At 41.0% G+C, this 121,896-nt stretch overlaps 1 protein-coding gene across 4 annotated transcripts; it reads right to left on the bottom strand.

Moving 5' to 3' along the window:
- Window positions 1–1,421: 1,421 nt before the first annotated feature.
- ZC3H12C (zinc finger CCCH-type containing 12C) lies at window positions 1,422–79,717 on the bottom strand. 4 transcript variants are annotated; one of them, XM_051849607.3, is made up of 6 exons: window positions 79,307–79,717; window positions 38,674–39,428; window positions 17,974–18,113; window positions 11,547–11,781; window positions 8,422–8,528; window positions 1,422–7,775 (listed from the first exon to the last, which is right to left on the bottom strand). In XM_051849607.3, exons 1-6 carry the CDS (start codon window positions 79,616–79,618, stop codon window positions 6,379–6,381), a joined length of 2,946 nt encoding a protein of 981 aa, XP_051705567.3. In that variant the 5' UTR covers window positions 79,619–79,717; the 3' UTR covers window positions 1,422–6,378. The 4 variants fall into 4 exon arrangements, with proteins under 4 accessions (XP_051705567.3, XP_051705577.1, XP_051705579.1 ...); XM_051849617.3 differs by having other exon boundaries at window positions 79,051–79,309; XM_051849619.3 differs by lacking the exon at window positions 79,307–79,717 and adding an exon at window positions 78,835–78,981.
- Between the last annotated feature and the right edge of the window lie 42,179 nt (window positions 79,718–121,896).

Below are 121,896 nucleotides of genomic sequence, written 5' to 3'. Positions count from 1 at the left end.
CTGGGACGCAAACACAATCCCGGAGTACCCGTCCCCCGCAGTCTCTCCCAATCTGTGGAGGCCTTGCTCAGAAGCAGACCATCTCCCCACAGCCATCGAAGTGCTTCGGCCTCCAGATAGCCACGTCCAAGGAAGCCCTTGACGGGAGACCCCGCTTGCTGCTCCCTGTCTGCTCCCAGAGCCACTCAGGTGGCTTCACACAGCTCGGAGCTCAGTGAGAGCACAGCCCCAGCCCGGCACACAGTACCACACCAAGAGGACCTCTGCGGTCGTCGTCCGTCACCGGCCGGCCTTGGCGATCCGAGAAACTACGGGGCCATCCTGGGATAAGTGACCCATTTTAACCAGCACGCTCAGCCAGAGACCTGGAGGCACTTCTAAATCACCAGAAACAATCACCTTAGAGACAGGTGAGAAAACACTCACCGCAGCTCATCCCTAGTTGTCTAGGACACGTAACTTTCCATTTGCACAGGAATTAATTATGCTTCTAACACACTGATCCTGCACCCGTGCTTACACCATAGCACGCCGATGATGCCATTAACACTGAACACAGGCAGCTGCAGGGCTAAAGCCCAGTGCGCTCACTTATTTAGCATCTGTGCTGCCAGGGGCTCGCTTACTCCATGGAACAAAAACAAACCACCACAGGAAACACGAATTTTTAAATTTTTTTCGCTTCAGTGAAACAATCACATAGCTGCTCTAATATGGATTTCCAGTAGGACTAAAACACTGCTTTTGGAATTGTAAAAATTTCATTTCAAAAACACACAGTACAGATACAGGATAACTAGAATCACGTCAGTTTATCAGAGGGTTGCTCTCAACACCTTCTTTGCCTCACTTTTCCTATATGAAAAGTTTGCAGGATCAAATTGAAAATTCTACTATCAGCATACAACTAGGGTCTATGAGAAAAAACCTAAAAGGAAAACCTAAAATAAGTAATCTGCTATGTCTCTGCAGAAATTTGCATGCTTGTGAGTGTACGATTTCAAAACACCTGAAACCTCCTTCATATAAACCATTGCTCTCCAATGTGTTTCTCTTTTGAGACTTAAACTGCTTTAAGAAGAAAGGTGGCAAGGCCTTCCTGGACAACATTTTGTTATTCATCTGTAATACTTGGACAGAAAATTGGCCTATTTTGTACATGGCTTAAGAAATGCAATCTTATACATTTTACAAAATTAAAACATGCACAGACATTTTCCACTGCCAAGTGTCAAAACCTCAATTGTTTTTAAGAACGAAAAACTAAGGATCTGAGGGAGAAAGCCCCTTCTAATACGTGACAGTGTTCTTATCACAGGAGCAAGAAGAAAACAGAAAAAAATTATGTAACCATTTCAAATAATAAACCAGAAAAAGCCAGAGCAAAATTCCAATTTTCAAAAAAAGCATGACTACTTAAATGGATGGTAATGTTCATCACTATTTAATGTTCTCAGGAATATGGTATTGACGAAACACCATACAGAAAGTATTATGGGTGAACATGCTCAACAGTGTGTACTTCCAGTGAATTCCAGATTACACATGATCATAGTAGGAATATCATTCACCACTGACAAGCCTAAGGTCTCTTAAAAATCTAAACATTTTGAGAGATGCACTTTGTTTCATAGGAAGAGTCACAATGTAACAGATATACTGACATTACAGCTACAATTATGCTACTGACAATCTTTAATTGTACAGAATACAGCTTGAGTAGGTGAAATTACAAGATAATTATCTTCTTTAAAACCATTTTTAAAGAAGGACAGAGTTGTCATTTATTAGAAGCCAAAAACAAACAGAAAAATGTAACTGGTAAAGACAGTCTTTAGAACATTCGCGGCTAATTTTCAAAATACAACAGGGTTTTTGGTCCATGAGGCCACTGAGAAATAAAAGGCAGGTAGAGGGTTCTCCTTTTCAATATTAATTCAAAGTTCCTGGAAAAATTTCAATATTTAGTAAAACATCTTTTTACAGAATACTTTAGATGCAAGAAATACCGAATAAATAAAAGGTATGACCAGCGTAAAAAGAGAAATGACTACTGCCCTCTTAGAAAGGACATCAGTGCCAACGAGAATTTTGGTGACCATCAATTGCAATAAAATTATTTCTTCTCAAAAGCACATCCTTAAGGGCTGACTCCTTAATGCTGTCCCTCAGGGCAGGGATCAACAAACGAAGGCTCACAGGCCAGATTCTGCCTGTTTCTGTAAATAAAGTTTTACTGGAACACAGCCATATGCATTCATTTACATACTGTCTCTGGCTGCTTTTATTCTGGAGAGGCAGAGGCGAGCAGTGTTTAGAGATGATTCTCAAAGCCTAAATAATTTACTGTCTGATACTTTACAGAAAAAGTTTGTCAACACTTGCCCTAAGGGCTTCCTTGACCAATGTCAAACAATTCAATTTTCTTTAGTATTTTTGACCCTCTGCTCTCTTCTTCTAATGCACCTGTGTGATCAGCTTTTAATATACTTTGTTGGAATACACCTTGTAAGCTTAATATCACAGGTGTGTTTTCTTCTTTAGCCTGGAACATTTAGAACATAAGCTTATCTCTAGCCATAATGTGTTTGAGTTCCAGTCAGTCAGGAGTTCTCCAGGAGTTAGATGATAATAAAGTGGATGAGCCATATGCCAACAGAATGGCCAGAAAAATGTACCACTTATTTTATACTGAATAAGTTGGACAGCAAAAAAGTAACAGAAACCAAGTGCATTTACTTTAGAGTAAATGACATTAAATCAGAGGGAAAACAGCTTGAGAGTTTTCAAAACACACACACACACACACACACAGCCATCCTCCCATACAGCACAAACTAAGGGCTATCACATAAAGCATATTTGTTTTATAAATATATTACTGTCTATATACATATAGATACATCCTTAAAAGGCAAGTTAAATAATTATTTATATAATCAATACAACTCTAAGGTTTTTTTTGTGTATTTTAAAATTACACGTTCTATTAAAATTACCAAAATAATTTTTAAAAAATACCAGGAATAAAACCAGTGAAGAGCTGCTTTCCATTTAAGTGGTTCTGAATCTTCTCACTGGTCACACAGACCCCAGACTTGGTTAACACGACTGAAAGAAACACAGTTCATCCAGGGAAAAGGCAGCCACCGATGGCACTCACCTCTCCCCAGTTTTAATGCTTCATAACAAGTATGTATACATATTTATAAAACACTCTCTTTAGTTCTACTATACATTCTCATACATGAATTTTCGTGAAAACACAAAATTCAAGTTTCCACCAGTATCAAATATTTTATACTGGTGTGCTGTCTTTCAATGTTTTGTTAATGACAGACTATCAGGATACAGGGATCATACAAATGACACGGAAAACGTCTGTAACACATGCAAGACAGGAGCAAACACTAAAGGCCAGTATTTGGCCACTGGGTACTATTCCCTCTGGACTAAGACACACAGAGACTGCTAATTATGGTGGAAACTACAGTCACCTGTCAATCGTTCAGGGGCCAGAATATTCCAGATTGAGTCATTTTTCTTTCACCAGTTGATCACTTCTGGTGAGTTCACTACTTATCAACATACCTCTCTCTGCTTTTTAATTTATTGGTTTTTAGCAGGTCTGATAAATAGGGATTAGGGAGAAAGTTTTGGTTAAAATGAAGGTCTGTGATCAGCTATGGATTTAATCTAATGATGGGCTCCTTTTATTTACTGCTTTGATAAAAAAAGAATTTGCTGTACCTAATTCTGCCAAATGTGCTCAAACAAACAAAAAAGCAGGACAAATTATCCCCTGACCACAAGAAAACTGCTACTTATGAACCCACAATGAATGACACTGACATTCAGAGTGGGTTGGGTGAGAGCTAGTCACCTAGTTCATGTGGCAGCACGGGATGTTATTTTTCCAGAAAAATAATGACAGTCCCCTAAAAATATTACAAGGTCAAATTAAAAGTGCCACATACATTTCATCTAAGATGTCATTTAAAAAAATTTAGTAAGGTTTGGTAGAATCTTCAAATAATTGAAATATTGAAAAAAAATGAGGCCAAACCTATATGTACAATCAAAAAATGATTGCATATAAAAAATAAAAGGACCATGGCGAAAATAAAAGATACTACATATTTGTAACCCGACTTTGGCACTCGTTTAGCCTCTACTTTGAAACATTTTCGATAGATAGTGACCAAGAAACTCAAGTGGAGCGATTTCCCAAGTGAGTGGGGTCGTTCTCAGACAGACACCACTCAGCATGGTTTGGGTGGCATCACTTGTCTGATTTCAGGGAACAGATGAGTGCCACACTCACTTCAAACACAACAGCAAGAATTGTGTAGAACACCACTTTCCTGAATTAAGTTTGCTGAACACGGTTCAGATTATTGGATATGTCAATATGCACAATGCCTTTTAGAAGCATTTACTGTATACCCAAATCCTACTTCATGCGACACACAGTGTCACACAAGTAGTGAAAATGTTATCCTAGGCAAAGGTGCTCGGACATTATTTTCAGGCAGCATTTTACCTTTATTTTAAGTTCACACTAAGTAAGTTTTAGGAGAAAGAAAAATGCCAATAAATTTATTTAATATGTTTTAATATATTATATAAAACTAAGACAGACACTTTTATGTACCTAAATTGTTACTTTTATTTTCTACCCTATTCTAAACCTCAATTTTACTTTAAAAATTTGTATTTAAATAAGGGATAAAATGTTGCCCAAAAGTCTAATCATAGTTACACATTTGTGTTTTAACTAGATCTACAAATCAAAATAGTTCGTATAGTTAAAAAGATACAATTTGTATCAACAGTAAAAGGTACTTTCTGGTTTTTCAGGGCTTTCCTTCAACCGTGTAGAATAATTACAATGACCAGGGCATCCAGGCAGACTGTGGAAACGGATCTGAATGTGTCTGTTACACATCGTAAAATGCAAAATCTGCAGGCAACAAGCAAGCTCCGTCAATCACACAACTGTCTGCCACGGATCCCAAAGCCTGTCTTCTAAACTGCAGAAATGAATTCGTTGCTAGCAAAACCCATGACTTTGAAACCAGAAATATCCCTTACTAATACTAGAACAGACTTTAGTCTGTATCTAAAACTACACTATTTGTGGCAAGAATCTGGCCTTAATAATATAACAGGCCCCCCCCAACCCCAACCCCCCCCCCAAAAAAAAAACCAACTACCTTCAGGAAAATGGAAAATATACAATATCTTACAAAAAATTTAAGTTACCATTTACAATTCCTCCATTACCGTTTCTATAGTGCAGTTATCAATAAGTGTTGCATATCGTCAACACATGAATCCACTCAGGCCAGCCTTCATAAATAGCAAGAAAGTTAAAGAGCATACTAAATATAAAAGTTGCATTGAGAATAGATTCATTAAAAACAAGCCAGTACTGTAAAAGGGTTATTTTATCCAGTATTATTGTGCCCCCAAAACAAAAAGACATACATATTAAAAATGCAGGCTAATGGAAATCTAGAAATTCAACTCCATTTCTATTGTCTAGAAGCACATTAGAGCTGGATTACAAAGCTCTAACCTGTAACAGTTACGGCTTTTGCCTTCTTTGTAAAAAAAAAAAAAAATGGAAACAATTTTTTTCCATTGATTGCATCTGCTTTCTTTTAAACTGACCATATTAAATTAACTAATTTCTTAACAGAAAACAATCCAAACAAAAAAAAGTGCCATACTGAAAATCAAATCATTCATATATATATATGTATATATATATATTGTTACCCATTTCAACAAATTGGTAACTTACACTTTGTTTAAAATATAAAGTCAGTGCTGTAGTATATCTTTGTTTCTATAAATTATGATTATAGCACAAAGAAGCCCACGTTCCCCAAATAAAAATAACTTAAAAAGCTGTAAAAGATTCTAATTAAGCTTGGCTTGAAAAAACAGTTTGCTAGGTCTAATTAAATGTTCCACATTCTGAAGGTATTGTAATTGCTTGCAATTGATAGACAAACACCCAGTTAATAAAACATGAAACAAGGATAAAAAGTGCTGCATATAAACCCCTGATGCACCAAAGATTAATATCAAAGATCACGGATACATCTATTAAATCAAACTGGAAAAACTTCCAGCCAAGGATATAGCTTTAAAAAGGAAATGTTAAAAAAAGTTTGAATGTAAAGCAATCCCGGGATACTTCCACCGAGTGGGGCTATACATACAGATTCCATGATACAGTATTTCACATAAATGGATACTACATGACCTCCTCACTGGGAAGGAGATCACATGTGCTATTGTAGCAAACCTCCTTCAGCATTTGAGCTGAACAAAAAACTACTAAACACCACAAAGATGCATCAGCTTTCAATAACCCAGTTGGGATTTCTCCACTAGAATGGCCGCGGCGAGCTGCTGGGGATCTGTCATGTGAGGGTTCCTTTTCATGACGATTCTCACAAGGTCAGGTGGGAAGATGTTGCACAGGTTGATGTAGATCTTTTCTCGGCTGTCTTGATACCTTGGAGGATCTTGTGGCATTCCACAGTACGGGATTCGCCAGGTCGGCTCTTGCTGTTCAGGTAGGCTCTGGAAAGTGAACTGCTCATAGCATGGCTGTGTGGAGTTGTCGGGCAAGGAGTAAGTCTGCCGGTACCCATACGTATCCATCCCGTAACTTGGCCTGTCCCAGCTGCCCAGTCCTTCCTGCCGGGAATAAGGCTTCCTTTGTCTGGAAGGAGAGCTGTCATACAGTCGAGAATCCGAAATGCTGTCTATTCTCGTGGCCACTAAGGACCTCCCTAGGTGCGGTGCCTTAGAGTGTGCTGAGCTTGGGGGAGAGGGGTAATCACCAGGACAGCTGGACCGGGCACCCACGGCCGGGTGCTGCAGGTGCACAGCCAAGTGAGGGAGAGGAGGCTTGTGATGGAACTTTGGTTCTTCATGACTGTAACTTTGCACTCTGGTTAAGGGGTCGTGGAAATTCTGCAGGAAGGGTTGGGAATTAAGGCGGCTGTGAGGGTGCATGTGTTGACACTTCAGATTCTCTTCCAGCTGCGGGTCGGGAGAACTGACATAGGACCGGTCGTTGTACCCCACGTAGGAGTCGCTGCTCCCACAGCTCATGCTGCCTTCACTACTGCAGTCAGAGGCGACAGAGCTGATTCTGTAATCTGTGTCTAACGAGAACCGCCTCTCAGGACTTCGTGGGCCTGAGATACTCAGGTTTGAATATGCATTCAACATGGAATAATATCCGACGTCAACTGGGGAGTCACATTTTGGGTACTGTTCATAAGGCATTGGCGTTCCATGGTTTTTGGTTGCCATCATCATCGGAGGATATTGTCCCTGTGGTCTTTGATCCTGAGCTGGGAAATGAACCCCAGATGGAAGGCCATTGCTTAAAGATGTAGTGCTTTGGGGTTTTGCAGAAGAAGTAGCCGGAATACTAACTAAAGAAGGAACAGACCTGGTTTCCAGTTTGTTTTTGGTGGGAAGCTTTTCTTCTAGGTCTTGGTAGACTTGAGTCCTGATGCTTGGATCTGATTGCCTCTTTGGAGCACCTCGTTTGACGTCAGAAGTGCTATCAGCCTTGGTGCTACAAGGAACACTGTTGCTTTTCACCAGTCCTCCTTCATTGGCAGCTTTGGCCACTGTATTTCTAGACATGGCACGAAGTTCATCAGCCACTGACCGCTGAGGCTGACTGCCCCTTTCGGGATGATAGTATTTGCACTTGTGTCCGTAGGTGCACTTCTTTCCTATGAAGAGTAAAAGTGATTAGGCAAAGGAACATCCAGGCAGATCCTGAAAAGTCAGGGTGGCCCTGCTACCTTAACTTGAAAAGGGGTGAAGTCAGGTAGGGGAGAGATGCTAAGCATTTCTCGGTTCCAAATTCTTGAGAAACGTCATGTTGTAGTCTTCTTACTTCCTTACTATCAAAAGCGCTACAAAAGTTTGCTGAACATAAATAATGACTTCCAGAGTTTTGGGCTAATACCCCACTTCCTCAGCTCACACCTGGCTCTTCTCTCCCAGTGGCAAATTGAGTAGGAAATTGAGTTTCACAAGGCAGCACGTACTGCTGTGGTGGAATAACACCATGACCACCTGACTGTATCCTGATGCAAGAACTGCCATCACCTATGCTCCTGAAAACTAACTTTGTATAGGGTTAACTGAGCTTTTCTGAACTGTGTTTTAATTCCGGGAAATGTGCTTATATAGAACCCAAATAGTTAGAAATCATTCTTTTTTCTTGGCTAAGACATTTTCTTAAATATGGTTACAGTAGAAAGAACCATACACTATGTCATCTAAAATTTCAAATATTTATTCTTACAAATAAATCTTTAACAAGGTATTGTTTTCTAAAGGTATATATTAAATATTCATAAATAAAGGTACCATATGGACAGGGCTGCTTTTTGTGTTCAGGAACAATAGGTTTCTTCCTCAAGAAATTATCCAGACTTGGGCCATGTCTGCCAAGAGGGTCATCCGGGGGCATGAACCTGTCATGGAGATAATAAAAAATGGTCTTTAATTTTAAAGATAGAGGACAAAGATTTCTTTACTTGAAATTTTAATCCAAGTGTTTTGAGTCAACATTTACGGAATAAGGAAATCAGTACATGAAGTTCTCTTTTCTTGACGAAAACAAAATTAAAATGTTTCAAGCTTAACTTGTATTTGTTTTAAATTCAAATATGTTTTGTGTCTAGCATGTTGTAATTAATTCTTTCCCTCAGCCTTGGGATTTTGTAAAGGATTTTAGAAAACAATATACTGACATTTTAAGAGAGCTTTATGAGGGGCTGGTGCTGTGGTATACTAGGCTGAGCCCACCCGCAGCACTGCCATCCCATATGGGAGCCTGTTAGTGCCCGGCTGCTCCTCTTCTGATCCAGCACACTGATATGGCCTGGGAAAGCAGTAGACAATGGTGCAAGTGCTTGGACCCCTGCATCCATATGGGATATCCAGAAGAAGCTACTGGCTCCTGGCTTCAGATAGGCTCAACTCTGGCCATTGTGGCCATCTGGGGAGTGAACCAATGGATGGAAGACCTTTCTCTGTCTCTTCCTCTCTCTAACTCTATCTCTCAAACAAATAAAAAATAAGATCTTTAAAAAACCTTTATGGGGCTATCACTGTGGCATAGTGGGCTAAGCCACCACCTGCAGCGCCCACATCCCATGTGGGTGCTGGTTAGAGTCCCGGCTGCTCCTCTTCTGATCCAGCTCTCTGTTATGGCCTGGGAAAGCAGCAGAAGATGGCCCAAATCCTTGGGCCCCTGCACCTGCATGGGAGACCTGGAAGAATCTCCTGGCTCCTGGCTTTGGTTCAGCAAAGCTCTGGCCGTTGCAGCCATTTGGGGAATGAACCAGCGGATGGAAGACCTCTCTCTCTGTCTCTGCCTGTCTGTCTGCTGTAACTCTACCTCTAAAGTAAATAAATATTAAAAAAGAGCTTTATGAACATTAATCTTATGAAGTGAGATGGAACAAGAGGGCAATGATGTGGCTACAGAGGAGGAGGGCGCGTGGCAGAATGCAGCGGGAGGAGGGAGACTGACTGAGCACTAATTATTTGTCAGCTACTTTACAGACACTATTTCACGTCACCCGGACAATAATGCCACGGAGTGGCTCCATTTTACAGAGTAGTACTCTCTTCCAACTCAGGTTTAGATGAATTAATTGTTATTTAACATCACATGGTACAGTCAAGAGTCTATTATAAGTGACTCCAAAGTCTTATTTTCTTCCCAATTATGCTGATGTGCTTCTCAGCTGAAGGAAACATCTTAGAGAAGTGAACTTATTATTTTGGAATGATTGCACAGTGAATGGAGGAAAGAAGAATTCATGGAATGTATAAAGACAGGAAGCTGAGATCAAAGACTCCTACTACTCCACATGTCACTGTTCAAACTTGAAATGAGCCCAATATTTACCTGCAAAATGTGAAAAATGTATGTAATGAGTGAACTCTTAGGGGTGTGTCAACATGGTTTAATAACACTTAGCAAATAAAGTTTTATAAGCAATGCAGCAACATTAAAAGTAAAAAAGAAGACAAGGTCACTCCACAGTTTTAACAGTCATTTTTCATATCTGGGTTGGATTTATGTCATTTTCCATATTATTACAACATTTTACTTAGTTTAATTAAACAAATGTTTTATGCTTTGCCTTTTTACATAAAAATATTTTTCCATTTTTCTTAATAGCCTTCCTAATAAAAATTCTGAACCACTGAGTAATATTCCAGGAGGAGATTTCTCTGCTATACATTTGGTTACCTGTGAATCCTTGAAATCACAAGCAATACAGGAATGAACATATCTGGTCTTTTTTTATTCATTTTAGATTCTAAGAGTTGAGATGATTTGGATGACAGGGTACACATATTTTAGAAGCCTGTGCTAATGTGCGCTAAACTGTTACATCAATTTACATGCATCTTTAACAGCATAAGGCACACACACAAATTTTTGTGAATTATGTGTATGAGAAAAATATAATGTTTTTAGATTTAGTTTGCATTTTTGATTGGCCACAAGTGATTTTTTCTGCATATTTATAAATGTATTTCATCTAGGACATTTTTTTGTCACAGTGTCTTGGCTTTCCATGCCTGAAATGCTCTCATGGGTTTTTCAGTCAGAATAGAATGCCTTAAGGGCTGATACTGAGGTCAGAGTGCTATTTAAAGTGATGGTCACTCTATGAGTCTGCTGTGTGGACCACTTCCCATGTTGGAGCATTCACTCCTTTTTGAGTCTATCTATTATTATTACCAAACCCTTAATCCTATCCATATCATCACTTTAACACTTAAGACCGTATTTTTACCACCCAGCTTAAGAGGATTTGGGGGCTTATGAAAAATTTTTAAACTGTACTCTTAGAAGTAAATCCATAGGAATGTATACGGAACTATATAGCTTTACAGGTAGAAACTGCATACACTTCATAATTACAACTTTAGGAACATGGTGATTCTTCCCACCATGCCCACCCTCCCACCCATGCTCCCAACCCCTCTGCTTTCTCCCTCTCTTATTCCCACTCTTATTTTTTATTGAGATCTATATTAATGTATTTACTTCTCATGAGATATACTTGTTCACATCATTTGTTCATTTGTGACTAGAGTTTAAAATTGGTAAAAACAACTTTAAAAGATCACATTTTTAGTAGGCTAAATGGTCTAAATTGATTTTGAAAGGCAGTTTTTTTGGGGGTGTCAGCCATTCCAGGTGCCTAGACGGAGTCTCACAAAACCTGTGCCTTCTGTGCTCTGTTAGTGACTTATGGCAAGGGCAGGGACCGGCACTCTCACAGGGCCTCCTGTGGCACAGTTCTACAGTTTGTGACTTCCATTGAGGATTCATATTGAAATCAGTTGTTGGCACAAACCTGACTTAGGATTGGGTCAGTGGCAAAAAGAGGATTCTACAGCAGCTGCCAGGGTCTGTGCTGGAAGGGAAGCAGCATCACTGGTTGGTAAAAGGTTTTACTTACTTGTCATTGACAAAGGAATACATTAATAACCGCTCGTCGATGAACTTCTTCCATTCTGGTTTTTCGTTAGCCAGATCCCTGTAGTTATCATTGGACACAATGATACCATCTGACTCAAAAGCCAGCTTCACGATGAACCTGTCATCATAGCACACCACGCGCCTTCCCTGGACTCGCCGCGACGGTGTGAACACCAGGATTTTCTCCTTCTCTAACTTACGTAAAATTTCCTGATCTGCAAGAGTAATAAGAATCAAAGTTTAGGAACAAACAAAAACATAACATGTACGGTAATGTTCATTCAATGTGAGCCTTTTTATTTACTGGAGTGCTTATAATCATTTAATTAGGGATTATGATTTACAGTTTGAAGATATAACATCATTTGCAACTCCATTCTTTCTTCAAGAATTTCAATAATAAGGATGTTAAAAGAGTTTAAAAAGGCATAAAACTTAAATATGATTAAGCAAATTCTGATTACATTGCATTAAGCTTTTGCTGAAGAGCTGAAGCCACCAGCACTACCAGTGTGTTACAGCATCTTACCCAGCTCTTCTGCAAGGCCATTCTAACTATGTAGTTGTATATGTGTAGATATGAACAACAGGTTTTCTTCCTTCAAAGTTTGTGTATTTAAAATTGTTTTATTATTTTTTTGAAAGCCAGAGAAGGAGAGAGAAAGAGAAGGAGGCAGGAAAGAAAGAGAGGAGGATGGAGAGGGGGAGAGACAGAGTGTGGGAGAGGGAGGGAGGACGAAGGAGAGGGTGATTTCACACATACATATATATTATATGTAATATATATACACATACACACATATCTATCTATCTATCTATCGATTGATCGATCGATTGATCGAGTCTCACAAAACCTAAGAGAAAATGAGAGAGAGGGAGAGCGAGCGAGTGCTCCCCATCTGTTGGTTCACATCTCAAATGCCCACAATGGCCAAGTTTGGGTGGGGCTGAAGCTAGGAATCTGGAGCTCAATCCAGGTCGTCCATAGTCATCACCTGCTGCCTCCCAGGTTCTGCGTTACTGGGAAATTGGAATCAGAAATGAGAACTGGGTTTAGAACCCAGGAACTCTAATGTGAGGTGTGGGCATCTTAACTACTAGGCTAAATGCCTGCTCCCTGTTTCTATACTTTGTGATTTCTTTTTTAAAAATAATGGATGTGATGGTAGGAGAGTTTGAAAGGAAATAGTAGAACTAATTGAGGTAGCAAAGGGAAGAATCTTTTTTTTTAAGACTTATTTATTTGTTTGAAAGAGTTATGTACAGAGAGTGACAGAAATAAAGAGAGAGAGAGAGAGAGAGAGAGAGATTGAGAGATTGAGAGATCGAGAGAGATCTATCTTCTATTCCCTGGATCACTCCCCGAGTAGCAACAACGGCCAGGGCTGAGCCAGGCTGAAACCAGGAGCCACAAGCTTCATGCAGGTCTCCCATGTGAGTGGCGGGAACCCAAGCACTTGGGCCATCTGTGGCTACCTTCCCCAGGCCATTATCAGGGAGCTGGATAGGAAGTGGAGCAGCCAGGAGTTGAACTGACACCCATATGCCAGCGTCCCAGGCAGTGCCTTTACTTACTATGCCACAACACTGGCCCTGGGGAAAATTTTTAAAACACAGAAAGTTAAGAGAGAATGGAGCAGTGAGGCCAGAAGTGTTGTTATGGACATGGCTATTAAATGTTTTGTTTTCTTTGCTATGAGACATGGTGACAAATACCAGCTCCAATTTATTTAAAAAAAAAATGCATCTCTGGGGCAGGTGTTTGGCCTAGCAGTTGAGTTACCAGTTAGGATGCCTCATCCCATATCAGGGTACCTAACTAGCTCCTGATTCCAGTCTCCTGCTAATACAGACCCTGGGAGGCAGCAAATGATGGCTCAGGAGGTTAGGCTCCAGAACGCATATGGGAGACCTGGATGGAGTTCCTGGCTCCTACTTTGGCACCCTGGCTGCTGTGGGCATTTGGGAGAGTATACTAAGGCAGGGAGCTCCTTTTCTGTCTCTCGAATAAGTAAATAAAATGTGTTTTTTTTTTTTTTTTTTTTTGAGTCCATCTTGGGGCTGGTGCTGTGGCACAGTAGGTTAGATTGCTGTCTGTTTTGCCTGCATTCCATATGGGCGCTGGTTCCAGTCCTGGCTGCTCCACATCTGATTGAGCTCCCTGCTCTGTGCGTGGGAAAGCAGCAGAAGATGGCCCAACTCCTTGGGTCCCTGCATCCAAGTGGGAGACCTGGAGGAAGCTCCTGGCTCCTGGCTTCAGATTGGCCCAGCTTGGGTGGCTGTGGCCATTTAAGGAGTGAACCAGAAGATGGAAGACCTCTCTGTCTCTCTGTAACTCTGCCTTTCAAATAATAAATAAATCAATCTTAAAAAACCCATCTCTTCAACAGACAATTACTATGTGCCTACTCTGTGGTACGTGCTGTGCTAGGTGTCACTAGCCATGGAGATTAAGAATGGTCTGTCCTCAGAGAGGTCTCAGTCTCGCCACGATGGACACCCAGGTGAACTAGGTAAGCAAGGGTTGCAACTGCCCTGGCAGAAGTACAAGCAGGGTACTTGGAAGAGGGAATCGAAGAGTGACATGGGTCTGCTCTAATACTGGCAGGTGGATTTAATGGTGTTCCTGACAAGTAAGTTCATTGAGACCAGAACCTTGGTTTAGAAAAGTGGCAGGGCAATAGACATAAATGTGGGCATTAAAACCAGAAAAAAAATCACAGAGAAATCTCAGGTGCTGCCACTTTGCATGTCAGACAGTCACAACAAATGCATCTGACAGGCTATGAGGAGACGGTGAGTTAACACACTTAGGGCCCCCAGCAGTATGCTTGCTGGCAGGCTCTCCTTAAACATGCGCTCTTCAACTTAATGTTAACAGGTGCATGTAACTGATTTAAAAAAAAAATTCATAGAAAACCAATACAAAATCCAAGTCCCATTTCACTCACAGACATTGTCACATTACAATTACTGTGTGTGTTTCCCTGATAAACATTTGGAAGGTTCCCATCAGTACCACCCAGCCAGCCCATGAGGCGCATGCAAGTAGTTGCTCAGTGTCTGTGGAATGAATGAATAAATGACCTACTAAAAGACGGATACTGGCTGGCGCCGTGGCTCACTAGGCTAATCCTCCGCCTGCGGCGCCAGCACCCTGGGTTCTAGTCCTGGTTGGGGCGCCGGATTCTGTCCCGGTTGCCCCTCTTCCAGGCCAGCTCTCTGCTGTGGCCAGGGAGTGCAGTGGAGGATGGCCCAAGTACTTGGGCCCTGCAGCCGCATGGGAACCAGGAGGAAGCTCCTGGCTCCTGGCTTCATATTGGAGCAGCGTGTCGGCCGTAGCGCCATTTTGGGGGGTGAATCAACGGAAGGAAGACCTTTCACTCTGTCTCTCTAACTCTGCCTGTCCAAAACAAACAAACAAAAAACAAACACACACCCGGATACTTGGAAGTCCTCAGCTGACATCCTGCAACAGGCTCACAGGTAACTCAAGGTACTCTGCCATCTGTGAGGGTGCGCCTCACTGGAAAAATAGGGGAGGAAGCTGTGTGGCAGCCTCCTGGGAATCATTTGCTTAATTTGCATTTCTTTAACACTTAATAAGGTTGGACTGATCCTAATAGTGTCCTAACTTAAACAAGTATGGGTTCAGCACAGTTAGTGAGTTCACTAAATCTCTCCTTCCGGGCACTGTGCCTGATACACAGCTAGTGCTTATGAGATATTTGTTAAATGAATGGAAGATTGGCAAAAGCGCTAGACTGAATCTATGATTCTGACAATGTTGACATCTATTTTTTTTTAACCAGGTTTCTTCTTTGACGCAGTGAAAGACTATTCAGTTTATCAGGTATTATCTGGTTGAGGGCTTTAGTCAAGATTACTCCCCAGGGGAGAAACACAGACGCCTTGGGGAGTTCTGTCATTTTGCAAAGCAACCTGCAGAGTGGCATGCTCCAGACACCTAGCAGGCTGGTACTTTTATTTTTTATTTTATTTTTTTAAACAGCATTGGGTACTTTTATTATATATAACATAATAATGAACAAAAATTACTTGCATTCTCATGACACTTTTACAGGAAGATTTAATAAAAGAAAAAATACTGAGATGTTCCTTCTGTGGAAAAAGAATGAGTAACAGTGGCAGCTTGGAAGGACAAAATTTATTACAGTGGTCTCGTTGTAACTGCTAGCTTCTCTCCTCATTAGCTTATTCTAGAAAAAGAATCATGACCCTGTGTACTCTAAGGTCTTTAAATGGAAGATTTTAGAGTTCTTAGTGACTCTCTGTCTGTGGTGAGCAGCACTATTAATCCCATGTAGATGTTTTCCTCCTCATAGAACTGTGAGAATGTCCTTCACTATCAACAGCTTCATAGCGATTGTCTTCGTTCTCTTGTGTTTCATGGAGATAACCAATGTAAGCCATGCAAAGCGAAAGGGTTACCAATTCCAAAGCCATTACAGGTTTGTTCTGTCAAAGAAACAATTATAAAGCCTCTTAAGACTAACAATTTGAGATCTAAAAATCTAAAAATCTATTTTCCTCTTGACATGCCACGTTTTTATTACTATACTAGCATCCCTATAGCAATATTGCAATTATGATCATTTATTCAGTTCTTTAGCCAACTTGCTCAACTCCAATTTAGAGATTAAAAAAGATCTTGCATGTCCTCTCCACTCCTCCTTCTCTTTATAGCCTAGGCATCTCAAACTTCCGCCTCTAGGAAGGAGACAATTGTGAGAGGAGTGAGGCTTGGAAACTGAACAGGTATTCAGCTTTCAGCGTTATCTATGTGACATGGAGAAGTTGCTTAACTTCTTTGGGTCCAAATATCCCCATTGGCAAATCTCTAATTTTATCAGGAAGTAAAAAATGAAGTAAACATGTTCTTGCCCAAGTTATAGATAACTGGTAAAAAGTCCTTTTCTTTTACAACGTATATTAGGCACAGCAATATTGACCATGTGCATGCTCATCTGGGAACCTCCTCTATTACTTCAAGGAATTTATGTGGTACAGGTATTTATGCTGTTATAATATTCTTGATTTACTGCTGGAAAATCCAAGACCCTCAGAGGTAAAATGATGGAGCTTTGAATTAAAAAAAAATTAAATACAGGGAAGATGTTCACAACTGCATAAGTGTTTATAGTCTGGTACACTTTGTGACTGGGGAAACTGCAACATGGACCCTCCTGTTTTGCAAGTTCATACTCAACAAACTAGCCTTTCTTAGGCCAGTGTAAATGCACAGCAGTGGTACAAACAGTATTTTCTGCTCCGCCACCATACATACTGTAGCACAGGAGTATCCCCTCACCCATAGATGACACATTCCGAGACCCCTGGTGCATGCCTGAGATCATGGATAGTACCGAACCTTATAAACGTTATTATGTCTTTCCCCATATGTAAATAACCTACAATAAAGTTATCTATTAGGTACAGTGAGATTAACAACAATAGAACAATTTTAACAAAATACAATAATAAGAATTATATGAACACGGCATCTATCTTGAAAGAACCAAGACAAATGTTAACATTTGCAGATTGTGGTTGACTTTGGGTAACTGAAACCTCAGAATCTGAAACCACTGCAGCCATCTGGGGAGTGAACCAATGGAGAGAAGACTCCTCTCTCTCTCCCTCCTTCTCTTTCTCTCTGCCTCTGCCTCTCTGTAAGTCTCCTTTCAAATAAAATAAGTAAATCTTAAAAAAACCCCACACATTTATTAAAAAAACCCCAACCATTATCCATTATAATCCTCAATGTTCCTAAAATATTTTGTTTTACACGTATTTGTATGTGAAACAATATTGAAAGTTTTCCTTCCACTTGCTTTTATTCACAGAGAGGTCTTAGAAGTCAACATTAAAATTCCCATGATGAGATCTAAACCAGTCTCAGCCACACCGAGCACTGTGCGCTGCCACTCCTCTCCTCTTGATCTCACGTTCCTTTCACGCTCAGCTTTCACGTCATTTACATACTTACAGATTTTGCTTTCTGAGTTTACTTCATGCTAATTTTCTGTAGCATATTAGACAACTGAGGTCCAGGCAGGTTCAGTGTCTGGTGAGTGGTAGAGCTGGAACTTGAATCCCGGTCCCCTAGCTGCTGGCTGGCTGTCTGGGTCACAACTTTACAGAGTTTGAAGTCAAGATTTCCACATAACTGATAACAAGAGCAACACAGTGACATCTAGCAAGGATTAGCGTTTAGTTCACACAAGCAATTGTTTTCAAATTTGAAAACAATTTTAATGTCCCAACCAAGAGAACGTGAGAGTCACACGGGTTGAGTAAATCAGGAACAAGCTATCTCACAATACCAATACCTGCACAAGTAGAACACAGAAGCCACGATCAACAGCTACCTGTAATGAGCTTACCTGTAATGAGAGCGTCAGGTCGGGACTGCTCTTTTCTCCAAGCAGGGACAAAAACCGTCACATCTTTGTGGCCTCTTTCCAAAAACCAATCCACTGCCAATTTGATTCCTCGACAGGAAAATACTTCTTTGTTTCCGTGGCTGAAAGATTGTTTTAGAACACTTAACAACACAACAAAATCTAAATTCAATCTAATTTAAAGTTTATAAACAGTAATGATCATAAAATTACAACAGTAATAAGATTTCAAATTTAACGCACACAGTTCAGAGGAGCTGTTTAAAATTAGTAAGTAAGTAAAATCAGGAACAGTAAGTTAGTTAAAATTGAGATCTGTGAGAAAAAAATAAGACAATTGGCATGATGATTGCATAGAAAACAGTGAAAAGTGAGTTTTCAAATGTAAAGCCGTAAGGTTAATTAGTCAGAAAGATACAAGAGCTTTTTGGCTAGGATAGGGGAAAAGGGAAGTGCTTCAACCTCAGAAAGGAGAATTTTAGTCAAATGTAAAGAAGTCACACAGAAAACTACCTATAAAAGCAGTGGAATGGAATACTTGCAAGTTTCTAAAAAGTCTGCTGTCTCAAGAGGCCTTGGGGGTACATTTCATTCAATGACTCAGTAATACGCAAAGTTTATTGGGTGATCAATGTAAAACAAAATACCACACACTCCCTGAAAGGGAAAGCATGTCCACAAGGCTTAATCTCATACAAGAAACACTTTCCCTATCCTACTATGAAAAGACACCTAGTTTCTGTTCAAATAAGATCCTGTTGGACAAGGATTAATGATGACAAAAGGGCATTCAAGACTGGATTAGCAGTCTCAGGGTCTCAAAAAACATGCTCAACTAAGAGTGTAGTCGTGCAGTATTTATCTAGCATCAGGCTCCCTGTGTACACTTTAACCTAACAATTTAAAAACAACACTCCCTTCAGTCTTTTTAAGGAAAAAGTTTCCTACTTTAAAAGTAATTAGTTACCTTTTTTTAATGTCAGAGCTCTAAAGGCTCCATTTCTTTCAGATATTTTTACTTCCAGGGCTGAATGACAGAATGTAGGGAAATACTTTGTTCACTTTTGGCATAAATCAAACATTAGGTATATTCTAGGGGCCCCGGGAAGCTCTAGGTTGGTCTAACACAGGACTAAAGCATTTTTAGTGAAGAATAAACAGATCCATTCGCTTTACAGATGTGGAAGGCTGCACTGTACACAGGGTTAGGGTAAGGGAAAAGGTCTCCTAGGTCTGTCTCCACAGTCCAGGGAAAGGTCAGAGGTGAAGCCAGATGCACTGCTGTTTCAGAGAACGGGACCGGGAAGGCAGAGTCTGAGGTCACGTTTTCTATGTGGGATGGGATACATGATAGCCAAGCCAACACCCGAGCCCAAGGTGATGGCAGTGATGGCAGACTTCACGGAAAATACTAAGATCTAATCAGTCGTCCAAAAAACTGGAGAAAAAGATGCTATCTCTCGAGAAAACATACTTTTGTACCAAGTACTCCTAAACACAAATACTCAATTACTAAAATCTTACTATGTTTTCATGCTGTATTAAAGCTTTGAAATTTATCAACTTTTACTTTGCTAGTAAACTCAAGATACTTGGTTTCCAGACAGGCATTTAATTGCCTCTGCTCTAAATGTGGACCTGCATTAGTCCTGGTAAGGGCGGTTGTGATGTTTCACTCGCTCTAGAAACTGAAAAACCCATCCGCTAATTAAAGGACCTTCATAAAATGTGTGTAAACACAGACCATTTGCAATCATAGGACAGAGATTCTACAGACTGCAGACATGGGGATCCAGGATGTTGTCTCAGGCAATTCCCATAATAAAGGCTGTTCTCTGGTCCTCTCCTCCCCAGCACTGCGCCTCGGAGGGAGAAGGCAGGCAGGAGGATGGAAGGCGGCACACCCAGTGTCAACAGGAGCACGCAGGGCCTGGCTCCCGAGCAGATGGAACACATCCACTGCCAATCTTGTTTTAGATGGAAAATTACCTCCCATTTATTTAAGCAACTGTAGTCAAGCCACCTGCTATTTGCAGCTGAACACGTCCTAACTGCGCTGCTGGGCATATAAAAAAATCAAAGAAAACTGGCACCACTCTATCAATACCAGGAAAAAATATATACTTTAATACTGCTAATACTTAATTAGTAATAAAAGTTACTACATAATAGTAAAAAGGACAATCCACAAGAAGCTACAGTAATTCTGAACTTTATCTTCATGACATACAGCAAGGTAAAAGGTCACAGGATCACTAGAAGAAATGAACAAATATCCTATCAGCTGACAGATGAAATAGAAACTCTTTAATAAGGCTACAGATAATCCTAACAATCTAAGTGACACACAAATTCTGGAGAATGTTACAAAAGAGAAAGCATTTCTTTCTTTTTTTTTTTTTTAAGATTTATTTATTGATTTTGAAAGTCAGAGTTACAAACAGAGATAGAGAGAGATCTTTCATCTTCTGGTCCACTTCCCAGATGGCTTCAAGGCTTGGGGGCTGGGTCAGGCTGAAGCCATGAATCTCCTCCAGGTCTCCCATGTGGGTGACAGGGGCCAAATACTTGGGTCATTTTCCACTGCTTTTCCCAGGCCATTAGCCGGGAGCTGGATTGAGTGGAGCAGCTGGGACATAAACCTGTGCACATATGGGATGTTGGCGTCGCAGGTGGCAGCTTTACCCGCTATACCACAACATTGGCCCTGAGAAAATCTTTCTAAGAACAAATTCAAGTTTTATAAAATTGGCTTTATAGTAGGCAATAGGCCATATTTCAATAAATACCAGGAACTGATATCATACATACAATATTCTTTGATCACAGTGTATCATATTGCAGATATAAAGTTCATAAGGGGTTGCAACACCATCAAAACCAACTAAAAATTTTAATTTAAAAATGATTCAGTTTGTAGTAGTAACTAAAAAAAAAAACTGAAAAAAATGATAAGAACTTGAAGCAGAAAACCTATAGTGAAGGCCAAGAGAAGAGTAAAATGAAAGGAACAGTATGCTGTTTTCATGGATGCTGGTGCTCAATTTACAAAGACAGCAACTGTCTTCCAATCAGTCTCTACAGGCCACTGCAAGTCCAATCAGATTCCCCACAAGGCTTTTCACAGAACCTGAGAAACTGACCCTAAAGTTGACATGGAAAAACAAAAGGTCAGGAATAAGATGATGTTACAGTGCATGAGACAGAGATGGGCTATGCAACAAATGAAGGCAACTGGTTCCATACGTGACAAAAATAAAGCTGCAATTTTCTTTCATACAATACACAAAGAATAAATTGTAGACAAAGATTTAAATATGAGCTAGAACTCTGTAAAACTTCTGGAGAAATTATAGGAGACATTCATATCAAGTTAGGGCAACATTTCTTTTCTTTTTATTTTAAAGATTTATTCATTTACTTGAAAGTCAGAGTTACAGAGAGAGAGATGGAGAGACAGAAATATTTTCCATCTGCTGGTTCACCTCTCAGATGGCCTCAATAGCCAGCATTGGACTGGGTCAAAGCCAGGAGCCTCCTCCAGGTCTCCGGTATGGGTGGCAATGGTCCAAACACTTGGGCCATCTTCCACTGATTTTCCCCGGCTATTAGCAAAGAGCTGGGTCAGAAGTGGAGCAGTCAAGACACAAACTGGCATCTGTATGGCTTTACCTGTGATGCCACAACACCAGCCCCACAATATTTGTTAAGAAAAACCACACAATCACATGCTATCAAGGAAAAGGTAGACACGATGGAACACAAAAGACTCCATAATAAAAAAAAAAAAAATCACAGACCGGGAGAAGATATTTGCAACACACAAGAACATCAAAAGATTTTACCCAGAAAAACAGGTAACCAATTTTTTTAGGCAAAAGATCTGAACAGTCAATTCACAGAAGGAACCCAAATGACCAATAAATATATGAAAAGACACTCCCTAGCAGAGAAATGCAAATTAAAGCCAAAATGAGACACTACTTCACACCCATCAGATTGGTAAAAATAAAGTCTGCAAACACCAGATGTTGCCAAGAATGTGTGAGAGTAGGAACTCATACACTACAGGTGGGAGTGTAAATTGGTATAACTATTTGGGAAAGCTATTTGGCAATACTTTATGAAGTTGAAGGCGTGCTTTCTCTAAAACACTGGAATTCTATACCCAGGTATAGTAAAATCCAACAGTAATTTGAAATTAAATTTAATTCAATTAGCAATCGACTTTTATCCTCTCCCCAGACTTAGGCCTCACAGTGGGCAGGATAATGTCCTTATCTTTTATAAGGGGAGGGAGAGGCAGCCAAGTGGAGATGCGCATGGTGGAAAGCTGATCAGGCCAAAAAAATACTAACCAGGAAATCCTTCAGATAGATGTACTGCTCATGTCTTCAGAGTCCCTGTCAGTCACCAAGATCCAGATTCATCCCTAGTGACATCTAAGTCTGAGCAGAAAACCACAGGTAGTTCTAAACTGTAGATGGGATTTAAGACCAGAAGGGATATTGGGAGACTCAAGGATGTGACCAATCATACATCCTAGAAACATTATAAAGGGTGACTGACTTCAGGAGTTACTGATGAATCATAAAATCAGTGTAACCTAGGAAAAGATTGGACATCAAAGTATGTGCTATGCAGCTACTGACAAAAACTATCTGTTGACTATCTACTAAAAAAACAATCTTAACTTTAATTCCAAATAAATAGACAAGAAAATCTCCATACTCCTGGAGCCACTTATTTGCTTTGTACATGCTTCAGAATTCTTTGGCTCAATAATACAATTAGCGAATTCTATATTTATGAATTAGCATGTTTCTTTGATTCTCAATTTCTCTTTTATTCTGACAACCTGGCCATAGGAGGCTGGTATGCCTCAAGAAAGTCTTCTACTGGCTAACTTCGTTGGATTTTTGATCACCTTTGACGGAGTGAGAGGTCCTGAATTTACTAAGAAGTCTCCGCCATGGCTACATGGGCACAGGGGGATCGGGTTCTTGGGGAAAGTTTTTTTTTTTTTTTTTTTTTTTTTTATTTGACAGGCAGAGTTAGACAGTGAGAGAGAGAGAGAGACAGAAAGAAAGGTCTTCCCTCTGTTGGTTCACTCCCCAAATGGCCGCTACAGCCGGCGCTGTGCCAATCCAAAGCCAGGAGCCAGGTGCTTCTTCCTGGTCTCCCATGTAGGTGCAGAGCCCAAACACTTCGGTCAGCCTCCACTGCCTTCCCGGGCCACAGCAGAGAGCTGGACTGGAAGAGGAGCAACCGGGACTAGAACCAGGTGCCCATATGGGATGCCGGCACCGCATTAACCAAGTGAGCCATGGTGCCAGCCCCCGGGGAAACTGTTTTTGAGGTAAATTTTGAGGTACTCAAATTTTTAGCAAAATTGGTAATATGAGAGTGAAGATTCCATCTGATTCACCGCTGGCTGTAATAACAGAAAAATAGAAGCCCACGATGTTGCCAGTAGATCTCTTTATTACAGATAAAAAGGCTTATTTTACTCAGTCACATTTGGAATAGGTAGACTTAGAAAAATCCTGCTTTGCAATGGCCAGAGGAAGGCTCATTTGAAGTAGACAAACTGATGTATTTTACAAAGATGTTTAGAAAAATCCTACTCAAAGTAAAAAAATTGTTGATGTTTCTGGATCACAGGAAATAAAAGAATGACCTGGTCAGTTCCTGGGCCTTTTCTGCTGTTCTCCTTTTTGCTATTTGTACTCCTGCTCACTGCTTTTGTTTCAACCTGGGGCTAGAGAGTGGGGCAATGACCTTCTGCCTGCCTGGATGTACCTGACACCTTCAGGATCTGGGAACCACTTTCACTCGGAACTGGACGAATTGTCATCTTTCTTAGAATATTCTAATAGAGATTCCTTCTCTAACACTCGTTTAAACTGGACAAGCAAAACACACTTATGGAAGCAGAAATGACGAACAGGAAGGAATGAGGAGTGTGAGAATTTGAACAAGAAGCTATCTTAGACTTAAGGGGTCAGGGTGGCTAGTGATTGCCCTGGGAACCCGCGCCAAAGGAGAAACAAAACCAAAGGAGTCAGGACACCAAACAGCAAAATGAGACCAAAACTACTGTGCCATACAAACCAACTTATTTTTCAACTCAATGTCTAAAAAAATTGGCCTTACCCTCTTGGAGCTCCTGTGATTCAAACATGTTTTATGAGAGATCCAGGACTACCAGGTAGGTCACATGGGGTAAGAGTGCTTCTGTCCCTTTTCACAGCTGATGTTACCTATCTTAAGAGTTGTTTTTTGAGGCTGACGCGTGGTGCAGTGGGTTAAGCCACTGTCTGCAGTGCTGGCATCCCATATGGGCACCGTTTGATGCACCTGGGAAAGCAGCAAAGATGGCCCGAGTGCTTGGGCCCTCTGCACTCACGTAGGAGACCCAGATGAAGCTCCTGGCTCCAGGCTTTGGCCTGGCCCAGCCCTGGCAGTTGCAGCCACATGGGGAGTAAACCAGTGGATGGAAGAATCTCTCTCTCTCTGTTTCTTCCATCTCTATGTAACTCTGCCTTTCAAATAAATAAATAAATCTCTTAAAAAAAAAAAAAAGAGTTGTTTTTCGGAGCTCTGGGAAGATCTGCAAAAACCTGCCGAGGTGCTATGCAGCGTGTGTTTTTGCTGACAGCCCTGTGCACGAGGATGCACCTCTGCTGCTGCGCAGAGGGGCGAGTGTGGCCTCCGGCTGACTTTGCTTGACTAATGAAACAGACACAACAGGGACACATGACAAACTGCGCGTGGCAGTCTGGGACACTTCCTGCAGGAGCTGACGGGGAGAAGCTGCACTGCGCTTTCAGCAGGCATTTTCTAAGTCAGCGAGGACGGAGGTAGACCCTCACTTCTGTGCAGTCTACTACCGGGGATTCAAGCATAAATAAGAGACAAGGTACTTGCACGGTAAGGGCAAATTCCTCACACAGCGGCAACAGCAACCCAACTTTGCGAGAAGATGTAGATAGATAAAGGAGACGAAAAGGAACCAGACTGCAGTGTTCCTATCCAGTTGGGATTGCTCCTTCCTGAGGCCAGGAGCAAATAAGGGAAGCCAAGTCAATAGGGCACTGTGTATGGAGGCAGGATCCCGGGGAAGGAATGCTGGAAGAGTGTGAGGAAGACACAAGGGCCGCAAGCCAATCAGGAAGCTTTACCACCTCCTCCAGGAGGCTCTTGCCCTAAGGAAACAAGGCAGGAAATAGCAGGCGAATCATGCAAACCATGAGCAAAACTGACAGAATGGAGACAGCTCCGAGCAGGGACTGGGAGAATCTCATGCTTGCTTGCTTTTCCTGCCTTTATCTTTCTGGACTTACTCTTTTCCTGTCTTTCCTTGTGAATACTGGAGTCATACAATTTGTAGTTTCTAATGACCTTTCTTGTTTTACTCTGACCCAGAAAAAACAAGTTGTGGGTTTCTCTGGACAGTCTTCTAACTGTTCTTTCTCCTCCAAGATTTCTGAGCAAATCCACTGTTATAGGAACACACTTCTTGTCTCTTTAACACTGCTACACTGTTAAGCAGGGACCTGCTGAATAAACTAAGGACTACCATATTTTGTACTCTTCACAGAGTAGTTTTGAAACCTTTGGGGGGCCGGCGCTGTGGCTCAGTGGGTTAAAGCCCCCGCCTGCGGCGCCTGCATCCCATATGGGCACCGGTTCAAGATCCAGCTGCTTCACTTCCGATCCAACTTCTCTGCTGTGGCCTGGGAAAGCAGTGGAAGATGGCCCACGTGCTTGGGCTCCTGCACCCATGTGGGAGACCCGGAAGAGGCTCCTGGCTTTGGATCAGCTCAGCTCTGGCCATGGTAGTCATTTTGGGGAGTCTACCAGTGGATGTAAGACCTCTCTCGTTTTCTGTAACTTTGTCTTTCAAATAAATAAAATACGTCTTAAAAAAAAAAAAAAAAAAAGGAACCTTTGGGAGATAAGATGCCCTGACTGGCGAGGATGTGCTCATTTTTACTGACATTGAGTGTGTGTGTTGGGGATCTTTTGTGTTAAGGGCAAAGTTTTGAAGAATAAGAATTTCTAACAACACTTGTATCCAAAACATTATATCAATGGAAACTAGAATGAACTGTTGATTTATTTATAGTTATCACAACTTTCTCAACAAATGCCTATCTTTCATTGCAGAAATCATGCCATGCTATCAGATGAAATTAACTTTCAGCTCAAGCTGTGAAAACCACTATTAACATTTGGACCGGGTTAAGTAGCACTCCATTCCTTCTGTCCAGGAATGCTTTCTCACAGTTGCAGACATACACAACTCCCTATGATCCAGAAAAGTGGAAACGTATGGGAACTAACATGACCACAAATTATTTTGACAAATGAATATATTCTTCAAGACACTTTAATTAGCATAACTTTTCACTATGCTGTAAACTTTTCTCACAGATCTAATAGGTTTATCTTTTATCTCTTCATATTTACTATTGTAATTTATCTTAAAAGCACATAAATTTTATTTTTCTCTTCTCAATAGAAGGGTGATTCTATAAAAAATGAAAATAATATACTTAAGATTCTCTATATCATCATATGTAACTGCCACTGAAGAAATAAGGCATATTTATTTGCTTATTAATGCCATAAAACCAGATGCCTATGATGGTTACTAGAATATAAAGGTATATCTTGAAATGCAGAGAAAAATTCAGGCATTCACCAATTTTAATGCAATATTTCTCACTCTGTGACCTAGAAAGGGGAACCCTGGGCCATCTACTCCATCTGCCGCATCTGGGAAGCAAGATTTCACTTACTACATTTTCTTCAGTTAGTTCTGTCTCTATCAATTAGTCCATCCACAGGCTAACCACCGGACAGGAAGGGCTAATTTAGGACTGTTAACTGTTATCTTTCAGTGGTAGATATGAAGAATAATCGTAGATATGAAGAATAACTAACAAGCATGAGAAACCCAAAAGGGGAATGAAGGCATTTATTAAAGGAGACTGCCTCTTTTTAATACTTTTACAGCACTGAAGAAAAAAGGAACGAAGCAGTCTCTTGCCAATTAACTTGTGAGTTCATCGGCTTTCAAGTTACAATTTAGATAAAATGCTTGCAAAGAACCTTGGAAATTACAGGTGATTTTTATTGTCTTTAGTTTCTAAAATTAATAAGTATTATAGTTTTATAATATCTAAAATCTAATTATAAAAGCTATACCTAAGAATGTTACATTTTGGCATTTCAACCAGAGGGTTCTTTCCAGGAGTAGGCCAATATAGTGACAATAACACCGTCCTTATACTTAGACAGGAGTTTAAGTCCTTTCTTTACCACTTCTCTGTGTGACCCTGGGCATGCTCTCATTCTAAACTTCAATTTCTCATAAATAGAATGGTGATAACCCCACCCAACTGAGTGAGAACTGAATGGGCTAACACACACAAAAACCCAAAAACTAGCAGAATGTCTCATAACACAAAAGCCTCCAACAAATAGTAGTTCCTTTACTTTCTCACGTCCCTTTAGTCCTAATGTTTCAAAAATGGAAAAAAAAAAAAAAACCACTTGTTTTGGAATGAAAACAAAATCAATAAAATAAATCTTTACTTAGTAGCAAAAACTAGAAGATTAAAGTATGATCATAAAACTTCTATGACTTTTATAGGTCATAATAATAGGCCACTTTCATGGTAAGGACACAAGTTAGCCTAGTGTCAGTGAAGTGCCTGGAATGAAAATATAATGGTAAAAAGTATCTTTTTCAAACTATAAAACTGCATTTTAATCTTCAGTACCAAAATCTTTCAAGTTTAGATACAGTCAGCTTAATTAGAGAAATTCAGTACATCGGGATGTAAATCACAGAGTAACTAATATTAATATATTTTCTGAATACTAAATTATTAATATGAAGCCAAGGTGCTTGTCAAATATTTGGTGAACTGATTTTATTGTTTTCCTCAAGGCCTGATTATATATAACCATGTTGAACATATGAAAATAACTTTCATTTTAAAGAACTCTTTTATAAAAGTGGCATTAAGAACTTCTTCATGAATGCATTTTTCAATAATTTATGATTGTCAAAAAGAAATCATCACATATATCCTATGTCCCTTTAGTAGGGAGAAGTATAGTTTGCGATCACATATATGGAAATAAAAGAACGATGTACTTTCTATCATTGTACTCCAGCTAAATCTCATATTATAGTTGAGAACCTACAAATAATTCCATGTCACTGACTCACGGGCATCTGAAATTGTTTTTGTATTGAAGGTTCACAACTTTTATTTAATTAATTAATTAATGCATGGTCTTAAAAGCCACTATTCTTTTGGCATTCTCATCTTTTCCAATATACCAAATAAGTTTGAAGCTAAACCTAATTGTCAAGATATTAGACAGTAAACATACTGCCAAAAAACTAAATCCCTGCTCCTTGTTATAGATCATTTAAATCAATGCTTATTAAGTAATTTTCCAAACAAAAATTCCATGGCAAAGCACAGAGGCCCTTCTGATGTTTAGGGAATGGAGTTTCCAGTAGAAAACACAGTCACACATATACATCCAATTCAAACAGAACTCTGCTGTGCTGTTGAAAATACTGGGCTTCCATGTAGGATCTGCAGGACTTCACTGCTTTCATGAAAATTAAAAGTCTCAAAAATCACCGAATTAGGCTAAAAAGAAGTCTAATATGAAATCATTGTTATCTTCCAGCTGGCCAAGAACACAATAGCATTCCAGTCAAGAGCAGTAACTTTGAGAACTGCAAAGACATAAGGAAAATGGAAAGGATGAAGATTTCCTTTACCTTATAAGGTATATAATTTGAGTGAAAATTAGAGGAAGCACATTAGCTAGTCTAGATCTGGGTAGACCAGCAGTCTGAAGATGATGAAGAAACATCTGTTACATACATACATATATATATATATATATATATATATAAAGGTCTTATTAACAATAGTAGAGAACATGGCCTCTAATCCATTTCTTCATTTTTAAGTTTTATTTATTTATTTACTTGAAAGTTAAAGTGAAAGACAGAAAGGGAGAGACAGACAGAAAGAGAGATTGATCTTCCAACCACGGTTCACTCCCCAAATGCCTGCAACAGCTGGGGCTGGGGCAGGCTGAAGCCAGGAACCAGGAACTCCATCCAGGTCTCCCACATCATGGGTAGCAGGAATCCAAGTACTTGGGCCATCATCTGATGCCTTCCCAGGCACATCAGCTGGAAGCCAGACTGAAGCAGAGGGAGGATTGGATCCTCGGCACTCTGATATGGGAATGTGGGCATCCCCAGCAATGGCTTAACCTGCTGTATCATGATGCCTGCCCCTCCATTTCTTAACATATTAGGTGAAGGTATGTGGTTAACTTTATTTACATGCAACAGGATAACTAAGGCTGCTGTTTTCTAGGTAAAGCTTCAATAAGTACATTTGAGATAAGAGGAAAAATTTATAGCTCCTAGTTTTGATCTGGCTCAGTCACAGTCATTGTGGATGTTTGAGGAGTGATCCAGTAATAGATTGCCCTCTGTCTCTCAAATAAACAAATAAGTAATTTAAGAATTAAATACATAGCATTGATGACAACCAGAATTATGTACTTAGAGCTATAGAGAGATGAAATGGGACATAAATAATATTTTTGTGTCAGATCCCAGATTGATAGAATTAAATAAAAATTAGTTCCGAGCCACTGATTTTTTTTTTCAAGTTAATTATTAACTAGCTAATGTGGTAGACAGAGAGCTCCTATCTGTTGGATTACATCCAAACTCATGCAATAGTCCCTGGCTGGTGCAGAAGCCTAGAGCTAAGAACTCAATCCATTTCTCCACGTGGGTGACATGGACCCAATCACTTGAGAGCAATCACCACTGCTTCCCAAGGCCTCAGCAGGAAGCTGGAATCAAACACAGAGCAGGGTACTGAACCCAGGCATTCTGAAATGAGATGCAGGCATCTTACCACCTCTAGGCCAAACACCTGCTCATGATTCTTTTCCTAGTCTCTAAGGATTTGCATTGAAAACTAACTTGTAACACCTATAACACTCAGAGGGAAATTAAGCTGTCTTGAACTGTTGCTTCTAGTAAACATTTCATAAAAGGTTGTACAATAGGAATATGATGTGAACGTCATATGTAATTTTAAATTATCGACTGTAGCACATTAGAATAAGTAAAAACAGTTGAAATTAATTTTAGTCTTTCATTTAATTCTATATATAAGAAATTACTTTAACATGGAATAACAGACATTGAAATAGTTAACATATTTTTCAACCACATCTTTGAAATCTGGTATGTATTTTAGATTTAAGGCATATCTCTTTGGACTACGTATATTTCATGAATTCAGTAACCACATGATGCCATGTGGTTACCATATTGGAACATGCTGATTTACTGCACAAACTTTGATATAATTTTATTGAGAGAGACAACAACAAATCTGAATAAACTGACAATTTTTAGTCTCTCCTGCAGTCTAAATCAAACATCTGTACTAGATGTCCAGGATGTCAGTGCCGTACTTACATGACAATCAGGCAACAAGGACTGCAAACTGACCAAACAACGAAAGGCAAACTGCAGAGTTGAGGCAAGATGGCCTTCCATTTTCTAATTTATATGGAAGACGTCTCAAGTTCCTGTAACTTCACATAGCAGATTCAATACATGAAAGGCGCTGGAGTTTTGTAGAAGTCCAATGAGCTATCTATTGTGCAACAGAGCCACCTAGGTATCATCGTCTTTCAACATTAATCAGAAACTTACTTCATTGTACAGATCGAAGTGTTTATAGATGGGCTTGGCTCACCATTCTTGATACATTGGAAAGTCATCAAAAATTAGGCATTTTCTTTGTTCATATTCTGAGGTTAAAAATATATATCTGGTTTCTGTTTAAAGTTTAAGAAAATTATTTCAATGATTCACCTAGACTGGTTTCCTACATTCTGTTTGACATTCAGATTTGTTAACACCAGCTGCCTTCCAACTTGAGTGGTTTTTCGGGGGCAGGGTATACACTGTCAAGCAAACAGTTGGTTTATTTCTCTGTTCTGTGCCATTTGACTGGTATACAGAAGCAATGTTATACTTAGTGCATCTTTTTCCAGAGTGGTCCACAAGTGACACTTGTATATATTTTCAAATTTAAGTAGATTTTCTTGTCTTCAATCTTAAATCCATTCTCTATTTTTTTTAAAGATTTATTTATTTGAAAGTCAGATGTTCAGAAAGAGAGGTAGAGGGAGAGAGGAAGAGAGGGAGAGAGGGAGAAGGAGAGGGGGAGAGGGGGAGAGGGGGAGAGGGGGAGAGGAAGAAGGAGAGGGAGAGAGGAAGAAGGAGAGAGGGAGAGAGGGGGAGAGGGGGAGAGGGAGAGAGGGGGAGAGGGAGAGAGGGGGAGAGGGAGAGAGGGGGAGAGGGAGAAGGAGAGGGAGAAGGAGAGGGAGAAGGAGAGGGAGAAGGAGAGGGAGAAGGAGAGGGAGAGAGGGGGAGAGAGAGAGAGAGAGATCTTCCATCACTGGTTCACTCTCAGATGACTGCAATGCCCAGAGCTTCATCCAGGTCCTCTCACTGGGTGGCAGGGGCCCTAAGCACTTGGGCCATCTTCAGCTGCTTTTCTCAGGTCATTAGCAGGGGGCTGGATTGGAAGTGGAGCAGCCAGGACATGAACTGGTGCCCATGTGGCATGCTGGAGTTGCAGGCAGTGGGTATACCTGCTAAGCCATAATGCTGGCCCCAATTCTCTATAAATTCTCCTATAGAGGAATGATCTTTCTAAAGGAAAATTTTACTGTGCCATTTGCCCCTCAGTTAAATTCTTCTAATGTTTAATAGAGAGGTAACACAAGCATGGATCCTATAAGCCAGGTTCACCAGACATTTTTAGTAAACAAACACATTGATCCTAATACTCTGCACAGAATACTCCAATAACGCCAACTCACCAGTCAGGGCATTTACTTTAATCCCAGAAACTGGCAAAGATTGAAGACCTTCAAGGACAGATGGGGGAAACATTTCAGTAATTTGTTCATATCAAAGAGACCTGGGTGTCTGGTTGTATTCCAACACTAAACAGGAGAACCTGTGCTACAGCATGGTGTGGAGGTAGTGAGGGGCACCTGGTTTGCTTTTGCTTCTTATTCCCCACTCTTACTTTATATAAATTTTGGGAGAAGGTGAAGTAGAATGCAGAAATTTAGTTAATTTTAGTGAAGTCAAGTCATGGAAACATAATGAAGAAATCAAACACTTTTAAGGATCAAATTGCTCTGACATCAACTTATACTCTCACCCCGATGGTTCACAGATTGTGCTTAATGACATGACAAGTCACATGAACCTCAAGCCACAGGGACAGTAAAAGCAAGGGGTTCATTAGAGGAAATGCAGGAATCCATTCTAATGGATATCCATGGATAGACACTAGTTCTATGTCTCACTGGTGAGCTCACCCAAGTTTAATACAATCACAGATTTTGAAGAATTGTGAAGCTAATGAGAGGAAAGAGAAATCAGTCTCACAGGAATTTCATTTCAGCAATATAACAATATTAATCCTGCTTTGTTTCCATGTCTATATCTGGAGTACAAATTTCATGGCATACCTACATTATTAAATATCTTCCCTATTAAGGAAGTGAGACCTATTGCTGATTGATCAATGTGCTGAAATACTGAGGTTTTTTTGTTTTTTGTTTTTTTTCTTTTGGAATTAAAATTAGTTTCACTCTTCTGTCAGGAATTCTTTGTCTAACTCCACCAAACATAAATTCTATTCTGCCTCATAAATCAGAAACTAAGCATTCTAAAATCTTATATGCAAGTTTAGGGTTTTCTCTAAACATATTTTCCTCTCTTTTTCATTTTTACACACTGATATCCTTGTTGATCCTATAATCAGCAGTGAAATAAGCTGTCATAAAGAATGCTAGATTAAGTTCCAGGTATGTTTTTGTGAATTTTTGGTGAACTGCTCATTCAACAAACTTACTCAGAGCTTTTATCATGGTGACACATTTTTCAAAGGACATTTATAAGCTAAAAGAAAAAGTATGCTTTCCCTCAAGGCGACAAGGAGCTTGTGCTATATATTCTGGGGCAATTTTGGATTCTGCCCAGCTTGAAGAGCCTGTGTCTTTTGTGACATGCTAGAAATTATCACTGCAAACACTAGTGCTATAAACTTGAAGTAGAAATTAAAATTAACCCATCGGTCATAAGAACACAATAGACTGTTAAACTGCTAGGTGTGTTAAATATTGAATAAAAGAATTGATATAATTAAGTTTAAACACTGAAAAAAAAATTGATAACTAAGTTTTCGTTGTATTTTTTTCCTGTATTCTGGATTGAGATGAGTTAGCTCTTGAAGACACTGGCTCCTTAATGTAATAACTATAATGTACTGAATGCCTACAATACACTAAACGCTTGGCATTAATCCTAACAGGAAGCCTGCAAATTAAGAATTTCCGGCCGGCGCCACAGCTCACTAGCCTAATCTTCCGCCTGTGGTGCCGGACACCAGCCATAGTGGCCATTTGGGGGGGTGAACCAATGGAAGGAAGATCTTTCTCTCTCTCACTGTCTAACTACCTGTCCCCCCCCCCCCCAAAAAAAAAAAAAAAGAATTTCCACTTCTACAATTTTGAAAACAGAGGCTGGAGAGTTTAGACACATTGCTCAGAATCACAAAGGTAGTACACAGAGAATGAAATATCCTTTCTAAAAAGTCTGCTTAGTGATTTTAACAAAAATGCTGTTGCTTTCCTGCTTCTTAAGTTTACATTTAAAGGACTCATTTTTATCAGTTCTACTGTTAATATTTAAATGAAAGTAAAATATAAATTCAGAATAGCTCTGTCTGGGAGATAAGAAAGGAAATACAACAGTACTTCATTCTTAACCATTCTCACACTTCTTATATATAGTCTATTATATGTATGATTTATTATATATAATAGATTTGCCTCTTTTATCATAAGCAGAAAGTTAACTTGAAAAGTAAAAAGAGATGACACTTCTGCAACATGGAATGAGTGAATTTCTTCTGTATTTTTGATCTTAAGATTTTTGGAGCTGAAGTAGATATGCATTTTTAAGTGACTTTGCTACTTTAGACAGCCTTATAAATGGCAGAATGGAAAAGTTCACTATAAATTTTCATGAGCTCTGGCACTTTCAAAAAATTATGGACGTGGTACAACATTTTATTTTGACTGACAGTATAATGTTGCTATAATAAAAATTCCTGTCAACTTGTTCTCTCCTGAAATGCCTGAAGCCCAACAGTTTAAGTGTCAGATTAAAATATGTGATGGAGAGAAGAAACCAATCTGCACGTCCCCTCTTTATAGCAAGGGAAACAGGATGGTGCCAGCATCACATGGGATTTGTTTATAAGAAGTTTGTTTTCATAATTATAAGAATGGGTTGTTTGATGCTTTAACGATGCCCTCTATTTTTGTTACAGTTTTCCTCTGGATAACTCCTTTCCATGTCAGATGAGTGAAGTTCAGAGATTTATGTAAATTCTCAGTTATCCAAATATTTCCACTAGGAACTAGGCTTCAGCCATATGAGTTAGTATGAGGCTGACCTACTTTGACATCACTTATCTAAATGATATTCAGCTTAAAAATTCATCTCTATAGGCTCCAAGTTTTAAGTCTCAAGCTGTTTTTTCTTCTAAAAGATCTGTTTCTGCCCATGCATTTTCTTCCAGTGCCAAATGTGTGTTTGCACCTTTCTTGTCTCCTATTGGATAATTCTGTTTCAAAAATGAAAGTCCTCCCACAGTACTGCTCTCTTACTGCCCTGTGCAGCTAGCTGCCTTCTCCCCTCCCCTCAGCTTATATAGTTTTATCCTTTAAAACAAAACAAAACAAAACAAAAATCATTTCCCAACTCTCTTTCCTCATGTCCTCTCCTTCCTCTGTCAACTTCCTTGAATAACAGTCCAGATCTATTCCTTCATTTCTTTACTTCCTGCCAACGGGCTTCTATCTTTAAGACCATATGGCATTCTTGAAGACAATAACTTCCTGGCTGTCATGTCTTCTGATTTTTTTTTTTTGGTACAACCTACAGGATATCTCACCTTAAAACCTTCCTCTTTCACCTGGATGACATTCATATGTCCCTTGGTTTCTCTAGCACTGTGCTTTTTCCTAACACTAGTGCTTGCTGTGCTACCCTTCCCAAGGGTCATCACTTTCTTCTAACTCCTGACCCATAGGGATCATTTGGATTCTCAACACTGGCTATACATTAGACATTACTGTGGTAGTTTTTAAATAATACAGTTATTTGGACTTTTCCATGTCCCCACTTAGTCCAGGAGCAGAAAGCTGGAATATATGTGTGTATATATTTATTGAAGAACTCCTATGGTAATTCTGGCACAGAGCCATGGTTGCAGGTGTTCATCAAGGATCTATAACCTTTCCTCACCTCTCTGTCCTTTGGCAATTTTGTGGCTTCTGGCCTTACATATTATTATGAAGGTAATCATTCTGTAGTTCTGAATTACTGCAAGAAAAAAGAGTCTGTGCCACATTTGGGAAAGATCAAATACTCAGATCCTGTAAGTTTCATTTACTTATAATTGAAACTTAGGTAGTTCTGCCTCCATTTGAAAAAGTTTTCTGCAGGAACACAAGCTGGTCCTCCTCACACTTCATGTGGAAGAACTTGCTCTCACCTACAGGAGACAGTAGTCCTCAAGTCTCTGCACATACCACTATTAGAAGTATTTTTTAAAAAACAAAAGAATGCCTGGGCTGCATCTTGAACTTGATTTGGTAGGTCTGCATGAGCTCTACAACTACCTTGTCCATTACAGGCAACAACAGTCACATATGGCTATGGAGCACTCAAAATATGGTTATTCCAAGGTGAGATGTGCTGTAAGCATAAGATTCACACCAGATTCCAAAGACTTATTACCAAAAGAATAATTCGAATTATCCCATTAATAACTTTTTTATTGATTACATATTGGAATATATGTCCCACTGGTGAGCTCATATATATATGGAATATAACAGTGGTTTGCATTGTACAAGGGTACTTCAATTTGTGGGATATGGAATTAAAAGATGAGTTTAGGGATGGACATCTGACCTAGCAGCTAAGATGCTGGTTAAAATGCCTATGTCCCACATGAGAGTACCTGCGTCTGATATTCCCTCTGGTGCCTGAACCCAGCTTCCTGCTAATACAGATTCTGGGAGGCATTGGTGCTGGCTCTAGTAAGCGGGTTACTGCTACCCATGTGGGAATCCTGGATTGAGTTCCTCTTGCCCAGGACCATTGCAAGCATTTGGGGAGTGAACCAGAGGATGGGAGCTCCCTCTATCTCTCTTATGGACTCAATTAATTTGAAAAAAATAAAAACACATTAAAAAAGATAAAAATTTATTTTGGTGTGAAAAATCTTGAAATCCATACACACAAAGCAGGGGTAGGGAACCTTTTTTCTGCAAAGGGCTCTTTTGATATTTAAAATATCATTTGCAGGCCATACAAAATTATCAACTTAAAAATTAACCCGCTATAGATTTATTTAATGTGAAACCCTTCCTACAGTTGGGGGGTTAGACCAAATGATTTTGTGCACTTTATGGAGCCTGTGGGCTGGATGTTTCCTACCCTTTAATAAAGGGTTTGCATAAAATTCACAAAGGGGCTGGCGCTATGGCATAGTAGGTTGTTAGGCCTATGCTTGCAGTGCCAGCATCCCATATGGGTGCCGGTTTGAGTCCCAGATGCTCCACTTCTGATCCAGCTCCCTGCTAATGCACCTGGGAAAGCAGTGGAAGATGGCCCAAGTGCCTGGGTCCCTGAACCCACCTGGGAGACCTGGAGGAAGCTCCTGGCTTCTGGCTTTGGCCTGGCCCAGCTCCAGCCTTGCAGCCGTTTGTGAAGTGAACTAGCATATGGAAGATATTTTTCTCTCCTATCTCTTGCCTTTCAAGTAAATAAAAAACATCTTTTTTTTTTTTTTCTTTTTTGACAGGCAGAGTTAGTGAGAGAGAGAGAGAGAGAAAGAGAAAGGTCTTCCTTTTTCCGTTGGTTCACCCCCCCAAGTGGCTGCTATGGCCAGCGTGTTGCGGCCAGCGCACTGCGCCGATCCAAAGCCAGGAGCCAGGTGCTTCCTCCTGGTTTCCCATGCGGGTACAGGGTCCAAGCACTTGGGCCATTCTCCACTGCACTCCCTGGCCACAGCAGAGAGCTGGACTGGAAGAGGAGCAACTGGGACAGAATCCGGTGCCCCAACTGGGACTGGAACCTGGGGTGCCGGCGCCGCAGGCGGAGGACTAGCCTAGTAAGCCGCAGCAACGGCCAATAAAAAACATCTTAAAAAAAAAAAAAAGGAAAGTTCATGAAAAATGTATAGTGTGAAAAAAACTGCATAGTTAAGAATTTTTTGGCACCAAAATAAGCTCATGTCTTATTTCCATTTTCCATGAAATTTTTGAAGTACTCACATGTCTCCACTGAATAGCACTGCTATATCTGCATTTTTTTTTTTAAACTACTTGAGGAGCGAGAGGGCAAAAAAGAGTGTGTGTGTGAGTGAGCGAGCCCAGCTACTACTGTTTCCTTCCCAAATGCCCACATCACCTCTGGCTGGGTCAGGGCTGGAGTCAGGAGGTGGGAATCAACTGAGGTGTCTCCTGTCCTTGAGCCTTCCTCCTCAGACATCTCTTCTCCTTGCTTCCAGACATTAACTCTATCTACTGCTGGGTCTTCTGGCACCGGCCCAGGCACAGCTACACTTAACTGTGGTCAGGGCTTTCAAGATACATATTAGCAAGAAGCTGGAATTGGAAGTGGAGCCGGGATCTGAACCCTGGTACTCTGCTATGAGGTATGGGCATCACAGGCAGCACTTTAACCACTGAACCAAATGCTTATCTCAAAAATCTGCATTTTGAACAAGGGTGATTCTGCATTAGGTATCCTCAGACCATGTTTTGAGAAACAATACACCAAACTGCAAGCTCTCCAGAACAAATGCTTTTATATATCCTTTTGTCCTCCATAGTACTCTGAATATTGTTAATTACATACTGATTGAATTTACATGCACTTAACATTCTGAACCATCAAATGTATCCCAAAATTTCATTAGAAGTTTTGTTTTTGTAACCCTTCCCCCACCAGCATGTTCCTAAATAATTCTTTTTGTATTTCTCCAATGGAACAAAAAACTTCAAACTACACCTCTGATTTGCTCCCAATTCAATAAAATAGTTTATTTTCTGAAAGAATTAGGACGTTTTCCCCACTATGGTTAGTTAACTTGATGTTATTTGACTAGATTCCAAAACTGATGAATGTCATCATACCCAGGTTTTCCATTTAAAACTAGTGATTAACACTACAGCAAGAACATACACTGAAGTTTACGTTAGTAACTGGGCTGGAGGAAGGACAAAAGAGATATAAGTGAGAAAGGGGTCTGTTAGGGGCAAATAACATGAGGCTGGCTGAGCGCGCTGGAAGAAGGGACATAAAACTGATGTTTTCTAAAGCTCATGTTAGGACACAGAATGTTGACTGCAATGACTGGGAGAAATAACTCAGAAACAACTCGGAGAGACTGTTTAGTTATCACTCTAAGGGTTTTCTTCACGTACCTCATTGCCACGTTGCTGCCGTCAATAACGATTGGTCTCAGATTTTCCCCATCATCTGCTACCACCTCTTGCACCGGAGATTCAGGCCTCTGAGACTCCAGGGAAGTTGTTTCTCTCGTTGTACTGGTAACTGTGCTAACTGTTTGATCTGTCTCGCTTTTATTTCCAAGCTTGACCAGTTCTCCCAAAATGTCATTGATTAAAGCATCGGTACCAAGTTTGTTTAGCACAAGCTGAACCTGTTCTTCAGAATAACCTAACTTAAGTGCAAACTCCAGCTTTGTTTGGTATTCTCGAACCACATCGGGGGGTTTCTTCACTTCCTTGGATGTAGTCTGGGACTCTTCAGGTTTAAACTCTTGCAAAATTTCATTGTGTTTGAGTATGTGAGGCTCTAAACAGGGAGACCTACACAGTTGTCGGTGAGTCTTGGTTAATAAGCATGGCTCTACTGAAATGCTTCCCAATTGTTCCGACTCATGATCAGAATTTGTGCTTTCCTCGGAGTCACCAGAGCTCACATTCTCCTCAGACACCTCTTTTTCCTCCTTCTCGGCACTAACTGTATCCATTGCTGGTTTTTCTAGCATTGGCCAGGGCACAACTGCACTTAACTGTGGGTCTGTGCTCTCCACATAAAGGTGGCCAAGGTCATTCCCCAGGTGATCCTTCAAGCCCATGAAGCTGTTCCGTGGTGTACTTGACTCCACTTTGCTGTGTTTTCTGTATTCCTGAATGCAAAGCACCCCGTACTCCTAAAGAAAAATGTAAAGTATTTAGAATTACATCCTTACTGTTGTATCTCTATTTCAATAAAGAAAACAAAAAAGAATTGCCAGACCACTGAATGCCCACTTTGTATTGTATCTACGTATTTTCATACCTCATAACACTTTTTTTAAAAAAAAGATTTATTTATTTGAAGTGCAGAGAAACACAGAGAGGGGAGAGAAAAAGGAGAGAGGAGAGAGGGAGGGAGAAGAAGGACGGGGGAGAGAGAAAGAAAGGTCTTCCATCTGTTGGTTCACTCCTCAAATGGCCTCAACAGCCAGGGCTGTGCCAGGCTGAAGACAGAAGCCAAGAGCTTCTTCCTGGTCTCCCACGTGGGTGCAGGGGCCCAAGCACTTTGGCCTTCTGCTGCTTTCCCAGGCACATTAGCGGGGATCAGGATCATAAGTGGAGCAGATGGGATTTGAACTGGCGCTTTATTGGATGCTGGCACTGCAAGCCGAGGCTCAACCTTCTACGCCACAGCATCAACCCCCAAAGGTCATAACATTTTTATTTTCTTTCCCCCAGAAACCTTTCATTTAAGGAATACAAACTTCATGCATTTCATAAGTACAAACTTTAGGAACATAGTGATTCTTCCCACTGTATCAGCCCTCCCACCTACACTCCCACCCATCTTCCTTTTCCCTCTCATATTCCCATTCTTATTTTTTACTAAGATCTATTTTCAATTAACTTTATATACAAATGATTAACTTTATACTAAGAGTTCAACAAATAGTATATTAAAAAAAAACTGTTCCTCAACAGTCAAGACACTCATAACATTTTTGCCAAGATAGTAGCATGCCCTATTTTTCAAATGAAGACTTTATGAATTTAGAAAGGCCGTAATTCCTCCAAGGTAATAAAGTGAAAAAGCAGTGGAACTTTTTTAATTTTATAGGTTTTGTCTGACTCTCAAATTCATGTTTTTTCTCACTATATCACACTGCTTCTCAAGTTTGAGCAAAGAGATTTTTCCACTTCTAGAAAGGCTTAGGTTTGTAAAGTGACACATGCAATATAGTCAAAACATATGTTTCAGTCATGTCATGACAGGTCATGTACATTTTCCCTAACAGAATTCATAATATTCTGTAGATACTCTAAAGAGAAACCCATGTAGAAACAAAGGAAAACATTAGCTTATCATACTTGAAAAACTACATTAACGTGAATGACGTTTAACAACTGTCTAAAGGAGTTCCCCAAACGACTAACACTGACATGAAAGAGCACATATTCTAAAATGGGCAACAAAGTGAATTCTATTTCATTTAGAGATGAACACAGCTTTGTCCTAATAATCATGATTTTGTGAACACTGAACATAGTAACAGACTGTACTTTTTAGTATTATGCTACCCTTAGTAAGTGGCAGGGACACTGAGGTTTCTTTCATTCCAGGAAAAATAAAAGTTCTTTTAATCTATGTTCATTTATAGAAAGGAAAGCAATTCAATATGTCAAATAACATTAACAGCAAACAATTAAATATATTAAATAATGTTATCTCAGTTTCTTGAATTTTATGGCAGAAAACACTTCAGTACCCCACTAGATTAATTAACCATTAATCTGCATTTGGTTAAAAAAACAACTTTTGTCCTATTTTTTTCATGCAGAAATATTTTTATGATTTAAATTGCAATTGCCATTTTACTATTTTTTCTTAAAGTTTATTGAAAATGATAGTTATTTCTCTACTAGAAATGGGTTAGAAAAATAAAAAGAAAGTTACTTTCTTTTGTGCTTCATTGTAAGGACTATGTCCACATCAGTGGTTTATCTATTAAGGAAATTGCAATATTCAACTCATGTATAACATTAACAAACCAGTGGTAGCTGAATGAGACTGTCATAAAACACCTACTTAAATCACCTAAAAAAGAAACTAGGAAAACATTTTATTCCGAAGCTCTTCAACATCACACAATATAAAAGAGTTATTATAAAAATGTTAAAAGGAAATGCTCAGTGATTTTCTGAGAAGACTCAAGTTTGAAAATATACCTGGTAACCTCTTTAAAGTATTTCTACATTAATGCAATAACTTTTATTAACTATGTTAGCTATGATAATAAAGAGAAGATAACATGTGCTCTTCAGCTTGACATCAATATACTTAAAATTCCTTCCATGTAGAACTCCTGTGCACTTCCACAGGGGTTTCTTCATGGTTTATTCCCTGAGAAGATAGTTAACTTTTAATAACGTTGCTCCATACTACAGCATTCATTAGTTTTAAGGAAACATCAGACTCTCCCAGCTCCTGATTGCTCAACTGACAAAAGGAAATATCCCTTTAAAAAGCTCTATATACATTTGCTTTTTTACGAAAATGTAGCTATTTCATTTTTCCTATTAATATAGATAGGCATGGGCCCAATTATTTAGAACAAGGGATTTTAAAAGCAAACCTTTACACTCTATGATTTATTAACTACTGTAATATACTAACGCCATAACACAAGTAACAAATCACAATAGCATTCTAATAAAGGGATACAGTTTAAAGAAAAATCCACATGATGGCCTTCCTAGAGCTCCCACCAAAAGTATCTTAAACAAGGCAAATCTATTGGAGGCTGGGCTGCTTGGCAACCAGAAGCTGGTTGCTAAGCTGCACTCCTTTAACATGCCATCATGAATGCTAACACAGTGAAAGAATAATTTGGTATGAACAAAAGCCTATAAAAGAGACTGGGACTTAAGTGCGTCTGGTTTACCCTCTGAGAACAATGCAGCTGCCAAACCAATCTGGAAGCTCCGACATCATTGTTCTGTAAACCCCACAATCTGCTCTGACTGCAGGAAGTGCATTTAATGGGGGACGTTTCTGATCTCCCCTGAAAAGTTTGGGTTTTGCATAAGTGCTGTTGTGAGATAATTCTTCAAGATAATGACTTGCTGACCAAATCCCTGCATTGGGCTAGGAAATATTATTTTAATATTGAGTGGAAGAGCTTTCTTTCTTTTCTTTTTTTTTGGTTCTGGACTATATCAGATGAGATGCACACCTTATTAAAAAGACAGCCAACAGGGGACATTAAAATGAAATTTTTTGTTTAAAGGCTAGGTGAAATTACTTTTAACATTTCCACTTTTTCCAAGAAACAAAAACCAGATACCAAGAAGTTTTTAAAGTGAAACTTAACCACTCTGGAAAAAAAGTATTTAAACTTTCTACATTGTCTTCAATTTAAAGTTTTTATATAAAGTGTCAAAGGTACTACCTAAATCTATAATATATAGTTTATTATATGACAATACTAAAAAGGCAGAAAAATGGGTTTATCAATTGCTTGTTACTTTATAATATTGAACCAAATGAAACTCATTTGTGTATCAATGTATTTAATGATTGTCACATACCTTTAACTTGTGATAACTCAATGTAATTTGTATATAACACTCAGGTAAAAAGTTTGCAATAATTATATTCATTTTTAATGCTTAGGAAAATGTACACTTGAACTAATTTTTAAAATTAACACTTTGTTAGACAACATAATTTTTGTTTCAAAATATTCTGGTTAGACATTTTCTCACAATGACAGGCCTCTCTTCATCCTGTGGATTTCATTGGTTAGTTCAGAGAAAGTGATCCTATGTCATCAAGGCCTAACTAAGCAGTAAAATGATTTTTAGTTTCTATAGAGTAAGAGACTAAATATGAAATAATACAAACAATGATGAATGAGTTCAATTTCTAGGACTAACATATAACAGAAATCTAAAATGACCTGATTTGTACTAATCCATATACTGTAAAGATTTGATTCTATGTAATCATGTGTAATCAGCAAAAGGCTCCTAAGATTTAATAGGGCATTTAAAAGCCACCCAGAAATTGGCAATATTCTGAAATCATTCAACAAAAATTAAATACTAAAGTATTATTTTCAAAGCCTCATGGAATATTTGTTCATGTAATGGAATGTAAAAATCTTATAAGGAGTCACTGTAAGAAACTTTAGAACAAAGAATGGCATATAAGATTTATTTCTGCTCAGTGTAAGATAAAAAGAACACAATATCACAACACGTATCAGTACATGTAAGGCAGAAACTTCCTTTCTCCTTATTTCTAAACAAGTATCAGACTTAAGTTTTACCTTCACTGAAACGCAAACATATAAATCATCTTATGTTTAACCAACTAAATATTAGCTAATCAGAGTAATATTTCTCAAGAAGCAGCAGCATGGTTCTATACACAAAGATTAGTTTATACTTTATGAAGTTTATAGTTTTATAGTTACAGTTTTATAAACTTTATATTTTTTATAGTTACAATAAACTTTCAAGAAATATGGCTTATGTTTTAAATTTTATGTTGGAGATACATTATAATTACCCTTCACTTACTCTATTAATGAACACAAACAATGGTAGGCAAAAATATGATGATCTAAAAACAGATTTCCACAGTTAGTAAGTCTGTAGATGTCCCTCAGATACTTCATTGGAAACTCTGTTTTTCTCTCTAAAGGCAAGATAAAAATTAAATAATACTATCTGTTGGAAAACAACTACATTGTCATGTTAATCTTCTAGATGAAGTCTCATTATTTAAGTTTCTATAAAGACACTTTATATTAGCTGGGTGCAAGTTTATGATATAACGACTGTTTACTAGAAACATATCACATTCTCAGAAATTCTTTCACTTAGTGAAGAGACTTTTCTGAAAGTTTTCATTAGATAACTTGGATACTCCTTCATCTCACATCAAGCCAAAACAATTTCTTTTTTATATTTAAAACAGCCTCAGATTAATCAGGAATATTAGACCATAAACATGGTATACCAATTTATTTGTTTGTAATGTAAAGTTACAATGCCATGAAAGAGGGTTCTGGTTGTTATCCAAATGGTAATACTATGAGAACAATGGAAATGAAATAATGAATATGTAATAAATACCTACTGCTGTAGTCGCTGTGTGTTTAATTACCATTGTATTTGAGTGAGTGCTGTTGTCCGCATCCCGCAACTAACAAAGGCAGGATGTCCCTTTGAACAGATTGGTTAAAGCTCTGGGGCAACAGATGTCTACTGGAACTGCAGGAGACCAGCAACTGGTGGCCTGCCCATCTTCTGAAAACTTTCAATAGACGAATGCATATGCTCACACAATAGAGCATGTGGGAGAAATGGAAACCTCTTTTTAACCCTTTCTGCTCTTCCTTTCCTTCCCAACTGCGAGATCAAAGTCTTTGTCTCCTCCTGGCTTCCCCATTACAGAACTCTTGAAAGCAATAGTTCTTGGAATGGTAGCTTCAGTCTAATATCTGAAACTAGCACAAAGGGAAAAGGGTGAGAGAAGAGAAATTAGAAAGTGTAGATGAATGCTGAAATTGCTGACAAGGCAACTGAATGCTTACTCATCATATTTAAAATAAGCTATCTGAAACATTTACCTATGTCAATCCATCTCCCCAAGGTAGACTTTCAAGACAATAGAAAATCCATCAAATATTACTATCATTTTATAACACTAAGGCATGACAGTGACATCTCAAGAAACCAAAGAATCTGAGAAGATAAAACCTAAATCCACTATTTATCAAAAAAAAAAAACACAGCATTTGCTCCAAATGATTAATTATATTTCATGCCTAATGTCTTAGAAATATTCATGGAGCTATTAGTAATTATTTAAAAACTCTAGAATATTAAAACGTAAACATTTGCTTCACAGACATGTATTACAGAAGGAACTGAATTTTCTGAATGTTGATACTATGTAATAATTTGTAGGCTTTCATGAGGTGCTATCTTTTAAAGAGTTTACATTAATACTCTAAATATTTAGTAAAGTTGAACTTTCAAGGCATTAAGTAGCACAAATACTCACGTTAGCAGGAAAATACAAAGACATTGGTTGCTGTAGCAGCCTCAGCAGTAACTCCTTAACACAATTTCAGCTGCAGACTTCCAGGCAGGCAAGAAGAACAATGAATGGTTGAACAGATGGAATGGCAATGTCTTTGCTTAACCTATTACCGAGTGGAATAACAGCCAATCATAGGCCAGAAAGCTCACAATTAGTGGGCCAGGCAGATGCAAGACAACCTCAGCACCCTGCGCCAGGTTCGGAGGTTTCTAAGATAAGCAAGTTGATGTCATGCTCGGGTCTGCCTGGGCAGCATGTGCATTAACGAGGGGTGTGCAACAACAATAGGCCATACAAAGCTGACTGGTAGGCAGCTGCTCTATGAGCGCAGAGTCATTAGGGAGCAGGCTGCCAAGAAGAAACACCTGGCTTGGGCAGACTTCAGCTTTTCCTCCTTGTTTTTAATGCATGAGACAAAGGAAGCAATTATATTTTAAAGTAGTAAAAGTTGCAAGTTTCCAAAAAGTTGAGGCCATACGCCAGTCTATTAGCTTTTCATTTTTATTTGAGAAATAAAGAAAATGAGGTGTGTCAAAGCAGCAACAAACTACTGCAGCAATCCCTTTTCTTTAATAAGCGAGTTACTGGTAAAATGAGATAGGAGGCTTTAGAAAACTATTTCCCTGAAAATATGGATAAATTTGTATTTTAAAGTATGTTTATGTGTTAGAAAAAAGTAAAACTAAAGAGAGGTGATGAAAATAGAAATAGATGTAAAGTAGAAAGATTTACAGAGCTTACAAAGAGAATTTATCTTTTAAAAGTTCACTGAAAGTAGATTAAACAAACACTGGTTAAATTTTTCACCTACCATGTAACTGAAATTCAGTTACAGTTTATAATCTGTAGAGATCTAGAAATACTTTTTCAGATTATATCATTCATTACATGAATATTTTTGTAAAATTAAAAATGACAAATTTATAAATTGAGAATTTGAAACTTTCCAACACAACTACATCACAGAAACAAGTTGTATTACTCATTATAGTTATTAACCCTATAACTGTTCTACATGAAACATACTCCAGTGTTTTGGGGGTTAAAAATAAGTATTTCAATTCAAAACAGAATAAAATTCATTCCAACTCTGTGCTACATAAATCATAAACTGTACATTTAGACAAAATTATTTCAGTACAACCTAAAATCACAGAACCTATCTTACGTATGTAAAATAGCAGTGTGAAATTCTTTTATTATGGTTGCTAGTTAAATATATAATTAAATAGAAGCAAAATCTTTTATCATGCTTTAATATACAACACACTATACTTTCTAAAGTTTGTGCTTAATAGAATTTGTAAGACTTAATACTAAAATTTTTGGTTCAGGATGAAGTGAACATTTTAAATATTATGACATTTTTGAAGAGTATAAAGTATTCAACAAGTCCCCTCAGTGAGGAAGTTTGTTATCCCTGGTCTATTTCAGTGTTTCAGATTACAGTATTAATAATACTGACTACTTGTTTTTGAGGGCTCCATATGTTGTACCTTGAGTGGCCTCTGATTATGTAAAAAATTCAGTGAAAATGTAAATACCATAAGGTGCTGTGAAGATAGTCCCCTACTCAAGAGAAAGGAAAAGTACAGCTGTTCTACTTGCCTAATGTGATGTAGAACACACACACACACAGCACACACACACAGCACACATACACACCCTCTTCATTCCAGTACAAATTAGAAGAGTGAAGGCCAAGAGCTGATCTAAACACATAATTTACCAATACAAACTGATGGATGCAGAGTCTAGATTTTTCCATTAAATGATCATGAACTCTAAAGATATAACACTTGGTTAAAGTACTGCAAGTAATCTAAATTAATCTTTCTTTTCCACAAATACAGAAGCTACTCAAAATTAGGATAATTTGTGAATACTTAAAAAAAAACCAACAACACTGATTGGGACTTCTGATCCTATAACCTTATTGTATTCACTCTAATGCAAATGAGATCTTTTCTATTAACAAAATAAGATCTATTCCATATGGTAAAATTTTTTCTATCTTACCAAAATTACTCCTTAGCCTGCTAAAAACCCAAAAACTACTGTTTCCAGAAAGAAAACTAAAATGTGCCATATATTGCAGATCACCCATTTGTCTGAAGTGTGCCATTCCAAAAAATGTTGGCAAATTTAAAAAATCTGTGAAAATGTTTTTGAACTAAATATACTTACTGGCTTCTATATGTCAAGTTAGAACTATTCTTTTTCTGCTAGGGTTATTGTAATGTTACTGGAATAATTAAATTCATGATCTAATTTCATAAGCCCAATAAAGATCAAGAGAAAGCATCTCTAGCATTACAGTTTGTTGAGAATTTACAATGTGGGTTACACAGAATTCAAATTTCATGTCTGCGTAAGTGTTGGAACGTTCCAGAAATGAAGTTAGGGGTGTGTGTGCTGGGGGGAGGTGATGGTGGTAGTTGGAAGAAATAAGATCACTGCTTTGGCCAGTGCTCTGTAATTCTGGTAAAATTGAGTTTGGTTAAACAAAATAAAAATGGAAAAAAAAAACAACAGACTTCCACACAAAGTAGGTACCACTAAAACCGAATGAAACTTAACAGCTATGCACTGACTAGAAGAGAGAGTGAGGTCAGTATTTATGAATTCATTTGTTTATAGAAAGGAAACTACTTCGTGTGAATAGACAATATTCTCTTTTTCCGTGGGCTTTTTTCCTTCTCTTTATCCCCTGCTACTACAGTTACTACTTTACAGTTTTAATTCAGGAGGAGGAGGCATCTTCTCACTCGGCCACAGTGAGCACAAAGAATGAGAGAAAACTACCCAAGAGCTCAGCGGGAAGCCTGATCTATAGCACTGGATTAAGCTTTTTTGCAAACAGCAAATAAAGGCAGTGATCTGAAAAAGCTAATCAGATCCTGCTGTGGTATTTAGACTATGTTGGTTGCTAGTATTGGATAATGTTAAGCACATTAAAACATCTGTAGGTAAAAAGACAGCCTCAGTCTAGCTTTCCCAGTCACATGGCCCTGGTCCACTTGCACTGGAGACCAAATACAAACAGCTGTGCTGGGCTCTGTTTGGGTCACTGCAATAAATGAAGGAGCACAGTGCACACTTATGACAGGTTAGGAAGACACTAGAATCTGTCAACATCAAGGGTGAGTCTAACTTTTGAAACTTCCAGCATTTATGAGGGCCTCCCTTTTTGAGGCCTGAATGTCAAACACTGGGCTTTGGTGCTGGAGTCTGGAATCAATTTCTTTTGCCCATGGTGATCCAAGCCCACTTCCTGGTGCTTCTCTCTTCAAACAGACTTGTTCCTCTTTGAGTTAATATAATCCATTTTGATCCTAACAATAACACTATGGAAGTAAGATTATTATATCAAATTTTCTCAATTACCTGAAAAAGGTTGAAAGGTTAAAATTTATCCAAAAAATTGCTATTATTTTTGAGATCTTAAAAAAAATGAGCCAGGGCCGGCATTATGCTGCAGCAGGTTAAGCTACCGCTTATAGCACCAGCATCCCATATAGGACTGTCAGGGTTCAAGTCTTGGCAGCTTCACTTCCGATCTAGCTCCCTGCTAATGTACTTGAGAAAGCATCAGAGAATGGCCCAAGGGCTTGGGCCCCTGCCATTCATGTGAGAGGCCCAAATGGAATTCTAGGCTACTGGCTTTGGCCTGGCCCAGCCCGGGCCATTGTGGCCATTGGGGAATGAACCAGCAGATGGAAGATATTTATCTCTCCCTTTTTTTCTGTCTCTTACTCTTGCCTACCCTGTTACTCTGCCAGTAAAACAATAATTTTGAATGAATCTTTATAAAAGTGATCCAAAAAAATTTACAATGTAAAAGAATACAGCAAAAATCAATCAAAATCAATCAAACACAAACTCCAGTATCTAAAGTTACTATATTTAGAAAGTCAGATGAGCATGAGATCTTTCATTTATAAAACTGCTCTTAGTGTTCTTTGAAAAGCACTAACTTCAAGGTACAAAACAACGCTAAGAACATAACCTCTATGACTTAAAGACAAACGGCTGCAGGTCTGGACAGCTCTAGTTAAACAAAAGTCACAGGGTCAGCTGGATCAAACAGCCAGTAACATCATCTCTGACATGTCCACTCCAGAACGTTCTGTAGGAAAGGTGAGACATGCTTCTAATTCCCCTTTTCCAAAAAACCCAAGCCCCATCTCAGGCAAGAGACAGTTTGGGAAAGTCCCACATCAGCCCGTATTTGGAACCTGTCCTGAATCAAATCCCCCCAAAGTACACGCTAGAGGAATGCAGCTTTACATTTAACATTAACTGTATGAAGATTCTCAACTATAATTAGGATCAGATATTTCAGACAGATCAAGTAGAAATGATTTTACATCAAATGAACTTAAACTGAAACGTATTATGTGAGAATAGTGTGGCATTACATAGAAAAATACATTATTAACCGATAAGGCAACAAACATCTATAAAAATGGTACAGAACAGAGGGTACAAATGAGAAACGCTCCAAACACATTTGTCATTTCCCCAATGACACGGCCACTCTCCCATTTCTCAAGTTCATATTAAACACAGTGGTGGAGCTGGGTCGAGGAGAAGTCGCTTAAAACTATCACCAAGATGCAGCTACCCCTGTGGCCCTAAAATAAACTAATTGTGTTTTAATATGAAGAAAACTACTTTTCCTATCTACACCAAGAAATACATTGTATCAGAAGTTATATTTTAGTACAAGTCATATTTGCTCCTAAAAAATACCATGCAATTACTAATAGGTAAATAAAAGATGAAAAGGAAAAACTCTAAGATACACTGGATTTATCAATTGAACCCTTTATCTATTAGAAAGATAAACTTTTTTTTAATTTATTTAAAGGGCTTGGGACATTTACTGGCAGCACACAGCAAAGGTCATAGGATCAAAGCAAGAACTCAACACTTGAGCCTTTGGAAGGTTAGAGTCCAGGACAGAATCCAGGGTTTCAGTGGCAAAGCTTCTAGAATTTCCGTGTATGATGATTTAGCACTATCTGTTCTTTGACTCTACGGTCGCCACACAAGCTGCTAATTCTTGAGACACGGAATCACATCAGCACAGTTTAGATAATAACTTCACTACTTTGCCCAATTACCATGGCCAAGAGAAGGTGGAGCCTTGATTGGCAGCTTGATCAGAACCGTATATGGAAATGGATGTGGGAGTTCCTGAGGTGCACCTGTATCAACAAAATCATGGGAGGAGAAAAAGCTTGGGAAATCCACTAAAAAGGACATTTTATACACTACAGAGATGTTTATATGGGCTCCGTGAAATTCATCAAAATGACTTTAAAAGTGGTAAAGAAAAAAATTTCTGAAGGTAAAACAAAATAAAGAGAATACTAAAAAATGGAAACTCATGTTTTTGATTAATTTTTCATACTTAACAAAAGGAAACTATGAAATATACTATCACTTTTAGAGTACACACTGATTCCTTGGCTTCATTTTCACATCTATGAACAGTAACATATCTCACTCCCAATTTCCCTTAAAGAAACTCTTCATTGTCACAACACTGCATTCTTGAAATTTCAGTCAACTTTGTTGATTTCTTTTTCTTTTTTTAAAAGATTTATTTATTTATTTGAAAGTTGGAGTTACAAAGAGAGACAGAGAGAGAGAGAGAGAGAGAGAGAGGTCTTCCATCTGCTGGTTCACCCCTGCAACAGCCTCAATGGTCAGAACTGGGCTAGGCTGAAGTCAGGAGCCAGGACCCTCATCCAGGTCTCCCATGTGGATGGCAAGGGTCCAAACACTTGGGCCATCATCTGCTGTTTTTCCTAGGCCATTAGCAGGGAGCTGGATGGGAAGTGGAGCAGTCAGGATAGGAACTAGCACCCATATGGGATGCTGGCATCATAGGCAGTAGTTTTACCCATGATGTCACAACTATGGCATCTAGTTTTTAATTTATATAATACATTTTTTTTTTGACAGAGTGGATAGTGAGAGAGAGAGACAGAGAGAAAGGTCTTCCTTTTGCCGTTGGTTCACCCTCCAATGGCCGCCACGGCTGGCGCACTGCGCTGATCCGAAGGCAGGAGCCAGGTACTTATCCTGGTCTCCCATGGGGTGCAGGGCCCAAGCACTTGGGCCATCCTCCATTGCGTTCCCGGGCCACAGCAGAGAGCTGGCCTGGAAGAGGGGCAACCGGGACAGAATCCGGCACCCCGACCGGGACTAGAACCTGGTGTGCCGGCGCCGCTAGGTGGAGGATTAGCCTATTGAGCCGCGGCGCCGGCCATATAATACATTCTTAAAATACAGTTGATCAATTCCTGATTTTTTCTTCTCAAGTTTTTCATTGTCATAGCAATGAACATCTCCTAGATTAGTTTTGTTTCTCAACTGATCTCTTTTTTTGTTTAAAAATTTATTATTTATTTGAAAGAGTTACACAGAGAGAGAAGGAGAGGTCTTCCATCCGCTGGTTCACTCCCCAGATGGCTGCAACAGTTGGAGCTGTGCCTATCCAAAGCCAGGAGCCAGGAGCTTCTTCTGGGTCTCCCATGCAGGTGCAGGGTCCCAATCACCTGGGCCATCTTCCACTGCTTTCCCAAGCCATAGCAGAGAGTGGATCAGAAGTGGAGCAGCTGGGTCTCGAGCAGGCACCCATATGGGAGGCTGGTCTGCAGGCTGGCACTGCAGGCAGCAGCACTGCTACACCACAGTGCTGGCCCCACTCAACTGATTTCTTTCCTTGACTACCTCCCTAAGAACTTGCCTTAGGAGTAATTTTTAATCAAATCACTCTAATACTAAAAAAAAAAAAAAAAAAAAGTAGGGGCCGGCGCTGTGGCATAGCGAGTAAAGCCATCACCTGCAGTGCTGGCATCCTGTATGGATGCTGGTTGGAGCCCCGGCTGTTCCACTTCCGATCCAGCTCTCTGCTATGGCCTGGGTGTAAGGGAAAGGATTTACTGGGGGAAACCCAACAGACCGGAGGGAAGGGGCAAAAAAGGAAAAGAGGGAGAAGGAGAGCATAAGAGAGCGATTGAGAGAGAGAGAGAGAGAGACAGAGAGATGGAAAAAAAAGAGAGAGATTGAGAGAGAAAGAGACAGAAAGAGGGAGAGAGGTCTGGAGACAGAAAGAGAACCATGTGTTCAGGAACAGGTGTTCTTAAAACTTTGCAGAGGCCAGCACCATGGCTCACTAGGCTGATCCTCCGCCTTGCGGCGCTGGCACACCAGGTTCTAGTCCCGGTCGGGGCTCTGGATTCTGTCCCGGTTGCCCCTCTTCCAGGCCAGCTCTCTGCTGTGGCCAGGGAGTGCAGTGGAGGATGGCCCAAGTGCTTGGGCCCTGCACCCCATGGGAGATCAGGATAAGAACCTGGCTACTGCCATCGGATCAGCGCGGTGCGCCGGCCGCAGCCCGCCGGCCACGGCAGCCATTAGAGGGTGAACCAACGGCAAAAGGAAGATCTTTCTCTCTGTCTCTCTCTCCCTCTCTGTCCACTCTGCCTGTCAAAAAAAAACAAAACAAACAAACAAACAAAAAAAAAAACAAAAAAAAAACTTTGTGGGAAGGAGGGGGAGGCAGGGAAGTAGGAGCAGTGAATCCCATTAGGATGGGGGTGGAGCTGACACGGGTGATTGGGCCATGTGGCCACCTGGCTTCCAGCAGTGGTGGCAAGGGCTAGGGCCTAGGATGGTGTCAAGGTGTAGATTGCACCATAGATAAGACTGAGCCATTTTACTAACACTGGGAAAGCAGCAGAAGACGGCCCAACTCCTTGGGCCTCTGCACTCATGTGGGAGACCCAGAAGAAGCTCCTAGCTCCTGGCTTTTGGATCAGCCCAGCTACCGCTGTTGTGGCCAATTGGGGAGCGAACCATCGGATGGTAGACCTCTCTCTCTCTCTCTCTCCTCTGTGTAACTCTTTCAAATAAATAAATAAATATTAAAAAAAAAATCTGAGCTACATGGGTGAAGTCACTGGCATCCCAAATGGACATTGGTTCAAGTCCTGGTTGCTCCACTTGTGATCCAGCTCCCTGATAATGCACCTGGGAAAGCCATAGAAGATGGCCCAAGTGCTTGGGGCCTTGCACCCTCGTGAGAGACCTGGAAGACACACTCTCTCTCTAACTCTGCTCTACAAATAAATAAATCTTAAAAAAATTAATCTGAGCTACAAATCACAGGTCTCAGGAGGGTCCTCTGCTTTTTTTCCCAAAGTTGTCTACAACCTGGATCTCCTTAACCTCTGTAATCTTACTTCCCACTTTCCCGCAGGTGAAGGGAGAGAAAAAGTGAAGTTATAAGTGCTGAAATAAATTTCCTTTAAGTCCAGTGCTGCCTCACGCATATCACACGTGTCTCCCAAGCTCAACTCCAGGCTTCTTTTTCCATTACATTTTCTTGGATTAGTCTAGTTTTGTTTATTTCCTGGTCCTTTGGTTTCTATAATGTGACTGTACTGCACACTTTAGCACTTATTTATGGACCAGACTGTGTATTTTTTGAGAGAACCATTTATTCTCCATAACCGACAGGGTACAACCTGCCTGGTATATAGCAGTGTGCTGGGCTCTAGAAGGTCTCTGAGTGAAATGCATACCTGGTTAAGAAGAAAGCCCCCTGCAAATCTGAGTGTAGGCATTCATATGAACAAAACCACTGCCCAATGTCTAGGAAGAGGACTTAAGTCCTAGAGAGCCAGTCTCTTTGGCTCTGCATTTCTCTCTGGGACCTGCCCACAAGCACGGACCACACAGTTACTCTGCTCTCCAGCTTGGCCTGAACCTGCATGGTTAAATCTTTCTAACTCTGTAGTTCAGTGTTACTACATCTTCTGTGCCATCTATGAAGGCTTGTTCTCCAATGGCTCCACCAATAAAAAGGGCTGCTACTGTGATTTCCATCTCTTAGGCTCCTTGTCTAGAACTAAGGCGGGAAAAAAAACCTGTTCCAATTCCACCAATATTCAACAATAAACATGCTCTGCTAGAAAGAACTAAAAATTAGTTTCGTTATTAAGAAAAAAAGGAAATAAAGACAATGTAACTTTAATCAGGCCACTTGCATGCAGATAAAGTTTAAAAAGGGGAAAAATTCAGTAACAAAGAAGCAAGATAATGCTCCTCAAAGTCAAAATTCTTAAGATCAATGAAAATCTTTAGTATTACATCATCAAGAATTAATAAACCTTCATTCTGTTCAGGATTCAGAGATCAATGTAAAATAAATCCATAAAAACAGCATTCCTTTCCAGTGGTCTAAAAATAATAGAATCCTCCTTTAATTATTTTATGTTATATTTTTGATTATTTGCTTATGTATTTGAGACAGATATCCCATCTGCTGGTTCATTTCTCAAATGCCTACACCAGCCCCCAGAAGGAAGCCAGGAACCTAGTCTCAATCCTAGTCTTCCATGTGGCTAGCAGCAACCCGATTACTTGAGTCACTACCACTGCCTCCCAGGGTCTGCATTAGTATGAAACTGGAGTCAGGAATCAAATCCAGACACCAAAAGGGTACTCAAGCATCTTGATGGCTATGCCAAACTCTCTTCCCTTTACTCATTTTATATGATGAAATATTAAACCACGATCTGAGACTTCATTCAGATATTTTCCAGGGATTTGCTTCTCATTAAGTGTTTTTTTTTTTTTTTTAAATTCATTAAGCAGTTAAGTTTGTGAGAAGATCATCTTCAACTTCTATAAGACTCCTATAAATACTCAAAGAACAAGATTTTTAAATAATTAATTTATTCCAAAGGTTCTTGTTGGAATGATAACTGTTGTATCTCAAGCCATCTTACAGGAGCAACACAAGACTGCTTGTCTTCTTCAATCAATCAGATCTCGAGTACAGACCCCTGCAAGTCCTAGCTCCATGTCTAAACTCCATTTCAGCAGGAAGTAGCCGGAGAGAAAATGGTGCCCCATCTCCTTATCTAAACTGAGTCAGCCATTCTCGCTCATTGCCCAAAAGATAGATAAACATTAGAATGTATTCTTGGGACCGGCATCGTGGCTCACTTGGTTAATCCTCCTCCTGCAGCACTGGCATCCCATATAGGCACCGGGTTCTAGTCCTGGATGCTCCTCTTCCGGTCCAGCTCTCTGCTGTGGCCAGGGAAGGCAGTGCTTGGGCCCCTGCACCCACATGGGAGACCAGGAAGAAGCACCTGGCTCCTGGCTTTGGATTGGCTCAGCATTCATGGTGGCCATTTGGGGAGTGAACCAACAGAGGGAATATTTTTCTCTCTCTCTTTCTCTCTCTCTGTCTGTAACTCTACAAATTAATTAAAAAAATAAATTAAAAAAAAATAATGTATTCCTTGCCCTTGAATCTCATTTGGGTCTCACACTCTATTGCCTTCATACCCCACCCCCCACAGCCACCTGAAAGACCACTTCTAGGTTCCCCTCTGCTTGCTACTCCCTACCCACACCCCAACCCGAGCCCTCCTAAAATATCTAAAGGCCTGGCCCCTAGGGGTCAGGGCCTTCTGCCAGTGTTCCATCATGTGTACAAATGCTAATCTAACAGAACAGCTAAAGAAGGAAGAGCAGAAAGAGAAAACTCAAGAGGAAAAAAGGATATATATGATTTTACAGAACATATATAAGGTAGCTAAAGGGGGTAGTGATGTGGTGTAGAAGTTAGTTAAGTTTCTATCTGTGGTGGCAGCATCCCATATGGGTGCCTGTTTCATCCTGGCTGCTCCACTTCTGATCCAGCTTCCTGCTAATGTGCCTGGGAAAGCAGCGGAAGATGGCCCAACTATGGTGGTTGTGGCCATTATGGGGGTGAATCAGCTGATGGAAGACCTCTCTGTTTCTTTCTCTTTATCTCTCTCTCTCTTTCCACCTTTCTCTTCTTTTTTTCCCTGTATCTCTGCCTTTCAAATAAACAAAAAATAATTTAAAAAATAACAGAAATTGTGAGTAAAAGATAACCAAAATATGCAATTTTACATAAAACAAAGTACATATACATTACTTGAATTAGAAAAATGATTAGATGGCACTTAAATGACACTACTGCTTATAGTAGTGATAACAGTTACAGCGGCAGCATCAAAAGTTGGTTAGGATTCATTTCTTCTCTTCTGATGCCACTTTCTACAACAGTCCTCAGTTTCTACCTGGTACAGGTTCATTTCTGTACATCATTATCTTTAGGCTGCTTATACCAAATGGCACTATGAGTGCGACTTGTCCTTGTGAACGTGTTCAATCCCTCCACTCAGGGAGGGAAGTATCATTACATTCTTGGAATTGTGTCTATGAACTACATGATAAGTGCTTATATTACTAAAAATAAATTGAAAATAAATAAATTGCTCCAATTAGATTGGTAATTAAATAAAAGAGAAAAGATAGCAAGTGCTGGCGAGGATTGGAGAAAAGGGAGTCTTGCACATTGGTGGGAATGTAAATACATGCAGGCACTGTGCTGCCTGGAGATGCCTCAGCAATCCCAATCCTGGGTTTAAATGTAAGGGAAATAGAAGCCCTCTGTTCAAGAGAAACCTGCATTCTCAAGTTCACAGCAGCCCTGTTCACAATGGCCAAGAATGGAAACCTAAGTGTCCATCACTAATAAAATCTTATCATTCACAATGACATGGATGGAACTAGAGGTCATTATGTTAAGTGAAATAAGCCAAGCAAACACAGAAAGACAAGGGTCCCATGATCTCACTCATATGTGGATTCTAAAAACAAGAAGGTTGTAGAAGTAAAAAATATGATGGTTTACTTTTATCAGTGGGCTGGGAAAGGAAACAGGGAGAGAGTAGTGGGGAAAGGTTGATTTCTAGGTGCTAAGTTAAAGCTAGATGGGGTAACAAGTTCGGGTGTTTTATTGCACAGTAGGAACAGATAATGTTAATGCTATGTACACTTCTCTCTCTCTAAAAAAATCTAGAAGACAGAATTTTAGATGTTTTTACTATAAACAAATGTTAAATGTTTGAGGAAAGGGGGCTGTTGCTGTGTCACATTGGGTAAAGCCGCCCCCTGCAGTGCTGACATTCCATACCGTCACAAGTTCAAGTGCCAGTTGCTCTATTTCTGATCCAGTTCCCTGCTAATGATGCCTGGGAAAGCAGCAGAAGATGATAAAAGTCCTTGGGGCCTGCACCCACGTGGGAGACCCAGAAGAAACTCCTGGCTCTTGGCTTTGGATTGGCCCAGCTCCAGCCATTGAGGCCATTTGGGGAGTGAATCAGCAGATGGAAGACCTCTCCCTCTGCCTCTGCCTCTCTCTAACTTTACCTTTCAAATAATAAATAAATCTTAGAAAACATGTTTGAGGAAAAAGATAATTTACCCTGATTGGACATTATACAATGTATACATGTATAACATCACATGGTACCCCATAAATACATAAATTTTTATATGGCTGTTAAAATTTTTTCAAATAAAATTTTTTTCATTTTTCTAATGTTTTTTAAAAATAATAATTCTGCATAGTAAGCTAATTTAAAAGCACTTAATCCAAAGCATTATTAGGAAACTGACAAGCTGCAAAAAACAATTGTATTGGAGTTAAAAGGGGGATCATTGGGTTTGTTCTTGCTAATGGTATAGAAGAGAGTATAAACGGTATATCAAATGTGTTCCCTATAAAGGAACAGATGGAAAAATTAAGACATGACATGATAGTGAATAATCGAAGAGGAAATACAAATGTACTATGACAAATAAAAGTATAATATTAACTAAGTTGGATCAAAATATAAATTCTTAAAAATCAATGTGGAAAATATGAGCTTTTATATCACTTCTTATTAAGATGAGAAATTAAATGCTTGTGATAGTTCTGCTAACAGCCTCATACGACTGCCTTTAAATAATGCATACTACTGATTTTAGACAAATTCTCTGGTATATAAGAAACTGCAAAACACTGAGAAGTGAAAAAAAATAGACATGTTAGAAATTACTTAGTGAATTACTAAGTGAAACTGGCATAAAAGTTTACAATAACATTTTTCATTATAGAGTTCTGTTCATATCAGTAGGTGATGTAATAATTAAGATAGTAAGAATTCTAAGTACAAATGCACATATACTGTTAGCAGTTAAATATGGAACAGGAATCATCCTAAATAGCTGCTCATGCCAGCTGATTACAAACTCTAACAGGGAAGGGCGTCTTGTGTTTTGTTTTCTGGGGTATCTCCATTACCTACAAGATTATCTGTAACATAACAGATGCTGGATCAACGGACGCTAAACAAATGATGGCCAAAATCTCTTTTGTTTACCTTCCTAATATAACTTACACTCGAGTCAAATTCACATTTTTAAAGCAGTGATTCTCTCAGCTAAGGCTGCACATTGGAGTCATCCTGGGAGATTTAAAAATACACTGATGTCAGGGTGCCACCCCTACAGAATCTGTTCTTACTGGTCTGGGAAGCCTGGCCACAGGTGTTTAAAAAGCTTCTCAGGTGATTCTGGTGTGTAGTCAAGTTTGTAAACATGCAGAGTTTGTTTCTTCTGGAATACTTTTTTCCACAACTTCTAATTAACTCCAATCCATTACTATTGAAGATTCAGCTAAAATTCTAACTCTGCCATGATACCATTCCTGGAATGCTAAAATAATGCTGGAACAACCTCAACAACAAAATCCTTCTTTGAATGATTAAAGTTTTGTACAGGGTTTGGCATATGGCTATGGCATGATAAATGCTTAAAATGGTGCATAATTCCGGGAAGATGCCACATAATAGAAACTCAATAAACATTTATTGAAAGAATGATATAGGATGGATGTTGTTGGCACAGTGACTTAAGCTACTGCTTGGGATCCCTGTATTCCATATTGGAGTGCATGGGATTGAGTGAGCCTCCACTTCTAATCCAGCTTCCTGGATGAGAAAGCAGCAGATGATGACCCAAGAACTTGAGTTTTTGCCACCCTCATGGGAGACCTGGATGGGGTTCCTGGCTCCTGATTTAGGCCTGGCCAGTCCTGGCTGTTGTGGACATTTGGGGAACAAACCAGCAGATTGAAGATATCTCTCTCTCTCTCTTTCCCTCTTTCCCTCCCTCCCTCCCTCCCTCCCTCTCTCTCTCTCTCTGTAGCTCTAGCTCTTTCAAATAAAACTTCAAAGGATGATGTACAGTAGATCCTCATTATTTACATTATATATTTATCAACTTATTTACTTGCTAAAATTTATGTGTAACCCCCAAATTAATACTCTTAGGGCTTTTTGAGGTCATTCCAGTGACATATACATAGGAAAGTGGTAAAAATTTGAGTTGCCCAAGGCATACAACCCAGCAGAGGTTGAACAGGAGCAAATGGTTCAGTGCTCACCAGTTCACTGCGGCAACTTCACAGAACACAGCTACAATACGAAGCAATCGTCAATGCTCCCTCTCTTCAGAACTCTTACAGATCTTAACTGTAGTTTTTAATACCAGGTTCCCTCAGCAAATGGAATCTCCTCTGAGACTACATCAAGAACAAAGGACGACCTCTCCGGCTCCAGCTTACAGTGTAGCATGGTGAAGGGGCAGGGGAGAAACCGTGAACAGAGAGTACAGGTCCCGTGATGGCAAAGTGGTTAAAGAACCTGGGATCAGGGAAGGCTTCTGCTATAGGATGCTATTTGTGCAGCCATCTGAATGCAGTGAAAGAAGAGGGATAAGAAGGCACTGGTCAGAGTGTGGGGGTCCACACAATATTGGACACCAAGCCTAATACTAACAGGACACTACTGAGAGGGGATTAGCACCTTTTTAAAAGAGGATCCAATGAGCTCCCTTGTTTCCCTCCCACCACGTGCAAATACAACAAGCTGGGCCATGCTGAAGCCAGGAACCAGGAGTTTCTTCCGGGCCTCCCACATGGGTGCAGGGGCTCAGGCACTTGGGCCATCTGCTTCTTTCCCAGGTGCATTAACAAGAAGCTAGATCAGAAGTGGAGCAGGAACCAGCATCCATATGGGATGGTGGCACTGCGGCCGATTCCTCAATGTTTCTTTTACACAGTGTTTCACTGAGCTCTTGGGTTTTCTAGGTATATATAATAAATCAAATTGCCTCTTCTTTACCAGTTTTTTAAATCTTGCCCCAAGCTTCTACTTGCATTGTAATGTTAAAGAACATGATCATTGCACATTGTTCCTCATGTAAATGGAAATGACTCTAGTGTTTTTTTAAATTTATTTATTATTATTTTTTTTTACAGGCAGAGTGGACAGTAAGAGAGAGAGACAGAGAAAAAGGTCTTCCTTTGCAGTTGGTTCACCCCCCAATGGCCGCTGCGGCCAGCGTGCTGCGGCCGACGCATCGCGCTGATCCGAAGCCAGGAGCCAGGTGCTTCTCTCCTGGTCTCCCATGAGGGTGCAGGGCCCAAGGACTTGGGCCATCCTCCACTGCACTCCCGGGCCACAGCAGAGAGCTGGACAGGAAGAGCAGCAACCGGGACAGAATCCGGCGCCCAAACCGGAACTAGAACCCTGGGTGCAGGTGCCGTAGGCAGAGGATTAGCCTATTGAACCGTGGCACCTGCCGACTCTAGTGTTTTTATACCATATATATGTAAAACAGCTTTGGGCAAATTAACCTCCCCATGCTTCAGCTTTCTCAACTGTGGGGGGGGGGACTTTTTTTTCCTGAAATTTAATAAGCTAATAAATATAAAATTCCTAGGATCTGTAATAATAAGCATTTTCTTAACTTGCTTTGCCACATTTTGATATCATTATTTTGTTGACTTAAAGGGATATGGGGGCCGGCGCCGCGGTTCAATACGCTAATCCTCCACCTACGGCGCCTGCACCCAGGGTTCTAGTTCCGGTTTGGGCGCCGGATTCTGTCCCGGTTGCTGTTCTTCCTGTCCAGCTCTCTGCGGTGGCCTGGGAGTGCAGTGGAGGATGGCCCAGGTGCTTGGGCCCTGCACCCTCATGGGAGACCAGGAGAAGCACCTGGCTCCTAGCTTCAGATCAGCATGATGCGCCGGCCACAGAGGCCATTGGAGGGTGAACCAACGGCAAAAGGAAGACCTTTCTCTCTGTCTCTCTCACTGTCCACTCTGCCTGTCAAAAAAAAAAAAAAAAAAAGGGGGGGGATATGGGGGGGCTGGCACTGTGACATAGCAGGTAAAGCTTCCACCTGTGATGCAGGCATCCTATATGGGCACCAGTTCTAGTCCTGGCTGCTCCACTTTCCATCCAGCCCCCTGCTAATGTGCCTGGGAAAGCAGAGAGGATGGCCCAAAGGCGTGGGTCCCTGCATGCATGTGGAGATCTCTGTCTCTCTCTCTCCCTCTTTCTATGTAACTCTTTCAAGTAAATAAATCTTTTTTTTTTTTTTTTAAAGCGATATGGAGAGCAGTGTTAAACCTAGTGGTTAAGAGGATGGTGGGGATGCCCATGTTCCATATTGGAGTGCACGGGTTTGATGCATGGTTTTAGCTCTTGACTCCAGTTTCCTAATAATTCAGACCCTGGGAGGCAGTAGTGATGGTTCAAATAACTGTTCCTGCCACCCATGTAGGAGATCTGGATTAGGTTTCCGGCTCTCAGCTTGTCCTGGTCCAGTACCAGCCACTGCAGGCATTTGAGGAGTTAAGCTGTAGATGGGAGCTCTTTCTCTGTGTCTCAAATACGTGACACACACACATACGTACACCCATTTTTAAATACCTAGCTCTCTCCAAATTATTTCTCATTACCAAACCTCTGGCCAATGAAAAAGGGAGGTAGACTAGACTGGACCACTTCGTCCTATTGAGCCACCATTAACTATAGAGATCAGACTTACCAGAATTCTGAAACTTGTCTTTGGACACTTAACTATAAATTCCAGGGTACAATTTCCTCTGGCATAGAATCCAAAGAAAAAGAGGATGAATAAAAGGGTGATTTTATAATGTATGGACATAAGGACCAATACCATACCGTACTCTCTCCCCCAAAACTAATCAAGTACCTTCATGCCTCTGTATCTGTTTCCTCAGCTACCCAAAAAGTGATAACAACATCATCAAAAGTGTAGGGTTTTATAAGGATTAAATGAGTTAATATAACATTAACTTAAAACAGTGCCTGTTGGGGCCGGCGCTGTGGCACAGTGGGTTAACGCCCTGGCTTGAAGCACCAGCATCCCATATGGGCGCCAGTTCTAGTCCCGGCAGCTCTTTTTCCGATCCAGCTCTCTGCTATGGCCTGGGAAAGCAGTGGAAGATGGCCCAAGTCCTTGGGCCCCTGCACCTACGGGGGAGACCCAGAAGAAGCTACAGTCTCCTGGCTACGAATCGGCACAGCTCCGGCCATTGTGGCCAATTGGGGAGTGAACCATCAGATGGAAGACCTCTCTCTCTCTCTCTCTCTCTCTCTGCCTCTTCTCTTTCTGTGTAACTCTTTCAAATAAATAAATCTTAAAAAAAAAAAAAACAGTGCCTGTCACAAAGTGAATGCTAAAATATATCTTTAAAAAGATTTACACATAAGGGGAAACCGCAGTACAAAACCCAATTTTTATGACTTATTTTATATTTTCATTGAGGCACTCCTATACCCATTAACCTCCTTTCATAGAAGAGTGCTTACCACAGAACTTTCTAAAGTAATCAATTGCTACACTTTGAGTTGGCTTTCTCAAAAGATTCATAGATTATTAACCATTGAGAAGCTAAACTGACTAAGGAGTTAATTTTATTGATAATAACATGATTTACATATAGAGTACCTTAGCTCTTAGGGAATTTTATAGATATTAGCTGGTGACCAAATTTTTTTAAAAAATTCTATACAAATAATACCGCTTTAAAGAAATACTTTGACAAGAGACAGGAATAAAGCAGCATAAGCCATGATTATAACTCAGTATCCAATGAATTCACTTCCTAACTCAAGAAACATTTATCTGAACGCTGACTATGAGAAAGGGATAACACAGAAGTCAGAAGGATGAACATGGTTGCTACTCTCTTTTTTAAAATTTTTTTTAAGATTTATTTATTATTAGAGAGACAGAGAGAGAGGTCTTCCATCTGCTGGTTCACTCCTCAAATGTCTGCAATGGCCAGAGCTGGATTGATCTGAAGCCAGGAGCTTCTTCCAGGTCTCTCACGTGCATGCAGGGGCCCAAACCCCTGCCATAAGCGAGAACTGGATTGAAGAGGAGCAGCTAGGACATGAACTGGTGCCTATATTGGGATGCTACCAGCCCCAACTACTGCTACTCTTAAGGAGGGTAACATTAAGCAGGAGGAGCCCATGTTATAGTGTAGTGAGTAAAGCCGCAGCTGGTGACTTGCTGGAATCCCATACGGGTGCCAGTTCATGTCCTGGGTGCTCCACTTCTGATCCAGCTCCCTGCTAATGGCTTAGGAAAAGCAGCAGAGGATGGCACAAGTGTTTGGGCCCTTGCTACCCATGTGGGAGACCTGGAAGAAGCTCCCGACTTCTGGCTTCTCCTTGGCCCAGCCTTTGTCATTGCAGTCATTTGGGGAGTGAACCAGCAGATGGAAGATTTCTCTCTCCATCTCTTCCTCTCTCTCTATAAACTTTGACTTTCAGATAAATAAATAAATCTTAAAAAAAATTTACCAGGGAAATAAATGCGCATCGGTATAATACAAGGCATGCCAAAGGTAATGGTATTAACAAAGACACATTACAGAATCCAAAAACAAAGCCCAAGATTTGGGAACGTTCTAAGAGGCAACGCATATGTGAATAAGGAAAGACAGCAATGGCATATTTTTATACACACTATGGGGTACCTGTGTATGGTAGCGGGAAGAGGAGAGTAAGGAAGGCAGTGAAATAAAAGGACCCTGCCCAAAAAAACAACAGGATCAAAGGCACAGAAATGTGAGAGACGCTAACACACAGCACTGTGTGACTGATCCATAAACAGAACGTTCTTCAAAGAGTTCATGGAAAATGGGTATTATGAAAAAAACTATGCATGGATTTAAAAAAAACACACGAAAGTAAACTTATCTCTAAGTTTCATTTTTCCATGAAGTTTTTCAAGTGTCAGATTCCAGAAGAAGAGGCTAGAAAGTGAAGATGTGGCTAGTCATGGCAAGTCTTGAATGCCATATTAACAAGTTTCAATTCTGGTGATGGGAAACAACTGAAAGTTCTGGAGAACGGGAATAATGATTTCTACTCACATTTTGGAAAGGTAATGAGGAATCACTGAAGGTTTTTGAGCATGTGAATGACTTGTTCCTAACTATATTATATGAGGTAGCTCCAGCTGCATTTGTTTTGGGAGGTAAGAAACACAAAAGACAGTAAGTCAGGAAGGTATAATAATCTAAACAGAAGGTGACCAGGATCTAAGGTTAGGCAGGAAAAAAAGAAAGAAACATGAGACATTTTCCAAGACAGAGCCAACAGGTCTAATCAAGATTAGAAACTAAAGACAAAAGAGGACACGATTGCATTACAAAAGGGGCCAACATACATTACAATCATCAACATATTTTAAATTACAATATAGTGAAATAAATAACAGGATGTAGCAGCAGATCTAATAATAACACTCATGATTTTGAAGAAGTTACAAGTACAGATGATATGTCAGGGTATTTGCTTCAACTGTAACATAGAAAACATTGTGATTTCTGTGAGTGAATACTGCTATTAGTGGGTTTGGTGCTGACATTCACAACTAGAGGAAGCACTAAACTTCAATTAGAGAGCATGCAACATCCCATCCATCAACACAGGGTCATCAAATTCTACTCACTGACCCTTTGGGAAGCCACAGGACATGTGTTAAAAGCTCCTGGTTAGGAAACAAGTGTGCTGGAGAAGAGATGATACATAGGTTCAGCAGAAAAATAAGATACAAGAAGATATTTATGCAGGTGGTAAAGTAGGACCAGAATTGTTTCAAAAGCCTCTCCCCTCCCCATTTTGGTGGGATAAGAACTTTAGAAGAATGGATTCAGTAGAGCAGGAGATGCGAAAGAGACATGTGCGTACACATCAATGAATGAATGAGATGAACTGAAAGCACAGTAACTTAGAGACAAAAAGGAGAAACACCAGTGAGTGGAGAGAATAGCATTCTTGTGTCCATCAGACAACCTCTGGTCTGACTTTATCTTGTAGTTCTCTGTAAAACTAACCAGTCTACCACTCTCAACTCCTCGGTCCTTCCCTGCGTCCACAGGACCCAGTGGGCCAGGACTGACAGAGTGATAGGGAAAGGTAAGAGAAAGGGCCTTCCTCAGGAGCACGTCAGCTTTTCCTGTGCTGTTCCTCCTTTTCTTTTCAAAGATTTATTTATTTGAAAGGCAGAGTTACACAGAGAGACGGGGAGAGACAGAGAGAGAGAGAGAGGTCTTCCATCTGCTGGTTCACTCCCCAAATGGCTGCAACAGCCAGAGCTGGGCTGGTCCAAAGCCAGGACCAGCTTCTTCCGGGTCTCTGGAAGAAGACCAACTTGGGCCATCCTCCACTGCCCTCTCAGGGAGCTGGGTTGGAATGGGAGCAGCAGGGACTCCAACTGGAGCCCATATGGGATGCCGGTGCCACAGGTGGTAGCTTTATCTGCTACACCACTACCACTATGCCAACCCTGCTCTTCCTCCTTTTCTAACCAACCCTTCTTTCATTCTTTCCAGCACTTCAGATACCTAGATGCACTTGGCAACCTAAATATTCCACCCTGATTGCTCCTTCTGATATTCTCCCCACAAAAATCAAAATCCTCAAGGAAAAATCAGTTAGGGTATTAAGATACTTTCATATCTAAGTGGGGAGGCCCTTAAGGAAGGGGGTAAGTGCAATGGATTTTGTAAGGACAGCCTAATAAACCAAACGATTACTCCAACTAAAAAATTGAGGAAATGCTATTAAATATAAGAATCTTAGTATACTTCCGGCTCTGCTTTCCTTCCTTAATCCCACACCTTTCCTCCTCTGTGCTTGTGTGCTAATGCGTTTATGTGTAGGTACACATATGCACCCACATGGAAAGAAGGATGCGAGTGGGCATGGAATCAGCTTACTCCATTTCTCCCTCTTGGAAGAAACTTTCAACCTATTTATTGGGTTTGATAAACAAAAAGTTACTGGGGAAGCAAAGATTTGGCAGTTAACTGATCAATCAGTGTTCAGAACTAGTATTTCCACAATAAGTAACTGAGCATTTTATTTTACCTTCTAATTCTGATTCTTTTTTTTTAATACTCCTGGGAGCTTTAATTTTCTTTCTTTTTTTGACAGGCAGAGTTAGATAGATACAGAGAGAGAGAGAGAGAGAGAGAGAGAGAAAGGTCTTCCTTCTGTTGGTTCACTCCCCAAATGGCTGCTACGGCCAGTGTGCTGCACCGATCCGAAGCCAGGAGCCAGGTGCTTCCTCCTGGTCTCCCATGTGGGTGCAGGGCCCAAGGACTTGGGCCATCCTACACTGCCTTCCCAGGCCACAGCAGAGAGCTGGACTGGAAGAGGAGCAACTGGGACAGAATCCGGCACCCCAACTGGGACTAGAACCTGGGATACTGGCGCCGCAGGTGGAGGATTAGCCAAGCGAGCTGCGGCGCTGGCCCTGATTCTCTTTTTTAAGAGGTAACACAAAAAGTTGAGCAAGAGGCTATCACACATTGGGAAGCATGAGAAGTCTATACACTCTAGGTTTATAAATGAAAATTATTTCAGGATTTTGATCATATATAAATCCATGTAGAACTATCCCATTTACATTAGGTATATATCCTGAAATATACATGCAATCTATTAAAATGTACATAAAAGTTAAGGACTCATTTGTTACCAAAGTAGGAAATAAATACTTATGATCTACCTGTAATTGTGAGGACTGCTCAGGCCCAAGAATCAGCAGCCAGTAGCACATCTGCCAAATTAGCATTCTGGCTGCTGGCTGCCACTCCGGAGTTCCAAAGTACTTTGTGCACCTGCCAGGTCTTCACTCAGGTGCAATCCCAGCATGAAATGGTCTCAAAGCTGTGCTGCAGCTGCCAACCAGGTACAGGCTCCCCAGCTATCCGGGCCTGCAGGAAAACTCCCTGCCTCAACCAACCTCACAAAATTCACTCTGTGCATTTTTTTCTTATAAGCTGATTCCTGATTCAAAACAATCATACTTGATATACATACTACCCATACTCTGAAGCATTTTTTTTTTTTTTAAATACAGAAAAGTGTTTCTATCTTGTGGAATCAGGATTTGGCTTCAGTTGCTTATTATGCTCTGCTCATGTTCTTATTCAAAAGAAAGGTTGTAAATGTGGAATGACTTCTCTGAGTCCACTACTATTTGAACAGTTGATAATCCCAACCATAACCAGGACATTAAAATTCATTTCTATTTATGAAATTTTACCATCTCACAGTTAGGGTGGGAGCACTCAGAAGATATTCCCTGAAACACTATTAAACTGGAAACAAGAGCAGAGTGGGCAGCACGGAGAGGCCACAACTCCCAACCGCCAGGCAAGTCTAGAAAACCCACAGAAGGGAGCACAATGAGGGCCATGGGGTGGGGACATCTGTCAGCAGGAAGATTCTTTTTAAGGACTTAAATATTTTTAAAATAAGCTGGGAGGTCAGTTTATTGTGAAAGTTACAACAGCCTATCCTCACATGAATGGGACACAATGCCTGATAACCCAAAGTATTAGATTTATTACTCTTATTCATGGGTCTTAAATGATGATTATGTGTATACCTGAACTCCAAGGTATACAGGTATTTAAATAACAACAACAAAAAACTACTTCAGTTGCTCACATAATATTACTATTCACTCTGGGTTGTTTGACTTTTAAGGATGAGATGCAGACATCTATACTAGACCAGCTTTTTCCAAGCACTGAAGAAAATGTTGAGAGTAGAAACACATTCTGACCATTATACATAAAAATGAGAGCTTAGCAGCAGCTGGATAGCCAAAAACAATCATAAACCTTAAAAAAAAGTAACTATAAATTAAAACTCCTTTCCAAATAACTCTGTAGTTTAATAAAAGAAGTTTAAGAGTATTTAGAAATGGATAATAAAATGATAATCTATAGGAAGTGGCCAAACTGATAATCAAAGAAAAATTTATGTTGTAAATACATTTAATAGAAAACAAGAAACAAAAGAATAAACCATTTACACTGGAAAGAGTAAAGTGAGCAAATAAACCAAAATAAAGGTGGATAAAAGAATAAAATCAAAAGCAGAAACAAACTAGGAAGCAAAAATAAAAAGTAAAACTGCTTAATAAAAAGGAGAGCTGGTTCTAAATGACAGATGAATGAATGAATGAATGGTTTCTGAAAAATCTGACCAAGAGATCTGGGAGCTCTACAAGTACATTCCACTACAAGTTTTCAGTGCAATGGAAAAAGTTCTTTAAATGTAACATTTCTGCATAAATCTGTGTACCAACTATTAAGAAACTATAACCAAAACAGACTTATGAAGAGACTGCAAGTACAAATAATCACGGAAGAAGTGAAAACTTTATTAAAAGATTTATGTAGTTTATTCCATTCCAGATAAAGGATGCTATTCCATTGGTTCTATGATGTGTTCTAGCAAAACCTCAAAGCTTCCAGCAACTCTCATTTTATTTAGATTACTCTAGGGTGCTCAAGAAGATGGAAGGCATTCCAGCTGGTTTATGAGGCTAGTGTAACTATCGAACAAAACCCAACAACAAAAAAAAGTTGTATAGAAAAATCTTAATTAGATTTAAAAGCCCAAAATATAAGAAAATTATTTAGCATACTCAAATTATAATAATTAAATAACCAGGTAGGTTTTATTCAATATCAACAGATTTTCCAATATTGAACAACCTTGTTAATTCAACTTATTACATGTACTAAATGCTGTTGTGTCAGATTTGAGTGTGGAAAATGACCTGAGATATCAAGAGTGTCTACAGTTTTCGTTTGAGCAGCTGAAAGTGAGGGGATAACATTTATTCAACTTGAGAAAGAAATAAACTTGAAGGTAATTTTAGTTTCAGATACCAATAGCTCTCTAAGTGGAGCTGTCTACAAGTCAGTAGTGTATGAAACTCAGGATTACAGACATAAATACAATAGTTCTCGGCATGCAGATGGTAGTTTAGAATACAATGTTGGCTGGATTCATTTTTGGAACAGTGTAGAAAAAAGACAAGAGTAAGCAAAATGTTAGTAACCTTAGTGGAGAAAGGCACTCTCTGGATTTGTGACTGCCATATTTTCATGTAGTATATATGCTGCTATACCGAATCACTTTTCAACTCAGTAAACTGTGAGTTCAGTGCAAAAATTATTTAATCATAACATCACGACGTCACAATGCATTGCCTCTGGAAATTCAGTGGCACTTCTCTTTGGAGTTTATAAATTATGTGGGACTTTTTGACGGGCAGGAAATGGTGCTTTGCAAAGATGCCTAAGGGGCTGGGTGAGGAGGGTACAGGAACATCAATCCTGCTACTTCATTTGAAGGGGCTTGTTCTGGGGAGCACAAATTTCCTTTACTATTACTCATATTTAAGGTATGATGTAACAAGTGGACAACTATAAAAAAATAGGCCTCAAAATGTATAATACTGAGATAAGAACAGAACTAGTAGGTGGGTTGAAAGCAGTAAGATTTCAGTTTTCCTGGATTTATCCTGATGGATTGCATGTTCAAGGAAAAAGGAAGAGATTATGTCTCAACACTGAAAATATATTGAAGACGTTTCTTAAAAGATATTTAGAGATGTAATCACTTCAGGGATTCCCCTTTTAACATGCAAGTCTATTTTTATGTCTCTCACATTTAACTCTTACAACAATTTTCATAACATGCATATATAAGCACAGGACACCTGTGTTTAAAAACAGTCACCAGAATTTTAAAAAGCAAAATACCAAAATGAAAGCCCAGTAAAATTAGAAAGAAGTTCTATATGCCTATTAATCAATACTGTTCTTTGATTTTAGCCACTGTAATACAACAAGGGAAAAAAAAGATACAATTGAAATACTGGGGGGGAAACAGATATTATTAGGGCATTACTTCCCAAAAATCAAGAGAATCAACTGAAAACATGTTGGCTCTAGGCCCTAAAATTTATCTACCCGTTCAGTGGGTACTCAAATGGTATATAAAAGTGAACAACTTTCTTTTATACCTGCTACTACGAGGTATAAAATTTGGTACAGGCTGAGATACCCTTACCTAAAATGTTTGAGTCCAGAAGTGTTTCCAATTTTTTATTCAGCATATTTGCACATACATCATGGGATATCCTGAGGATAGGACCCAAGTTCAAACACAAAATAATGTATATTTCATATATGCCTAATATGCATAGTCTGCAGGTACTTTTATACAATATTTTTAATGATTCTTGTGCATCAAACAAAACTTCATGGTGTGGAATTTCCTAGTTTCAGTGTCCTGTTGACTTCAAAAAGCTTCAGATTTGGGGGTTTTTTGGATTTTGGATTAAGGATGCTCAGTGTTTATATAACAAGGGAAATTGTGCTCCAATAAAGGGCCCAAGGATTTAGGTTCAGCCACACACATTATCACTTAATTTCCAGTCATGATATTACAGTGAAATATCTTATTTCATGTAATTTTACAGACCAAAAAACAGCTGGAAATTACTAAGAAATCTGTGTAACATCACATACATAACCAGTTAGTGTGCCAACAGGAACTCAGACTCAGTCTTCATTACTCTACAAAAGCAGATTCTCAGCACTATTATGACTATTCTTGTCTATCAAATTAACAAAAACAGGCAGCGTGGGGAAACAGTGGTAGGTGCAGAGAGACGGACATTCATGCACCGCTGCTAAGTCTATACTCTGGTGCAACATTTCTAGAGGACAATTTGCATGATTACATCTGGAATATGTTAAAAATATCAATGTGGACACTGACCTATTTACACATTTATCTCACTGTGACTTATTACAATGAGAAAGAAGAAAAAGCTGGTTACAATCTAAATATCCAACAACATAACCTGGATTAAATTATAGCACTTGAACAGACTAAATGACATTCAGCCAATAAAAATGATCTCCTAAAAGGATATTCAATGACAGAGAAGAACTACCATAAGATATCCAGTGAAAAGAAACAAAAAGATAAAATAAAAATAAAAAAAAAAAACAGAAAAGAAGGAAAAAGAAACAAACTACACAAGCACATGAGGGATCTTTTTAAAAAGTTGATGGAAAATCTGTATTATGAAAATACTATGCCTAGGTTTCAAAAATTTTTGCAACAAAATAAACTTTCAATTCCATTTTTCTGTGAATTCTAGAGTAACCTGTACTTTTTTTTAAAGATTTATCTATTTGAAAGTCAGTGTTACATAGAGAGAGGAGAGGCAGGGAAGGGGGGGGGGGAGAGAGAGAGAGAGAGAGAGAGAGAGTCAGTCTTCCATCCGCTGGTTCACTCCCCAAATGGCCGCAAGGGCCAGAGCTGCGCTGATCCGAAGCCATGGGTCTCCCATGCTGGGGCAAGGGTCCAAGGACTTGGACCATCTGCTGTCCCAGGCCACAGCAGAGAGCTGGATCAGAAGTGAAGCAGCCGGACTCATGGACTCAAACTGGCACCCACGTGGGATGCCAGCACTGCAGGCAGCGGCTTTACCTGCTATGCCACAGCGCCGGCCCCAAACCTGTACTTTTTAAAAAGGATATGTTATATGGATTAAAAGACTTAAAAATAAAAGCAAAGAGTGGAAAGCATTTAGCCTAGCAGTTAAGCTGCTTGGTTTGATTCCTGGCTCTGGCTCCCGATTCCAGTTTTCTGCTCAAGTAGTCCCTAGGAGGCAGCAGTGAAGGCTCAAATAATTGGGTTCTTGCTACCCACATGGCCAACCTGGATTGAGCTCCTGGCTTTCCATGGGCCCAACTCCAGCCACTGTGGCCATTTAGGAAGTGAACCAGCAGGTGGGTCTCCCTTTGTTTATTTTCCAGTTTTTCAAATAAATTTTTTAAAATTATAAAAAGGTTAAAAAATAAAAACAAAGGTAAGAAAATTATATGTAGGTAAGAATTATAGATGATTTTCACAATCATTTTACATCTTGTCTATATTTACAAATGTGATAAAATATATTTAAATATTAAACTCAAAATTTAATTTTAAAAATCAAATTGAAGTACTCAAAATAAGCAAAATGCAGTTTCTCCATCGAAATCCATTTTTATAATGCATGGCACTGCTTTTATTTTAACATTGTTTAACCCACGGTTTTTATCTTACTTAAATCACTTTTCTTAGTAAATAGAAACAATGGGACCAGCATTGTGGCATACTGGATTAAGCCACCTCCTCTGATGCTGGCATCCCATATGGACACCAGTTCATGTCTTAGCTGTTCCACTTCCAATCCAGCTGCCCAATAATGTGCATGGGAAAAGCAGCAGAGGAAGGCCCAAACGCTTGGGCTCTTGCACCCAGTTGAGAGAACCCTGGGTTCACCCTGGTCCAGGCTGGGCTGGCTGTTGTGGCCATTTGGGGAATAAACCAGTGGATGGAAGACCTCTCTCTATTGTCTCTCCCTCTCTCTAACTCTGACTTTCAAATAAATAAAATAAATCTTAAAAGAAAAGAAATAAAATGTACTTTACCTAAATAGATCATTTATTGCACATTTTAAGTCTTTTAGATCTGTACTAGTCATTTAAAATTATAGAAGCATTCCAGGTAATATCTAATACATAAGATCACCAATTCAATGGGGCCATCAGAGAAAATGATGACAAAGATTTTTTAAAAGTGTTAAGTCAACAATGAGCAGATAGCTTAATTACACAGGGACACTGTTCCCAAGTGTACAAAATGATAAAAATAAATTGGAAAGTAAAAGCCAAGATTTGAAACAGACTAAATCACAGAATAGGGATAAAAGTAAGCCCACATAATTTTGAATAGGAAATGAGCACAGATGACTAAGAACAAAGAACAAAAGCTAATTTTAGCTTCACCCTAAAAGACATAAAGATTTGAAAGCCCTTTGAAAATCTTAAAATATAAACTGACGTATTAGAAGCAATAAAAGTAAATGATTTTACAGAAATTTTAAATGTAGGAATTCCAATTAATCAGAATACAACTGAGACCCAGGGGATAAACAGAAAAACAAAACATAAATATGGATACGGCTAAATCCTTTCACAATTTTGAATGCCTTCTTTGTGTCAAGCACTTTTACATTCGTTATCTTGAATCAGTAGATAGTGTCTGACAGATTAGAAATCAAAGAGAAACTGAGAGAGGGTCACAACCAGAAAATGGAAAGCCAGTGTTCAAATCCCAGGTCTAGCTGATCTCATACACTCTACCTCCTTCTCCAGACAGTACACATTTTAGTTCTTCGACCCAGACTACCTGAGTTTCTTTTCTACCTAAAACTTTTATTTTAAACATGATAGCATGCTGTAATCCAGTCTTACAGCAGGTACCTCAGCAAATTAGAGTGAAGGGGTAACAATGTCATCAAGCAGAGAACTATAATCATTGATAAGAATCAATATAGGGGCTGGCACTGTGGCACAGCAGGTTAAATCACTGGTTTGAAGCACCGGCAACCCATATGGGTGCTGGTTCTGCTCCACTTCTGATCCAGCTCCCTGCTAATGTGCCCGGAAAAGCAGTGAAGGATGGCTCAAGTCCTTGGGGCTCTGCACCCATGTGGGAGACCCGGAAGAAGTGCCTGGCTTCTGGCTTTGGATCAGCTCAGCTGATTTTTGTGGCAATTTGGGGAGTCAATCAACGGATGGAAGACTTTCTCTCTTTACCTCTCTTTGTAACTGTCTTTCAAATAAAGAACTGTGTACCTCTAAATAAAAAAAAAAAAAAGAATCTTTATAAAAAATTGATTCTGCTATTCTACTCCTAATCTAAAACAAACAAGCTTAACAGGTACCGCTATTCAGAATACATCGGAAATTTCAGTAACCTTGGCCAGCTTCACCTCTCCAGCATCAGTCAAGCAAAACAATAATAAAAGCCTTATATAGTTGTTGTCAAGCTAAATTAGAAAGTACATGTAAAGTCCTTAAGCCTGACATTGACATAACGTCCAGTATGTTAGCTTTTACTTTCCAAAATAAGTGAAATTATAGACTTGACTGAAGCCAGGAACTCCATCTGGGTTTTCCCACATGGATGGCAGAGGCCTAAGCACTTGAACCATCATATGCTGCCTCCCAGAATGCATTAGCAAGTAGTGGAGTAGCCAAGACTCTGACAGGCACTCCATGATGGGATGTGGGCATCAAGCTGTGGCTCAGCCCACTAGTGCCACAGTGCCCACCCCAAGAATTATGACTCATCTCAGACCCCTTTACTTGCTTCTGTTCTTTTCCACCATTAGCAGATTTAAGTACTACATGACATGTAATATTAAAAATGTATTCATGAAATATCTACCATGTGCCAAACCATGGAGAAGAATCAGGATAAAACCATGTGGACCACAGGCCTTGCCCTCAGTGAGCCTGAAGACTGCTGACAAGATAAAACAAACACACCTAAGCACAGCATGAGGTACGATCAGCAGTCAGTATTATCAATTAATCCTATGACAAATGTATGCACTAGGTAGTTTTTCTCTATTTTATAAAGAGCAGAGACAGAAAACAGAAGAAATGAAGAAACAATAAACAATCATCTAATATGCAAGTTAGGAGATTTCAGATGGCTTTAATTTTATCTAGGTTTCACTTCTTAATCAACTTGCACAACTTCATAATTTAAAATATAAAATGAAAGTCAACATTAAAATTAGATATTAAAGCTCATCAAATTATCAAAGATTTTAAAAATGAATCAAACATGGGATGAAATCAGTATGCTCTTTGCTAACGGTGTGCATATCAAAACTTTTTTGAAAAAGTTTTTAGCCATCAAAAACTTTAAAGCTTCTCTCTGATCATTATTTCTAGGAATCCATCCTAAATACACAAATGCAGAGAAAAATTCTTTGCTGAATGTTTAATGAATGCATTATGACATTAAAACACTGAGAAAAAACAAGTCTAAATGATGTAGGAAATTATTAAGTAACATTGTCATGAAAAAGTATTTGAAATATTTTTAATGTCATAAGAAAATCCTTAGTGCATGTTGAATGGGAATGGGAAGGTGGAATACAAAGTTTCATAGACAGTAGATTTCTAAGTACACAGGACAGTGAAATTTCTTCTGTAGAAATAAACTCTTAAGAAAAAATGATTCTATTGTATCATTTAAACTGAACATAACAGAAGAATCTATTAACATGTATGAGATTACAGAAACCTTAGCATCTAACAAAGACTTATCCTAACTAAGCTGGGACTCTCCCTCTGCCATCACCAATTGCGGGACCAGTGTTGAAGGCCCCCGAGGCATATCAGCAGTTGAAACACAAGCAGCTTTCTTAGAATATTTGATAAAAAAATTTGAGATTCAATCTCAGAATCTCAATATTTTAAAGTTTGGAATCATGATTTTTATTATTCACTTACAATCTTATTTAATATTTCTCTTTCTAATAAAAACTATATCCCAAAACTTTACTTGCTACCTTAATCATCCACAATCCCTCATCATCCATTACATAACCCAAATACTATTCCACTCATTCCTGTTTTCTTGCCATGGTTTCTTGTCTCATACTACTCACCTAGAAATGACTGCCCCCCAACTCTGCCTACCCCCATCCTACCTTAATTTTTTTTTAATTTACTTATTTTCATTTTATTTGAAAGACAGATGGAGAGATATCCTCCATCCATCACTTCCCAAATGCCTGCATTTGGCCTGGGGCTGGGCCACGCCAAAGCCAGGAGCTGGGAACTCAATCTGGGTCGTTTACATGGGTGACAGGGGCCTAAGGACTTCAGCCATCTGCTGCTGCCTCCTAGAGAATGCATTTCCAGGAAGCTGGGTCCAAAGTGGAGCTGGAATTCAAATCAGGCATTCAGATATGGATCTTAATTGCTGAGCCAAATGCCTGTCCCTGAATGCTACCTTGAGTCCTTCCCTAGTGTCTGAATTTTGGACTTATTTGTCCATGCAAATAAGTCTCCACTTAGCATCAAGGTCAGGGTCTTACAAAGAACCTAGATTGCTACTCAATAATTATTTGCTGGAGGAAGAGACATGTAGGTTTCAAATGAACAATAACTGCAGGTTAGTTAATAATCAATCCTACATCCCAACATGAAAGATTTTTAAAAATTCCCTACTTATATTTTGTTTCTTTAAAACTGCTATCAAATTAGAATAAAAGAATTCTTATGAATTTATATACAAAACAATGAAAGACACTAAAAATGGATAAAATGAGAGCAACCCCTTTACACTATGGTTTCCTAGAATTAAGTAGAATGAGAAAAACATTTTAAAGGTAATTTCTATTAACTACTTGGGGTCCAATTTAGCAGATGTAACCCACGAAAACACAGCCCCAGAGAAGCGTGCAGTATAAAAATAGGATATTTTTATTACTCTGGTAATTAAAACAAAAATTTAGTAAAAGGAAGTGACTAATAAAAACTCCCATCGGCATAAAACATTCCAAGTTTCTGTTTCCAACCCTTCAATATTTCCCACTATGTTAAAATAGTTGCACTGGGCTATTAAAGAGGCTAAAAAAAATGTTGAATCTTTTTTGGTGGTTGTTTTATATACAAGTTCATTGTATTTTATTATAATGTTTGCTAAATATTTTTATTATGACCAAATGCTAGAAATGTAACTGTAACTTACTTTGAAAGTAAAACCCATTTTTTAAGTAAAAATCCTCAAATATTTTTAATTATAGATATTTGGTCGACTATTCTGGTATTTTTATGGTACCTTCAAATAGAAAGACTTAGGTAACTTAACATAAGGCCACCAAAAAGGAAGAAAACAGGTGAACACTGTAGCAAGTCTGAAATAGGCATCTTCCTGAGCTTATCACAAGGATTAATTTTGTAAAATACATCCCATATGGGCTCCAGTCCCAGCTGCTCCACTTCTGATCCAGCTCCCTGCTACTGAGCCTAGGAAAGCAGCAGAGGATGGCTCAAGTCCTTGGTCCCTGCACCAATGTGGGAGACCTGGAAGAAGCTCTGGCTCCTGGCTTTGCCTTGGCCCAGCCCTGGTTGTTGAAGCCATTTGAGGATTGAACCAGTGCATGGAAGATCTCTTTCTCTTTCTCTCTTTCTCTCTCTCTCTCTCTGTCTGTAATGCTGCCTTTCAAATAAATAAATATCTTTAAAAATATTTTTGTAAATCTTCGGTGAAGCTATTATATATATATATATATTTTCAAACGCCAAGCAGTACAATTAAGAAATTACTACTAAAATTAATGGGATATATGTGATTAAATAAGTGACAGTCATACCCTAACTCATGAACATCATATTTAATATTTAATATGGGTCCGTATACTGCCTTGGTGACACCTTATGGTTCTTGGAAAGTCCAGAAAAATGTGAGGCACAACTTTAGAAAATGAGGAACCAATCTAACAACTAAATTTCTAAGTAACACAGTATTTAGGCCCAAGAAACTCTGTATCTAAGATGCTTAAAAAAAAAAAAAAAGAAGCATCTGAATCACTAAGAGCCTGGTGGGCCTGGAGATACTGCAACACAGGCTTGCAACCAATAGGAAAACTTTCCCTGATTCTGGCTTAGATTTCACCTCTTTATCACAAAACTCCCAGCACAAACCGGCATTGTCAGCGGATGCCCAAATGTCAAGAACCCCAGCTAGCATAAGCAAGCAGCTGGAAGGGACCGCTCTGGTCCACGACTTCAAGGGGGTCAAAGAGAAAATAGCTTAAGGAAGAAAAGTGAGATTTCATGTCTCCAAGTTATATGTGGAATACCTCTTTGTAGGGAGTTCAGAAGGGGAACTGGCCGCGCTCGGAGAAAAGGGAGACCGGGCCGGAGGCTGAGGGGTCAGGGCGAGGGTGGGAAGGAATGGTCTGGAAGGGGTGAGGGCGGATCGTTAGGACCGGCCAGGAGAGCGGCGGCGGTTTGGATGGAGGGGTGGTAATAAAGCGAGCGGCCGGGGCGGGATCCGAGATGTCCGATCCAGCCACCCCGACCCCACGACAGCGCCGAGGGCCAGAGTCGCAGAAGCGGAGCTGCGGGTCCGTTTCCATCGGGGGCGCCCGAGCCCGCCTCCATGTCGGCGGCCGTGCCCCCCGGCGGGTGCCAGTGGACGGTGCCCTAGGCCGCGGAGCCGGGGACACCGGCCTCGCCTCGCCCGAAATCCCGGCGGGGACGGCGCTGCCCGCCGCTAGGATGCGCTGGGCTTTCCGCTCCGCACCACCTGCGGGGAGGGAGCTCCGTGACCCCACCTTCGGGAGCCCCGACCCGCTCGGGCCTGGAGAGCACCCTACGCGGCCGCTCCGGCCCTGGCCCCAGCCCCGGCTCCGACCCCTCCGCCCGGGCGCGGCTCCGCGGCCCTCGCTCCGCCCGGCTCCCTCGGGACCGCGCTCACCGCCCCCCTACCCCCTTCCGGAGGACAAACCTTGGAGCCGCTACGCGGCATGACCAACCCCGCGAGGAAGCGGCGAGCCGGCGCCGGGGCCCGCGGCGACCGCGGCCACCTCGGCCACCTCGGCCCTCCCCGCGCCGAGCCGCGCCCGCCCTTCCCCGCGGGCCGCGGCCCCGGCGCCCTCCTCCCCGGGCTTGCACAACTCACACCCCCCAACGCGCGCGCACACGGATCTGTTGCTCAACCTACTTGCAGCCTCTTCTCAGCAGCCATCACAGCATGCCCTGGAAGCCGGGGCAGCCCCGGGGCCCTCCGGTAGGCGGCCGCCTCTCGCCTCAGCCCTGGGCCGCCGCGGCCGCCGCTAGGGCGCGGGGCAAGCGGGAGGCTCCCCCATGCTGCCCGCCAGCCCGGCCAGCCGGCCGCACGCCGGGGCCCCGGCTCCGGCGCGACCGGGCCCTCGGCTCGGCCCGCCGCCCGCGCCGCTGCTCCGCGGGCGAGAGCGAACCTGGCTCAGCCGCCCGCTGCCTCGCTCCTCGCCCGCCCGCCTGCAACCGCCGCCGCCGCCGCCGCGCCGCTTCCTCCTCCCCTTCTCTCCTTTCCTTCTCCTCCTTCGCCGCCTCTGGAGAAGAGGTTGGCAAACCAGCACCTGCTGCTGGAGATCGCCGAGAACTGAAACAGGAAACCCCGAGCCAAGGGGAAAACCCGGGAGGCGTGGAGAGGGGTGAGGGGAGCTGCTGGAACCTGTCGGGCGCGACCCAGCCCAGCCGCCGGGGCTGCCCGAGGTTGCCGCGCCTCCTCCCCTCGTGCCCATTCCCATTCCCGGCCCTACCCAGGGGTCCCGACTTCCCCTCGCGGCTCCCCCATTCCTGTCCCGCAGGGCGCCTCTCCCCTCGCCAACCCCTTCTCCCCCTCGCAGAAACAGGGCTCGTGCCCAGGGCGGTCAGGGAAATCGATGGTTCTTCTCGGGGCATGTTTCCCGTAGTTGTTTTCTTATTATCCAATATTCCGTAATGAGGGAGAACCACACCCTGCATGAACAACACCAGTTAAGGGTATTGAAATAAATCAAAGGGCTGAGATTTCACCCAGGGAAAGGACTTCTTTTGGCTAGCAAATTGGTCCTGTTGCAAATGGCAATCACGCTAATCTCTGGAAAAATCCAGATCCCTCTAAAGAGGTGGGGGAGGAAGCAAGCCCTCTGGGCTGAGGTGGACGCCTGAGTTGCAAGTTGGAAAAGCACTGAGGTCAGAGAGCCTTTCTGCTTCACTGAATTGTACAGCACAATCTAGGTCAACATTTCAGAAACGTTCAAATAATCTTACCTTCCTGTCCTCACTCCTAGCCTTGGACGGATGCATTTGCTTCTGCAGCGAAGAGGGAAAGACACCTGATGGATTGTGCCCCTACCATGTGCCACAGACCAAGTAGCACGTTTGAAACGTTTATCCCATTCAATTGTCACTACAGCCTTGTGGACTTGTATTATAATGCTTTCTCCCTTAGCAAGTTGAGGTTAGAAAATTTGCTGACAGGCCAGCACTGTGATGCAGCAGGTTAACGCCCGGGCCTGACGCGTCAGCATCCCATATGGGCACTGATTCTAGTCCCAGCTGTTCCTCTTACAATTCAGCTCTCTGCTGTGGCCTGGGAAAATAGTAGAAAATGGTCCAGCTCCTTGGGCCCCTGCACCCACGTGGGAGACCCAGAAGAAACTCTTGGCTCCTGGCTTTAGATCGGCTCAGCTCTGGCCATTACGGCCATCTGGGGAGTGAACCAGCAGATGGAAGACCTCTCTCTCTCTGTCTCTACCTCTCTTTGTAACTCCGTCTTTCAAACAAATAAAATAAATCTTAAAAAAGAAAAATTGCTGGCAACTGCACAGCTTGACTGTGAAGGATCTAGATAATGTCACACACAAAGCACATATTTGTTTCCCTGGAGCAAGGTGCATGCCCGTGATCAAACTTTTCACCTTTAATAAGATAATTTCTTGCCTCTCAATTGTTTGCAATAGGCATGTGTGGTTTAAGCCTAGATCTGCTGAATTTTGCTTGGACTTCTTAATGGCATTGATATTCATGGTGCTTATTGGGGCTTGAAGTTCATAGTTTCCAGTTTAAGGTTCTCTACCAAAAAAATCTGCCTATGTGGCTCAGCTGAGTAGCACAGATGTCCCACTTCTTGGCCAGCATCTGCAGCTCTTTAGCTATTGATGGTGAGGTCCCAGCTAAGCACAGGATCCTGGACGATCCTGAATCTGCCTGTGATACGGAAAGAGAGAGGCTTCCTGAGTCGGCTTTCTACTTCACTAGACCAGTTGGGGACCTTTTAAAGAAACTTGAAGACAAGTAGGCTGGCTTCCCTGGCTCACAGTTTTTAGTACCACCTAGAAGGATATTCTGAACAAGCAGCTCCTGTGTACTGGGCCAAACCTTCAGAAGTCTCTGGAACAGGATTAGTGGCAACAACTTTGAGTCTGGCTGGCTGGGGACAATAGATGACAGCATCTGTGGCATGATTTTAGTGATGCCAGGAAGTTCCCTAGTCCACGATAAACTCATACTGCCCACACCGTCTACCTCTCGCACTGACTCAGCTGAATTCCGTTCAATATTGATCAAGCACTGTTAAAGATCAGGGCACTCTGCTAGAGATGAGTAATTGTTACAATAGCTAACATTTAATGAGTACTTTCCAGGTTCCAGATACTATTCCAAGCCGGTTGTCTGTGTTATATAATGCCCACAAAACTCCTATGAGGGAATACCCACCACTATTTCCATTCAACGGTTGAGCAAACTGACACCAAGATTACAGTCAGCAGTAACAAAGAGTGCAAGGACTAAAATGTAGGCAGTGCCCATTGTATAAATATCATACAGTAACTGCTTTTGGTAGCCTTCCTAATAAGTTGGGAAGGTAAAAACATAAAAGTTAAAAGACAAAATATACATGTCAGATAGATACCATGGCTAATAAATGTCATAAAGTATCCGAAGACAGAGGAAACTCTTTAGGGTGGAGTGGTTGGGAGACTTACATAGAAGATGAGTCTGCACTTCCAGAAGGGGGAATTTGAGCCAGATTGTGATGGATGAATAGCATTTTGATAAGTTTAGCAGATAAAGATTTTTTTTCTGTGGAACTGACAGCATAAACAAACACGAGGTGCCAGGGAAATTTGAACCACAATATAGGAAGAAATTTTCATGGGTTCAGGGAATGTTGGGACAATATAAACAAACCCAGAGGCAATTTAATTTGACTCTCCTTTTTATTTTGCAAATGGTGAAACTGAGGATCAAATAGTGAATTTCTGATAGTAAAGCTTCAAAATAGGCCTAGGCAAATATGGCACAAATTGGGGGGTTACCAATTCTGGATGACCTTTTTTATAGAAAACTTCTGTTTAATAAATATAATATCTTTTTATACAGAAGATCAACTCTATACTAAGTAAAGATTTCAACAGTTTGCACCCACACAGACACACAAAGTATAAAGTACTGTGTGAGACTAGTTTTACCGTTAATTCTCATTGTACAACACATTAAGGAGAGAGGTTCTACTTGGGGAGCAAGTGCCCAGTGACTCCTGTTGTTGATTTAACAATTGACACTCTTATTATTATTATTATTTTTTTTTTGACAGGCAGAGTGGACAGTGAGAGAGAGACAGAGAGAAAGGTCTTCCTTTTCCTTTTGCCGTTGGTTTACCCTCCAATGGCCGCCGCGACCGGCGCATGGGGCTGATCCAATGGCAGGAGCCAGGTACTTCTCCTGGTCTCCCATGGGGTGCAGGGCCCAAGGACTTGGGCCATCCTCCACTGCACTCCCGGGCCACAGCAGAGAGCTGGCCTGGAAGAGGGGCAACCCGGACAGAATCTGGCGCCCCGACAGGGACTAGAACCCGGTGTGCCAGCACCGCAAGGCGGAGGATTAACCTAGTGAGCCGCGGCGCCGGCCCTGACACTTTATTTTTGACGTCAGTAATCACCCGAGGCTCTTGTCATGAGATGCCAAGGCTATGGAAGCCTCTTGAGTTCACAAACTCTGACCTTATTTAGACAAGGCCATAATCAAAGTGAAAGTTCTCTCCTCCCTTCAGAGAAAGGTACCTCCTTCTTTGATAGCCCGTTCTTTCCACTGGGATCTCACTTACAGAGATCTTTTATTTAGGTCATTTTTTGCCATAGTGTCTTGGCTTTTCTGGATGACCTTAAATTCCATTTTAGTTACAAAACTGAGTCTGGACCTTGACTTGTGACTTGTATGTAATTAAAGACCTTGAGTGGTCATAGCTCTGTCTTAGGCTAAGTCCTGGGGGCAACCTCACTAGTTAAAAGCAATGGGTTGAGGCCGGCGCCGCGGCCTTGCGGCGCCGGCACACCAGGTTCTAGTCCCGGTCGGGGCGCTGGATTCTGTCCCAGTTGCCCCTCTTCCAGGCCAGCTCTCTGCTGTGGCCAGGGAGTGTAGTGGAGGATGGCCCAAATCCTTGGGCTCTGCACCCCGTGGAAGACCAGGATAAGTACCTGGCTCCTGCCATTGGATCAGCACGGTGCGCTGGCTGCAGCGTGCCAGCCCCGGCGGCCATCGGAGGGTGAACCAACGGCAAAGGAAGACCTTTCTCTCTGTCTCTCTCTCTCACTGTCCACTCTGCCTGTCAAAAAAAAAAAAAAAAAAAAAAAAAAAAAAAAAAGGCAATGGGTTGGAGAGGACACCTGGGAGCAGAACAGATGCAAAGGAAGCCTTCTGCTTTCTAACTTCTAACTCCCAGGCAGACTCCCACACACTTAGGTCACATCTGGGCCATAAAAGGTAGTTTCCAATGCCCATCACACTCCACTGTGGCTGCCTTAGAGTGGAACTTTCAATCACTCAGCCACCTTGTCTAAGACTTCTAGAGGCTTCAACATGTCAGCGTCAGGTTCCATACTGGCACAGACCCCTGGCAAATGGCTTCTAGCTCAGTACAGTGGTGTCCTTAGGATTTCTCACGGAAAATGATTACTCTTGGGGTTGAAAAACAGTTATTTCTCCTACTCTCATGTCTCATTCCTCTTCCATTTCTGGCAAAACACTTACGTTAGTTGAGGTAAGGTCCTCTGTTTGCTCGGGGCACCTTCATCTCCAGCTGCTGGGCCAGCACTTGGTTTCCTCTGATTGGAGAGCTTCACACACACATATCTCAGTGACTATCCACGGCTTCTTCTATGTCTTCTTGAAAAGTTCTGGTTAACTGTAACAAACCATGGAATGTCCGGGTTCATTAAACATCATTACCCTCCAGGGCCATTTACTAAGCACTATCTGTGTAAAGCAGAAACAGAAGGCTAAACACATTCAAGCCCGTTTGCTGCAATGACTGGCCAGAGTTGCTCTTTAAGACTGAGTTCTTAGGGAAAGGAAACTAGGGAACATGAGATACAGGCTGTTGACCAATCTCAGGGCTTCTTTCTTCGGAAGGGTGACCACACGTATGACTCTTCCTTTTCCTCCCGGTGCTTGTGGGAGGCCAACAGAAAAAGCTACCACACAGCCAGAAGAGTAGCAACCTGCAAGTGTCAGACAGTCTTGTGCCAGCTTTTCTGTCTGAACCACGCAGTACGGGTGTTCTACTTTCACCGTGTTACGCGAGTGGAGGGATTTTGAAAACAATGCACACTTAATATAGAAAAAAATGTATGTAAGGTGACCTCTTTGTCATCTCTGAAAGGACTGTATCAATTCCAATGCAGTTCACCTGGTCCAGAAGTTTTAAGATTTTTGTTTCAGTGTGGGATTTCAAGTGCACTAAAACAGCCTCTTCATCTCTCCAAGACTTTGTTGTTTTAGAAGGAATTATACAAATACAAAGTTGAGATAATCAGGAATGGATTTATAGTGCTTTCAGGTTAGAGTACATCTCTGTTAAAAATTTGTATTGCGGGAATATTAATTGTAGCATCATTTGCAAAGGCAAAAATATAGAATCATCATCATCCTAAGTGTCCATTAATAGGGGGCAGTTTAAATAAACTGCAGCATCTCCATGCAATTGAATGCCATTCCCAGGTGTAGAATGGTCTTATATGTATGAAATAAACTCTAGGATGTGTTGTTTGCTGATAAAGAAGGGTGAGGATCACTGGAGGAGAGGATTTTAAAAAATTCATTGAAAATGGAATTAAAATATATTTATTTTGATATAAAATTTTTGAAATTTATGCATAGTTATTTCATAGACATTTTCTATAAACTTTTTTGAAGACCTTATATACTGCATGCTAACATTTGTGTCAAAGAAAATTTCTGTGTTTGCTTATATATCCACACAATATCTCTGGCTGACACACAAGAAACTGTTCATACTGATTATCTCTGTGAAGGGTAACTGGATAATTGGAAAGAAAGAGGTGGAAGAAAGATCTGCCTCCAACTCTACACCTTTGCATAACTTTTGAATTTTAATTTGGGCACTTGAATTAACTATTCAAAAACTTTTTTTAAAAAGCTACATATATTGCTGACTTGTGCTTTGTCCACGCCTTTCCATTAGATTCTATAAATAACCAGCTATTTTTTTTTTTTTTCAAATAGCTCCCCAGTCACAAGGAAGATGAAAATAAGGAAGTCCTGTGAGTTGCACGTGTGGAGTCCGGGGCTTCCCAACCAAGAAAAGATTCCTGTGATCATGTGCAAGGGGAGATCCCAAATTGCTCAAAGATCTCCAGCCAGTATTAATGAGATGAGTCATTGTTTTTACACTGTCAAACTCTAACTTCAGATTCTACCGAGAGTCTTTATGGGAACTGTTTTATCCAAGGGGAACATGCAGGAATGTTCTCATTGGCAGACATAGGAAGAAGTGCACATAATAGCAGGTCCGTATGCATGGAGCATGTACATATTTTCATAATATACATCACCTGGAATCATGTTTGCATATTTGCTTGATTGTCTGCTTTCCCATGAAGGCAGGGGCTCTGTCTTGCTCCCTGCAGTGTTCTGTGCTCTTTTGTGCCTGGCAGGTGCAAGGCCTTCATGTAGGCCACAGTAAAAGGAGTACCCAAGGACTCTTCAATTTCTGACTTCTTATTCAGGTACCAATCTGTTAAAAGGAGTAAAGACATGGCCATGAGAACTAGGATTTGGGCAAGTTATAATTCAAATCTCAAAGGAGCTGGGGAATTAAAAATAAGCAAGGACTAGCAGAAGGCAGGGACTTAGTTTTTAAAAAAGAAAACACAAAAGCCAGTGATAAAAAAAAATTTAAAAATCCCCCCAAACAAATACAAAGAGACCAAACATAAAACAGAAGAGAGAACTCCATAATGAGGGCTGAAGTTTACAGGAAGAACAAGATCATCAGCAGAGCAAGTTTGCTGCCAAGTCACTGTGGCACAAGAAACTCACGTGGTTGGGCTGGATCGAGTCACCTTGACTTAGGGTCAAGAGGAGTCCCGTCAAGCAGGAGATATTAACCATATCTCCATGAGACCCAGAAGTACATGCCACAGGCTTCAGTGGGAGATGATTGAGGTTAAAGAGATAAATAGGTTGGAGCCATCTGATGGCCTTAATACTTTTAGTAGACCGCAGATCAGTCATTTGGGAGAGGTGAGCTATTTATCTTCTGCCCTTTCTATTTTTGTGGAGAGTCTAGAGTGTACAAGTTCTAAGTCAAACTCTACTTGGGGATACAGTAGAGATACTCACCCATGCCTATAACTCATGGTCCTTCATTTTGATCAAGACATCCTCTTTGAAACAATATCAGTATCACTTGAAATGTTTCTCCACTTTCCAATCATAATATGACTTCTTTTAGTTATTGAGCATGTGAGATTTATTGAAAGGATTAGACCTTCTGGATCATTCCTCGAAGCATCTATTTCTTTTTTGTTTTAAAGATTTATTTATTTATTTATTTGAAAGTCAGAGCTAGAGAGAGAGAGAGAGACAGAGACAGAGACAGAGACAAAAAGATCTTCTTTCTGCTGATTCACTCCTCAAAATGCCTGCAATGGCTAGAACCAGGCCAGGCTAATGACGGGAGCCTGGAACTCCATCCATGTCTCCCATATGGGCCACCTTCTGCTGCTATCTCAGGCACATTAGCAGGGAGCTGGATTGGAAGTGGAGCATCTGGGACTCAAACCTGTTACCCATATGGGTTGCCGGCACCACAGGCAGCGTCTTAACTTGCTGTGCCATAATGCCGGGCCCCAGAAGCATCTATTTCTCAAAGTGAACATTATCTGTCTTTGTCATTCCTTACTTTCTAATGGAGATCCCTCTAAAGAAATTCAGGAACTTAGCCAGCACTGTGGCTCAATAGACTAATCCTCCACCTTGCGGCGCCGGCACACCAGGTTCTTGTCCTGGTCGGGGCGCCGGATTCTGTCCCGGTTGCCCCCCTTCCAGGCCAGCTCTCTGCTGTGGCCAGGGAGTGCAGTGGAGGATGGCCCAAGTACCTGGGCCCTGCACCCCATGGGAGACCAGAAGAAGCACCTGGCTCCTGCCTTCGGATCAGCGCGGTGTGCTGGCGGCCATTGGAGGGTGAACCAACGGCAATGGAAGACCTTTCTCTCTGTCTCTCTCTCACTCTCTCTCTCACTGTCCACTCTGCCTATCCAAAAAAAAAAAAAAAAAAAAAAAAAAAAAGAAAGAAAGAAATTCAGGAACTTGTCGTTTTATTTTAGATAACTACAAGAGGCAGTTACGTGTTCAGTATGCTTTGGCAAGGACAACTTGTTTACAAGAAGACACTGTCCTGATGAAACCTATTATCACTGCTTTCTGTGGTTTGCATTGTTAAAATTTGTTTGCAAGGAACATTTTAGAGTGTTAGTAGGATAGGGTCTATATAATTGCTCATATTGTCTTAGTGGTCAAGTCCTTATGTACAAAAGCAGGAATGATATTTCCCAAGACATTTTTAAAAAAGATTTATTTCTTTTATTTGAAAATCAGAGTTACAGAGACAGAAGGAGAGACCGATCTTTCATCCACGGGTTCACTCCCCAGAGGGCCACAACAGCCAGAACTGGGCCAGTCTGAAGCCAAGAGCTAGGAGCCTCCTTCCAGGTGTTCCACATGGGTGGCAGGGGCCCAAACACTTAGGCCATCTTCTGCTGCTTTTCTCAGGCCATAGCAGAGAGCTGGACAGAAGTAGAACAGCCAGGATACAGCACCAATATGGGATACAGGCGTTGCAGGCAGAGGCTTTACTTGCTTTGCCACAACGCCAGCCACTAAGAATCAATTTTCTTTCTTTCTTTTATTTTTTTTTAAGATTTAATTAATTTATTTGAAGGATAGAGTTACAGAGAGAGGTGGTGACAGAGAGAGAGAGAGAGAGAGAGGTCTTCCATCCACTGGTTCACTCCCCAAATGGCTCCATCCACTGGTGCTGAGCCGATTCGAAGCCAGGGGCCAGGAACATTCTTTGGGTCTCCCATGAGGGTACAGGGGCCCAAGGATTTGAGCCATCTTCTATTGCTTTCCCAGGCCATAGCAGAGAGCTGGATTGGAAGTGGAGCAGCCGGGACTTGAACTGGCACCCAGTGCAGCAGGCCAGGGCTTTAACCCACTCTGCCACAGTGCCGGCTCCTAGGAATCAGTTTTTAACACAGTTTTCTGTCAACCTTGGAGCTTCATTCATTTCACACATGTTGGTTGAGCACCTACCACGTGCCAGGCACTGTGCAGATGTATCATTATTTCCTTAGGCAGACTTGGAGAATTCCCACGCTGAAAGCAGTGGCTGCTTCCTTCATATTCTGCCAGTGCCTCTCTTTCCCACCACTGGCACCTCTGCTCCTTTTCCCCGGCCACATTGGCTTTCTTGCCCTTACTGACTCTCTCTAGGGAACATCCTTTTACAAATATCTACAAGGCTTTCCCTTCGTGCCCTTCAGACTTCTGCTCAAATGCCACCTTATGAAAGAAACCATCCCTCAACACTCTATTTTTTTAAAATTTCTATTTGCTTATTTATTTGAGAAGGAGAAAGGGAGGAAGAGAAGAAGAGAGAGACCAACTCTTCAATCAACTGGTTCACTCCCCAAATGCCCTCAACACCCTGGAAGCTGGAAGCTAAGGAACTCTATCTGGACCCCCCACATGGGTGGCAGGGACCCAACTGCTTGAGCCATCGCCTGCTGCCTCTCAGGGTCTGTATTAGTAGGTAGCTTCCATGCTCCAGGGTTCTAGCTTGAATATCACACATACCCTCCTTTTATATACCTTCTAGTCACTAGCCACCCATCAATGCTGCTATTTTTCATAGCACTATTATCATTGGATTCATATCCATATGAAGGAGACTGCTATGGCTTCAGCATTACTTAACACAGGATGAAAGTTATAGATTCCTGATAGTACCATGATTTTGAGGTTTGGGGATGAGGATAAGAATCAGAATGTAAGAATTAGATTCCCTCTTGTTGATAAGAAATAACTTTAGAGGAGAGGTAGAGTAGCAGTATATGAATGGAAATATGCTGATTTGAAGGTGAAAATAGAGAAAACTTAATGTAAAGAGAACACAGCAATGCCATCCTCACTGGGCTGTGTCATGAGACACCTGAGGGATTGTAGGTTAGATTTTCTTCAAAGAGGTCCCCAAATGGGCACAACAATGAGACAAGGTAATGAGAGAAGTCTGTGGCTTTCCAGGTGTCTGCTGCCCATTGCAATCAGCAGAGCGTGCAGCCTAATCAAGCCTTGGCTTACACTGCAGACTCTGCTTTCCTTGGACTTCTCCGAGTCCTCTTCTTTCCTGCTTTCCCCCTTCCTTCTCATGATTGGTTTCTTTGGGGGTTTTTCTTCTTCTGTTTATCCCTACAAATAATTCCTCTCTGACCCATTATCTTCGGGCTCCACCCAGGTTTTTTCATCCTTTCCTGTGGCATTAGCTTCCAGTATATATCCCAATATACAACTAAACCAATACAAGAAATATACATATAAACAAATGTGCTGTGAAAAAAAAATGAGATCGGAGTGGAATACAGGTAGGTTTGGGCTGGCCTGTGGGTGGTGATCAGAGAAGGTGTCTTTTAAATCCCATTTGAACTGAGATGATATTCAGGCACCAGCCACACAAAGCACATTCCAGGTAGAGCAAAAAGAAGGCGAAGGAGCTGCCGATAATGTAGTCTGGGAAGTTCAAGGTGGAGAATGAAGAGCTGTGAATACTGGAGCTTGGTGAAGAAGGGGAGGAACTTGACCTAAGAGGAGGCCTGACCTTGGTTTTTATTTTATTTATTTTAATTTTTATTTATTTATTTGAGAGGGACACAGAGAGAGAGAGAGAACAGAGTGCTCTCATTCACTGGTTCACTCTTCAAATATCTGACTGGCCTGGGTGAGCCAGGGTAGATGCTGGGAGCTAGGAACTTAATCCAGGCCCCCTCCTCCCACTTGGGTGGCAGAAATCCATTTGGTTGAACCTGACTCCTGACTCCTGACTCCCAGCGTCTTCACTGACAAGCAGATGGGGTCAGGAACCAGAACTGGGCATCAAACCCAGGTTCTCCAGTCTGGGCTGCAGGTATCTTCATCACTAGACTAAATGCCTGCTGCCCAGTCTTTTTAAATGGATCATGTGCTCTCCAGTTTGTCCCAGGCCTCGTGTCTCCCCATGGTCTCACCTCTGGCCAGCCTCACTTAATTAGCTTACCTGTTTGGCCCGTGTACGCATTTAAGTTATGACCTTTCCTGCTCTTGGTGAACTGCACTGGCAATTATGAAAAGATGCCCAACTCTTGTTCACTTCTAGGCCTTCAAATAAATAAGCTGCTGTCTCTGCTTGCAACACCTTCCCCCTAATAGCTTTGTGAGCAAAGATTTAGCTCAGTACTTCATTCCATTCTAGCAGGCCTTCTTTGATCTTATCAACTAGGGTTAGATGTCCCTCCTCTATGCTTACAGACTCCCATGTGGTAACCAAGTTGAGCAACTTCCTCCAAATCAGACAACAGAGGCAGGCTTTGAACCTGTGCTCTTAACCTCCATGCCTCAAAAGGCTGTTGGGAGAATTACATAGCGTGATGCGAGTGAAGTGCTTAGCACAAGCGTTAACCTTTGGAAAACACTCAATAAATGTCAGCTCTCATTGCAAACACAACTCTTCCCCCCGAGATGCTTATCTTTAAATGAGGCAGCTAAAAGTCTAGTATATAAATGAATAAATTGGAGAAAATTATTAGAATACTTAGATGAATCTTTAATTTTAATTGCTTCTGCTATTTGCATGCCCTTCTGTAAGTTCTTGCCATTCAATAACAGTGATGGTGATAATTCTTTGGGAAAGAAAATATTGGGGTTGGCACTGTGGTACAGTAGGTTAAGCCATCACCTGCAGCACCAGCATCCCATGTGGGTGTTGGTTTGTGTCCAGCTACTTCCAATCCAGCTTCCAGTTAATGTGCCTGAGAATGCAGCAGAAGATGGCCCAAGTCTCTGGGCCCCTGAACCAACTTGGGAGACTCAGAAGAAGCTCTTGTCTCCCAGCTTTTGCTTGGCCAAACCCAGGTTGTTGTGGCCATCTGGGGGAGTGAATCAGTGGATGGAAGATCTCTCTCTTCTCTGTAACTCTCTTTCAAATGAGTAAATAAATCTTTAAAAAATGCGAAAGAAAATATTAAAAGGAAAATCAGGACTTACAGTGAAAGATACAGATTCGGTTTTAGACTTGCTGTTCCTGAGTTGCTTCTGGAATATTTAATTAGGACTATAGGCTCTATAAATGGAAGGACAATTCACCCTTTTGTTGAAGCATCATCAGTGATTCTTCTGTTCCTTCACTTTCACATCCAACCCAACTGCGAGGCCTTACTGGTTCTGCTTTCAAAATACATTTGTGATCTACCGTCTTCTCCTCTAACATCACCCTTTCCCTGTGCCTTGCTTTCCCCATCTATAAAATGGGCTACTAATTATGTTTACCCTAAGGAGTTGTTGTTGGGTAATTTATGTAAAGCACTCAAAATGCTGCTTGCTCAGCACGGAGGGGAAGGTAACACCAAAAGGTAGAGGGGGGGCTAAGGTTGTGCGGCACTATGGAGTCCAAGGAATGGATGATTCTGGAAAAGTAGTTACCAGAAATTAGGAAGACCAGGAGCTTGTAAACACGTGCTGTCTTGTTTTGTTGGGACATGTTTACATAAGAGTGGTGAAATAGGAAGCTGAACAGACCTATGCCACTCAATCAATTAATCAGAATAGTGTATGCAACTGCTGTTTCCAGAAAGGCTGAGTCAACTGGAGTCTCCTGGTTAGAAGGAACAAGACTCAACTAGAATGTGGTTGACAGAGATGACTCTGTTGAGTCAAAACTTTCATGCCAGGCCATCTCACCAGCTGTTGTCCAGGCTGTGGCCTGGCTTCCTATGGGATCAGTTGCTCACTTCTGTTCAATCAGCAGAAGCCAAAGAGGGTGTGACTAAACCACTGTGGTTGGTCAGGGCTGGCCTATAAGTAGAGGCTCAAGATGGAGCAGATGCCCTTAAAAGTAGCTGTGGTCTCTGGATATGACAGGTTAGGAAAGTACCCTTAACAGTTGAGAGACACAGTTACATTAGGAAAAATACAAAGTTGCCTAATTTTAAGCAACCAGCAACCAGCAACCCAGTGCCACTTGGAACCAGCTATGTAACAAGTTTATCTAATGCCTAGCTTCTCCTTTATTAAGTGTGTATGTTCACAATTTCACAGGGGTTTGCTTTGGCAAACACAATAAACTGTGAGTATCCTGGATCACCCAGGTACCCTAAACCTTCCAGTTTAGTGAGGGAGATAGTTTTAATTGAACTATTAAGTTACTTGCTGAAATCCTTTATTAAGATACTGATTAAAGGAGCACTACTCCTTGGCAATAAGGATACAGACACAATTTTCACAATTATGAGAACTGATCAACTCCAGTCAGAACAGTCAACATGGAGTTGACGTTTTTGCACAGTGAGTAAAGTCATTGCCTGAGATACTGGCATCCTATAGGAGTGCTGGTTAAGTCCTGGCTGCTCTACTTCTGATACAACTCCCTACTAATGTTCCTAGGAAAGCAGAGGAAGATGGACCACGTATTTGGGCCTCTGCCACCCATGTGGGAGACCTGGATGAAGCTCCTGGCTCCTGGCTTCAGCCTGGCCCATCTCTGGCCACTGAAGCCATCTGGGGAATAAACCAGTGGATGGAAGATCTCTCTCTTTGTAACTGTGGCTTCCAAAATAAATAACTACAAATCTTCAAATAAAATCTACTCTTAGCAATTTCAAGTAAAAATATATATGGTTAGGCTCCTCTTTATAGAAGGCCTGGTAAAGAAAGTAGAAAGGGAATGAGTAAAATGAGGGAAAGTCCAATGTAACAAGAATGTTGACAAGAATTTACAGATCTTCTCTGAATGTGAATTGTTCTCATATGAGGGTAGGACTCTAGGTCAAGTGAAGGGAAACAGTTAAATCACGCACATGACATGTGAATACATTCCTGGAAAGTACATTCAGAAATTCAAGTGCGAAGGCCTCAAATTGATAGCAACACTTGAGTGTCTATGTCCCCTCTTAACCTGGAAGACACAGCACTGTTGCTCAAGCTATCACATGTCCAGTGTTTTAAGAAGCAAATACACTGGAATAGTCAGGATTCCAATATCATACAACAGAGTTTACTAAAGAATCTTGGATCTCTGATGTACCTTCTGGAAGTGCTGGAGAACCAGGCTTGGAGGCTGTGGAACCAGGCACCATTCCTGACGCCATGCAGCAGAAGGGTCCCAGGAAGCCATCAGTGCCTCTTCTGATGAGCACAGAGACCACAGCTTGTCTCTCAGCAAGCCTGATGCTGGCACTAGAGATGGCCACAAGCAGTGAGCCGCCTGCTGCCTCTAGAGAAGGAATAAAGCTTCTGTCCCTGCTGCTGTCTTTGCCACAATGGACTCTAGCAGGTGCCTCCTCCTTTGGTCATTAGCTCCTGATTCAAAATCTGAGGTGAGTCTGTCCGACTGGAGGAGTCTCAGTCAAGCGGCAGATCCTAGCTGCAAGGGAGGCTGGGCAAGCTAGCACCTAGTACTTTTAGATTCTACAGTAGCAGGTGGGCCACTATATTTGCTATGCATGATTTCTTATGCACAGCGAAGGGGTTTAGGTGATGGGAAGCCTAAAACATTAAAATATTTATGGATCTTGGATATTATACCCTCGACATAGTCAATACTAGCTATTTTGTCACACAACTCCTATTATCCTAGCTATTTTCTTTTCAACTCCCAATTAAAAAGTTTTTTTCAAAGTTTATTTATTTGAGAGGGGGAGAGAGGGAAAGAGGGATAGAGAGGGGGAGAGAGAGAGAGAGAGAGAGAGAGAGAGAGAGAGAGAAGAATCTCTTACCCTTTGGTTCATTCTCTAAATGCCCACAATGGCCAGGGCTGGAGTAGAAACTGAGAGCCAGGAAATCAACCCAGGTCTTCCAAATGGGTGGCCAGAACCCAGTTTCTTGAGGTATTAGTATTGCCTCTAGGGGTTTGCACTGGCAAAATAGCTCTCAATTCTTGTTGCTAATTCCTGAGAAGTTCCCAGGAAAGTAATGACAATATCAATTCACCAGACACTTTTACCTAAACATTGTTTTTCCCAAGGAATATAATGTAAATAGTACTTTTAGTTCAGAATTTTGAACATTTACTAGCATTAAAAATCAAGCTTTTACTGCACAAGCATGTATAATTGTTAACGTATTGAATAATCAACTATGAAAACAATGAATAGATTGGAAGAAAAATTATGTATTATGAAATACTTTCACACTTAATATATAGAAATATTAGGGCTGGCGTTGTGGTACAACGAGTTAAGCTGCCACCTGTGACACTTGCCTCTCATATGAGAGTGCTGGTTTAAGTCCTAGCTATTCTGCTTCCAGTTCAGCTCCCTGCTTATGTCCTGGGAAAGCAGCAAAGGATGGCCCAAGTGCTTGGCCCTTGTTACCCACATGGGAGACCCATATGTAGTTCCAGGCTCCTGGCTTCCATGTGACCCAGCCCTGGTCATTGTAGAAATTTGGGGTTTGAACCAGGAGATGGAAGATTTCTCTCTCTTTCCATCTCTCTCTGTCACTTTGCCTTCTGGTAATAGAAAAATATGTGAAGATTAGGTAGCATTAAAATGTATATAATAATATTAATCATTATGAAATAATTATTTTATAATGTTTATTATATAATATTAATGTTAATATATTAAAGAAGAGTAGCACACTATTTTATTAGATTTTTTAAAAAGATACCTGCATGCACTCATGACAAGAGCCTTGGATGATCACTGATGTCATAAACAAAAGTGTCAATTGTTAAATCAACAGCAGGAGTCACTGCGCACTTGCTCCCCATGTAGGACCTCTGTCCTTAATGTGTTGTATGATGAGAATTAACAGTAAAACTAGTCTTCAAACAGTACTTTATACTTTGTTTGTTTGTGTGGATATAAACTGTTGAAATCTTTACTAAGTACAGAGTTGATCTTCTGTATATAAAGATAATTAAAAATGAATCTTAATGAAGAATGGGATGGGAGAGGGAGTAGGAGGTGGAATGGTTTGGGGGTGGGAGGGCAGGTATAGGGGGAAGAGGAGCTATAATCCAAAAGTTGTACTAAAGAAATTTATATTTATTAAGTAAAAGCTTTCTATAAAAAAACAAAAAAGAATTATATTTGTACAGCATATTTGAGAAAGCTAGGAGTTCGAGAGCATCTAGGAGAGTATTTCAGTCTATGGCCATACTTCCCTGAATACATCCAATATTGTCTGAGAGTATTTCACAAAGTTCACAGAACAAAAAGTTCATGGAAAACAGAATTAAAAAGTAAGTTCACTTGAGTGCCAAAAATTTTGAATCCATGAATTTTTTTATTATACTCATTTTCTGTGAACATTTTGAAGATTCCTTATATGTGTGTTCTTTTTAAATAGTAAATTTATATTATATAAATATGGAAAGAAAAATAAAAAATATTTCAAAAAAAAGATACCTGCTTGTACGTGTGACAATATACACGCATAGCAAGGAAGCTTCAATTTTTTTTGTCACTGATGAAATATTTCTGTGGTACAATATCTACTGCATTAACAAGTTCTCTTATAAGATCCAATACTCATTTCATGATTGATTAGTAATGCTATTTGTAACACAGATACGAGTCCCATGTAAACATTTCTGAGGTCTACGGCCCCTGTACATTTTCCCCTACCTCCTTGTGTAGGTAATTTAGGAGTCAGGAAATTTCTAAGCCAGATGGGAATTCGAGAATCCTCAAAAGCCTGGGAGTTTTTTGTCCACCCGTTTTTGGCCGCTCCATCGTGAGACCATGTTAATGTCAGTGAAGGGATGAGTGAGGGGCCTTTCCTTGGTGCTTACTCAGTCTTTGTCTTTCCTGTGACTCATTATTATTTTCCAGCTAGACTGCAGCCAGCCTTGCTTTCAAAATGTCATTTTCATTCATTTGGAAACTAAAGCGCTGTGCTGTGCACCACGTCCTTAGCGTCAGCAAAGCCAGCTCTGCTGGACTGAAGTGCAGACTTGTCTGCAGCCAGTGCAGCATGCTCGGGCTGCCTATCTTGGAAACAGCCCACAGAGCGTGGTGGAGGCCCCATTCAGAAAGGCTTGTGGGCTGGATGCCTAGGACGAGTAACACCTCAAGGCGGCCCGTGCTCAGAAAGCAGTCTTGCTCTTTGAGATGAAGAGGCACAGAACAAATCATGTAGGAGAAGTGTAGGCTCCTAGATCTCCCTCCAAAAACAGTGGCATGGTTATCCCTAAGTCTCCTATGGGACGGACAACTTGTGAGGGATAAATGGGTTAACACATTTAAAGCACTGAGAGCAATGCTCAGTTACCAAGTACATAGAATAGTAATTACTAGAGGCTGGGAAGGCTGAAGGGCGGGGAGGGATAGAGAGGCAGGATAATGGGTACCAAAGCCCAGCTAAGATCTAAGGCAAATGTTCTAGTGTAAGTGACTAAGTTCACAATATTTTACAGTTTAAGAAGAACTAGAAGAAAGGGGTTTGGAGTGCCCAAATGCTAGGTAGGAAGTTAGAAAGCAGCCTGTGTGTGTGAGAGAGGCCTAAGGAAAACAAAGCATGTCCAGAAGCTCGCCTTGAGAACAGCCCAGGATTTTATACTACGAGGTCCTGCCCAGACCCCAGAAACTTTCCGGGTGGTCTCAGCCTTGCCCCCAAGGAAAGCTCCCCAGGACAATCCGCTGTCCTCAGCACCAGATGGGTTGCCTGGCCTGACAACGTGGAGCAATAAGAGCTTCCCAGCCTTCCTCCAAGGCAGGCACCCTGCGGGAGGCTCCTCTGCCCAGCACCAGGTGGGCTTCCCAGTCCTATAGCACTGAGTAGCAAACCCCTGGGGGGAATTTCACCTAATTCACACTCAGCTAACCCCTTGGCATGGAGGAAGAGGATGAGGGAAGGAGAAATGGCAGGAAGAACTGGACCCCTTTCCCTTAAAAGCCCTCAGCCCTCAGCTCTCTCCTGAGCTGCCCGCCTGCCCTGTCAGATGTCTCTCTCCATTAAACCACGTAAACTTGCTTTGCCAGTCTGAATGACTGGGTACTCTCTTTCTTTCGAATTCCATCCCATCTGTTCTGATGGATACCCTATCCCATTAAACCTTGCTACCTTACTTACCATTGCTCTCTGTCTCACGTCTGAATTCTTTCTTGTGCGATGACAAGAACCTATCCCACCAATCTCTGCTAACACACACAGAATAAAGTTAAGGAGAAGGAAGTGCTGACTGTACATGCTGGGTACATGTGCTGAAATATCACACTGTGCACCACAAATATGTACAATTGTTGCGCATTAATCAAGAAAAAATTAGAAAACAACTATCAAAGATTTCTGCACATGTTATGACATACAATCTCTTTTTTTTGTTTTAAAGATTTTACTTATTTATTTGAAAGGTAGAGTTACAGACAGTGAGAGGGAGAGGCAGAGAGAAAGGTCTTCCATCTGCTGGTTCATTTCCCAGATGGCTGCAATGGCCACAGCTGCATGGATCCAAAACCAGGAGCCAGGAGCTTCTTTCCAGTCTCCCACATGGGTGCAGGGGCCCAAGGACGTGGGTCATGTTCGATTGCTTTCCCAGGCCACAGCAGAGAACTGGATCGGAAGTGCAGCAGCTGGGACTAGAATCGGCACCCGTATGGGATGCCGGCACTGTAGGCGGAGGATTAACCTACCGCACCACAGTGCCAGCTCCGTGCAATCTTTATAACACCTCTATTCAGATGAGGAAACTAGGCAGAGAGGCTAAATAAGTTGCCCAAGGTCACACAGCTCATTAGTGGTGGGTTCAGAATCTCAATCCAGTTCTGCCTAACACCCAAAGCTCTTCAGTTTTACCCATGAACTCAAACTCAGTGTCAATGTCTAGAATTACATTTTGTTGGGGAAAGGAGAGACAAAGCTCTGTAGCTCATGGAAGGTAATACATATGAATGAAAGCGAACTGTCCAGGATGAGGCTCCGACAAAAACAATTCCAAAAACTAAAACACAAAAAGGACAAAAAACTTCTGCTATACTGCTTGGAAGTTTCAGAATGGAATCACTCAATCTACGGCTAGAAGCCACGTAAAACTCTGATGAGATTCTATTGACTTTTGCATTCTTTAGTGTATTTACACAATCCCCTAAATTATTTCACTATGTAAATAAATACACAGGTGTGGGAAAATGGAGCTTGTGATCACTCAGAGAAGAAACAAATAATTTAAAAAGTCACACGATTACACTTGGGCTGGCAACAATAATCACAGTGCCTTAGTAGATGTCCAGTTGATGTTTTATTAATGACAAATCTCAGGGATCATCTCAGAATGTTTTGTGTATAAAGCACAGGCTACTTCTAACTTAATTAAGGCTTTTAGATCACAATAAAAGTAATTTATGGATGCATAATTTTAACAGGTGTTCTGAAAAATATTGGATCCTTCCAAAAACAGACATGTGGTTGCATAAAGCGGGAGGCCCAGGCTGCTCTGATGAGCATGGCCCCAGGCATACCATGGATTTTACAATGTGTTTACATTAAATCATATCAACTTGTAAGGGCTGAATATATTTTAGGGAGCAATACTACAGGTATGCTGGGGTTGCCCAAGACCCTAAGGAAGTGCTCTTCAAAGTCCTCAAGAGTATATCATTAATAGAGGGGTGCCTCTGGGCAGCCGATTGATCAATTAACCTAACAGATACAGAATCTACCTTTAAAAGACCCTGTTCTCTTAATTTCAGCCAGATTTGACTTTTTCTGACTCCAAAAAACTAGTTAGTCTCCACAATCTCCTGTTCTTGGTTGGCATTTGGTCTATCATCTCACTGTGAACCCCACATAACTTGGCTGCATATGGTGGTTTGCATGTCTGCCTCTTGTCTAGAGGTGTGGTCTGCCCAGGCTCACCGGGCCATGTCTCCATGGCCTAGCACATTGCTGGGTACATGGTAGGCATTTGCTAGGTAATTACTGAATGACTCACATAAAGAACAGGAAGCATAGAAGAGAGGAGAGGAGGATGCTTTTAATTGCAGTTGGTGCAGTTGTCCACATGAGTTATTATAGAAAATTCTTTCACTTTGATCACACTGAATTCCACTACTTATGATATACATATTTTGTACCATTATTAGGTTTTGTTTAAAGCCCATTTATTGTGCATTCACTTTACACTGGGCCCTGTGATGAACGAGACATGGTTGTTACCCTCAAGCAGCTAGCAGTCTAGCAAGTAAAGTGAACCTCAATGAAAAATTACAACACAACATTATCTGATTAATGGTAGAAGTGCTTACTATGTGTCAGAAATTATTCTAGGGCTGGCGTTTTGGTGTAGGGGGTAAGGCTGCTGCCTGTGATGTTGGCACCACGTGTGAGCACCAGTTTATGCCCCAGCTTCTCCACTTCTGATGCAGCCCTCTGCTTATGGCCTGGTAAGAGCAGTGATGATGCTCCAAGTCCTTGGGCCTCTGATACCCATGTAGGAGACCTGGATGAAATTCTTGGCTTTGGCCTGGCCCAGTGCTGGCTGTTGCAGCCATCTAGAGAGTAAAAAGAAGATGTCTTTCTCTTTCTCTTTCTCTTTCTCTTTCTCTTTCTCTTTCTCTTTCTCTTTCTCTTTCTCTTTCTCTTTCTCTTTCTCTTTCTTTCTCTCTTTTTCTCTCTTGCTTCCTCTCTCTCTGTAACTTTGGCTTCCAAGTAAATTTTTTTCCCCCAAAAAGAACCTGTTCTAAGTACTGTATGTTTTTTATATCATGTAATTGTAAATGTTCTGTGGGACAGATCTTATTACTATTACTTTTTTGTACAATAGGAAAAAAGTACATAAAGGCTACACAAATTGTTCAAGGTCTCATAGTGACTTAGTGATAGCGCTAGGAGATGAACTCAGATTAATTTGAACATAGAAATCAAGCTAGAGAGGCTGGTGTTGTGCTCTAGAGATTTAGGTTGTTGCCTATGACATCTGTATCCCATATGGGTGCCAGTTAGTGTCCTGGCTGCTTCACTTATGATCCAACTCCCTGCTAATGCACCTGAGAAAGCAGCAGAAGATGGCCCAAGTGCTTGGTTCCTTCCATCTGTATGGGAGACCTAGATGGAGTCCTTGGCTCCTACCTATGGCCTGGCTAAGCCCTGGCTGTTGCAGCCATTTGGGGAGTGAACCAATGGATAGAAGATCTCTATTTCTCTCTCTGTTACTCTGCCTTTCAAATAAATAAATAAATAAATAAGGATTAAAAAAATCAACCTAGAATTCATGGCATTATACTACCACAGGGCAGAAGAGAAAGGATTATTTTGAGGAAGGAAAATAAGAGGAGAGGGGAGAGATGCCAGTAGGAAGGAAGTGTTCTTTAAGCAATGACTTGAATGATAAACGGGGTGCAATCAGATGGATAGGTTGGCAGAGGAAGAATAAGAGGAAACAGCATTTTCAATGGTGTGGAGAATTTAAAGACTCATGTTATCATAGAACTAGTATTGTTTCACATGGATTTTATGAGGGACAGAGGGGTGAAGAGGTATACAAGCATCATTACTGTGAGAATTAAAGCATTCTCAATAGCTAACATACTCTAGCAGAATCTACCACTTTGCTGGGGGTTGCAAATGATTAGAGAGATTTTCATGATCCTGCTGTTCAGGTTAGTGATGGGCATGTGTCTGATGTTTCCAGAGGCCTCTGACCCATAAGGCTAATGATTGGGAGTTCATAGCATTGCAAGGAGCCTGGAATTTCTGAGAGGAAAAGCAAGCATTTGTATAAGAGCCGAAGATAATTTCGTATGAGTGGATTCCTCATTTATATTGTAAATTGCATGTTTGTTTCTTTTATTTGCAATCTCTAGTACATAGGCCAGTGCTTGGCACACAATGGACTCTCACTGCGTATTCTTGTACTAATTAATAAAAGAGTTAGATGAAGAATTTACTATTCAAAAAGGCATAAGCCTAGAGGAAAAAGAGGAAAAGCAAGACAGGATGACTAAGATGGGTTTTATAAACTCAAGAGACCAAAAGGAGGGGCTGCAGTAGCTGTACTACCTATCAATGGTTAGACAGAGTTGTTACTGTGAACCAGGGCTTGGAGCTGAGATAGGACAGAAGTAAGATTTACAAAATCCTACTACCCCTCCCTACCTGACCTGTACTGTCTCCTGACCTGACTATGTAGCCATCGCCTGCTCTAAGCCAATCAAGAACAAGGAGCTTCCACTCCTTAACCACACAAAACCTCCCTGTGCCTATGTGCATGCCCAGAATAACCCAATGCAATTGATGCATGACTTCCTGGAGCAAAGCAACACTGCTATTTTTGAGTGTGTTGATTGCAAGGGATACAACAGCACCTGTACAGAGCCCTGGGCCAGGTATAAATCATGGTGGTGTGTACTGAGGGGATTGAGCCAGAATGCTCGACTGAGTGAATACTGAAGTGCCGTGTGCCAAGGGGCACCACCACACCTCCCACCCAGTAAAAGCCCCTGTCCTGCTCCCCTCATTGGGCCAGTCGGTGGAACCTCTTCCTATTGTGCCATCTTCCCTCTGCCCAAGCATAAGCCCCCAAACCTTGTCTGGGTTGCATGCTGGCTTCTTGTCAATTTCCATTGCAAGAGAGTCAAAAATCTCTAGTTGTTATTATATTGCTAGTGACCCAGATGGGTCTTTCAAAAGGGGTCATTTTCCCTGGGAAGACAAGGATCAGCAGGACTGATGGACAGAACTCCCCTTGTGCCAGACTAGAGGCTGCCCACTGTCATTGCAACTGGTGAGTTCTCCCTGCCCATCCAGGATCCCTGTTCACCCCACCTAGACAGTGCTTATCTCTTTGACTGCTGTTTGCCTCTATACCTTTAGTCTTGAACTCCTTTGGCTCATGGTTTTGGTGTTGGTTTGTTGGTTTGAGTCATGTTAATAGAGGTATATGTAGGATGGACTAAAACAATGGGCTCTAGGACTGCAGGTTTTAGGTTTGAGCAGTCTTAACAACACATCCATGCAGATGGGCTGCAGCTATGGCTCCTGAGACTAATCAGCTCAGCAGGTGACAGTTTGCACCTCTCTACCACCTCTACTTACTAGTTTGAGTCATCTTAATAGACAAGCAATGGATTGAAAGGATTGACTCCTGGAACTGCAGTTTTTGATTTGTTTCAATTCTTTCTAAAATAAAACACAGCTCTCGCTTCTCATCTTCTACCTCTATGACCTTCCTTCCAGGACATAGCTTTGCTCTTGTCCACCAGTGCATGGCTTCCCCCAGTGATGGGGTGAGTGGAGCTTGCCTCCAACCCATGCAGATTCAAATTGCTGGGGGATATCACCCCACAGCGATCGCTGAGGAGCTGGCCAGGATGAATGCCGAAATCCACAGAGATGTCTTTGAGGTCTTTCCACCTGATCCCCTGGGCAAACCCAGCACCTCTGCCTTTCCACTCTGCTCTTGCCTACATCTTTCCTCCCTACTCCTTGGATCTGCAGGCAGGTGAGAACCGGATGTGCTTGTGTTCAAGTATGGTCACCTCCTGGTGGGGATTACATCTGGCTCCTTGGACTTTACTAGCATCTAAAAGACTCTCCTGAAAGACCCATGAAGGGAAGCACCCCACGCATTTCCAGACACTCTCCCCTGGGTTGCACTTTAAGAAGTTGGACGGCTTACAAAGGAACTGTAACATGGTTTGGCCTCAGTACAACCTGGAGAACCAGGAAACATGGCCACGAATGGGTCACTAGATTATAACACCATTCCCCAGCTGTATTTATCTTGTCAGCATGAAGGAAAATGGGGAGAGATCCCTCACACTCAGAGTTTTATGAAGCTCTATCAGGATCCCAGGCCTCATGAATCCTGTGAAGTCTGCACTGCTACTGTTCCTCAGCCACCATGGCATGCACACCCTGATTCTGACCACATCTTCAGAACCTCCACTCCTGATCCCTGTGCTTCTCATTACTTTATCCACATCAACAACCAGCATGCTGACTCTGGCATCCCCAACACCCACCTCCCCAAATCCCTGTCCTATCCTAACCACCATCAGGGAACAACCACCCCTTCTTTGGTGCCTTCCCAAAGGGGCCTCCATTTGGATGTGAACCTGGCTATGTCTTTCTCTTCCACATCCTCTTCCACCTGGGATGTTTTCCTTTAAGAGAAGTATCAAACGAGGAAGGTGGAATTACCAGAGTACATGTTTTCCTTCTTAGAAACTGAGTTAGCACTAAAAAAAAATTTGGCTGCTTTTCTGAAGACTTGGAAAAGTTTAGGAATGAATTTATGAAGTTTGATGTTTTCACTTACCTGGAGGTTGTTGTATTTCTGGTTGTTATTGTAATGAGAGTGAGAAAGGTCACATCCTTGAGAAGACCTAGACTTAAAGGACATCTTTTTGTGTATCATCCATTACTCAGAGTCTCAATACCTTTTCTGACTTTGAGTGGAGGAATCCAGATACTCAGGAAGCCACACGATACACCTGGACTGTGCCCCCTCAGTTTCAGAGATAGCTCGCACCTATTTGGAAATGCGCTAGCAAGGGAGTGTAGAGGTGGCCAGCATTGTGGTATAGCAGGTGAAACCTCTGACTGTGATGCTGGCATCCCATATGGGAGACGATTTGAGACCCAGCCACTCCACTTCTGATCCTGCTTTCTGCTCATTAGCAGAAATGGGTCACCCAAGTGCTTGGGCTCCTGTACCCACGTGGGAGATCTGGAAGAAGCTCTTGGCTCCTGGCTTTGGCCTAGCCCAGCCTGGGCTGTTGTGGCCATTTGGGGAGCCATTTAGAAGATCTCTCTCTCTCTCTCTTTCTCTCTCTCCATCTCTTCTCCTCTCCCTGTAACTCAAGTAAATAAAAATAAACATTATTTAAAAAAAAGAGTGTAGAGAATTCACTTCAAAATGGTACCTTACCCTATTATAATATGTAAATGATTTTTGTGTCACCAGCTCTTCTTGATTACAACTGCAATATTAGAGAAACCTTACAATTCTTAGCTGAATGAGGATAAAAAGTCTTCCCCTCAAAAACCCAGATTTCCTTACAAAGTGTCCAATACCTGGGCTTCATTTTGACCCTAGAGTTTTGTGCCTTAGTGGTTGACTAGAATAAAAGCAATTACTTCTTTATCATTCCCACTAAACCGGGAAGAGATTTGGGGATTTCTGGGAATTGTAGGTTTCTGTTACACTTGGATCCTGAATTATTGAATGATGGCAAAATCTATAGATCAGGCAGCAAAAGGGAGAAGAGCAAGAACTTCCATACTGGAACCCAGAATGCCAGCTGAAGTTTGAGGCCCTAAAACAGCTGGGTCAAGCCTGGCTCTGGGACTCCCACTCACTTTGAGAGAGGTTGAGAATTGTCTTAGGAGTTCTGACAAAAAGACTAGGGATTATCTGGAACAGGTGGCCTACTTTTCAATGCCATTGAGTCCCATGGCTTTGAGATGGCCCAATTGCTAAAACAGCAGTAGCTGTCATAGTCTTGCTGATCAGTGTGGTCTTTAAAATAAAGCTAGAACAACCCACAGAGGTACAAAACCTCACTAAGTGCAGACAGTATTAAGAGGTCAAAGGGGGGCCTGCGCTGTGATGCAGCGAGTTAACCCCCTAGCCTGAAGCGCCAGCATTCCATATGGGTGCAGGTTCGAGACCTGGCTGCTCCACTTCCAATTCGGCTCTCTGCTGTGGCCTGGGAAAGCAGTGGAAGATGGCCCAAATCCTTGGGACCCTGCACCCATGTGGAGGAAGCGTCTGACTCCTGGCTTCAGCTCTCGCCATTGCGGCCAATTGGGGAGTGAACCATCGGATGGAAGACCTGTCTCTCTCTCTCTCTCTCTCTCTCTCTCTCTCTGTATCTCCTCTCTGTGTTACTCTGACTTTCAAATAAATAAGTAAATCCTTTTTTTTTTTTTTTTTAAAAAAAGAGGTCAAAGGATACCAATGTCTGCCAGGAAGAAACTAACAAAACACCAAGTTCTCCTGTTAGATACACCTGCCTCAGAGGTTGGTTTGACCCTTCACACAGCCAGTGTCCTTTGACCATGGATAATGAGGTGCTACAACATCAGTGTGTTCAGAGTGTAGAACAAAACTACTGTAGCAGGCCTGACCTTGGGGACAAGTCCTTGCACAACCCAGATGACAAACGGTAGATGCATGGTGGCAGTTTTGTAGAGGAAGGGATCTTGAAGGCAGGCTGTGCTGTGGTGAGTTTAACTGATGCCGAAGAGGGAGGGGCACTCCCATCCCAAACTTCAGTCCAAAAGGTAGAACTGATTGCTCTGCTTCAGTCCTTACAACTGGGAGAAGATAGAACGCAAAATATTTACCCAGTTCCAGGTTTCTGGTACTGCATGCCCATGCCATTATGTGCAAAGAAAGGGGAATTTTTACAGCTAAAAATTCCCCCATAAAACATCAAGACCTAGTCCTCTTTTTTTTTCATTTTTTTAAACTTTTATTTAATGAATATAAATTTCCAAAGTACAGCTTATGGATTACAATGGCTTCCCCCCCCATAACTTCCCTCCCACCCCCAAGCCTCCCCTTTCCCGCTCTCTCTCCCCTTCCATTCACATCAAGATTCATTTTCAATTCTCTTTATATACAGAAGATCAGTTTAGCATACATTAAGTAAAGATTTCAACAGTTTGCACCTACATAAAAACACAAAGTGAAAAATACTGTTTGAGTACTCGTTATACCATTAAATCACAATGTACAGCACATTAAGGACAGAGATCCTACATGAGGAGTAAGTGCACAGTGACTCCTGTTGATTTACCAATTGACACTCTTATTTATGGCATCAGTAATCACTCTAGGCTCTTGTCATGAGTTACCAAGGCTATGGAGGCCTTTTGAGTTCACCGACTCTGATCATATTTAGACAAGGTCGTAGTCAAAGTGGAAGCTCTCTCCTCCCTTCAGAGAAAGGTACCTCCTTCTTTGATGACCCGTTCTTTCCACCGGGATCTCCCTTGCGGAGAGTCCTCTTTTTTAAAGAGCTGAACTGTTCAGATTCCTCGGCACTTGGCCGTCACTTTCTGTAAAGGCCTCCAAAACAGGGTCTACTTGTGAACTGAGGGAACAGAAGGAGGAGAAGATTCCTGAACAGACGGCCCAATCTCAAGAGCCTGAAAAAATGAGCGTCCTAATGATAGATGCTTCCAAGCTTCCCAATCATTCTCAGAGTTCCCAGGAACAATGTGAGCAGGCTGCAAGTTTGAGATAGGGGGAGGAAGATACACAAAAAATGATGAAGTTCTTATTGCAGGAGTGGACCAATGGAAGCTCATTACATACCTCCATGATGCCACCCACAATAGGAGAGATACCGTGTGGAAACTACTCCCTAGGGTCTTTACAGAGAAAGACATCAGAAGGCCATAGGTAAGTGATCCTCTCCTGTGAAGGATGTGCCTGTAATAATCCCTCAACCACTCCACCTTACCATCAATGATAAATTCAATACAACACAAAGGGACATACACAGAAGACTGGCAGGTGGATTTTCCTCAGATGTCTTTTGAATCCAGATTCAAGCATCACCTGGTATCAATCAATACAATCCCAGATGGGTGGAGGGCTCTCCAACTCACATTGAGAAGGTAATAGAAGTTTGTGAACTCTTCTGAAAGGAGATAATGCTTTGAGTTGGACTTCTCAAATTCCTCCAGACTGATAACAGACCTTCCTTTGCATCCAGTGATGCTCAGCCCCTCCCAGTCTCTCTAGGAATAGCACAGGTTATACGTCTCCAGAAAGGTTGAAAAATGAATCACACCCTTATGAAAACCAGAGCTAAGCTATGCTGAGAAACCCAGGAACCATGGATCTCCATGCTGTCCATGGCACTCCTCAGAGTCCATACTACCCCTAAAGAAAGATTAGAACTTAGCCCCTTTGAAATGATCTATGGAAGACCCTTCCTAACCACTAACCTCCTCCCAGATGGTGAACTGAACCAGACCCTACACCACATAATCAACCTGGGACAAGTCAAGATTGCTATTTTGGATAAGGAAAACCAAGTGTTGACAGCACCTGATGAGAAGATGTCTTTTTACACCTTAGTTCACCCAGGGGACCAGATTCTGCTTAAGACTTGGAGAGAAAGGTCTCCTAAAGATTAGCTATTAGAAAAATGAAAAGGATCCTTCCAAGTGATCTATCTGGCCCAGCCTCAATGCAGTTAGACCTGAAAGGGTCCCCAGCTGGGTCTGCCTATCCTGACTAAAGCAGGTTTCTTCTAAAATCTCACGTGACCCTCTCAAAGTGCCAGGCTGCTCCTGAGAACAGAGGGAAGACGTGAGAATGTCTTCAAAAAAAGAACAGGTAGGGGCCAGTGCTGTGGCATAATGGGTAAAGCCACCACCTGTGGTGCCAGCATCCCATATGGGAGCTGGTTTGAGTCCTGGCTGCTCCACTTCTGATCCCACTCCCTGGTAACGTGCCTGGGAAGGCAGCAGAGGATGGCCCAGGTGTTCAGGCCCCTACACTCACATGGGAGACCCAGAAGAACCTCCTGGCTCCTAGCTTCAGATTGGCCCAGCTCCTGCCATTGTGGACATTTGGGGAGTGAACCAGTGGATGGAAGATCTCCCTCCCTCCCTCCTTCCCTCTCTCTCTCTGTAACTCTACCTTTCAAAGAAATATTTTTTTAAAGGGAAGAACTGATAAATAGTGTGTAGATAGCCACAGGCCTCATTTTCCTTCCTGATACTCATTATTCTGAGTTTTTTCTGAACAAGCACCCCCTGGGAAACTGGCTCCTTCTTCAGTTTTGCTCACCTGATAGCTGAGGGAAACAACCTAACTGTTCTATAGACCACGCCCACCCTCAGGGACATGAATGGCCACTTTATTATCGTCTTCTAACAAACAGGCTCATAAATCTAACAATATCGAGTGAGGCTGCAGCCATTTTTAATTTTGTCTCTTCCATCATGGTTGAAATAGACCCAACTGAAGCTCCATTCTCTTGCATGGACTGTACCCCTTGCCTCAACCATGCCTCTCCCAAAGAAGTAATGCAACTAAATTGCACATCACTTATGGTCCCTTATTTCCCAAGTGGTGCCTATAAAAATAACAAAATGACCCTTCCGATTTACTAAAACCCAGTATCATCCTGATCAAACTCAGTGATGCCCTCAAAGTGGTTATCTAAATTCAGGCCCCTGGGCAAAGTCTGTGGTCTGGGATAAACAAGCTGGAGGGGTATCTGGATATACTCTTTGGAATGCCCAGGCTTGCATCTGTTAAGAAGTTAACAGATGGGGACTACTACTGGGGAAGCCTGCTATCTGCCTACCATAATTACACCAGGATGGTAAATGAGGGGATTGAAACACTCAGCTGAACCAGGCCCTAAACTCTTCCCTTTCCACACAAGTGTGTCTGCCACCTGGAATAGTGTTTGTGAGTCTTCTCATAACAAGCTCCCACATTACAAAAGGCCTCAATCCTCATATCTCCTTCCCCACTTCTATAACTTGTCATTCATTACCTCAACACTTCTTTTTTTAAGTTTTATTTTACTTATTTTAAAGAGTTACAGAGAGAGGTAGAAACAGAGTGAGAGAGGGAGAGAGAGAGGTCTTCCATCTACTGGTTCACTCCCCAAATGGCCACAATGGCTGGAGCTGAGCTGATCTGAAGCCAGGAGCCAGGAGCTTTTTCCAGGTCTCCCATGCAGCTGCAGGAGCCCAAGCACTTGGGCCATCCTTTGCTGCTTTCCCAGTCACATTACCAGGGAGCTGGATAGGAAGTGAAGAAGCCTGGACTTGAACTGGCACCAATTTGGAATGCCAGTGCCACAGGCTGGGGCTTTAACCCACTGTACCACAGTGCTGGCCCCAACAATTCTTGATACAGAGGCGAATGTACCATCCATTTGACAGGGCCTTGGAGAATTTTGCTTCGTAAGCTACTTATTGTAACACCCCAGTTTTCAAGTGGGAGGACAAAGAGGGCCATTGGCCTAATTCTGGCTGGGACTGGGTTGATGATTGGTGGCTCTTCAGTGCATATTAACTTACCAAGAAGTGAGCATTCAAAATTCAACCAAAGCTTTGAGATTATAGTAAATCAAATAAATGAATATTTAGTAGATTTATAAACAGGCTAGATGGTTCATGAGTTTGAACAAGAAAAGGATGTGGCCTCCACTATTGGGAAAACTATGTAACAGGCCATCTCCAGTTTTACTTGGTGTCTACTCCTCATAGGGTTCTTGGTTGCTTTCCTGCTGTTACTAATTTTTAGCCCCTGTCTTTTTAATCTTCTGGTTTACATCTTCTGGGATCTAGCAGTTCTACATCATGCTGGTGTTGGCTCATGGCTTTCAGCCCATTGCCCATTAGTTGGACTGGGTCCTTATGGTCATTAAAACAGTGAGAGATTTTTATGCCTCAAGGATTTAGGGTTCCACTTCCTCAGCAGGAAGCAGCTACAGTAGATAAGCCCTATAGCTCACTCTCCTTACAGACAAGGAGGATTAAATCTCTCAGGAGAGATGAGACAGGATAGAAGCAAAACTCACAAAATCAAGCCCCTCACAACCTGACTTCATATCCATCTTGAACTCAGACAACCTGGAGCAAAAAGCATCCACACTCCAACCACAAAAGACGTCTACTGCCTATGCACAAGCCCAGAGTGGCTCAGTGAGACCAGCATGTGGCAACATTACCATTTTGAGCATGTTGTGTGCAGGATAAACAGCAGCACCTGTGCAGAACACTGGACTGGATGAAAACTGAGGCGCCACATGCCCAGGGGAAACACCGTGCCTCTGCACCTGATAAAAACCCCCATCTAATTCCCCCCATTGATCCAGTGGGTAGAACCTCTTCCCACCATGCTGTCTCCCTTGTATTCAGATACAACCCCCCCCCCCCACCTGCAAAACCTTGTCTGGCCTGCACACAGGCCTCTTGTCAATTTCCACTGCAAGAGAGTCGAAGAACCTTGTTTTGGTATCAAAGCAGCATCCTGGGCTGTAATTTTGACTCACTTATTAGAAAAGGAGCAAGGACACAACATCTTTTAAAGTAGCCAAAGCCAAGAGTTTCTTAGTTCTTTCTTATTTTTAAAAAGATACATTATGCATGAACTTAATATAAAGATAATCATTAATGATCTCAATGATTTAATTGATAGGAAATCATAACGAATTCCCTATGACTACATCTTGTTGGTTCTGTTGAAAATGGTATTTGACAAGATTCGGCCAAGGCTGAAACACAGGACCAAGAAGGACAGAGGGCTGCCATGTCATAAAAGATTATTTATAAGTAAAACCACCTCAGCAAGTCTTCGGAGAGGAGCTGGGTAGGAGGTAGGTATTGCTGAGGCTTCCTTCTCTGTCCCTGGCCTGATATTGTCAGTGGTCTCTGTGGCTGGTTGAGATCAATACACACTTTGAAAATAAAAACAATAGATGTCAGACTGCCATCCTGTTATTAATACAGAAGACCTTTCTGTAAACTCCTGGATGATCATGTCTACCTTGACATGAAAATGGACCAAAGAATTGTAAGTAATGTATCTGCGAGACATGGATGGTGGGAGAGGGAAATTCTCCAACTTTTCAGAATTAAAAAAAAATTAAAAATTCAATGGAACTATTAGTTAAGTAAGTTGTAAAATAAGTCTCAGGATTCTATTAATATTCCAAAGCTACATGCAAAAAATCTTATTCTCTCATTCATTAAGATAGAAAACAATGGGAGCAATAACATTATGAACACCTTTGTATAACTCTACAAAAAATGACAGTTCTGTGTTGTCATCTCTTCCTGAATGGTTTTATACTTGTCTGCCAGCATGATGTTCCTTTGTAACACCATTTATACAGCTTTATATCACCAGATGCAAAGTGTTCTTCTCTCTCAATTTGTGCAATATTTATTGGTTGGTTTCTTTCCTGGTAGCTCATGTATTTGAAAATAAAATCAAAGCAAATGTTTCTAGTTTTTACCTGGAAAAACCATCAACCACCAACTCTGAGTTTCTTTCTTTATCTTCTTTTACTAAACATAACATTTTCTATTTCAGAATTCCTAGAGAATGGCACAAATCACCCAAATTGGTGTTGGCATTGTTGCACGGTGGCTTAAGTTGCCACTTGAGACGCTGGTATCCCATGTCAGAATGCTGCCTTGAGTCCTGTCTATTATGTGTCTGATCCAGCTTCCTACTGATGTACCAAGGACAGCAGTGGATGGTGGCCCAATTACTTGGGTCCCTGCCACCCATGTGGGAGATCTGAAGAGAATTCCTGGCCAAATCCTGGCTGTCACAGCCACTTGGGAAGTGAACCAGTAGATGGAAGGTTTTCTCTCTCTCCTCTCCTCTTTCTTCCTTCTCTCTCCTCTCTCTCTCTTTCTCCATATATCTCCATTTCTGTGTCACCTCACCTTTTGAATAATTCTTTAAAAAAATCACCTGTGTCCAAGAGAAACAATGGTGACCTCTGTCATAAAATTGGTCCCCAACTAAAGAATATATGCTTCCCTTTCATCTTTTACCCTAAAGAAATCGGTGAAATTACTCAACTCTGGTAGAGATATACATCTAAAGGTAATGCTAAGATTCTCCCAGGAATGTATTTTTGGATCCATTCTAACACTCAATCATGTGTTAGTTCCTATAGTCAATAATTATGCTGGGTTATGGGAGCAGGCTTTTAGCCCAGTTGGTTGAGGTACCTGCGTTTCACAGTGGAGAGCCTAGGTGATTCCTGGCTCTGGCTCCTGACTCCAGTTTCCCATCAGGGCCGACCCTGGGAGGTAATATTTACCCTGGCTCAAGTAATTGGTTTCCTGCACTCAATGTGTGAGATCTGGATTGAATTCCTGGTTCCTGCTGTTGGCCTGGCTCAGTCCCAGACATTGCACACATTATAGGAGAGAACCAGTGGATGGGAGCTCACTATCTGTCTATATGTCTGTTTTTATCTGTCTGTTTCTCAAATAAATAAAAATGTAAAAACCCCAATTATTCTGGGTTAGATGCTATGTGAGAAACTAAGGATTCAGAGATTAACAAAGATAGCCCTCTCCCTCAGGAGATTTTTGTTTAGTGGGAGGAACAATATTAAGAGCAAACAGTTACAGTGATATATAATAAAGTTAGTAACAAGCACTGCAGGACCACCAACACTGAAATAGTAAGCTCTGCTCAGAGAAATCAAGGAAAGTTTTCTGGAGAAAAAATACTTATATTTAATTTTGAAGACAGTTAAAATTCAATTGGTTAACAATGCAGGAAAGAACATTCCAGAAAGGGGGAATATCAGAACTAGGAAATCATTGTACATTGGTGGGTATTCAAGTATTTTATAATAGTTGAATCAAAAGATAATTAGGGGGCTGGCACTGTGGCACAGCAGGTAAAGCTGCTGTCTGCAATACTGGCATCTCATATGGGCACTGCTTCAGGTCCCAGCTGCTCCACTTCAAATCCAGCTCTCTGTTATGGCCTGGGAAAGCAGTGGAAGATGGGCCAAGTCCTTGGGCTCCTGTACTCACGTGGGAGAAGCTCCTAGCTCCTGGCTTTGGATTGGCACAGCTCCAGCCATTGCAACCATTTGGGGAGTGAACTAACAGATGGAAGACCTCTCCCCACCCCCCACACCTCTATGTAACTCTATTGTTCAAGTAAATAAGTAAATCTTTTCAAAAAGATAATTATGGAGGAGTTGTGAGTGAGAAGGCTGGAAAGGTTTTTGGGGAAACACCATGAGGAACTTTCTTATGTTTGCCAATTTAAAAAGCCAAAGGAGACTTCTGAAGAATTTTAAGCAGGGGAGAGACATTATAAATTTTATTTTAGAAAAGCAAGTCTGGCTTTGAAATAGGGGATAGATTAGAAGTAAGTAAGACTAGAAATTTTCTAATTCTCCCTGGCAGGTCACTGGTGCTAGAGAGTGTGTGCTGGGAAGGACAGAAGTATCCTTTACCCAAGTGCTAGGTGTAGGATGCTGGAAGGTGAATTTCAGGATTATGTCTAGGAGAGATTTTGAGGCTAAATTGGGTAGGATGTCCAGAGGAAATCATAAAAACTGGAATCAGAGGCACAGAAGAGACAAAGTGTCAGGTTGGGATGTGGGACAGAACGTGGCCTGAGGCAGTTTCAGCGTGGAAGCCGGCACCTGTTGGGAACTCTTCTTTGTTCCTGACACACAGCTGTGCGTTTCTACACAGTTGTGTGAGCAGGATGGGTTCACTGGAGGTAGCAAGGAAGAGACAGACCAGAGACACAGAGACTCACTAAAACACAGCTGCAACTGTCCAGTCAGGAAACAACAAAACCAAGGCAATGGGGGAATTTTTGAAGGGGAAAAAGATGGATTTTAGAGGTTTTCAGTTGCTTTTGTGGTATATGTTCCAGGATAAATTCACAGCAAAATATAGCTCTAGATAATACATCAAATTAATTTATAGCAGGTGGTATTTTATGTTAAACTTCAGGGTTTAATTTCGTGGACTCTGAAAGATAATACCTTCAGTTTTAGCATAATTAATATGGAGACTCTGGCAATAGATTCAAGGACCAATTGTTTGCGGAATCCATTTCCTGATTCATAATAAAACCATACTAGTAATACATAGGGAGATATTTATCTTTCTTATCTTGATGATAGGGGACACCCTCCAGGTCACTTTAAATAATCTCAAATTATGAATATATAAATTATAGAGAAATGGGGTTGGAACAGATACCCCTGGAGATCATCATCTGACTTGTCAGGAGACTGCTTGTGCCTAGGTTGGTTTTGTGTGAACATAAGTAATCAGAGACTGTATTTAGCTCACGCACCCTGGTCCTGAACCACTTCCTGCCTCCAGAGGGAAAGGGCAATGACAGAGCATTAAAAGTTGTCACGAGCTGTAATGGAGCTGCCTGCATTGTTCCAGTTGTCTGGTTCCCACGTCCAGAGAAGAGAGCTCCCTCTTCGCTGCCTCAGCTAGCCATCCAATGGTTCACACATGTTCTGAAGTGAGACCTGGGGCTGTCTGAACGTGACCAAATGTCTTGGAATGTGAGGACTCAAACAGGGGTCCCTCACCTGCAATGGCCTGGTGATGACTGGATGGGCTCTGCTCTTCCTCTTGCAGGAAACCACCTGCCCCAGCTATTGAGTTCTCTACACAGCCATTCTCCCTGTCCTAGCTCACACTGAATCAGGATCCTCCTGGGATCCTCCTGCCTTTGCCCCATGTTCTTTTTCTCATACCCCTGATCTCAATTCTTGGCCTTCTCACTCTCTTCTAGATAATGGGGTCTCGGTTTCCCTCTAAACGTGGTCACCCTAACTATGTATGCGCCTCTTGGAAGGCAGGCTACCCTCAATCCTAAAATCTTCCTTCCAAGGTGGTTCAGCTTTAACTCTTGCAGTCCCTCCCTCGTGCAAGTATGGCACACTAAATTGTTCCCTACCTCCCTGAGGGCTATCTTCAGGGAGAAGAAGAAGGAAAAGGATCCAACCTTGTTCTCAAAATGCAAGTGTTCACTTCGCAGCCTTAAGTTTTTTTCTTTTCTGATTTTCTTATGAGTGACCTAGTCAGGGGTGAAGTAGAAACTAAATGGTTCTGTGACAAAGGTCACCTTAAATGTTACTCATTTAGGAAGTGCATTCAGATGAATTGCAAGACCAGTGGCCAGGTCTTGTCTGAGAAAGGCTTCGAGTATATGACACTTAAGGAACTCAAAGCAGACCAAGTCATTTTAGAATCAGAAAACTGGAAGGAATGCTTTTTCAGATATAATTTTGATTTTTGCATCAAAACCTTTTATGAAAATTGTGTAGTGGAAAAATGTACAGTAATTATATCTTTATAAATAGTTTTATAAACCAGGCACAGGGATTCCTATCTTGATTTTTAGGTAATTTAAAAAAAATTAAATATAACTACTTCTCATGGCTACTTATATTCACATGACTCTTTTAGGTTGCGAAGAAAGATATGTTCCAGTAACCTCAAATTTATTTATAAGAACCCAGTAATAACTCTACTCTGGAGTTTGACTCACTTGCTTGTTAATTACCTGGTCCCAATCTCCCTCCATAATCAGGTGTTTTTAACCTCTAAATTCCTTAATGAGAGGACATGAGACAAGTGACTGGGAGGTTGATCATAGGACCTCAGAGTCAGCTAGGCATACCATTGTGTGTTCCTTTTTTTTTTTTTTTTAAAGGTTTATTTATTTATTTGAAAGTCTAAGATACAGAGAGAAAAAGAGAGAGACAAGAGAGATCTTTCATCTGTTGGTTCACTCTTCAAATGGCTGCAATGGCTGGGGCAGGACCAGGCCAGAGCCAGGAGTCGGGAGTCAGGAGCTTTCATTTGCATCTCCCACATGGATTGCAGAGGCCCAAGGACTTGGCCATCTCCTGCTGCTTTGCCAGCAGTGATAGCAGGGAGCTGTATCAGAGTGGAGTAGCCAGGGCTCAAACGGCACTCATATGGGAAGCTGGCATTGTAGGTAGCAGCTTAACTTGCTGGGCCACAATGCTGGCTCTGTGTGCTTCCTTTCATCTTGCCAACAACTCCAGGGTCATTCTTGCTACCTAACAGTCTTCATCCATCAAATATTGCAGCAAGGATGACGCAATTCATAATCCATCAGTATGAAATAGGCAAGGCAATTGGAACAAGGATTTAGACGTTCTATTTTCTTTTTTATAAAAAAAGATTCCTGTAGAAAAAGGGACATCCTTCACATTTCACTTAATAAACCATTTTTAATAGTGCAGTTACATGTTAAAGTACTTTGGGGAAGCACTACTGCTATGGCTCAAGCAAGTTTTGGCTCCCAAACCCCAAAGCCATAGTTAATGGTACCTACAGGGTGGAAGCTTAATCCAATTATGGTGTTTAGGAGGCAGGTCTAATGGAAGGTCCTTAGGTGATGAGAACACATGCTCAAAAGGGAGTTCTGGTGAGAGGGCTTCGAACCAAGCTGGATCTAGCCGCTCTGCTTTCTGGCTTACCAACAGATTTTCCTCCACCTCACGTGCCCTCATGGAAGACTAAACCAATGGGGCCGCCCAATCTTGGACTTGAACCGCCTCCAAAATTGTGAGTCGAACAACCCTTTCTTTTTGTAAAGTTAGTTTTCTCAGGTACTTCATTATCATAATAAAAAGCTGAGGAATTTGATTACTATGCTAAGGTGAGAACTTTGAGGAAGGGATTTTTTTCCCTATTTATTTATGTATTTATTTATTTATTATTGTTGCCTTTTCTCACAGCCAGACAGGTTTATTTTTATGTAAATGTATGCTTTATAGAAAACATAAATAATATAATGCCAAGAAACTTTTATATACATGTCATGTATAAAATTATGTAGAATATAAATAGGGCATGCCTATCTCAAAGCATTCAAGCAACAAATAAAACAATAGAGTCCTGTCTATCTAAAATTTGACTACCCTGATATAACTGTCTTTAACATTTTGGTGATCATTGCTTTCATGTACGTTTTTGGAGGTAGGTCTGAAGGGACTCCAAAAGGTTTATGGAAAATGAAATTGAAAATAATGTATATTTTCTATGAATATTTTGAAGTCTTGTCATGTATGAATATAAATATATAAAGTACATATTTATACATATTAAAATATATTTATGTAAATTAAACATGGCTATTAATTCATGTCTAATTTTTACATAATTTTATATGCTATATCATATGAAATATATGATATATATATCAGATATATGATATCATATATTCTGTCTTTATCATAAATGTCTGTTACAGCACTTTGGACTTTAGTATCCATTTCTGATCCTCGAATATTACAAATGACCATGTTAAAACCTACTGAGTGTCTGTTTCACATTTTTAGAGCTAAATTTATATAATTCTATATAGGTCTCTTCTATATATTCATCACAAAGATTTTTAAGTTTTGTTTAAATGGGAATTAATTTTTTAAAAAAAATTTATTTTAATTTTTATTTTGTATTTAACAGATTCAATGTGATTTGTAGATACAATTCTAAGGACATAATGATATTTCCTTCTTCCCTCCTCCCTCCTTCCCCCATTCTCCTTCCCACCCTCTTCACCCTCTTTGCTACTCCTTTTTTTTTTTTTTAGTTTTTGAGATAACATTTTAAAATTACATTACAGTAAAAAAAACTTAATACTTCACCAAATAAGAAGTTTAACACATGTAAGCAAAAAGACCCTAGTCTAGTGGACTATAGACAATGACTATAAACAGTAACTGAGTGGAAAAATGACCATTTTTCCCATATACAGTAAATTTTAAAGTAGTCACAGATCATTCAAACTACCATAGTATAGCATTCTTAACTGCTGGTTTGACAAAGGTATAAAACAAAATTTTACAAAACCATATTTGTAGTAATACTGATACACACAGACATTTCTTTATTTTTCTTCTTTCTTTTTCCTCTTTTTTGTTCACTTCTTAAATTTTAGCTCCCACATATAAGAGAGAACATGCAATATCTGTCTTTCTGTGTCTGGCTTATTTCATTCAACATGATATCCTCCAGTTGCATCCATTTTGCTGCAAATGGTAGAACTTCTAAATGGGAATTAATTATAAAGGTACTTTTTTATTCTATCTTTGCATCTGTTTTTTGGTTCAAGAGTAGTTAAATTGCATTATTCTAGTTCACTCCTTTTAATGGCCATGTGGTTTTCTGTGGGCACATCACAATTTATTCAGGCATCCTATTTTTTCACCCCATCTTTGAGTGACTTTCGCTTTGTTTTTAGTTCTTGTTTTTTACATGTATCTTCATTTTTTGGTAATTTTATCTTTATTTTATTTTATTTATTTGACAGGTAGAGTTATAGACAGTGAGAGAGAGAGAGACAGAAAGAAAGGTCTTCCTTCCGTTGGTTCACCCCCCAAATGGCTGTCACGGTCGGCACTGCGCTGATCTGAAGCCAGGATCAAGGTGCCTCCTCCTGGTCTCCCATGCGGGTACATGGCCCAAGCACTTGGGCCATCCTCCACTGCCCTCCAGGGCCACAGCAGAGAGCTGGACTGGAAGAGGAGCAACTGGGACTAGAACCTGGCGCCTATATGGGATGCTGGTGCCACAGGTGGAGGATTAACCAACTGAGCCATGGCGCTGGCCCCAGTAATTTTATCTTGATAGGTTAGAGTCCTAGGATTGGGATGAGAAGTTGAGAGTATATTTGCATATACATCTAGATTTTCAACAATGTTGCCAAGTTGCTTTCCATAAAGGTCATAGTATATTTCAAATTTCATCTGCCATATATTCTAGCAATTTTCCTTATGTAAGGAATCTTCAAGTAGCTTATGGAAAATGAATATTATGAAAGAACTTTGCATAGATTTCAAAGTTTTTTTCCACCAAAATAAACTTACCTTTTAATTTCATTTTCCATGAGCTTTTTGAAGCACCCTCATCTATCCCCAAATTCAAGTGTTAAATCCCTTTTTTGTTTTTGTAGTTTGATGCATATAAAATAATATTTCATGGCTATTCTACTTCATATTTCCTTGACTACTAGTGAAATTTTAAACATATTTTTATATGTTGGCAAATTGCACTTTTTTTTTTAACTGGGTGTTCATATCCCTTGCTTATTATTCCTACTGTTATTTATATATTTCTTCTTGCTGTGAAAGAACTTTTTCCTATGAAAGAACTCTTCATTTATTATAGGGAATTAAATGGTCTTTTTCACATGGACTAAATTACCTGTCTCAAGAAAGAGGCTAATTATCGAAGATTAAGGAAGGGCTACCTACTAGAAAGTATGCAATATATATCTATAAAACTCAGAAATAAGTTCCAGAGGCTGCCATTCAGCAATATTTGACAAAATGTGTAGATTTCACAGGAACTTTTCCTTTAGGTTAAAGTAGATTTTTAGATAAGTGACCCAGGCTGTGTGGTTCAAACTGTTTCAGGAAAAATGTCGGCAAGAAATGGCAATCTTGACCTCACAATCCTCAGGGAAGATTATCACCTTTATCAGAGACCAGACACCTGGACAACCAATGTCCATCCTGCTAGGGGAATAAACACTAAGGCATATTGTGTTCCTCTCAGTAAAGAACAGAACCAAGCAGGGTAAGTGGGTTGTTTCTATGTGATCTTGACGATGTGTGACAGTCCCTTTAACATGGCTTTAAATTAGGTAGGCTACTCTCTTTTCTCTGTCATTTGTTTTTGTCTCTAGAAAAATTAAAGACTTCAATTGTTGAAAATGAGATTTGTTTTCTAAGTCTGGATTTCTCAGTGGCATAATAAATTAAAGCACACAGAAAGATATTTGGTTTTAGGATGCTTTCTAAGTCCATTTTCTGTTGCTATAACAGTACACTCGAGACTGGGTAATTTACAAAGAAAAGTTTATTTGTGACTCATGGGTCTGGAGGGTGGGAAGTTTAGGATGGGGTAGCCACTTCTGGTGAGGTATGTTTCATCAATTCATGGCAGAAAGTGGAAGGACAAGCTGGCATGCGTGTAAAAGACAAAAAACGAGAGGCAACCCCACCTTAAAACAACTAACTCCAGAGAGAACTCATCCATTCCTGCAAGAACTAATCTAGTCTAAAGAGATCTACCCCAGTCCTTGGGGAAAGACATTAATCTATTCACGGAGCAGTATTCTCATGACCCAACCACATCGCACATCAGTTATGTTGGGAATCAAATTTCAACAAGAGTTTTGGTGGGGACAACCCATATCCAGACTGGACCACATTCCATCCTATCACGTTTTAGGAAGAACTTTTTGTCATCTGATGGACTTCTGGGGATTTCCTGGGCCTAGAACTGGAATGTGCCCTAGAGGAATGCTACTGTGTATGGCATGAGCCTCACAAAGCTGAATGTTGAGTGGGTCTTTCACTGCTGGTTGAGTATGGGAATCAAAAAGTGAAAACTCAGCAGGCCATGTGGGTCTACAAGCCCTAGTTCCTGAGCCAGTCAGCTGAGAAGAATCTGTGCAATCCTGGTAGTAGAGAAGTAGAGAAGAGAGGAGTTGTGTGTTAATAAGAGAGAGGGTAAGAATCTATGCCTAAAAAGAAGTTTGGCAAAGAAAGCAAAACGATGGATAACATCAACATATCAACGGATATTTCAGAGAAAAAGAAAGGCTGAGTGGGGGCAGATTTTTGTGCAAACATATTCTTCAGGGAATGTATGTAGAAAAGTAATGCATGGCATTTCCCAGATTTGGGGAAATGATGGACATGGGCTAAGCCCAGATTACTTATCAGGTTGATTCTAGAACACAAGTCTAATCAAAATGGCATCCTGCTTTCTTTAGAGGAACTGAGCAGGGGAATGTAGCTATCTTGCCTGTGTTTCCTCTCTGGACTGCAGAGACTCCTTTCTGGGAGCATGAGCCTTTCAGTGCAGCAATGAAGCAGGTTTCACATTCCTGTAGAGGTTTGGGGTTCACAACACACAGAGACTGCTTATTATGATTCTGGTCATCAGGGGTCACACAAAAGGGAAACTGAATCAATCTATCAATCTTTCTGCCTACCTACTTATCTACCTACCTACATGCCTACCTACTTACCTGAAAAGTCAAATCAAAACAAGACTCATATCCTTACTAGGCATAATTCCTACCATAGCTCACTTTTTCTTGAAACTCAAAATAAGGGAGATGCGAGATCTACTCAAGAAGAGAAATCAAACTTGGAAAACAGCTTACTCATAGTAGGTAAAGGCAGGTTGAGGGAGTTTATGTTTTGATGACTTTTTTCCGTCTTTAACACGACTCTTTCTTAGGACAGTTGCTATAACGTCTGAGATTGTATTTCAAAATAAGTTTGGGAAAGCATTTGAAGGAAATCTGCCCTCTCTGCCCTTCCTGTTGTACAACAATCTTTCACAGGTCTTGTTCTTGTATACTGGTTTTATACAGGAGAAACCATGAGCATGAGTTCTAGGTCACAGAACTTCTAACAGAAGGATGTGACAAGGCACAGCATGAGAAAAAAAATAGCATTCCAGATGCTATTTATTGTACAGATGTACAAGTATATGCATGTAGAATACAAAATTTGTTGTCTAAGGTGGTGGCTGTTGGGTCTCCTGAAGTGTCTAAATTAAAGGTTTTTTTCTAGGAGGAAGGCATTTTGCACAAGTTAAGATGTGGTTTGGCATGCCCATATCCAAAAACAGAGAGCTGGGGTTCAAGTCCTGGCTGCCTCCCTTATTCCAGCTTCCTGCTAATGCATACTGTGGGAGGTAACAAGTGATGGCTCAAGTTGTTAGTGGTTGGATTTCTGATAAAATGTAAAAATTAAATATCAAGAAAAGGCAAAATGGGCTAAATATTACTAAGATAAAACTATCACATGGGGGCTGGCATTGTGGCACAGTGGGTTTAAGTCCTGGCCTAAAGAACTGGCATCCCATATGGGCACCAGTTCTAGTCTCGGCTGCTCCTCTTCTGATCCAGCTCTCTGCTATGGTCTGGGATAGCAGTGGAAGATGGCCCAAGTCCTGGGGCCCCTGCACC

This window comes from Oryctolagus cuniculus, chromosome 1 (genome assembly GCF_051225735.1).
Source record: "Oryctolagus cuniculus isolate XC-2025 breed Fujian yellow rabbit chromosome 1, ASM5122573v1, whole genome shotgun sequence".
In the NCBI taxonomy this organism is placed as follows: domain Eukaryota; kingdom Metazoa; phylum Chordata; class Mammalia; order Lagomorpha; family Leporidae; genus Oryctolagus; species Oryctolagus cuniculus.
Note: the sequence above shows the minus strand (reverse complement) of the source record. Positions and strands in the feature narration are given on the sequence as shown.

Coding starts and splice junctions, on each gene's coding strand:
- ZC3H12C (XM_051849607.3), bottom strand. CDS start 79,618: ATGGGAATGGGCACGAGGGGAGGAGGCGCGGCAACCTCGGGCAGCCCC. Junction 18,114..38,673: donor GGCAGCAACGTGGCAATGAG/GTACGTGAAGAA, acceptor ACAATCTTTCAG/CCACGGAAACAAAGAAGTAT. Junction 11,782..17,973: donor ACCTGACGCTCTCATTACAG/GTAAGCTCATTA, acceptor TTACTCTTGCAG/ATCAGGAAATTTTACGTAAG.